This window comes from Tachypleus tridentatus, chromosome 2 (genome assembly GCF_004210375.1).
Source record: "Tachypleus tridentatus isolate NWPU-2018 chromosome 2, ASM421037v1, whole genome shotgun sequence".
In the NCBI taxonomy this organism is placed as follows: domain Eukaryota; kingdom Metazoa; phylum Arthropoda; class Merostomata; order Xiphosura; family Limulidae; genus Tachypleus; species Tachypleus tridentatus.
Window position 1 is genome coordinate 43,906,062 of NC_134826.1, and position 120,534 is coordinate 44,026,595.

At 33.0% G+C, this 120,534-nt stretch overlaps 3 protein-coding genes across 14 annotated transcripts; 1 reads left to right on the top strand and 2 right to left on the bottom strand.

Moving 5' to 3' along the window:
- The first annotated feature begins 15,798 nt into the window (after positions 1 to 15,798).
- Positions 15,799 to 42,401, top strand: LOC143242271 (uncharacterized). 4 transcript variants are annotated; one of them, XM_076485651.1, is made up of 11 exons: positions 15,799 to 15,872; positions 28,815 to 28,933; positions 29,625 to 29,806; positions 31,464 to 31,672; positions 32,586 to 32,871; positions 33,627 to 33,738; positions 34,756 to 34,865; positions 35,544 to 35,824; positions 37,642 to 37,898; positions 38,158 to 38,663; positions 39,972 to 42,401. In XM_076485651.1, the coding sequence occupies exons 1-11, from the start codon at positions 15,814 to 15,816 to the stop codon at positions 41,721 to 41,723; spliced, it is 3,873 nt and encodes a 1,290-aa protein (XP_076341766.1). In that variant the 5' UTR covers positions 15,799 to 15,813; the 3' UTR covers positions 41,724 to 42,401. The 4 variants fall into 4 exon arrangements, with proteins under 4 accessions (XP_076341766.1, XP_076341756.1, XP_076341758.1 ...); XM_076485641.1 differs by having other exon boundaries at positions 15,849 to 16,081; XM_076485643.1 differs by having other exon boundaries at positions 15,849 to 16,081; positions 38,173 to 38,663.
- A 5,499-nt stretch (positions 42,402 to 47,900) lies between these two features.
- LOC143242297 (dnaJ homolog subfamily C member 5-like) lies at positions 47,901 to 69,077 on the bottom strand. 4 transcript variants are annotated; one of them, XM_076485662.1, is made up of 8 exons: positions 68,755 to 69,077; positions 67,145 to 67,255; positions 63,274 to 63,355; positions 62,178 to 62,234; positions 58,359 to 58,511; positions 57,497 to 57,616; positions 52,649 to 52,708; positions 47,901 to 51,294 (listed from the first exon to the last, which is right to left on the bottom strand). In XM_076485662.1, exons 2-8 carry the CDS (start codon positions 67,165 to 67,167, stop codon positions 51,064 to 51,066), a joined length of 726 nt encoding a protein of 241 aa, XP_076341777.1. In that variant the 5' UTR covers positions 67,168 to 67,255; positions 68,755 to 69,077; the 3' UTR covers positions 47,901 to 51,063. The 4 variants fall into 4 exon arrangements, with proteins under 4 accessions (XP_076341777.1, XP_076341785.1, XP_076341792.1 ...); XM_076485670.1 differs by having other exon boundaries at positions 68,366 to 68,800; XM_076485677.1 differs by lacking the exon at positions 68,755 to 69,077 and adding an exon at positions 68,618 to 68,743.
- Positions 69,078 to 76,659: 7,582 nt separating this feature from the next.
- Positions 76,660 to 114,645, bottom strand: LOC143242329 (hippocampus abundant transcript 1 protein-like). 6 transcript variants are annotated; one of them, XR_013022587.1, is made up of 14 exons: positions 114,398 to 114,511; positions 110,622 to 110,760; positions 106,464 to 106,559; positions 103,193 to 103,255; positions 98,533 to 98,660; positions 97,217 to 97,331; positions 92,632 to 92,850; positions 91,406 to 91,519; positions 89,415 to 89,486; positions 88,500 to 88,612; positions 88,109 to 88,206; positions 84,529 to 84,719; positions 81,565 to 81,874; positions 76,660 to 77,356 (listed from the first exon to the last, which is right to left on the bottom strand). XR_013022587.1 is itself a non-coding variant. In XM_076485700.1 (14 exons), the coding sequence occupies exons 3-14, from the start codon at positions 110,697 to 110,699 to the stop codon at positions 81,629 to 81,631; spliced, it is 1,533 nt and encodes a 510-aa protein (XP_076341815.1). In that variant the 5' UTR covers positions 110,700 to 110,760; positions 113,844 to 113,922; positions 114,398 to 114,468; the 3' UTR covers positions 76,660 to 81,628. The 6 variants fall into 6 exon arrangements, 4 of the variants coding, with proteins under 4 accessions (XP_076341815.1, XP_076341828.1, XP_076341807.1 ...); XR_013022583.1 differs by having other exon boundaries at positions 76,660 to 79,875; XM_076485700.1 differs by adding an exon at positions 113,844 to 113,922 and having other exon boundaries at positions 76,660 to 81,874; positions 114,398 to 114,468.
- Between the last annotated feature and the right edge of the window lie 5,889 nt (positions 114,646 to 120,534).

A 120,534-nucleotide genomic window follows, 5' to 3' on the forward strand; every position in this document is an offset into this window, starting at 1 on the left:
GGTTTTAGTTTCGTGTAAGGCTTTGCAAGATGAATATATATGCAACTAGATACAGCTCGTCTGGCCTTCTATACATAACGTGTCAAGACGGTCTCTTGTTATGCTATACATGATGTGAAACATCTGGTTCAACTCCCATTGTAATACAGGCCCGGCATGGCCAGGTGATTAGGGCGCTCAACTCGTAATCTGAGGGTCACGGGCTTGAATTCCCTTCACACAAAACGCGCTCGCCCTTTCAGCCGTGGGAGCGTTAAAACGTTACGATCAATTCTACTATTCGTTGATAAAAGAGTAGCCCAAGAGTTAGCGGTGGGTGATGATGACTAACTGCCTTCACTATAGTCTTACACTGCTAACTGAGGGACGACAAGCGCAGATAGCTCTCGTGTAGATTTTGCCAACGAATAGTGGGATTGACCTCATATTATAACGCCACCACGGCTGAAAGTGCGGACATGTTTGGTGTGACTGGGATTCGAGCTCACGACCCTCAGAGTAGAGTCCGGTAGTCAAATTGGTAAGAAACTACCACTTAATATTGGCGAATACAATTTTTTATTATTGTGTCTGTTGGGGTCTGAAAACAAATCAACGTTTTCTTCAAAGATATAGGTGTCATTCAGCTACACTAACATTTTGAGTAGGAAAAATACACGTAAGTTTAATATGACACACAAACTGTATTTATGTAACTATTTAATGAATATTTATAACCACTTAATACATTTCGTATGATCTCTGTCATATTGTCAAGTTTTGTAAAGTTCAATTTGACTTAGAACTTATTTCAACATGTGTATGTTTCAGGCTAGTTTTTATTTTTGTCGTTGAATACAATTACAATCGAATCTGCCATGAATTCCTAATGTATCTCCAGGAAATGATTTCAAAGTTATTTCAACATATTTTCTAGTAACGTTATCTTTAGATACTTCGTAACAAAAATGTCCGTCATCGGAGTACCTCTATTATTTTTAACAATGTATATGCATCAGACAAAAAGGCCATTCAACCGTTCTTAATTCATTTAGAGGTCTGAGTTTGGTCTTAAAAAAAAAGTTAAGTTGTTGTTTTTTGTTTTTGAATTAAGCACAAAGCTACACAATGGGCTATCTATACTCTGCCCACAACGGGTATCGAAACCCGGATTTTAGCGTTGTAAGTCCGCGGACGTAAAAGCCAAGTTCACCGAGACTGGGTTTACATTCACATTTCGTAACACCATTTGTACATATGATTCTCAGAATCACGTGAATATTTTGAAAGTCAATTTTGTATTTTTACACGTCGATTAACTCTTTGTCTTCCAAAGTGTTATTTCAGATGATAAACCGCTTAGACTGAACAAGTCAAATGCACAGAAGTCAGTAACGTTTCCTCTAAAACTTCCATACTGGTATTCCGAACATGACAAGCTACAAAGTTTTAATTACTAATGTTGTCAAAAGGTTAGATCTTACTAATTCATCCAGAATTCCGAAATTATAAACAAATTGCAGAAACTTCAGGCGATTCAGCTCGATAGTTTTCTCTGAATGTGTCTTCTGCACCTCTTAGGAGTAGACTGTTTTTGACCTCAACCTCACCAAGTATCAATGCCACTGTAAAACGTTCATGGGACATATTGTCAGTGTAACCCTCAAGTCTCTTGCAAATTGCTGTTTACAACGCTTCTAAACGCCGAAAAGGTGTCCTCTCCTTTCTCGTAGTTTCTTTCCTCTTTGACCTTTTGTATACCTCACATATTGTTTCTTAGTGACCAAACAACCGAGGAATTGAACCAGGTGGCTGCTTGAAATGTTGTAGCATCTGAAGTTGTCTCTCTGAAGAAGATCCGAAACTGATAGCTGTGGGATGCGTTATAGCCTCTCAAGTTGTCTCACCGTTAAAATCTCTGGATGTAAACATGTCATGCAGTCAAGTCCGTACTGTTGCACATAGCTCACATAACATCTCAAAAACATCATATATCTCGGTGAGCCTTATTTTATATATTTCAATTAATTTGATTTATTTCTCTTCTGGTTTCTTACACAGCGCTTCAAATTATTTCAATAAACTGTTGTGTCATTTCAATGAAAAGTCACACAATTGACAATATTTCTGGTCAGTTTTCATCAGGTTTCGAAATAGATTATTGCGAGCACATTTATTCAGGACTGAATTCCAGCCGTCGCTTCTGCAAAGCTTTAGGATAGTTCTTCGAAACCTGTGTTCCCATTTCACTGAAATGACTAGCTCCTTTATCTGCTTCATTGTACGTCTTTCTTCCACGATGTCTTTAAGTTGGGACCCCAGAAGTACAAAGTAAACACATTACAAATTTCGTGTGTCATTAACGAAACCAACAAAATTTTCTTATCTCGTTTTCAGTAGTGAGAAACCTCAAACAAATACTCAACTGTTTATCACTCGGTACCTCATCTTTATCATCATAAGATACAAAACAAATCTCAACCTTTTTACTTTATACTGATCAGAATTTACGTAATACAAGAAAAAAAAATATTAACATTCCATTTATTAATTTCAGGCATTTTCGTTTATTGAATTTTTTGATAAACGCAGAAATATCCTAAGATTCTTATGCAAAAAAATAACTGGCATGCTTTTTATATATTGTTTCAATGAATGGCCAAGTGGTTGAACTGATAGACTCGCAATATTAGGGTCGTGGGTTCGAAACAAGTTCTCCTTTCAGCCTTGGGAGTGTTATAATGTGACGGTCAAATCCACTATTCGTTGGTAAAAGAGTAGCCCAAGAGTTGACGATGGGTCGTGATGAATAACTGTTTTCTCTCTAGTTTTTCACTGTTAAATTAGGGACGGCTCTCGCAGATAGCCCTCATGTGGCTTTGCGCGAAATTACAAACAAACGATCATTTCAGTGAGATAAGTTCTTTCACGTTGATCTGACTGTACTTTGTCTTTCCAGTTTCTATGACTGTGCTGACTGACCTTACACTTGCCTAAAGTAAAAATAAAATAATATATTTTTAATGTAATGTCAATAATGATAGGTTTAAAACTGATCGGTATAGTTCTCTTGCTGAACGCGGGTCAACTCGGGCTAGATCAGTTAGACCTCCATTTAATTTGAACTAAACAGTGACAAGATGTCAAAAGTTTCTTCTAGTTGAATCTTTTTTTCTTTTTGTTTTACCAAAGGATTATTGTAGTGTGGCTAATTACCGCATTCTTACAGTTCTACACTTGTATATCATTGGTTGAATTTCTCAGTACCAGGATCACGGTGGGGTAAAACAGTCTAAAAGCATATACACACACACACGCAAAAACGCAAACCCACTCGATAACTTAGTTAAACAAATGCCGACGAAATTAAAATGTTTTATTTAACCACTTCTCATGAATGCTTTTATTTAATAAATGACATTTATTTAATTGCTTGTCCCAACAACAAGAACTTGTATTTCAACTATTGCTGTTTTATATTAAGACAAAAGGAGTGAATAGATAAATCTTCACATTGTAGATTGGTTTGTTTTGAATTTCGCGCAAAGCTACACGAGTGATATTTGCGCTAGTCGTCCCTAATTTAGAGGGTTTGTTTGTTTTTATAAATTTCGCGCAAAGCTACACGAGCACTATCTGCGTTAGCCGTCCCTAATTTAGCAGTGTAAGACGAGAGGAAAAGCAGCTAGTCATCACCGCCCACCGCCAACTCTTGGGCTACTCTTTTACCAACGAATAGTGGGATTGACCGTAACATTATAACGCCCTCACGGCTGAAATGGCGAGCATGTTTGTTGCGACGGGGATTCGAACCCGCGACCCTCAGATTATGAGTCGAACGCCTTAACCCACCTGGCCATGCCGGGCCCACATTGTAGGAAAACGTTCGATAATATTTAATGATGACATCTACGCATGGCCTCTAAGTTACTTATGAAAATTTATTTTTAATTTACGATTATTTAATTTTCTCAGAATCAGTTAAAAATATAAATGTTCGCAGTATTACTAATCTAAGTTCAGTTGCTTTTGTATTTCTCTTGAAGTTACTAAAATGTATAAATATAGTGTCGTGTGAGGTTGAAATAAAATTCAGAAACAGGACCTTGATAGTAAGCTACACTTAATTAAGCCACAACTGTATTATATGTTACCTTTTCTCTGGTTTGTTTGTTTGTTTCTTTGTTTTTGAATTTCACTCAAAGCTACACGAGGACTATCTACGCTAGCTGTCCCTAATTTAGCAGTTAAGACTAGAGGGAAGGTGCTTAGTTATCACCATCCACCGCCAACTCTTGAGCTACTCTTTTACCAATGAATGGTGGAATTGACCGTCACGTTATAATGTTTCCACGGCTGAAAGAGTGAGCAAGTTTGGTGTGATGGGGACTCGAACCCGCGAAAAGATAGGCAAGGGTAATGTCGAAACACGCAGTATGTTTGCGCGCGACTCATTATCTGATTATAACGGGGTTCGAATCCCCGTCACACACATCATACTTGCTCTTTCAGCTGTGGGGGCGTTATAATGTGACGACTAATTCTACTATTCGTCGGTAAAAGAGTTGACCAAGAGTTAGCTGGCTTCCTTCTACTCTTACACTGCTGAAGTGGGACAGCTATCGCATGTAGTCCTCTTGTAGCTTTTTGCAAAATTGAGAAACAAACAAGAAGACTTAGCACGATATATATCTCCAGTGTATTATTATCCGTAATGAAGAAGTAGTTACTTCAGTAACTGAGAGTTTAGTGAAGTATTGGGTTTGGTTTACTTTGAATTTCGCGCAAAGGTACACGAGGGCTATCTGCGCTAGCCGTCCCTAATTTTGCAGTGTAAGACTAGAAGGGAGGCAGCTAGTCACCATCACCAAGCGCCAAATTTTGGACTACTCTTTTTCCAATGAATAGTGAGACTGACCGACACATAATAACGCCCTCACGGCTGAAAGGGCGAGCATGTTTGGTACGACGGGAATTCGAATCTGCGACCCTCGAATTACGAGTCGAACACCTCAACCACTTGGCCATGCCGGGCCTTTTTTGATTTGTTTTTACATGATGAATGTAAAAGTCGATGTATTTCCCGCGTATTTATAAAATAATCCACTTTACGTTTTTGGTTCCTTATGTTACAGTTCAGTTTCTTTTCTTCCCCTCGGTGGACTCTGCAGATCGCCCAATGTGGCTTTGCTATAAGGAAAACACACAGTTTCTTTTCCTTTTTGGTTTTGTTTCATTGCAAAGCTGCATAATAGGCTATCTTTCTTTGTCCCACATGGAGCCTTCAATTCTGGAATTAAGTGTTGTAAGTGCTTGAACTTACCGCTGACCCACCATGGGATTACAAATAACTTCTATAAATTCTGTATCATACATGTGAACAAATTACAAAAATAGTTTAACTCTGGGCAGCTTTGGACTGTTAACTAGGATTAATATAACAATGATATGTATAATAAAACATTGTTATGTATTAAAACTTCAAATGGCCTAAAACTGAGTAAACTTGCAAATAAGATTGATACAGACTGTTTTTTTCTAATATAAAAATGTATTTAATATGCAAACAATAATACAATTTACAATAACAGTTATTAAAATTAATTATTTATGTACAAAACATTTTAGAAACGTATGAACAATTTTAAAGTATTTATGTGGTCCGAAATTTCTTTGATATTTTATCGAGGGTTCACAATGAACGAATTAATTTTAAGTTGATATAGGTACAAGTCACTCTACAGGGTACTAGCTAGGTCTGTGTCGAGTTGTCCTTTGCTGATATAGCGGTAATTTTACGAATTTACAACGCTAAAATCAGTGGTTCGTTTCCCCGCGGTAGACACAGCAGATACCCCAATGTGGCTTTGCTATAAGAAAACACACGAACACACACTGTGCCTAGTTTTCTACCAATTAAGTTATATAATTTGTTCGTAAAATACTAACATTTGATGTAAATCTACTAAAGTTAATTGCTTTGTAATGTTCGAAATCTATAAAGGCTTTGGTCAATACATCTAAGACTCCCAATTAATAAGTGTGAAACACAGTTATAGTTTCCGAGGTTTATAATGTACCAAATGTAGTAAACCAACAATATATACTGTCTCTTGGCGCGTCGCGTTAGGTTAGATTTATAGGCGTGAGAAGAATTTGAAGAAATTTCAGCCAGCACAACAATTTAAACGAAACATTAGTGTTTACGTTCACACATACAATGTTAATTCTTACACTCAAGAATCTTCTACAACTTTAGTGAATAAGCGGGAGTTTCGTAATACAGATTTAACGGAAGTGTACATTTCTAAATATAAATTTAAATTCAACAAACATTGATACTAAAATAAATATATGACAGTAAATTGGTCACATCATATACACACATGCTCGATAAAACACAAACAATTGGTCCATCAACTGATATATCTGCTGGCTTCAGACGTACTCATCTTCTTCTAAACACGTATTTGTAAAGTATGCATGAATTAAATTTTTCGTGTACTCATGACTTTGTTGATTATATGACCCTTAACAACATTTTGGTCACACAAACACACACACACAATTGCAAACAAAAATTCCATCAACACCGCAATTAATTTCATCAGCTACTGCAGTCAGTCCCAAAAACCATATCAATTAATCCTATCAGTTTCTGTAATTAATCCTACCAGTTTCTGTAATTTTCTGCAGTTAATCCTATCAGTTTCTGCAATTAATTCCATCAGTTATAGCAATTAACTCTATCATTGTCCGTATTTAATCCCACCAGTTGCTGATATGGTCCATAAATGGAATCGCGGGGTAAATGTTGTGTAATAAACTGTAACAAAATAATTATATCTCTGCGAGTATACAACACTACACAATAAGCAAAAATTATCTACCTATTCACTGTAACACATTACCGTGTAACAGTTGATGCGGCTTACTTGCTATTACAGACCATGGATTAATACTGACTGCCATAAAGCACTCATGTTCTGTTGAAAGGTTCAAAGGTTCCCACTCCTTCACTCATTAGTTACAACGGTCTCAGTATATAAATCGAGTCCCTCCAGTATCCAAATTACTTCTACGTACTTGTAAACAAACATTGTTAGGATATTCACCTGTGGTACCTGCAAACGTGTGCCTCATTTGGTTCCACTAGCTTGTGAATGTGAAGAAAGGGGGGTATAAATACAGTTTCAAACATAACGCCCTGAGATCTCGAAGGAAGGGGGCAGACACACAAAATCTAATATCAAAAACGAGTTTAACCATTCTGAAAAATCTATTCATATATCATCATTCTTGGGTGGTCGTTCTGACACATTTCACCCCACTCCCCCCACCTCTTCACGCCATACTGAAAAGAACACCCCTCGAACCACTCCGAGTCCTTCGACCAAGATTGATCTTTCTTGCCCCAAAAATATAGAAGGAATTAATCGACAAACGAACAAATTCACAAACACACAGCGTAAATTAATTTAGGATATGGTTCAATTGTTCGTGGCTAATAATTATGTTGATATCATAAAGAGGTTTAGATAATTTTGACAAAAATCATAGTTTAAAAGCTATGATTTTTGTCGAAACTACCGAAACTTCTTTATTTTTACAAATTGTTTCATTATTGGTCAATAGATGGAGAAACAGTCATTTTTTTCATAACGTTTATTAGAAGTTTTATAATTTAATGGTTATCTAATTATTTCAAATACTGAAATAAAGCTGCATTATGGTATCGAAAAGTATAGTTCCAGGATAAAATCGACGAATAAAAACAGTATTCAGACACAATATTTATCATCTAAGATATATTCAAGCTGCAAGTAACAACGGTTTTTGTTTCGTTTTTTTGTAATTTCGCGCAAAGCTACACGAGGGCCATCTGCGCTAGCCGTCCCTAATTTAGCAGTGTTAAACTAGAGGGAATGCAGCTACTTACCATTACCCACCGCTAACTCTTAGGCTACTCTTTTACTAACGAATAGTGGGATCGACCATAAATTTATAACGCCCCCACGACTAAAAGGGCGAGTATATTTGGTGTGACGGGAATTCGAATCCGACACCCTCAGATTACGAGTCGAGTGCCTTAAACACCTGGCTATGTCGGGCCATCTTTCCAGGAATTTATTAATTGTAATACATTATTCAGAGAGCCGTCATTGGTGTCGAAAATATGTAACTCAGGTTTTAATTAGTGATTGTAATCGGCTTAATCTCACTATTATTATGACTTATTTCATTTAAAACCACACTGAGATATCTGCTATGGCCGCTGTTGGGAATCGAACTCTGGATCTTAACGTTGTAAGTATTTCTTACGCGCACCAAGAGGGTCAAAAACTTCCGGTAGGACAGCGGTTAACCTAGGGTATTTTTCACAATAATCAGGGGTTCGATATTCCTAGGTAGACACAGCAGATAGTGCGATGTGACTTTGCTATAAAATACACAAACATTTTCAAACGTGTATGATTATTCTGACCAAAGATCTCCATTAGCTGTCCACTCTGAAAACCTTCCATATTTTTTATATCTATTTAGCCATATTACTAAACAAGTCGGTTACTTCGACTAGAAAATATTAAAATCAACACAGAAGTAACATGTAAGAAACAAATGTAATTAGAAATGTATTTAAAACGTGCTTGGAGTTTTGCAGTTGCTAATATCTGTATTAACTTTTGTGGTAAATAGTTTGACAAAAAAATGAGTTCATTTATAGTTTAGCACGAAGTTACACAATGAGCTACTTGTGCTCTGCCAACCACGAGTATCGAAACCCAGTTTCTAGCGTTGTAAATCCGCAGACATGCCACTGGAAGCGGGGGTTGGGGTGAAAAAAGAAGACCTGAGTATTGTGTTAAAGTTTTATATACGGCATTATGATTTTCATTACTTCATAAAAGTTGCTTGAGAAGCTTATTTTTATAATCTATGGATTAACCTTTACATTACAACACCTCCAGTCTCCCGATAGAACAGCAGTAAGTATTTGTATTTACAATGTCAAAATTTAGAGTTTGATTCCTCTCGGTGGATATAGCAGATAGTATGTTGTGGCTTTACTACAAGAAAACACACACACAGCGTTTCCACGGCTGAAAGGGCGAGCATGATTATTGATGTGGTTCGAGTATCCCCACTAATTTTGAACTATTAACTAGAGGGGATACTTATGTAGCAGCAATCATTGCTGCAAGGACATTCAACTTTTTGAACCAAACACCTGAATGGTCTATCTGTTATTTTATAAGCGGCCCAGAGTTGAATGGGACCGCGGCTTGAGTCTTGGATCATTTGATCCACAGTTTAGCACGCAAAAACACGTTCAGCTCAGTTATAAAGATGATAATAGCAGTGTATATATTAGGTACAGAACAAGTTAAAAAGGATAAAATGTATGTTCCTTCATAGTTGTAATTTCCCTTTACAATTCATATTAAAACAGAATAATATCTAATAATACAATATTCCTTGTGTCCAGCTGACTTCGTAATTTAACTCCAGTTAATATCTCTATTTAAGATATTTTTATTTTGATATTTCCTTCTTATTTTTAGTTCAGATTCTAGTTTAGTCATAAATTATAATTGTTAAAAAACAAACATTGTTTCTACCTGTTTTTATTCAAAAGGATTACTCAAAAAACACAATTGATATTTTTTAACGACTTTATACTAGTAGATCGAGATCACTATTCGGTTTTCAAGCCAGAACAAGCTGAAAAATGTATTTGTTTATTATAAATTTTTTCACAAAATAGATATTTTAAGCCTGATATATTCAGGTGGAAATTGTATTACTAAAATCTCGGGACATTTATGTATGTAAAAGCTGTCACTAGATGGCAAACAAATCACAATGTGGATCCTGTTTTATACGAATAACTAGTTAGGGAATAATTAATGTTGACTAAATACTATTCAAATAATAAGAATTGAGACAAAATATTAAAATATCCTCTGCAGTTTATTCTTCTAATGATAACTTTTTAATTTCAAATCAAAATTTGCACAATTATTTTCAATAACCAATTTGGCTTTGTCAATAAATGTTTTATATATTCGATCAGTTATTTAAAGAAAATCTATTGCATTCTATTTTAATGTGATATGAAGTATTCCATTGATTATAAAAACACAAGTTTACAGACTTAAATATTAGCACAGCATGTATTATGATTACATGTTATTTCGATTGCGAGGTGTATAATATTTAAAGGTTATCATCAGATTTCTAATTTCTTCCAGTCCTCAAAGGTTTCAAAATATTCTAATTGTTTATCTTTATACCCTAATGGGCCAGGCATGGTTAGGTGGTTAAAACACTCAACTCGTAATCTGAGGGTTCAAATCCCTGTCATACCAAACACGCTCGTCCTTTCAGCCGAGGGGCGTTTTAATGTCACGGTCGATCCCACTATTCGTTGGTTAAAAGAGTAGCTCAAGAGTTGGCGGTGGATAGTGATGACTAGCTGCCTTCCCTCTAGTCTTACACTGCAAACTTAGGGACGGCTAGCGCAGGTAGCCCTCGTGTAGCTTTGCGTGAATTTCAAACCAAACCATACCATATCCTACTATATGTTTCAATACATATCTATAAATCGTTATTTGTCATTATTATAAATATCTTCAAGTAGTGGATAATGTTGTCAAAAAAATGTAAGTTCTACTGCAAACTAAATGCTACAAAAACACAACTTATTTATTTTAAAGGTAATCAAATGGTGGAATAAATGTTAGTCGTGAAAATTTTTGTCCAGGTTTGTCATTGTTTGGATCATAAAAATGAATGTTCATTATATATTCAAATGTGCCAAATCGTGTATTTGTTTCACCCACAGAAATTTTAAAGTGTATGTGTGTTCGTGTTTAGTTTGTTATTTATTTTTAAGAAATTAAAACACGTCATACAAAATTTTGTTAATTTATTTATGTCATTCTTTTCACAGAAGGTGTTTTTTTTTTCTTATAGTAATGCCACATCTGGCTATCTGCTGAGCCCACCTGGTGGAATCAAACCGCTAATTTTAGTATTGTAAATCCGTACAGTTACCTCTGTACTAGCGGGGGACGTTTACACAGAAAGAGGTTTTTACTATACTTGAACTGCTAGAGCGGACGGTGAGATTGTTTTCTGAGTTTCGCGCAATGCTAAGGGCTATCTGCTAATTAAGCAGTGTAAGACTAGAAAGAATGCAGCTAGTCATCACCACCCACCACCAACACTTCGGCCACTCTTTTACCAACGAATAGTGGGATTGACTGTCACATTATAACGTCCCCACGACTGAAAGGACGAACATGTTTGGTGTGACGGGGATTGAAACCCACGACTCTCCGATTACAAATCGAGAGCCCTAACCACCTGGCCCTGGACGGTGAGAAAACATATATTATATTTTTATTTATATATTTATATCAGAGGGTTATGGAAGAACAATTTCCAAAGTGACGTTCAGTGCAACCGTGTTAATATACTCTTATTAAAAACGCACTAGCATAATAAAGGTTTTTGTTTCTTTTCAGATAAGCTTAGAATTTATTACAGTGAGAGAAAGTTGCGCACTTTATATTGCAGAACCGTTCTTATATTTTCATGTAAGAATAATCAATTGTGACCCGGCATCGCCAGGTGGTTAAGGCACTCCACTCGTAATCCGAAGGTCGCGGTTTCGAATCCCCGTCACACCAAACATGCTCGTTCTTTCAGCCTTGGGGGCGTTATAATATGACGGTCAGTCTCACTATTCATTGGTAAAAGAGTAGCCCAAGAGTTGGCGGTTGGTGGTGATGACTAGCTGCCTTCCCTCTAGTCTTACACTGCTAAATTAGGGACGGTTAGCGCAGATAGTTCTCGTGTAGTTTTGCACTAAATTAAAAAAACAAACCAATCCGAATACTTCACTGAACTCTAAGGTACTAAAGTAACTACTTCTTCACTACTCATGTACCAATACAGACAATAATTTACGTTTCTTCATTATGTACACGACCACAATGAAGCAGCTCGCTTTAGCAAACATTTAAATTGAAACATTAGAAACATGGACCACAGCAGCCTATGACTATGGTGCTCAGAATTTCAGTGAAAGAATAGCTTATTATTGAATCTTGATTCGTAACCTATCAGGTGAGATATATGTCGATATCATAAAAATATTTTATTCAGATGATTGTTGTTGGTTGTTGTTTTTATTTTAGCTGTTTATCGCAAGGCTGCTAATTTGCAGATTATCTACCATTCATCCCTAATTTTGAACTTCTTCACAGATGGAAGACAACTGGCTAATAGCATTCATTACCAATTATTAGCTACTCTTTACCAATGCATGATGGAATAGACAGCTACATTATGAGTTAACTCCCACTGAAAGTCCAGCGCTGGATTTCGATCTCGCAGCTTGCAGATTGGGATCTAAGTGCTCAGAACATCTCATCGAAAGGAATGATTTATCTTACACGTAGAATTTGTACCGAAAATCGTACATTAAAAAAATCAACTCATTTTGAAATAAGTTTTTATCTTTTCATTTTAAGGTTTCAAAAATAAAACCAAATAGCCAAACGAAAAATAGACTTCATCAACTTTTCTTCAGTGTTTGTGTTTTTCTTATAGCAAAGCCACAAAGGGCTACCTGCTCAGCCCACCGAGGGAATCCAACCCCTGATTTTAGCGTTGTAAATCCGAAGACATACCGCTGTACTAGCGGGGGCAAATTTTCTTCGAAATAAATGTACTTTACATAGTCGTGCAACATAACGGTAGAAGCTGGATTTCAATATATGTGGTGGGCAGAGCATACATAGTTCATTGTGTAGCTTTTACTTAATTCCAAACAAATAAATAATTATCAGATTTTTTAAATTAAATAAAAACTTTTTGAAATATTATTTTCTTATTATTATTGTATTTTCCACGTGTTTATTTAAAGCGTACAAAAGGTACAAAATGAGAGTAGAGAATAACAGAAAAAGAGACTGACATTATCTAGATTTGTTTCACATTTAAGATATTAATTAACCCTTTCGTTGAACAATTCATTTTTTACATACAAACAACTCATGCAGAGCCAAATTCATTTTTGGACATTCACCAGAAACACAAGCAGTTTTATGTAATTACTTTTTTTCCACTCAATAGTTGTAATATCAAGATGTCTTCATTTAGCCCCTCGCCAGTGCAGAGGTATGTCTCCGGATTTACAATGCTAAAATCAGGGGTTCGATTTTCCTTAGTGGGCTCAGCAGATAGCCTTATGTGGGTTTGTTATACGAAAACACACACACACTCTGCATTTACAGATAATTTCCTGAAGTATTTGTGAGATGCTGAAGGTCGCGGATTCTAAGAAGTATTCCGCAAAATTATTATTCGTGAATGTTTGTTTTTTTAATTTTGCGTAAAGCTACACGACGGTTATCTGCGCTAGCTGTCCCTAATTTAGCAGTGTAAGTCTAGAGGTAAAACAGCCGGTCATCACCATCAACTCTTGGGCTGCTCTTTTACCCACGAATAGTGGGATTGACCATCACATTATAATGCTCCCACTGCTGAAAGGGCAAGCATGTTTGGTGTGATTCAAACCCGTGACCCTCGGGATTACGACTCGAGCGCCTTAGTCATCTGGCCGTCGTGAATTTGTTTTTCAGTCTCATATATTAATTTGCAACAATTATGATTTGTTTTTTTTAAATTAAATATAAACTTGTTGTTTTAGTTGTATATCTGTTACTGAGAATATTCACCTGTTATCATACCTGTCATGATTCTGGTAGTGAAAGAGGATGCTACACTTAAACACACGTAACTTGACTTTGACATATCATTCAAGTGTAATGGAATGGGCATTGGATTTTGCCAAATGTGTTGTAAAAAATAAAAACACGATGACCTTTGAACAACTAATTGGCCTACAATGAATTCGAAGCTGAAAGGTTATTCATTTTTTCTACACTATACGCATCTGGCAGATTTTAAAATCAACTCTATGATAATGGATAGAGATAACATAAAATAGATTTCACGTTTTAAAGGTTTTAACCCCTAAAAACAAAACAAAAACTATAAAGTAATATTGAATTTAAACAAGGTGAACTTATATCCATACTGAGTCGTAGTTCTACTTTAATTTCAAACTAATCACGAAGATTTTTTGAAATGAAAAAAGAATTTTTATAAAAAAAATATAAGCAAATGATCTGGCTAGTTTTGAATTTCGCACAAAGTTGCTTGATGACTATCTGCGCTATCCATCTCTAATTTAACCATAATAGACCAGAAGGAAGACAGTTAATCGTCACACCCACCACACACTCTTGAGCTACTCTTTTATCAACGAATAGTGGGATTGACCGTGACTTTATAACATCACCACATCTTAAAGGGCGAGTTTGTTCGGTATTGTAAAAGACACAGTACGTATCTGCATTTCCCAATTTTATTAAGATTATGTACGGTAATGTAAACTTCTCCAATGATCTTCATGGTTTATTATAAAACCAGTTGTTTCAAAGAGGAAGCCAAGAAAGCAAATACTGCAGCTTTAAAGAAAGATTTAAAAATTAGTTTTACCAATTGAAATTCTCAGGATAAACTATTTGTTTTCGAAACGTCTTCGAGTATTGATTAACAAATTCACATTAATGGTAGAATTTGCTTTGTTGTTAAGGCCTGGCATAACCAGGTGATTAAAGCACTCTACACATAATTCGAGGATCGCGGGTTCGAATCACTGTCACCCCAAACCTGCTCGCCCTTTTAACCGTGGGGGCGTTGTAATGTCACAGTCGATCCAACTATATGTTGGTAAAAGAGTAGTCCAAGAGTTGGCGGTGGGTGGTGATGACTAGCTACCTTTCTTCTAGTCTTACACTACTAAATTAGGGACGGCAAGTGCAGATAGTCCTCATGTTGCTTTGCGCGAAATTCAAAACTAACAAACTTTGTTGTTCTTGCTATTGTGCTGAGCGTAATTTCCATGATAAGAAACACCAACATTTCGAAATTCCTTTACATTGTCGTTTTCTCGGAATACTGATGTAATAGATCTTAGTCAGATGAATGCCAACGTAAAATTATGACTGTGCTAAATAGCTATTGATGTGATTAAAATTTTAGAAGAAAAAAAAGAGGACAAAACTAAAGTAGATCAGTTTTCATAAACTTTTTTCAGATCAAACTAAAAAAGAATGAAATTAAAAAGAAAATACTACTATTCATGTTTAATTTAAAGCTATTTATGCCGATTAGTATTCTCTTTTTAACAGTTAGATTGAATTATAATTCTTTGGCAAAAGACTGTGCAACCCGTTCATTCTTCCATACGTCATACGAAAATACATATTTGTGGGAAAGACCTCAAATTTCATTTAAGGAAGAAATACAAAATTCCTACAAATATGCTCAAAAGTATTAAAGATTCTTGACGTTTTCGTGCTTTAATATTAAAGTTTTTCACATGATTGAAAATAATATATTCTTGTATTCGTAGTTTTGTTTATTACCTTCTACTATTACAGTAATCAAAATGTCTTTTAAATATTATCCGTTTAACTTTTGAAACTCTCCCTAGCTAGAATAGAGGACATGGAAAGGTTAAAGTTTCAAGATGACGTGAAACGGAGAAAAATTTCAGAGAAAGAACTTAAACAAGCATATGATTACTTATGAAATGCGAATTGCCACATAATGTAAGTTATCATATTTTATAGTAAACTTCTTTAGATGATTATTCTACTTTTACTATAATTTTGTTTTATTCTGTTAAAAATATTTCGTCCATTTAACAGTTATCGGGTTTTCTTTAATCTTCTGCCAACTCAGCAACAGATGACGTCAATAACGTATCACGAATTAGCGCCATTGCAGTGTGCAGAGCGTCCGAAACAGTAAGAAGCTGTGTGTAATTGTAAGACCCTTTACAAGTGAAATATTTTTAAATTCTTGATTTTCGACACTTTGAAATCTGCAACCCACAGTAAAAGAGCGGATCACATGCGAAAACCTCATTAATGGCCCTTGATAGTGTGTTTGCCATAGCCCCACTTTTGGTCGGGGAGAGAAACAAAGACACACTGAATGAAGGAGAAATTGAAAGGTCGAGTACCCTACCAACACATTCAACTTTGTGTTTTATATCTTCGAAGGTATAGATTGAGAATAGCTTTAAAGTGTGATAGGTAACAGGGAAATATTAAAAGCGCTGAAGCCTCAAAAATGAAGTTATCTTGGTTAGGCATTAGAAAATGTTCAAAAACGTTCCAGACTACTGCAGCTGCGTATGTTTCAGTGGCTATTTATCATAGTAGCGCTTATTGACGTTTATTCTTAGGGCTCTACATTTATATATATAAATATATATATATATATAAATATATATAAAACTAGTAATATTGTATTATGAAGATTGTAAGTCAGTGGGGCATTGTTAGAACGATGTAAATAATTTTGATAAACCAAAGGTTTTGCGATTTGGCTAAAAGCCACCAAACTTACGTTTATTTAAGTTTCCAAAATTGAACAGTTATCCGGCGGTAAGTTGATAATTGCTCTGTACTACCAGATCTGATGTAAGTTCAAACGTACCAATTGGCAGTAAACGGCGTTATGAAAATTTCATGTGGGTGAAATTTCTATATTTGATGCCACTGCGAAAAAAAAAGAAAAAAAGGGGGGGACGACCATTTCGATGAATAATCCCAAATTTAAGTTTTAAGACGGACTGAAATGAAACGTGGTGTAAATCATACTTTTAATTTGTTACAACTTCATAGCGTAACAAAATTGTACAAGCTTTATTATTATTATTCATTACTATTATGAGACAAACGATTAATTTAGGTGTAGGGGTCTTATGAGAATAGGAAGTATATTACATTTTTATTTTACGCAGACTGATTGGAATTGATGAATTATTTTTAATTTTTCAATAATTTAGTCATCCTGAACAACGCTAACCATCTTAATTTAGCTTGCTCAAAGTTGATAAAATTGTTTTACAGCTTTCCGATCCTACGAGTTATACCAGGGTAAGTAAGACGCATTTTGGCCAACAATAAACTTAGATGATGATTATTCCACAATGCCTACAAATTGTATAATAATTTAAGATACATTCTTACCTATGAAAACTAAGGCTAAGCTAAATATATTCAAAATTGTTAAATATAAACTTAAGGTTTGTTGTACAATAGGTAACATTAAGCTAACAATTTTGCATCACAATTCTTCAGCTGCGTCAGCAGGCTGAACACAGTAGAAACTAAATTTTATTCACGTCTTTATTGATGAATATATTTTACTAAATTTATCAAAATCGTGTTTAAAATAAGAAATGGGAACTTCGAATTAAAATTAATCTGGTAGTGTAAGAATATTCGGTGTTAAAAATCAGATGGCTGAGGTATATAAATTTAGATTTCTACTTAGAACTTGCTTTGAAAGAAGAATTGAAAACCCCGTAGACTGTAATTCGACGTCTTTTCGGGGTCGTTTGTAATTGGCATTTTGCCAATAATTTTGGCGTTGTTTGTTATTGCGAAATGAAGAGGAGGAGGAAATAGCAAAACAAATGAGCTTTAAATTATTCAAATAAAGAAGCATTTACTACTATGTATTCTCCTTTCCCAATGAATTAGCATTGGATAAAACAGCAACTTGGGTATATAATATTGGAGGTGTAACGTCATAAAACATCACGTGATAGGCTGTACGTGTGGAATAGCAGTAACGAGTTTTTATTCGTTTCAACGTTCGGTACCTTGTTTCTCATTCGATCAAATAAATACGAATAACTCAACTGTAGGCTACGTGCGATTTTACTTGGACATGATTGTAATCTGTTTAGACAGGAATACGCGTAAATATTTCACAAATAATGAAACTTGTTGGTAAGAATAAGGCTTTATATCAAAAATTCGATTTACTTAAGGTAGTGCTACTATTAGTAAGGAAAATCTACTCTGTAGGTTTATGTGGGAAAGGACGACCATTTTGAATCGTGACAACGTTAAACATTTCGTGTTATAACTAAGTTTCAAGAAGTTTTGAAAGGGAATTGATGAATACCCTACTTAATGTAGTTTTCAGGTTAAACCTAAACATTAATGTCAAATGAAAGTCAAATCATGTTACCTTCACATAACTTTTAAATCATAATTAACCGATTATCTTACCATTGTGTAAAGTTGAATTAAACGTTTAAAAATATAAGTAGAGAATTGTTTACTGCTAACGAATGGAGCGAAAACTTGCCATCTGCATAAATAGTAAATTTAGTTAAATCTTGTACAAATTTATAGGAATTTTTATTGCAGATCAACTAAGTTTCAAATATAACGCATTATTAGATTTTAGTTTCCTCGTTTCGAGGTATTCATGCTGTATGTTCGGAATAGGTAAACAGTAAGAATAAAGCTTCAAATCGGAAACTTGTTTCAAGATTACTTAGTAAATAATAAAAACTGGTGAGTAGCGCCACCTCTTGTCGACTGTAAGGAAACGGGAGCGTTAGAATAAATGAAATACGAGTAAGTTTGCTGTCAGTAAGGACGTTTTTGTTTTTTTACGGTACTAGTTTTAAAATCACCTTGTTTTCTCGGCAGTTATATTACGTAGTTTATTGTGAGAATTAAGATAAAATTTTAGGGCTTAAAACTAAACTATTGCTAACTATTTGGCATCCCATCTTGCTACCACTGGTTATATTTGTAGTCACACGCAAAAACTAAATTGCGAAAGTTAATTAAAAAAGAATCGGATATCAGTACAATGATTATATTGTGATTTTTTTTTTCGGAATCCATCGATTTTTTTGATAGAGAAACTAAAGCGCGGTAACCATTGAAGGGCGAAGTTGTGCTCTTCTGTATGATGATAGTGAATGTGCCATTGACCTGCTGCTAATCAGCCATGTTTTTTTTTTTTTAATACAACGTGTGAGAATAAACACAAATACGTAATTTTCCCGCTCAGTGGATGAATGTTGACTGTTCTATACTTAAATATGAAGCAGTTAAACTTGTGCCTCACGAGATGTCAAATAATTTTCAATATATTATGCATGTATAAGGATATATCTGCAATATGAAATTAGATATATTATAGAAAGACTTGTAGCTTTAATATAATAATCAGTTTAGGTTTCTAATTGTATACATGAAGGCTACATCCTTGTGGCTGTGTTGTCGTATGTATGTAATTTAGCGATACATGTTTTTGTTTACACAAAGCAATGAACATGAAAAGTTTCTACTGAAAGGTCAACAGTGACAGTAATATATTAATTTCAATTTACGGCGCTGGGTTATGAGCTTGCACATTACATTAAATCACGTCATATTTGTCGCATGCTTTTCATGAATTCCATTAAGGATAGCTAACACGAGTTGTTTGAACACTTAAGTTTTGTTAGAAGTATATAAACTGAGGTTATTCAATAAAGTTGGAATTTAATACTAAAAAAATTATATACTTTCATGAAGTCATAGGTAAATTAAAATAATTTTTCCAACATTAATACCGTATAGATGTCAGTAGAAACAAACCATTTAAGATTTTACAAACCACAATTTCATGTTTTAGATTCAATAGTAACGAGGTTGTATTACCTTAAGTGTATTCAAATCATAATATAACACGGTTTTTAAAGTCGCATGTAGAGTATTTTCTTTTTTACATTTCATTTCGTGACTGGTTTCGGAAGACTTTGCGTGATCATTTTTATGGAAAAAATTAATATTAGAAAGAATTGTTTTTAAATTCACAAGTTGTTATCGGTCCTACATAGTAAAACTTTCATTTTATTCGCATAGTTCCACGCGGTGGGTAAAATAATTTCACTTTGTATACTTAATAATTCGTGTGATAAATTTTTTTTGCATAATTGCCAGAACACTAGAATTAATGACCATTTGTTTCTCATTGTTCAAGGCTGTGAATTGATACTTGGTCGTAATAGTAAGCATATAAAAGGGTAATATCAAACGTAAAGGAAGTAAAAAACAAACTAATTCCTGCACAAAAGTTGGAAATCTCGAGGACTCTGCGTTTACTGACGTTTCCCTTATTATCAAATGTGTTACTTGTGATGGAGAGTTTGTTCTAATATTGCCTAATTCTTTGTAGTAAGACGTTAGCTTCATGTAAGTTTGTATTAAGTTTTCGGACTATTGGAAACTATTAATTTTATCGTTACAAAATGCAAGAGCCCTGACATGGCCTGGTGGTTGTTAGGGCTCTTGACTCACAGTTGCTGGTCTCGGATTCGAGTCTCTGCCACCAAATATGCTAGCCCTTTGAGCCCTTGTGGCGTTATATTGTCACTGAATTTCACTCTTTCTGGGTAATAATAACCTTAGAGGTGGCGGTAACTGCCTTTTCTCTAGTCTAGTCCATCCTTGCTAAATTGGGGTCGACTTGTAACTTTGAAATATAGAACTACAAGTGCCAACACTGTCTACCTTACGAACGTACAACGACCAATTTTAAGCATTGGATAGAAGTGTTACTTTAAAAAAATGGTTTGTGCTGTAACAGTTGAACGGTTTGTTTGGTTTGAATTTCGCGCAAAGCTACACGAGAGCTATCTGCGCAACAACTGAATGAGAATCGTGTACGACGCTATACAGTAGTTGTTTGTACTTCGTTTTGTTTGCATTTACTGCTTTAGAAATTAATACAAGTTTGTTTTAAGAAATTGTTTATAGTTATGTAACTGAAATTGGTTGGATCAGTAGAAGTTTAATACGTAACCATGTAAATCCATCTATCTATCGTTTTTAATTTTAAATGGTTGTTTTAGAACCAGAATGTATGTAGGTGATGTAACTTTCATTCTAATTAACGTTTCTGACTTCATAAACGAGAACCCACAAACATCTTTAGGTTAAACATAACGACTTTTATTAGAAAGGTTTCTAGTAAATTTTGCAGTTTTACAGTGGGGGTTTGTAAAATTATCACATTTTCAAAACAGTTGGGTAGCTATGTGTTAGATTAAAAGCGTTCCGTGTTTCCATTTAACAGCGTCCTGTTTACAAGTAAAGCAAATTTAAAAGATAACGTAATGTGTGGTCTGCCTAAGTATTTCTTGCATGAAAGGTATAGTTTGTGATAGTGGTGTGTGAAAGTAAAGTGACAGTTCTCTAATTCTTTGACGTTGAGATGATATGGTGGTGATTAATGCTATTTAAGTAAGTAAAAGTTTTCTTGGTGTGCAGGACATTTTTCGTAATACGTCACTAAATACAGAACTGATAGCTGTCGTTTGTGTGTGTGTGTGTGTGTATATATATATATATATATAAAAGCTCTGGAACACTACGCGTATTTAGTTTTGAGCTTTAGTTTTTACATGAACGACGCATTTAACAATAAATTTATTTATATTTCACATGATGGTAGCAAGCTATGATGTCACCTGGGTTGTGACCTCAGTTAAACTTTGAAATTTAATTAATTAATATTACACGAGTGTGGAAAAAGTATGCAACGTGTGTGGCTTGACGGTATGTGCGCTTTTCGATTCCAAATAAAATTTCACTGTAACTACGGCTATGAATTTTGTTAGGGCCAGCCACACACACACACACACCCGCAGTTCTGACTGAGTGAAAGGAGTAAAGATTTTTGCTTCGATCCTGCGCAGGTGCTTTGACATCACAAACGTTCGAGTGAAGTCCATAAAGCGTGATCCATACACTTTGTATTCCGACACAATTCTTATGCCTGCCTCCCGCTAGTACAGCGGTAGGTCTGCGGATTTACAATTATAAATCAGGGGTTCAATTCCTCTCGGTGGGCTCAGCAGATAGCCCGATATGGCTTTGCTGTAAGAAAAACACACGATTCCTGTGCTAACTGGTGTCTCCGACCCTGTGTGACGGTTCTGAGTTACGTCATTCGCTTTTTATATGTGGCATTATCTTGTGTGTGTGCAATCTCAAAATATAAGTGGTCAGATAATGTTGAAAAACAATAAAACGAGGTTAAAAAATTTTCGTACGGTTGCAAACAGAAGGCCAACTTAAAAAGCTTATGTATAGAATTATGTGGTGTCATCGCACAAGTGATATCAGATGGTAAATTGAGTTGCTATATATTAATGGAAGAGTACTGATAGTAATAATGTTGTAATCTATAAATAGAGACCTTTTATTTATTGTAGTATTCTTAGTAGTTGTTATTGGAGAGATTTCGAATACCTTAAGTTCACGAAAGGGCTGGGGTTTGTACTTGCAATTTGTTCGTTCTTTTTTTAGAAGCTCCATGTGTTTTTGTTAGCCCTAGTCACAGGTGTAACAGTTGTTATAAAGTATTATAAATCCATTTTTAAAGCAATTTACACACACAAGTGACAGCTGTTTAGTTTTTTCTTAACACAAAATATGTTCTAACATGAAATTTAACCGTAATTTGACTTTTTCTTCAATCTTTAGTGATGAATAGATTGGATTGAAATTAAAACTACATTTTCTGTAGAGTGGTAAACAGATGTAGGTGATGTATTTGATTAAAAATAGACAAACTTGCACAACTGTGCCCCGATAATAAGGCGATTTTGTTGACTTAATAATCAGGCTGTAAAATTCAGAGTAGCATTGTAATCGCGGCCGACTGCGAGTCCATTACTCCTACTCTAGTGTGTTGCATTCCTGAACGTTCAGATGGTATCCGTTTACGCATGCGCACAGATGTTCGCTCAAGGTCGTCGCTAATTATTGAGACTAATCCCCTTACAGGATATTCAGTTGTAGTATTGGTTTCGCTTGGCAAAAACCGGTGTTTTGACACGCAACATTTTTTCTTTCGTAATTGCCCCGTAATCAAGCTATATATGGTTATTATTTTGTTAGGCTTAGAAAGTATGTCCACAATCGTTTGTAAAACTAAAGATCCATTTAAACTATATAGCAACCAAAATAAAGCTGCAGCTTTTCTCTTCTTCACCCATCAAAGTTTTTGCAAGTGACAAAAAGTTATTGTTAAAATATAAATCCCTGTAACTTGCCTCTGGTTGGCAGTTCAGAATTGGATATGATGGCAGATAGATTTAATAACTTAATAAGAAACAAATAAATCAAGATGTATCTACCATATTTCACAAGCAGTTAAGTCTGTTAAGATTAATATATAAATCCCGTAACAACTGAATTTACTTTTCGTAGTGTGTGCGTGCTTGGTTGGTTGGTTGGTTAGTGTCAGGTGAATATGTTGAAGATTAACACGTTTGTTGCTGCATTTAATATTTAAATACATAAAGTGGTTACTTAACCCCTTCATGTTTTAATTAACTAAAGGACTACAATTTACTATTGTGGCTATGGCTGTTAACTGAAAGTTATTGTTTGTTTCCAGAGAGATGTAATAAACAAATGCGTTTATCAGACAAGAATTTAAAAAAACAAAACACGTTTTTATATTTTACTAAAGTTGTGATTTTGAAATGACAATCATGCACAAAGTCGTTGAGATGTTATATTTGATGAATAAAAGTAATACATATTAACATGTGTTTTTATACACAAACATAAAAATAGGCAAATACCTTTTTTTTTACAGAAACTATAGTATCTGAAAAAGTTTATCATTATTAAACAATAATTTAAAAAAAAAATGAAGTATAGAAATAAAATATCTTTCATCTACTTTATGTGAGTAATAAAGTGATGGAAGTTTTGAGCAACCAAATGACATCATATTCCAGCCTTGTTACACTTCACTGATTGGTGAATCAAAATTTCAGTAATTATGTATTTTCTCTGACCTTAGTTTATAATCCACTAATTTGACTTCCAGTTGAAACAAAATATATAACCCATCATATTTGCTTGTTTTTTTCTTTATTTTGTATGAAAATTTAGAACCAAACCCAGTATTTAATTTCATACAGAGTATACCACTTAAACAATAAACAAAAAAAGTATTGGTCAGATATGCAACTTTCAAGTAATGTGTCTAGGAAAGAGTGAGATTCTTTGTTGAGCAGTAGGTACAAAGCATTCATCTCTGTGTGTCTAAGGAAGGGTCCACGAAATCCCAAACAGTTTTGAAAAATTAAAGGACAAAGTATGAATTCTGAGCAATTTTAAGATTATATAATATTTTCAGAGTCTTTTTCTTATGGAATTATTTGAAATTCTTAACAGCAAGATTTGGTTTTGTACTTTGCAGTGGCCCATTATTTTAACTTTTTAACAGGTGACTACAAGGTTTCTGCTTCAACCTCAGAGTCCAACATGTTGAAATTTCAATGTATAAAAGCTACATGGGTGGTTGAATGTTGATAATCAACCATTAAACATGACATTAGGATGATGAAAATAAGTGAATGTAGTAGAAAGAAATCAACTCAAGTTTTAATTAACAAAAAATATTTTTGACATAATGTCAGATGCTCAAGATTTATACATCACAGTGTGACACTAGAGTGTAAATGCACAAGTCTTGCTCTCAGTGTGCAACACTTGATAGGTTTGCATATAAAGTTGCCCATGCTTTTATAGTGATTAACTTCTGTGGTGCATAGAAATTATTAATATTTCAAAATGCAAAAACACTTTCTTTTAACTAATAATAAGTACCAGCAGTCCAGAGAAATTGCTTGTAAAGTATACTGCATGATAAGGTAAAACAAAATTGGTGCAATATTAAATCCATAAAAAGATTAGTGTAATGTGTATAATATAAACTTAAGAATTCAAGCCACAAAAAAACCAACACGTCTAGGTGTTGTGCCAGCATCTGAAATATATCCCAGAAGGTGCTGATTGGTAGAAATAAACTATTGGACTCTGCTATTCAGAATTTCTTTTTCAGATTTGAAATCCATGAAGTATGAGAAAAGATACTGCTATATATAGCAGTAATAGTTTTAAGGGTTTCAGTTTCCATCTTCTCCAGAATCAGTATCGCACACCTTGCTTTCTTCTAGTTCTGTTTTGACCTCTCGAGTGCTTGGTCTTCTTATTACTCTTTCTCCATTTTCAGCATCATTTATCTGCTTCCAGTTAACATGATTTGCTTTATTTGAGCATGAATTTAAAGGTAAACAGCATTTACAAATGCCACAGGGGAGTCAGTCTCCTTTCTTTGTTTATTTTCTTGGCAAGGCATTTTATAGGTATCATTTATATTTGTTCTCATTAGAGACTGTGTTATTAGATTTGGTTTTGTAGTTTGGTACCTCCATTCCATTTCTTGGCTCTTACATTTTGTACCCCAAAGTTTGGGTCAGGTTTTCATGACCAGGGCTTTTATTATATTCTTCAAACCATACAGTATTTAGCCAATGAACAAAGAAAGCATTCTGATTAGTGGATGGTAAAAATCATTTGCAAATCCAAACTTGTTTACCTTCAGTTGGTGTACCATTAATCATGTTTTTAAGTTGTAGAAGAGATAAGGTGTTAATTTTATAGTGAAAATATTTTCAAAGTGTCTGTAAAACATACGTGGTTTATTGAAAAATATGCAGAAATTGGATCAGTAATTGGGCATGTTGGAGTTAACTTACCTGAAGGTTAAGACGAGAAATAAATCACTTTCTGAAAAACAAAAAGTTCTTAAACTTTTTCTTTATCTCAGCAGATGTGGTATCCAGGGATGGCCTTGAAGAACCAAATGGTTCCTTTAACATTAGGATAATTTTATTCAGGTTACTTTGGGGATAATTCAGTTTTCAAACATGGTGGCAAGTTAGACCTACTTCTTAAAATGCAGTGATGGCATCTGTATGGGGAATTGCTGTGGACTTAATATTTAACAACTGTTATCTAAAAATAATTTTAGATAACTTCAGGAAATGATTATAGCTTAAAGTTTTGATTTTGACTACAGGTTTATCAAAGCATTTGTGGACAGCAAATAAAAAAAATACCTCTTGCATAACCTGTGACAGACTTGAATGTGATGAATGCTTTGTAAGATTATTGGGAATTCTAGCTTGCACAATAGACAATTTCATACATTGTTCTGTTAAGATATCAAAATTGTGATTGAATATATTAGCTGATTACCCATGGTGCTAGTGCATTAGATCCATGTGTGATGTATTCGTGATATCATATTTGCACCCTGAGAATGGAGAAAAATGAAGTTCTCTGTGACAGGAAATGGAGGCAAAAGGGGAAAATTGTGACCCCATTGGAAACCTACATGCACATGGGATGCAAATTTCATGTAATAAAAAAGTTTCTCAGTATCATATAAGCAAGAGTTCTGTTATAGTATGATACTCATGAAAATGACCAACTAATCTGTTTTTGATTATTCAAACGATCCAAGTAGTTGAAATGTTGCCATTACGACTCTGACTTTGGATGAATTCAGAGCTCTAAGTAATCAAATAATGTCACAACTAAAAAAATAACCAAGGTAATCAATATTGGTGCTTGTAATTATCACTATTTTCAATTATTACCACTGTTCAATTTTTCTAAATGAATAATTGATTAATTGAATGTAAATGATTGGAGAGCCTGACAGTTTGAAAATTTCACAAACTGCCTAGCTTGCATATTGCATTACAGGATTTTGGAATTTTAGTTCACAAAGCACATCCGTAGTTATTTTAAGTACATCAGATTTATAAGAATCTGTTTTTAACAGCATGTCTTTTGGTATCATTGTCAAGCAAGTTTTCTTATTTCTTGGTATAAACAACATACCTGAAAACATCTTGAGCATTTAACAAGATATTAAATATGTGATTCACTTTATCAGAAAATAACATACCAGCAGAAACCTCCTTTGTATAATATATAACATGATTTATTTCATGAACAACACACTTGGATATCTAATTTACAAAGTATTAGATGTGACTCAGTTTTGCTACAAAGTGTGTCCCCAAAGGTATGAATTTTCTGTTGTATATGGCAGAATAATAGATGTGACAGTTTTTCACAAACATACCCATAGATACCTGCTTCACAAAGTAATAGATATTTGACTTAATTTGGGATAAGGTACACACTGAAAGATGCACAATAAGTAACATGTTAGTGGATATGACTCGATTTATATTGCCAAGAAATCTTGTTTGTTTTTGAATTTTGCACAAAGCTGCTCGAGAGCTATCTGTGCTAGCCATCCCTAATTTAGCAATGTAAGACTAGAGGGAAGGCAGCTAGTCATCAACACCCACTGCCAACTCTTGGGCTACTCTTTTACCAACGAATAGTGGGATTAACCGTCACATTATAACGCACCCACGGCTGAAAGGGCGAGCATGTTTGGCGCGAAGGGGATGCGAACCTTGGAGCCTCAGATTACGAGTTGCATGCCAAGAAATCTGAAGATATGTACATCACAATATATAAAAGGTAGTGATGTAACTTCATATCACCAACAGACCTGTAGGTGTCATGTCTAAACATTTTATCACTGATTGCAGTTGTTCAAAGCTTTTAATGTATTTTTGCAAATGTCTGTTTTGTCTTAAGAAAAACCTGGTATCATAAGAAGTTGTTCAATATTTCCATTACTTATGAGAATATTAAAAATGCTATTTACTTTTGTAAGGTAGAATATTATACTTAAAAGAATTAACTTTCTCTGAGGTTAATAATAAATTGTTGAAGGTTTTAGTGAGTATGTAAGTTATCAATTGTATCCATGTTTAATTTTTGAATTCCACTTACAGTTTTTAACAAAAGTAGTATAAAGTTTCACACCTAGGCCTTTGATTATAATCGTTTTTGGATATTAATGCTTATGTGTATGAGGATCTTTTGCAATCATGGTACAGTGCTCAGCTGCTGGTTCTAAGGTTCTTCAGTTTGTTTGCTACCAAAATTTGCAGTTGGAGTGAAAATGGAGCTGTCATGATTGAGTGAATCAGTTGATATGAAAATTTGGTATTGATATTGAAAAAAGTCATTCAAAACATTAAATTATGATTTAGGAATATTTAAACTTAAGTATTGCAAATTTACCAAAACCTTAGCATGAACATGCACAAGATTTTTCAAAATAAGTATTTAGATTTGTGAAATTTTTATCCTGGAGTTTACTTGGTTTTAAGAGTTCTTGGAATGTTTGTGCTGACTTGCTAGAAAATTATTGTGTACAAAATATTCAAAATGGTCTTTTTCATATTTAGACCTTCTAATTAACTGAAATTGACAAACATTTAAGCAGTCATTCAAAGTACACATTATACTTTGCATGGGTGATGTTTTCCTGTGAATTTTCAGTTTCATTGTTCATTGTAAACGTCAATTTAAATTGAAACTTTCATATGTTTTTACATACCTTTCACCATTACTGGACTGAGATTGAAATATCTTCTATTTTCTAGTACATTTAAATTAGGCTGTATGAGAAATAATTTTGTAAATTGGTACTGGAAGATGTAATGTTGAGATTGGTAAAATGAGATGGCTTGGATATAAATCTTGATGGAATGACTCATCTACAGCTTAAACTGTTTCACTATTCTGATAGTGTGGTTTAGATTTGTTAAAAGTTGCATTCTAATGTAAAAAAGCAATGAAATTGAGGATGTTTTAAAGGAAAGCTTAATGTTTAATCAGGTCTGGATTTTAATATTTTTTTCTTTCTTTCATAATGTGAATGGGATATCTTTAATGGATCATTAGGACCATTGTCTTTTAAATGTGTGTGTGTGTGCACACACACACACATGCACAGTTTGAAATATTTAATTATTTGAGGCTTAAACCCCATCTTTTGTCCATGTCTATGGTCATAAAACTCAATTCTGATAATTGGAAAGGGTTTCCCAACAGTGTTTTTATGAGACTAGTTTTTGTAGCAATAGGAAAATTATTGTAGAATTTCTATTAATTTTTTCTGTTTTTTTCTAGTGAGGAGATCAAAGTTAATGGAATCTCTGAACCACAAGAAGATGTAGATTTAGAAGAAGGTGAAATTCTTGATGACTCTGAAGAAGAGGTAACACCTATTGGAGCTGTTAAAGAACAAAGTAAGTGATTATGAAGCAAACAAATAAACAGCAACAAAAAAGTACAAAATTGGTAGAAACAAAAACAACTAATTCCTTTTAAAGTAAATTTTAAATAGTAGCTTTTGTTATTGGAGAAGTTAGAAAAAATATTCAAATTTTAAAATCTTCAAAGAATAAGAAAACCTCAAAATTTAATGTTTTGGAAACTGTTGACTGGTTAATTAAATAATTAAGTGTTTCTTTCCTTTTAGTTAGTATCAGGATTTGAAAATGTAATTTTTTTGTTAGGAATTGGTTACAAAACCTATTTTACAAGAATATGTATTATTATATAAACAAAATATTTTAACAAGTAGGTATGTTTAAATATGTAAAATTACATTTTAAAGTACTTTTTGTAGGTGTATTTGAAATCAGTCTCGCATCCAGATGATATAGAGACATGCAATTGATGTTTTTTCCTCATCTGCTTCAATGTAAAATAAGAGAAAAAAATCCTTTGTGGTTATTACCATTGATGTTAAATAAATTACAAATAGTTGTAGGTTAGGCAGGTAAGTATTACATTGCTCTTACTTTTGGTACATTTACTGTAAGAAGCTTAGGATGCCAAAATTTCACATAAATAGTAAGGAATAAGTTAGAAGGCTTATGATTAGAAGAGTGAGTACATTGTCTTTAAAGAGTATTACTGATGGAATCTCTGTAGATGAAGTGAAAGGTAGTCCAACACTAGAACAAAAGCAGGAACCAGAACAGTCAGAACCTTTAGATGTAGATCTTGGAGATGACAGCCTGAAGAAGAAAAAGAAGAAAAGAAAGAAGAAGAAAAAGTTAGCCGATGATATTGAACCAGCCCATTTAGAAGTTGCAAAAGAAGGAAAGCTTAAGGTTATCCATTGGTGCTAATTTTGCATTTTTAATTTATAATCTGGTTTTAGCATATTTGGTTATGCATGGCTTAAATTTTGTACAAAAATGTAAGGTAGTTATTTTCTATGGGAAAAAACATTACATGACTATTGTTAGTTTTGTAAACATTTTTTTTTTTTTTTTTACAGTACATTTGTATATTGGAATAACTATTGCTTCTGTAAACTACAGGCAGATGTGATTAATATATACATTGATGGGTATGTGTGTAGTAGCAATACATCCTTACAGATGCTGAGTACCTACGTCACAGTGATGTATGTTTACAGGTACTGATTAGCTGTATGAAAAAAAGCCTCAGTTACAGATTACCCAAATTATAATAACCTGGAGAAGATTTTGTTTAATGGTTATGCACTCTTCGTAATTTGATCTAATGATCTAGGGTTAAGAAAGAACACAATCTCAATTACCCATATCACAATAACACAAGTTTTGGATTACCTGAGTCTCAATAATTCAACCTTCCAAATGTTGTGTACCCATAACATTTATCTGAGTATTTGCCAAATGAAAATTCTGTAGTGTAATGTGAAAGTTTGAAGTTGAAGATAAGTTTTAAAATATTTAACAGAAAATTACATCTTGAGGATCATGGACCATTTACAACAATACAGAACTACATTTTGACATTATTTGCCATTTTATAGGTAGAGGGATACCAGTATTACTGGGATTGGTATGTTTAAAGTTTTTGCAGCACAGAATATTCACACACTTTGACCATAGAAATACATGTATTTAGAATTTTCAAATGGGGATATTACTTGAAATTGGAAAACAACAGGAGAATGAAACTTCTTTCTGTTCATGTTACTTCTTAGAAAGAAATGTTAAACAAGTTGCTGGATGCAACACCTACAAATTTCTAGGAGATTGAACTTTTGAAATGGTCACAGAGAAAACAATGTCCTTGTATACAAGTTGGATTATGGAAAGTGTGTAGGATATTGAAAAACAAAAAATAATGTGGATCATCTTGGAGTATAAGGACCATCTAGGGGGACTTGCAACAAGGTGTATTCTTGTTGTAATAAATTGCAGGTGCCATCCTTGTGCTCTAGACAACAGCATACAATATAATAATAAAAAAAGGATCACTAGGAAATGAAGCAAACTGGATATGGGTTTACCAGTTTTAGGTTTCTAATTGTACACCATGTTCAACCATCCCATACTTCAAGTATCGGAGAAGGATATTGGTATTCATGCTGATACATAGACAGACATAATGGTCAAGTCTTCATACACAACAATGGGAAGTTCTGTGCAATCATTGTAGAAACTGATGCTGAGAAAATTATCTTTGTTTAGTGTATGGATTATAGAGAGCCTACAAGAAGTTGTGTACTTTGGTCATAAAAATCTTTAAAAAGAACTTTAGGCAATTGAATCTATACTGCAGGATCTACAGCCATCAGATAAAACATAAATAGATGTGAGGCTTCCAGAATGTTTTTTAATGTAATAAACTAAACCTCTGTGATATAAAGTTGGATGAATAGCAGAAATTAAATTCAGACAGACAGTGATGTGTTAATGATCAGTCGTGGTCATTCTACTAACTTTTGTTAGCTGAATGAAAACTAGTTTTTTTTTCTTGTTTTTAATATAGAAACAAAAGAAAAAACATACAAAGTATGTGGACCATGATAGAGCTGCTGATGAAGAATCGTGGTTTACAAGAAGCCCATCTCCAGGCTACAGCCCTACTTACTACAAGTCATCTCGAGATTATCATCATGAATATGATGATGATTACCCTAGTGCTTATGGATCGCCAGGACCATATGACAGTCCATATGATAGTCCTGATTACCTGAGGTACTGCATTTGATTATATACTAATGCTATCATGTTAATTTATAATTTTGGATCAACATGAAAAAATGGGTATTTCTTTCAAACTTCCTAAATTTTAACACTTTTAGAGTTTCAGATAAAAAATAAAATATTAAACCAGAAGTTTTTTATTATTACTGTATTTAAAATTAAACCTGTTACTGAGAAAGTAGTCTGTATATGAACGTGGCAGTGGGGGTTAAAATGACTTTGCTGTCAACTGTACAATAAAGCCACATGATGGAACAGAAAGGTTAAAAGAATTGTAATAACATTTTTAGTATGTTTTAAATGAAATATAACAAACCTTAAGACTGGTGTGTATTAGTAGACATTCTATTCAGTAGTGGTTAGCATGTTTACCTGAAGTTCTGTAGTTGTCTTCTTGTTGCAAAAAATAAAATTTATCTATATAGTTAGGAACACAGAGACAAACCATTTATTAAATCTTTAAACCCATAATTTTTTGAACATGTTTTGCTGTTAATTTTTCTTGTTCCTAATAATTATAGCCATTCCTTATAAAACTTTAATTTTCTCAATTATTTGGATAATAACATAATTTCGATTAACTTTCAGCCAATGAGACAGTGAATGTTATCAGATGCTTGCAACATCCACTTGGGTTTAAAGTAAGGTTCTTGAACTCTGTGTTTTTATGCTTACATGGGTGAAGAAAAAAACTAATGAAATTAATTAAAAAATATAAAGGTGCATTTTAGAAGTTGTTTTATTTTAGATGTTGTGGCTGAGTTGTGAGGGTCTCTCTCACACACACACACACACAACTTTGACATTGAGGGTTAAAATATATTGTAAAAATACAGTTGATGTTTTAATGTGAATATGCTTTTCGATATATTATAGTAGTGTGGTTTTTGATATTCAATTGTAGGTCTCCTTATAATTCTACGAGCCCTTTCAGTGATTGCTCGTACAATGATGATTCGGATGATCTTGGTGAAAGGGCTCTTCGGACTCGTCACCATTCAGGCCATAGTCAACGTAAAGGTCCGAATAGGCATTATATCTCTGAAAGAGGAGGTAGGAAGAGGAAAATAAAGGGCAGTCGGGGTGGCCCAGAGAACAAAAAGGCCAAAAAAGGAAAGAAAAAAGTAAAGAACAAAAGAGAAAATCGCAAGCAAATGTGCAAGTTTTATTTGGAAGGAAACTGCTTCAGGGTAAGAAAGAAAAAAGAAATGCTATGGTATTAGTTTGATTTCTATGTACACACTTATTTTAACTGAGGTGTTGGTGGAAGACTTGATTGCTTGTTGAACGTATTAAAGGTAAACAAGAATTAAACTTTAAAAAATTAAATTATTAACTTATTTATTTAGTAGTTCTGGTAGATCATGCATGTATTGTATTATTAGGGTTTAAATACAAGTTTAAGAGGTTCTATAACGATTTGTTTACAAAGCTGTTTACATTCATGCAGCTTTCACAGTAATTAATATGGTTATAACCTCATTTAAAACTTGCCTTTTTGCATTTCATTGTAGAGGTGAATTCAGTGTATTGGATAACTTTCTTCCTTTTCATGTAAGTTACACTGGTTTCGCAAAATACAAAATGTATATATACATCACTATTTCAGTTTAGAAATAAATAGTTGATTGCAGTTTGGAATTTTATGGGATGGTCTACTGCAATGATTTTTTTAATTATTGAATAAATATTGTTAAAATGTTTGAAAAACTTCAGTAAGTTTGACAATTTACTTATTAATCATCAAAAGTACTTTTGGGTAAAACATATTCACAAAAAGTTTCAAGTTTGGTTCTTGAATTAATGGTTCAACATTAAAGATATCAGTGAATAGATCACAGAATTGTAGAAAAGCATTTTTACTACTGGTTTGTAAAGGAAAATATTTAATTTTGTTTCTAGACAAAATGTAATGTTTTTATGTTGATTTTTTTTCCCCTGTTAGGGAGATGATTGCCCATACATTCATGACCACACCCTGTCTAAGAAAAAGGAACTCTGCAAGTTTTATATACATGGGTTTTGTGCTAGGGGAGAGAATTGTTTGTTCATGCACAGTATCCTTTAATATAGTTTATCTTAAAATTAATTGCACTTGATAGAAATAAGATATTTAATTTTGAATAATTTTGAAATAATAATAGTGATAATTTTTAAGTTTGTGTATTTGCTTATAACCATGACTTGAACTTCTTATAATCAAAAACATTCAGTTTTGTAAATGAAGAATGTTTTTACAGTTTGTGTTGTATTGAAATAACATTTGAACAATGCATCATGGTATCTAATAAGGCAGTTATAAATTTTCAGTTTTTAGTGGTACAGTGGAGCGCCATTAAGCCGCGGACCAGTAAACCGCGAAATCGCTTAAGCCGCTGTAGCAAATCTTGTGAGCGAGGATTATCGCGGCTCACAGCTAATTTAAGAACGTGTAAAAATGCAGCTTACGAATTTAATCCTGGCTTTATAACTTCAAGGGGATATTTAAAAAAGATTTGCTTTAATTTGGGAAATAAATAAAATATATTACAATAGAAATCGACCGTTAATCTACCTTATCCACTCTCTATGTCAGCTTTATGGAGGCCGCCATTGTTACCGAATTACACCTCTCCATATATTAAAGTTAATCCGCGGAAAATCCGTGAAAAAGTGATCAATAATTAAAGTATTATTTTTAATTTGATAATCCGATATAATGATCACGCAATGGCCCGGATGAGGCTCCTCGGCAGAGCTGTTGGCAACTTCGGCTTTTCAGTCACAAAGGTTTAAGCCGGTTAAGCAGGTTGACCCCCCAAATACCGCGGCTTAATGACGCTCCACTGTACTTACATCAAATAACTTAAATATTTTGTGTGTATTATACTGACTTACTAAGAGAATCTTTCCAAGTTAATATTTTAACCATATTTTTTTGTTATTTCTGTAAATGGTATGGTGTATAAAATCTGTTAGGGTGTATGATAATCATAAAGGAGAGCACCATTGGTATAGATATTATTGGGGTATACCTTGAACATGAATTATTGTTCTCAAGTAACTGCACTTACTTTTCCTTAATGATATCTCATGCGAATTTCCATGTAAGTTTTTTCACACAGGTGCCAAGTGCTATGCAGAAAACAACTGTATTTTTTCCCATGCTGAGTTAACTCCTGAGACCAAAAAAATCTTAGATAAAGTAAGTATTGTGGACGGTATAACATTATAAATGTTCTCATTCTGGATAATTTAGTGTTTGTTGATAGTTTTTAAATGGTTAATAATCAAAGATATAAAACGTAATCGAACAACTTTCTCCTCAATTGTGTTGAAAATTGAGAAACATTTATGAACATTTTAGAATGAAGGAAAATTTTGTATAACTTTTAGTATCAAGTTATATCTAGTCCAGTTTATGTGGTTGCAGTTAAGTGTCATGTAATACATCAAGAACTAGTTGGTGATCAGTTTTATTTAACTTTATTTCGAGGGAAACATTTGCATACAGTAAAATAATTGATAGGTTAAGATGTCGAGTAAATTGATGTATTACCTCTTGTGTTATTTTGTTGATTTAAACATGAAGTGTTGTGTTATTCTTTGTAAGTGCTGATTTTTGTAACAGTTGCGTAATAGAGGTAACTTTCGCGCACACATGTAGCTGATCATAATGTTGACAAATTACACACAAGAATTGATTTATACTGAAGTGAAGATGACATTTGGAAAACGTGAAGTATACACGATTTCTGCCATATAAAAAAACTTGTAATTCAGTGTTTATTTGAACTGGTATGTAACTTTTTATGGTATATGTTATATATGTGATGAATGAATATATTTATCTTTTAATTATACCTTTGTTTCTGATATTTAGTATTTGGAGAGTGAAAAAATGGAAGACGACGACAAAGATGGAGCAGGTGGTGATGCTTCGAGATTAAAAGGTTCTGAAGGAGGCCACTCCCCGTCAAAGAAGCGGCCAAGTCTCCTGGGATCACCACCTCGTCATGTTAAAGAACAGGCAGAGAGTTGGAGACAAGAGGTTCAGCAACAACAACTTCAGCGCAGGCTGAAGAACCAATTGCGTCAACAGCAACGGCAACAGTTTTCATATAATGGTGGCATTTTGAGTCCACCTCAAAACTCTTATGACAGGTATTACAGAAAAGTCTTTAACATTTTATTTTCAATGTGGATTCAGTCAGTTTGATCAACTACATGAACTTTTTGTTCTTGTTTAAAGTTTTGAGATTTAATACTTTGAATAAAACGTATACCTTCACAAAATTGGTAGTCTATCACTTAACATTACAAGTCTTTTAAATATAAAAAAAAATGTTTATTGAAATATGTAATAATCTAAAATAAAGATTTGTCCATTAATATGCTGAGCATTTGTTTTGAATAGTTCATGTGCAACATGATTTTTATGCTAAGATTTAAAATAATTTTTACCTCAAAATTTTCAAATTTCCTTACTGTAATCCCAAAAGCCTCCTAAATGCATTTAAAACTTTTTTTTCAGTAAAACTGTATATGTTTTATCCTATTTTCTCTTCTCTAACTCAAAGTGGGATTGGTCAATTTGACTGACCTCATAACTACCAAAAATAAATATATTTTTCATTCTAGAATGACTACAAATTGTAACATGAAGCTACATTCGTTTATCCTAATTGCCTGGAAGCTCGTAACAGTGTCTATATACAATTAAATTTTGTTTTATTCCTTTTTGAACCATGTTTAACCACTAACCACAGCATTATAGGTTGTAAGTCACTTGTAGCTTATGCTGCTTGTATGCTTGCCTCGTGAAACATTTTTATTATTATTAGTTACTTTACCTAATGCAATCTCAACTAACCTAAAAAGTTCCCATTTTTACCTTCTAGTTACTTTTATAATAATAAAGAATGAACAAGATATAAAGTACTTACTCAAGCTCCTTTTTTCTTAAGGAAATTTAAGCCTACTTTTTATACTAATAGTAACAATGCACTAAATAACTTTTAATTAATGCACCAAAGAACATAGATGAATAAAATGCAACAAGTAGATAATTTTTCCTATCCATCACAATTTTTCTGGCTTTCTATCTATACTACAAAAAGCCATTACAAATTCAATGACACAAGTAATTAAGTTCTTTATTGTAAAATTATGTCTACCCTTGAGCAAAATAGAATATTACTTTTTCAGAACACAATAATACATCATTTGGTAGATGAAAATCTTTACTTTCTAATGGTTATAAGCAATATATAATTAAAAAGTAAGAGAGAACTATAAATATATCCTGAAAGAGAGGATGTAACAAGAAGAGTTTGATTTTTGTTAATATCTCTGTAACCAAACAAAATTGATGGCTATAAATGTCTTGTCATACTTGGGGAAATTTGGGATTATTAAAAATACTTCCTTGTAGAATTAAGAACTTAAAACTTGTATACTATTAAAATATGAATATTAGCTAACATTTTATGCTGTACTATTCCAGTTGGAACAATGTAGACAAAAAGTAGTTTAATTAAATTTTGAATGTAAGACATTAACATTTCTGTCTTGGATAGTAAAGGGTACCTGGGTGGGTTGAAAGAATTATACTTATGTATATATCATAAATGCTGGAGTACAGTTTTCTGAAAGTGTAAAAAACTCTCCATTGGTGCATTTTGAAAAACTCCAAAACACCAGTGGTTGAAATGCCAAGTCAGGTACATGACTACCCAAAGCCATCTTTATACAGACTTTGTCATAACCTGAACAGCATGCTTGTAGCTACAGACATTTTTTTTTTTTTTTTGAATTAAAGAATAGAAAAATGCAATGTCCATGTACCTAAGAAGTATAACAATATTGTTTGTTATGCTTAACGTACAAATAACGAGATCGTGTTAAAAATATTTGGAGTATTTAAAGATTTAATTGATACAAACCCTTTTAATATTTTTATCTCATATTTACATTTTCAGGCTCAACTTCTATGCAGATACACTACAGTCACAGAAAAAACTGGGTCATGGGCTTCAAGCTCCATCAGGTATACTTTCACTTGGAAGCTCTTCGGGGCTGTTGAAACCCCCATCCATTATGTCACCAAATCGGGAATCAGAAGAAACTGCCGAGTTCAATTCCTCTAGTTTCCAATCTAGAACTTCTTCCAGTCGTTGGTCACAACTGGAGGACCAGAAATATTCCTTTCACGACCAGTCAGAGAGAGGATCAAAAGGTTATTATGGAACCATATTTGTTCTTTTACCATATACCTAGCATCCTTAATTAATTTCTTAAAACATTTTTTAAGGAAAAAATTACCTGAATTTGTCTTCTCAAAGTTTCCTTGTGGTGCATGTTCAAACTTACTCTGGTATAATTTTATGTCAACTCTTGTTAAAATGAATTTTCTTTTTAATAGCACACAGAACATTTTCTAATAAAATAATTTAGTAGTTATGACTTCTGATATTAACAAATGTTTTATTATGCAGCATTTGATATTTTAGGTTCTCATTTCAACCATGATCATATTCCACAACAAGGACATGATTCTGAAAGGAGTTCATCGAGATACGTTAATGATACATCAAAACTAAAAGAACCAGAGGAAAGTAAAAAAGAAATAATGCAAGGTAGCCCTTTACATAGTGTAGAAGAAGAAAGCTGTGGGGTTCCACTCTCTGCTTCTCCTCCATCAGATACAAATAGTTCGCAAGGAGCCAACAACACGATCTCTATCCCCAGCCATCTGCCTCGGCGACAGAAACAACTCTTTTTACGTATTCAGCAGCAGCAGAAAGCAGTGGGAGAAGGCAGCACAGAAGGTCTAGAAGAGCAAGATTTAAAACCAGAAGAAGACATTCCAGAAGAGAGAGAGCAGGAAGATAGCATTAATAAAGAGAAAGGTAAAAACGTCGAGTGGGATAGTAGCGAAGATGATGATGATGATACAGAGGACCAACCATTAACTGCAGTCCTGAAGAAATTACAGCAAATGGTAATTAATTCTTAGCAGCTTCTTCTAATTTTAAAAATAAACCGAGATTTACTTTTACAAAAGCTAGTAGATCCATTATTGCTGAAACCAGATATTTTCAAGTGGAAATACTTTTGAAATAAATGTTGGACACTTGAATTTCCATCATGTGCCCTTCTCAATGGTGGTTCAGCTGTAACTTTGAAAGGCTATTGTGCTAAAATTTGGGAGTTTCATTGCTGTAGTGGGCACAGGACAAAGAGTGCTCATTATGAAGTTGTAACAACAAACCTTCATCAAGCTTACCTTGAAAATAGTTTTGTCAGAGGGTTGCTTTGGTTCTTCTTTAATTACCTGGAATCTTTTTAAGTATCTTAAGTTATTTGTGTTGATGAAATGTTCTTTGAAGATCTTTACAAATAGTAATGTGTCTATAACTTATGAATTCAAAGGACCCAGCATGTTGTCAAACTACAAAATGCACCATCTACAAAACTAGTACATCAAAGATAACTTTGAGAATCTGATCAATGGTCTCCCTTTTGCTGATACATAAAATAAATACATACTGCTTATTTTTTAAGAAAGGAATGTTCACAAGGTTATAGTTTAATATTGGTTAATTTTCATGTTTCATATTTATGGTATAATGACTAAAATCTTTAAATACTAGTAATACATTTGCAACTGGAAGAGCATTTGAATATCTGAAAAAAAAAGAAGACCCAAAACAGTTACTTGAAGCATAATTTTATAGTAAAAGTTTGCTTTGGGGTGAAATAAGATAACGGACATGGGGAACTAAAACCTTTTCAAATTAACTCCACAAAAAAATTTAATATCTTGTTCATAATGCAATGTTAAGAATATTTTATCAGTTAAAAGAGGGTCAACTTAGTTAGGAGTTGCACTAGATTTTTGTTGTTGAAATAATTTTTGAGGGAAAAGTAACTTGTAATTCCTAATCTTTTGATTTCATTGTTTTTTCCTGGTATATTTTTAGTGGTGTAGGTCTTCCCTTTGGGTAATTAAATTACAAGTAATCTGAGTAACTGGTAACAGCTATTTACCTAAGTTAGTTTTGGAAATAGTAAACCTCTCATACTAGGAATTCAAACCTTAAGCTGAGAAATGAAGGAATATGCCTTTTAAAATTATGGTTATATTGAAAAGGTTAAATTTAGGCATAATGTAATACTATTTTGATACTATGTGTACTGACCATGAAGCATTCTGTTTCATAAAAGAACTCTTAGTCATCTGTCAGTCACGTTAGGCTTTTGTGAAAACTTGCTACATTATCAGTATGTTTTTGTTTTTGTTCTGCAGCCTCCACCACCAAAACCTCAAATTCAAGTGAAGGAAGCACCAGCAGCAACAAGCCAACCTACTCTCAACATAGCCGAAATGTTGAGTGCAATCAAACAGCAGACAAATATCAGTTCTTCAACAGCAGTGGCTCAAGCTTTCAGTCAGCAGCCAGAATTTTGGAAAAATATCCTTGCTGGTACGGCTCCTGTCCCAGTTGTGAAGTCTGTTTCAAATCCACCCCCTGATCCTGTAGTGCCTACTGTGGAAAACAATGAACAAATGGTTGGGACTAACAACAAAGACCCAAGAGTTAAAGAAGTGCAAGAACTAAATCCTTCTCGAGATCCACGGGTAGGTCAGTCACATCGAGACCCACGCCTACAGTCGCGTGATACAAGAATGGGTAGCAGTACATCATCTCGTGACCCTCGTTTAGGAGGAAGCATAACAGTGACCCAGTCGACAAATACTACGAGCTCAAGTTTGAATGAGAATCTGCTCTTGGCTCAGAGCACGATTGATAACGTGGTTAAAAATGAAACCAGTGAAAAGAACAAAAGTGTAACAAAAAATGCTCGTTACAAACTGCACCCTGTTTCAAAATCTCACCCAAATTATATAACTTATGTTATTGCAGGTCATGGAGATCCAAAACTGTTCAATGACCCACGTGTTAGGAAGCATTTAACTGAGGTTCCTCCCCCCACTCAACTTCAGATATCTCCACCTACTCAGACATCTTTGTTGGGGAGCTACCCAGAAACATTACCTAGTAATACTATTAACTATATGTCTAGAGAATTAATGTTACAGTCTGAGGGTCAACATAGTTTGCCTCCTCTTTCTGTACCTGTGAACCATACACTTCCGACTGCAGCTGAACTCTTTGGATCAACTGAAAATAAACCTGTGTCAGTAAAGCCTGTAGATCCACGACTGATGAAGAGTGTAACAACAGTATCTAGTGATCCTCGACTACTGCGTCAGAATACTTCTAGTGGATCAACACCTCCACATGTTCCTTCCATTCAGGATCAAAGTTGGCCAGTTACAAATTTACCTAACCCTTCTATTAGTCACTTGCCTCGTTCTATAACAGATCCGAGACTTGCCAGCCTTCATCAAGTAGGAAGAGCAGGACTGCCTCTTAAGCAGGTAGGGTTAAGTGTAAACCCTGTTTCGGTAAATCATCAGTTAGGACAAAAACTGAGTGCATCACAAATTCTACAAAATGTTGTTTCAGTTGGAAGTGTTCCAAACATCTTAGCTCTGTGTTCTAAACCATCTGTCTGTTCTGCAACAGATCCAAGACTCAAAGCTTCCGAGACCACAGATGTACATATAAATACCTTGACTCATGATGCTCCCACAAAGTCTGAACCTTCCTCTGGAGATAATGAGAAACAGAAGGTATCTCAGTTTAACAGAAAATCAAGCAAGGATTATGTTTCTCCACTAAATTTGTACAATGATAAGAGTGATAGCAGCTCTGCATACAGTAGTTACAATCGTAGACCTAAGCTTCGACAATCAACCAAGACTTTAGCAACATCTTGTGAAGCAGTAAATGTTACGTCTTCAGTGTGCACAGTTACTGATCCCAGAACACTGGCATTGCAAGAAACATCTCTAAAAGGAACTGGGAGTCCTGGCCATTCACCAGTAACCTTCATTCCTGATGATAACCAGTCACCAACAGATAATGGACAGCAGGCATCATTAAAAGAGGTGTTTAAAACCTTTGATCCAACAGTTTCTCCTTTTTGTTAAAAGAGTATTGTGAGACTCAAGAAAGAACTGTTTCTAGATGTGCACTTAATCATATCAGCAGTTTCTTGGATAAATGTAAAAAAACAAAACAAAAAGCAACCAAACCAGACTTAATAGTGTATTATACATCGTATATGTTTGTGAATCTTTCCAAGGACTACATCTGCTCACAATGAACAAATTGAAAAGGCCTTGGTTAGTATTTCATTGAATACATTAGTTGGTGATTGATTTGTAAAGCAGCTGGTCAGCATTATTTTGTATATTATTAGGATGTAAATATTCTATAGAAATTGTTTTTTTACATTATATAATTTGTTAAATGTTATTCTATTATGGCAGTGTTTTTCACTGTGGCATTTTTCTTCTTTTTATAAATATGTAGATAGTTAAAGGAGAAAAGTTTTCCTTACATGTTTGTAGTAATTGTAAGGCTTAATAGATTTAACTTTACTCTAAGCAGTGAACCTTACTATAATTCTGTTTCTTCAGAAGACTGCAGCAAATAATTTATAAAAATTAAAAAGTAAATACTACAATTATCATTGTAGTTTTTCTTTCTAAGCCTGTTACGGAAACCTGCATAATAGGTAGCGAACAACTTCCGAGTTTTGTTTAATTTGAACTTTTTATATGTAAATCCTGCTGAGAGGAATATTAAAAGATGTTGAAGTGAAACCAGAAAGTTGTATTTGTTATCAGGAAAAAAATGAATATTGTTTATAAAGTGGCATTTAAAAACTAGAATGTTTTTTAAGTGCATGGATTCAAAGATACTTGATTAAACATCTACCTGTTCACTTTAATGAATATACATAATTTGGTGATATTTGAAAAATTGGTGGTATAGATTGGCAAAAGTTTAAAATTAGGTTTTTGAAAATTAATATGTAATCAAGTAAAAAAAAAAAAAAAGCTTCATTGCTCAGATCAAATGTAAATTGGATAAATGTCTTTCCTTCAAATTTTCTTAAATTTGAAGTTGTGTCTTTATAATCAATCTTGTAAGCATCCTTGGTTTCAATTTAGTACAAGTGATTTGTATTTTTCATTAGTTTCAAGCCAAAAAGTTTGAAGGAAATTGGGTTGTAGTTCTGAAAATATCCCAGTACATAATCTGTCAATGTTAAAGAAAATTAACACAAAGTTTGATCCAAGATTTAGTAGAAGATATGTTGTTTTTAAATGTCTGAAAGTCCACTGTACAGTTTTTATACCCTTTTTTCACATTGGAGTGATGCTCAGTGAGAAAGCATAGACACATTTTAATTTAAACCCTCAAAAAAATCGAATTATGGTTGATCTAGTAGTGACTTTTTCACATAAATTTTTATCAAGACACATTAAAATTTGCGGTATTAAGGGGCTTACAAATAGGTATTCAAAACGTTTAACGTAAATTTAAAGCTTTACTGAGTTAAAAATCTGAAGTAGTGATTTTTATTAAATAGTGGAATGTTTAACTATATTTTATCTAGTTTTCTGCAAAAGTACATGTATTCCAATCCCTCAAAGAAATCTAATGATTCGTTATTCTGTCCCCTTGGTGTGGATTCTTGTACGTGGTAAGGGGACCTCCCAAGAAAGGTTCTGTTCTTTCAGTTTTCCTCCTTTGGAATCTAAACATCCACCCACATGTTTGCAATGCATGGTGACCCATGAAGGGGAGGAGATGATCCTGGTGGTTGAGGGGTCCAACCCTAACACACCACTTTTGCCTTGAATTTCTGTAGACAGGCAGCCTTGGGGCGGCCCCCTTCAGTCAATTGGCTGGTCTGCTTGGGCTAGGGTCAACCAAGTACTAGTGTTGGATGTTCTCAGCAGGTGTTGTGGACATTGCATCTAATGCTGGTATTTGGGTATAGTGCTCACGAAACCCTGGCATTGCTGCAGTGTTTTTGTTTGGCATTGTAGTGTGTCCCCTTGTAGAGCTCCATGGTGGGTGGGGTCAGTGGCCACAAAAATATTCCTTTTTTATGGATCCTCCAAACAAAAACGTAAATGAAATAGTGAAAAAACAGTCCATAAGTAAACGATGACATCCTGAAGGTTCTGAGCAGCAATTTTCAACATCTGTAACACCTGTACCTCATTTTCTTATAATGCATTCTTCAGACAAACCTTTAGGGGAAATGTCTCCCTTCTTCAATCAGAAGGGACTTGCTAGCTCTCTAAAGTCAGTAAAGAAGCTTTGATTTGGTGGAAATATCCACATATCACCACAGTGAACTCTTGTTGCATTCAAAGGAGATTAGGGATATACATATTGAGGTTACACCTTGTGCTACTTTGAATTCATCACAAGTTATTGTTGAGAGGGATTTGAAAAACATCCCTAAGTCAGAGATTCTCGCTGGTTTCTGCACCCAAGGAGTTTCTGCAGCGAGGCGTGTCTCAGTTTGCAAAGATGGAATTACTATGCTGACCAATGTCCTCATTCTGACATTTACATCACCACATCCACCTGCCACCATCAAGGCAGGTTATCTCAATTGAAGGGTATGGCTATACATTCTAAACCCTCTCTGATGTTTCCAGTGTCAGTGGTTCGGTCACTCAAAGACATTATGGTTATTTGATGTGTTTGTTGCACTGTCAAGGACCCCTATGTCTGTGAGTGTGAAATGGACCCTCATTGCGTCAATTGTAATGACTCTCACCCGTCAGACGTATGATGCTGCACTTCATTCCACTACTACAGTGGGAGTGCAGACAGATCTCTCTGTGCCTCAAAAGAATTGTTCTCAAAACAAATGAAAAGTCTTTTGACCTCCATGGTTAAAAAAGTTGATGAATCAACTTCAACACCCATCTCTGTCCATCATATACATTCCAGCAAATCCCATGATCCACTTCCTTTGGTTGTGGTACGGCCATTTCCTCAGGTACATCATCTTCTCCTACATCAAGATGCAAAACGATCATTCGTTCACGTCCTCAGTCGCTAGAATCCTCTTCCAATAGCTGCCCATTCGACCCCTGGAGGTCAACAGAACCTCCTCAAATAAAGACAGTAATGAAAAAAGACATCTTAAACAGAAGGGTTGTCAACCCAATTTCCCTACACATAAATAAAAATGGCCACCTTAATACAATGGAATTGTTGAGGTTTACGTTCTAAGCTGGATGACATCAAAACACTTATTGCTTCCTACCATCCTGTATGTCTTTACAAGAAACATTTCTGAAACCTGCTGATACATCACCTTTCAGTGGTTTTCTTTGTACAGAAGTGACAGGCTGTGTGTTGGACGAGTGCATGGAGGGGTGGCATTACTGGTTGATCAGCATGTGCCCTCCCTGTCTTTGCCACTCGATACACCCTTTGGGCTGTAGTTATCCATGTTTCCGTGGGTCGTACTATCGTTTCTTCTCTCTACCTGTTGCCTGGAGAGACATGATCAATCAGACCTTGATGTTCTCATTGAACAGTTGCTGTCTAACCTTTTAGTCTTGGGGACTTTACTGGTCATCATCCCCTCAAGGGAAGTGCTGATATTGATAGGAGGGGTTGCTCTGTAGAGCATATGTTCTCTGATCACAACCTTTCTCTTTTCAATACTGGTTCTTCTACTTAATTTCATGCACCTAGTCAGCCGTTTTCTGCTATTGATCTCTCAATTTGCTCCCCTTTATTATTCTCCCATTTCTCATGGAGGGTTGATCGTAATCCACCAGGCAGTGATCATTTTCTTATAATTTTGAGAGAGACTGGGTGTGGTTGATGCCACCCGACCCGCATGCCCCAGTGAAAGCTGGATCATGCAAACTGGCCCTCTTTCACTGCTCTCGCAAAACCTGACCCTGCCATTGTCTGTAAGACATCAAAGCCAGAAGGAATCTTGGATTAAGTTCACAACCAGTATATCTTCTACCACCAGTTCCAAAGTCATATGGGACAAGATGAAAAAAAATCAGTGGGCAATATAATTCTGTCCCCCTCTTGATCTTGCTCTCTGATGGCCAGGAAGTAGCTGATACCAGGAGCATTGGCCAATACTCTAGGTGAAAGCTTTTGCATGGTCTCTAGCACTTCTACTTCTTCCTCCACCTTCTTAGCCATCAAGACATGGGCAGAGTGATCATCCCTTTCCTTTTGAGCTAATTGTCTCTATGACTATAATTGTCCCTGTACACTGGTGAAACTCAAACTGACCCTTTATTGGTTGGACCTCATGAAATGCTGCACCATCTATCTCCTGGTTCTCTTGCTATTCTTCTGATTGTTTTTAACTGGATTTGGCAAGAGAATGTTTTTCCTGATGCCTGGCTATTGCCCTACCTTTCTCTAAGCCTGGGAAGGATCCCAAGATTCCTTCAAACTACTGTCCAATTGCTTTCACGAGCTGTCTCTGTAAGACCTTGAAGAGAATGGTTAATGCTTGCCTTCTTTGGTTCCTCGAATCACACAACCTCCTCTCACCCACTCAATGTGAGTTCTGAAGACAGCTCTCCACCATGGAACACCTGATTTGTCTTGAAACATCAGCAGAGAAGCCATTTTCAAACAACATCTTGTATCAATATTCTTTGACATTAAGAAGGCTTATGATACAATGTGGAGGAATGGCATTTTGCGAGACCTCCATATGTATGGCTTACATGACCATTTGTCCATTTTTATTAAAAATGTAATGGAGTTTCCAAGTTCTTATGGGTTTGACACTTTCCTGTTCTTTGGCAGTCTTGCTCCCGTAAGGATCAAAAAGAAGTTGTTGTAATTAGACTACGCATTAGTCAATTTTTTAACACATTTTTTTTTTATCTGAAACTGATGCATCAATGTGTACTCTGTGTGACACCCAGGTCACAATAAGCCCCATATTACTTTCTTGTCATTGTTATGACTCTCAATGACGGTACCATTTTAAACATGTTCTGTCCCAAGGTTTCTCCATAACGTTAGACCGTTATCGGGATGGTGGCATTGTCCACCTCAGAAATGTTTTTAGTTTTTTAAAGGCCATTAACCTTTCTAATGCCTTTTATGCTTTTTTTAATTTATACATTACACTTTTTTTTTAATGTGATTCCCTTTTAAAAGTCACAGTCCATCTAGTTCGAGTTGAAATTAGAAAATGACTGTAACGTCAAATAACTTGAAACCAGGACTGGAAAAGCCAACTTCAGGTGACTGACGGCAGTTTTTGTATTTACCTCTTAGTCTTTGTGGCAAGTTATGATAATTACAATTATGCTACAGAAAGTCCTTTACATCTTGTGTTACTGTAGTTTTAATGCTATAGACCAGATGTAAACCTTAATTTTATGCTTTTTTTTAAAACTTTGTTTTACCTTAATTTCTTTTTATGAATTTTACTAAATTTACTTTAACATTTTACTGGATGTTTGGTGCAGAAAGCCTAGCTCTTTTGCCATAAAACATCAAATCAACCAACCAACATCTCCATTATGGGCCTAAACAGTCTCATTGACAAGTGAATGATCCGTTAAAATATCTTTCAATTAGGCATTAGCAGTTTATGATTTAATCTAATAGGTTTTATTCATTATTTTTTAACTAATTTTAATTTTAGTAATAAAGATATAACTAATATTATTAGAAACTTGTAAGCCTAACATTTGTATCAGATCTTTGTTTTGCCATTTACTGTAGCTTTTTTTAATACCAGACTTCATTGGTCTCCAGTAGAAATAATCTTCTACTTGTAACAAAAATCTTTACTTATAAAGCAAAGAATCAGAAATGTAACTAAGAACAAGTGTGGCAAACTAAGAAAGATATAAATCTTCTGCAATTATTTTGAACTGAAACTACCTTCAAAATTATATATATTTTTAATAAAATGTATATACTTTCTATCCTCTGAGATTAAAAAGAATTAGTTTGCCTGAAACACTGGTCATGTTATATAAAATCTACAGTAATGTTGGAGTGAAATACCACTACATGACTTTTTCAATTGCATAATTTTTTATGCTCCCACAAGAAGAATTTATTCTATGTACACTAAATATGCATATTTTTGTTTTGTATAAAACATTAACCCTTCACTGCTGATCTGCAAGTTGAATGTGAGTATGCTATGTGCAATGCATGACTTGCAAAAAATTCCATGGGTGTTTAAAGCAGTTGCAGGCAATAGGTTAAAGAAACAAGATCTTAGTGGTTCTTCACTATAATGAACAATAACCTCGAAATAGAAGGAGAACCTATTTCAAAATCACAGCATAGTCAATTTTATTAGACACAGGTTGTAACTATAATCTACAGATCATGACAGGTACCCTAAGCTTCAAATTATTTAATGAGCCATTTGCAGCACACATTAGCTTTTTGATGCTGATTACCATTTGTATGTTCTGTGTTTCACTTATTTTTATGAATGTTCATAGCACACTTTACAAGCCACTGCAATTTCTTCAGAATTCATCCTTCTACTTATTCAGAGGTTCAAACTTTGGTAAAATTAGGTGACAGGAGAAAAATGTTACTGATATGTGAAATTAAATTTTGGAAAGTCCATTAAATAAAACTTAAATGTTTAGAGCAGTGTAAGCAAATTCAAAGAAAGAAAACTGTAGAGTAGTTCATAAGAGTACATATTAGTCTCTCCAAAATGAATACTGTAGGATTATTACCAATGGCTCACACAGAGAAGTTTTCATTTATAGGTTTGTACGAAACATAACTCTGGCATCAATCCCACAAATTTAATTGATGGAGTATAGGGATTGTTTTAACCTTTTCATGATAACATCAACTGTCTTCAAAATTATTTACAAGTTCACCAGCATCCATTAATTTTACTGCAATTTATTTCCAGACAGTGCATAATATGGAATGAGGGTAACACACTTTACCTTCACCAAACATTATGTGGATGAGAAAAAAAATTTAATGATTTGTGCATTATCTCAAACCCTTTTTTTTCTTCCAAAAATTATAACTTGTTACCAGTTGCTACCAAGAAATTACACATTATAGTTTCCATAATATATAAAAAAAGTAAAAGTAATGAAAACTTGTTAAAATTGGGAAACGGCTTTCTCATTTCTTTATCAAAAGTTATAACACTGAATGTTATATGATCAAACCTAATAGACCGAAAAGATTTTAGAGTGGTATTGGTCTGAGTTGTCAAACATCTTTAAACAATATAATGATTGTTCTATGTATGTATTTAGTTTTTAAAATTTGGTAGAATTTTATTATACTAATAAAGCAATGCACAAAGAATTATTACAGTACATTCTCCTTAACTATGAAAAGTAAACATAAACACATTACCACTCAAAATTTCAATTCGTATAGTACTGTGAAAGCATGCCTGTTTACTTATTTTACTATATACATGTGATTTTCATACCATCTGCTCGGCTTCAACTCACATAAACTAACCTTCCATTGTAAGAAAATGGGAATTGGACCTCTTGCCTTCAAAATGCAAAATCTCTTGCTGCATACTAAGTTATCAACTTAGTTATCAAGTTGAAATGCATGTATAAAATTGTTCATGGTTGCTGTTTAAATACAACTATTTTGTATATATGCATGAAGTATCCACCAATTGCCACTTCATTATTATTATATTTTGAAAATAATAAAATGAGCGTAAGTGTTTATAAAATTTTCAATTACCTTTGGTTAACAACAGAAAGGCTGTTAACTGTACAGCAATTTTTTCACTTTGGCTACTGCTTATAAAAAAAAGGAAACTGAATAATACATTTCTCATTCCTAAAATTCTATAACAATGAATTCTATGATAAAATAACCATAAATCCCCAACAATTATTTATTCTGTAGCAAAGCCATATTGGGCTTTCTGCTATATCAACCACAGGGAAACAAATCCTGGCTTTTAGTGTTAGAAGTCTGTGAATTTACTGCGGGGCTAAGAACTATAAAATAACCTCAATGATTTTTTAAGGCACATATAAATTATCAATGCTAACCTAATTGTTACAGTCTCTTTAAACATTAAAATAATGGCAAAAAACAAAGACTGAGAAAATTTCAAATATGTTTTTTGTTATCCAATTTCTAATGGGCAGTCTAACCTGTTCAGTTACAAAGATTGTGACCCATGCTGCCACCTGATGATCTAGTCACACACTTCAAAATGTACAAGGCTGTCAATTTTGTGTGATTCACCATCTTGATCTCGTCCCTCCTTAAATGACAATTATAGACTATGCTGTTATGTGTGTTTCATGTGCTTGACTTAAGTGTAAAGTCAAACAGATGTTGCACTGAAACAGATTATAAAGGTTAGTAGAAATTAAACAATCTCAGAAATAAGCCCAGAAAAAATAACGTTAAATATTCATTAATACATCAAATTTAAATCCCAATCTATCACTTGATGCATTGCTTGCCACTGAGTAATACCAGTTTCTATTATTTTCACCTCTTGTTAGTAACCATGAACAAGAGCAAATGGAGAAAAGCAAAACTTCTTTGGTGATGGGCTATATTACGTGCTGAGCGTCTCATTCACCACAGTATTTATAAAAATTTATAAAGTGTTGACTTTACAGGACGACTGTAAATTTTCTTCTATATTTAAATAATTAAAACAAGCTATAATAGTAAAATAATTAACAAAATAAAATATCCTAGTTAAATATTATGAGAAGAGTAACCACACTAACAAATTTGATGTACTGAACTTTACATATTCAACCACAACACTGAACTGGTGTTTTATAATAGCCTTCATAATATTGCTAAAGAACTGGTATTTGTTTTTAAATGAGTTTCAAGTTTTATCACCAGGTGATAGAAAATAATTTATAATTGGCTTCTTATTTTCATTTAAGAACTGTTACACTTTTTTTTTTTTTTACAATGGACTTTATAACATCCAGGAGTTAATACACTGTATAATAACAAACTGAAAACTGTTTTATAAAAAGCTTCCTACTATCCCTCAAGAACTGATACACTATGATAGAATGGACCTCATGTTACACCAAGGAACTAAATTCTAACTTATATTATCATTAAAAAAATTTGAGAATTTTTACTATCTGGTTCATATTAACATTCATAAACTAATACACCATTTTATAATATGGTTAAAATTAAAGGTTTTATAATGATAAGTTTTTACTTTTCGTATTAAAAACCACATTAAACGTGTTACGACCATATCGTACCAGCCAATCATAATTTAACCTCTTATGACTGGATGCTCGTGACATTATAATTTTCAAACAACTAACATAATAAAGAATTCAGCATAAAAACAAGAAAGAAAATGGAAGACAAACGTTGTAGCCAAAATAAAATAAATCAAGATGTAGTGATGCTTGAAACATTTGTTTTTTAAAGTCCTATTCTTACATACACATTTTAAATTACTCTGGAACATCATCCACAAGAGCCTGAATCTTTCTTTTCATACAAATATGTATCTTGGTTTTCTCCAGGTTTTATCAACTCCGAGTCGCCAGTATTATAAGAAGTGCATGATGAGGAATTCAGACTAGTTCTTTCATCAGCTGCTGGCAATGTAGATGCTGGGATGAGTACTTGTTTGCTTATTGTAGGTTGAGTTACACAAGGGTTACATTTTTCTTCTTCTTTGTCAACATTTTCATCCTATTGTAATAAAAAACAGTTCTTAGAAAGTCGAATGTTTTGATACATTTTCATGAACTACAGGTATCTTTATATTAAAACAGTAGTAACACAACACTAGTTGTATAAGAAAATTGTAAAGTATTAAATAGTAATATTCTGCTGCTTATGTTATGAAATCTCAAATAATGAAACAGATAATTCAAAAGAAAAAACGTACAAACTGTTGACCAAACCAACTTTTTAATAAATTTGTAAACAATCTTGTATTTTACTAACCCTGTTAAACTTTAATAATATAAGTTTAATTTCATTTATTTTATTATTTGTTGAGAAATAGCCACTTTATTAAATATAAACATGCTACTTGTAAGACAAGAAAAAAATTTCTTTCTCCAACTATTTATCAACATTTAGTTAAATTCCATTTTAGCTTTATGAAACATTCTGGTTTCTGGAAGCAACAAGACTATTTTTGATCAATCACCAAACCACATATTAACAAATTACTTTCAGATTTTATAAGACTGTGAAAGTAAAAGCAAAAGCGTTCCTATTTTAGAGATCCACAAGAGTATCTTACTAATTAATTATATACACTAATGCAGTGGTTCCCAACCTTTGGGGTGTGAGATGACATTGGTTTTGACCACCTTCACCTTTATTCTTAAATAAATAATTACTGTGAGGGGTAGGAGAACATATTAAAATTTTTTAGGGATGAGGAGCATAAAAAAGGTTGGGAACCACTGCACTAATGTATTCCAACTTATTTCACATAATGCACTACCACTACTTAAAAATAGTGAGAACTATTGTATTAGTCCTTTAAAATAATACACTACTCTAAAAAAATTAGGATATTTTTAACTTGCTTCAAAATTCATTTAGATCTCTTTGATTACTAAATTTTTAACACCACCAGACCTATGATCATTGACCTTACATCAGTTATTGTGGCTTACTAGTAGCTGATAAAATACAGTGTTGAGTCTCACAAATTCCAGTAAGTTGTAAGAGAAGTTCAATAGTTATCAAACACAAGCCTAAGTAAACACAGAATGTCCTGGAAAGAATTTAACATTCTAGTAATGTTCAGTGAGTTTTTATGTAATTGAAAATATGAACATTTTGAATGGGTGCATAAACAGCAGAAACAAATAAACATGATTATTTAACAAGTGTATCAGTTTATATGATGCTGTTATATCATATAACACATGTATTACTCAAGTAATGTTATTTTCCTAAGAATTCTTTTCAAACTAACAGAGCTTATGTATATTCCAAAGCAATCATTGATCACAAAAGGGGGAAAAAAAAAAATCCAAGTAAAATGACGTGTAAAAAAACAGTGACAGTTTGTGTGGCTCACCTTTTTATCGGCAGAAATAGACATTATCCTCTCACCAGAAGCACCATCAACAAAATCTTTCTAAACACAGGTAAAGAAAAAGCAGCCCAACAGTAAAAAAAAGAGCAACACACAAACAAGTACACAGTAAACAAAAGTTTCTACTGACACAAGCACTTATTTTAGAATTTTCCAGCAGTTATACAAAACATTCAAATGATCAAAAAATTTGAATCTCAACATCAACACAGGCTAGACAATAATTCAAGACAGTTTTAAATTTTTTAAAATTAACTTAGCATACTTTCAGGAAGTTTTACTTTGTTTTAGTAACAATTCTTTTTTTTCTGTAGTCAGAAAACTTGATTTGCTTTATACATATTAGCAGCCTACCAGTTAAAGCACTGCATCAGGTAATATTTCCATGTCCATAATACTAATCTAAATACTTAAACCAAATATATTTTTTTTATGATTAATTATATTTATGTTTCAGTTGAAATAACTTGTGCAATAAAACATTAAATGACTGGTACTAAATCTTCAATCATATCTTCATATTTATACATAAGAACATTCAAACAAATAATGTTAAATATAATAGAATGACCAAGTGTTGTGCCAACAAAACTTGTACTTAAAATCATTGCACCCTCTTCCACCCTTTCTTTTAGAAAACTTTGAAATTCAAACTTTGGTTGTAATGATTACAAATTGTTGATAAAAGACAGTTTACATATTATGAATGAAAATCAAACATTAACAGAAGTACCAATTCTTCTCCCCTTGCTTTATCCAAATATCTTTTTGGATGAACATTTTTAATTTCCTAACATAATGTCATTTTATTTTAATGGTAGTGCTGTATACTGAAGATTATTCTTTTGATTATTTTCATAGATTTGCTGATGATGGAATATATATAACTTAGAAACATTCAAACTATTACAGTTCTTTACAACTGTTCTTGTTGGCTCTGTTATTCATTATTACACTTTGTTTTCTACCAAATTAATCAACTGCTACTGCACTAAAATAGCAGTATGGATTTGACACATTACTTCTCTTCAAGACTTTTGACAAACTGGATAACAAAGTTGGGAATAATCAACCATAAGATTCCATTTCTTACTACCTGCAACTAGTGTTACTTTACCCCAAAGTTCCTGAATTTTAAAGCCACAAGGTCACCAGATTTGGGACTCACAGGCCTATCATCCCTGCTAGTGTGATTTTCTTCACAAAGAAATAAATTTGAAATACCAGCATAAGGAAAAACTCAATGTGGAGTATATTATTTGGAGCTTTAACACTCAGTTTTTTGGATTGACTACAGCCACACTCCAAACATATATATATATATATATTCACTGAACTTTAAAATTACAGTCACTTGTGAACACATACAAAATTCAAACCTTAATAAGTTATCTCCCACTAATTATCCTGAATCATTAACCAAACCATCCAATTTCCAATTACAGTAATGTTGAACTCACTGAAACTCTACTTAAGGACTAATTCTCTGATTGCCACCACTTAAATTTAGCAATTATCTTCATCTCTTTGAAGCTGGTTATAAAATTTTAAAATCCCAATCTACCTTTAAAAGTACTACCACTCTTGATATGTACAATTTTGTTAAAATTAGAATAGGAAACATTGCCTTGCCATATTTTGAAACTATCAAATAACTCCTTCCCCCCTTTTCCATAGAGGAAATCTTAGCCCTGAAATAACTAGCTAATAATAAAGATGTTATTGTTATCCAACCTGATAAAGAAAAATTATGTAGCTGTAATCCTAAACAAATAGAATTGCAATCACAGAATTAGAAAATTTCTATAAGACATTAATGTGTTTAAGCTTTTAAATACAAACTTACTTAACCTAGTCATTCAGTGTGAAGTAAAAACTAAAATATGCACTTAAAAACTTAAAGAAACAGAAAATTATATTTGATAAGAGTTCCACTGAAGAGAATAGTTTGGTTAGGCAAGCTATAGAATGCCTATCAAGGAAGTGAGAAACACTCTGCAAAGAAAATAACTTGTGGGAAGTGACATACAATGATTTGGTTGAACATTTAGCTACATGTAAGCATGTGTCTCACCCATCCAAAACATCATAAGCTGCCACTGCACATTAGTTTCCAAAAAATTTATGACATGGAAAAAAATAGTGCTCATAAAAAAAAAATTATGGGGTTTTGAGTACATTTTATTTTACCATAAAGTAATAAAAATTAATTTAGGTTAGTATATGGTGAAGGAAAGAGACTCAAAAACCCTATAGATATTACATAAACTTTATTATTACAGGACGTCTAACAATATTTCTTGGGTTTGCTAACCCAAGCTGTGCTGATGAGCCTTGAATAGGCAAAACTGCAGTCCACAGCAGAGGACACAACCAATCAAGAAATGCATTAGGCATGTACATCACAAATTCGTTTTTAAATTTCTTCTGTGGTGAAAAAGAAAAATCTTGTACATATGTACACACACACACACACATTACTTGAAAAAAAATTTATTTGATTGAGAATTTTCTTTGGAATGAGGTGATGCAGTTGGTTACTGACACGGCAAAGGGCATTCAATTGCTTGAGATGGCATATGTTTATAAACAAGATCTTTACAAGTACATGTACATCTGCTAAACTTCAGAAGGGGAAGTGATACATTTTGGGGATAAACCACCCACTTCCCTACAGAAAGTAAATATCTGAATTATGATAGTGAAATAATAAAATTCCCTAAAGTGTCTCAATTACTGGTGAATCTTGCTTGGAGATCTTTCAGAAGATCTATCTTAGTTGTATTTAATTTTGAAGTTAATTATAAGGCTCATGTACAAATTGAAATATATACAAAAATTGTAAGACGAGATATTTTTTTTTTAGTTAACCCTTTCTCAATGGGCTCAGTATAATATATATAAGTACTTACATCATAACTTTTAATGCAATAAGTTCATTGTAATAAAATTTGGTAGCTTATAGCAAATATTACAAGTCTTGCTTTCAGAGAAAATCAGATTTTTAATGTAGTATTTTTATTATAGATTTGTTTGTGGAAATATCAAGTCTGTTTTGTTACTAGTCCAAGGGCAAAGTGATTTTCAAGTTAAAACTAAAAAAAACTATTGTTCATTCCTAAAATCTCAAATATTATTTGCAATCTCTAAATCCTCCTAAATACATTTCACATTTGTTTTCAGTAAAATTTATACTTTTCTGTTATTTTCTCTACCCTAACTCTATGGGGTCTGACAGTTTCACCACCCTCGTAACCACCATAAAAAAAATCAAGAAATAAATTTAAATTATACTTTTCTTGTTCTAGAATGACTACAGATTATACATGAAAACACAAATATTTAGTTTAAATAGCTTACTGCCCATAACATTATACATTTGTATATATTTATTATTTTTATTATATTGACCTTTCAGCTATGCCTGGTTAACAATATAGAAGTTACAATGATACAGTGCATGGGCATTCCTGATACTGTATCCAATAATATAAAACTGACCTTTATTCTTTACAAAACAACTCGTCTTGGCTGTGTTTTAGTGGACTAGCATTTTGTAATATATATTCACATTTCAATTATTATACATTATATATGTATATACGTTAATACTATTTACAAATAAATTTTTAAACTTATTTTTCTTAAAACACAGAACAGTAAATGGAGAAGTAAAGCAAAGAATTATTTCTTCTAGTTACAACCTTTGTATTCATTTGCTGCTTGTTGGAGGCTACTAAGCCTATTATGAAACTTTCCACATGAAGTAAGTGAAATTTTTTTAATGTTTTATACATTTTTATATTTTAATAACTAAAAACTCATAAATTGCTATATAAATACCATAGAATTCCACTATAATTTATCAAGCATAGTAACTGAGCTGTATTTGGGTCTAAAAAATATGAAATTTCAAGCTTACTAAAGACTTACCTTATCTTTTGAAATATTGTGTGAAAAGAACAAGGCTAACACAATAACAAATTAAAATGCTTGAGAAAAGCATTAGGATATATCCTGAGCTTCTGATTGGTTATTCATGTCATACATAGAAGTAAGTGTATATAAGGAAGTATTTCCAAAAATTTAAAAAGTTGGGTGGGAGTCCACTGTGTCTGAGTCAGTATGTGAGCAATGACTTAACAATCAAAAAAGGTCCTTATTTTATATTATAGTTTGTAAATATCAGTGATTTGAGTTAATAATCTATATAGAACTACAAACACATTATATTTTGAATTCACAAGCAACTAATTTGAATCAGTGCTGCATTGAACACACCAAGTGACACACACAAAAAAAAAATCGATGTTTAGCTATTTTTTTACTTTTAAATTAAGAAATTAACTAAAGTATAACATTATTATTTAAATTATAATTTACAATTTGATACCAAACGTATTGACATAAATTAAAAAAATAATGGTTCAATAAAATTTTGAATGTAAGTCAACAAATGCAATGACATGGCCTTTGACATGTGACTCATCACAATAGCTGGTTCTGTTAGGTTCCAAAATCCTGCTTTTACTGACTACTTATTTGGAAAACAAATAATTCCTAATCCACCTTAATTAAAAATTCACTTAATGGTCACTGAAACCATTTCTAAACAGATAAAATTGCTTAGAATGAGATCATAACTGCAGCCTACCAAGTGTTGAAACTTTACCTCTAGATCATAAATTTAATTCCAAAACAGTTTAAAATGTGTGCAATCAAACCAATTCTGTCTGTAATTTTCTTTCTTCCATTTTAAATCCCTGTTTTCAGTACCACTAGTTTTAAGATAAATCTACTGTTTTCAACAAATTAATTTTATACATTTACCTCTAGGTCACTGATGTTATCAGGTTCATCTGGAACATTTGGTTTACACTTCCCACAGCAACAATTACAACAACAACAGCAGCAGCAACAAGTGATGAGTCCACAACAGAATAAGAAAGCCTGTGTAATAGATTAATAACCATGAGAATCTGTAACACAAACAACTACATAAATAACTCTATTAAGTGAGCTCAAGAAATATTCTCAAAGTTAGAATAAATGGTGGTGAAATTTTATACTAGCAATGTGCTTCTGAAACAAGAACAATGAAAGTGGTCTAAATCTGTCATAAAATTGAAGCCAGATGATTAATATATCACTGTTAAATGCTATTTAAGCTATAATAACTGATGCCTTACCATTCTAGAAATACTTGTGTAAAATCAACACATCATCAGTCTAGATGATGTGTTAAGAACACAAATTTACCAGCATCTAATTATGGCACTTTATGAACTGATGACATTGTACACAAGTTGATGGCACACATCATGCGCTCCCTTCATGGTACAAAATGTTGCAACTTAAGTTAAATGATGTCTAGGTCCTATGGATTTAAAGAGCAGATGAAACAACCTCGGCAAGCAAAGGAATGCAATGCTGCAGATGTTTGGATTTTCAAACATTTTGTTTTCTCAAATCCTATGTAGATTTCCAAAATTTTAAAAAACAATCATAAATATTTCAAGCCTAGAGAACTGTTAAATGAAATTTCTGAATATTTCCCTATGTCAAGAATGCATAGGAACCCTACAGATAGTATAATTTTGTGTAATTCACCAACATTTAGATGTTGCAGGGAAACAAACTAGTATCAAAGGTTTTTCTGTTTGTTCAAACCAAAAAATAACTCCACACTCACCTTACACCAACCACTTGTTAGCAAGAAGTACATTTTCACATTTTCAGTTCCAAAATGATCAGCAATGTATAGGCCTACAGATCCATATGAATTATATATCTCTCTCTTTTCTGGATCAGACAAGATTGTATTAGCCCAGTTGATCTCTTTGAACTAACAATGAGGAAAATAACCTTAAATGGATAAGATGTATTATAGTCATGTATATATAATCACACTAGCATTAGAAATACACTATTTTGATAATAATATGCTCAACACCTCAGAGATTTTTTCTAGAAGGGTAGAATTAAATCACCTTAATGACAGCCTAGAGATTATAACAAAAACACAAAGCATAACAAAATATTAAAATGTGTTTCATATAATTTGGAATGCAAGTCTATTTCTTAATTTTTATGAGAATATTTCACAAAATGTGCAAACTTTTCCTACTGCATTTTTAATCAGAATAAAGTGATAACTATTGAATATGAGGTGGAGGTGAAATTAAAAAAAACTCAAAAACAGAAATACTAGATGAAGTGGACCTGTTGTTTTTTCATATGTAAAAATAAGTGTAAAAAAAAAAGAAAACAATAATTTGAGTGTCAACAAATAAATGCTTTGCAATAGAACAATGGAATGGATCCACATCTAAAAAAGCAGTACAAGTGAGGTCTGATAAAAGTAAGTTCTAGTGCTCAGTACTGGCAAAATTTCACCCAATATAATTTTAGTCAGAAATTAAAACAAAAATTCAATGCTATTGTTAATTTCCTTGTAAACTAAAAAGAAAATATTTCAATTTATTATAAGCACAAAATGATAAATGCTGGCAGAATTCAGAAGTAGATGTTTTTTTTGAGCATTGATAAATGTAGTCAACTGTATTTGAGAATAAAAAAAAGAAAAATTATTCTTGCTCAAAATTTTTCATGGATGAAAAAAAATGGCCATAAATTTAAAGGCATTTTTCAGACAAAATTCTAAGAAATGAAGATCTTAAATTAGATTTAATGACATGAAACAGTTGAAATTTTATGACGTGATCGTCACTGGGCCTATGATCATAAGACCAGACCTGAAAATAGAATGCAGAGCTTCTAACTTATTCAAACAAGTTTAGTTATTTTATCTATCTGTTTAGAAAAATGACTGACAATAACAATCTAAAGTTTATTACTAAAGAATTCTGAATGTAATAGTTACAACACATCTAATATTGGTCTTATTTATAAGAGAAAGAAGTAGGAAGTATTTTAAAAAATATATTAGTTTTTACAGTCCTTTTAAAAATATTTTACAGTTCCTTGGCATTAGTAAAATACAACAGTTGGTTACTTATGACAACATATAAGACTACAACTTACAATACTCACTATTAGCATTATAAATACATAATATATGACACAACATAACATAAAGACAACAAACGACCATATGGTCCTTTTAAGGCTGTCCTTACAGATCAACCCTAGTTTTTATAGTCCTTTAAAAAATAGTTCACAGAGCCTTGGTGTTAGTAAAATACAACAATTGATTACTTATGACAACCTATAAAACTACAACATACAACACTCACTATTAGCATTATAAATACATAATACATGACATAACATAACATAAATACAACAAAAGACCATACGGTCCTTTTAAGGCTGTCCTTACAGACTAACCCTAGAAATATATATAAACCTTTAAAGTCACTCTTTAATTCTCAGAAAATGGCAGATTCCCCTCTTAAACTCCTGTAAAGCCCCAGTCTACTTTAATGCCAATAGTTACTCATTCCTTAAATATGTCAACCCAATTAAAAATAAATGTTTTAACTCCAGCTTAGCCTTCAGTTACAAATCTTAAACTTCTGTCCTCACATTCTAAGGTCTTGAGAATACAACCTTTATCCTATCAATCCCCCAAATAATCCAGTAACTTTAATAAGATTACCTCTAATTCATCCTTTCTCAAGAAAAAATAAGTTCTCTTAACCAATCCTTCTACAATAAACATTACATCCCCAAACTCATCCTAGCAGCCCTACTTGGAACCTTTTCTAATAAGTCAGTATTCTTCCTTAGATAATGAAAGAAAAACTATACACAGTACTCCAAGTGAGATATAATTTGTGACAAAGAGATAACTGCATCTTTTGACTTGCAATCAATCTCTATAAAAACAACAATGAAATTCCATTAACTTTATTCCTATAAGTCTTGAATTACCTTAAAGGCTTTAGTCACTTATCCATAACTATGCCAAGATCTTAAAGTCATGCTGTTAAGTGGGTTCCCATCTCTAACTCATTTATGCTTTTGAGTTCTTAGGTTTCATGTTGAAGAAAGTTTCAGTTAATGTTTGCTTTCATGTTATTAATTTAATATATTTGTTTGAGGTTGAGCACATAAAGCTACACAATTGGCTACCTGTGCTGTGTCCACCATGAAAAAACCTGGATTTTAGCATTTTAATTCAGCACACAAACTGCTGAAGAGCATTAATGACAATGTCAAGGTCCATTACTACAAACTTGGAATACTAAAGAGAATAAAAAGAAACAATCACAAATAGTTATTACACAACAGTTAACAGTTGTCACATCAAAATTATTTGCACCTCATTATGTATGACTGTAACCTTGAATGTGATTACCTCTGCTAGACATGTCAATAGGTTAAATATGACTCTTTCTGCAAATGTTTTGACAATAAACAACTTTAACAAAATTATTTGGTTGGAAAGGGTAATTAATAGACAAACACTAACAGTAATACACAAGACCATGGTATGTGAAAACAAATGTGATTAAAATTATTTTTCCATGACTTTTCAAAAACTAAGGATTATAACTTACACATTATACAGGATATTCAATCCTCAATTTATAATTATGCATTTTCAACTTTTCAGGTTGGTAAGAACCCTGTGTGAACCTGTATAAGTCTTTTGCTCACTCCTATGAAACCAACTATTTAACTAATATTTCCAAAACTCAGACCAACCTTATTTTATTAGCTAATCTTCTATGTGGCACCTTATCAACCAGCTTTTTTGAAATCCAATACACCAAGTCCATATTCTTTCCACTATCCAACACTTTTTTTTTTAGAATGTTACTTCTTAACAGATTAGTAAAACAAGATTTCTCTGTTGTGAATCCATAATGACTTTCTTTGACAATAATTTATTTTACTAAATGATTTTGCAAAGTTTCCTTACAAGACTCACTATAAATTTTCCCACTACAGATGACTAAGTGGCCAATAATTTCAGGTCAACTCCTATCACTCAAACTAAAAATTAGAGTAATGTTGACAACTCTACAATCCTCAGGCACAAATCTACTTTCTATTGACCTACAGTAAGTGAAAAATAGAATTCTACAACTTTTAGCAAACCTTGTCTGGTCCTCTCTTCTTTCATTCAGACTTCTTGTTTACAAGATCCAGGTCAATATTTATCAGAAAATATTGTGTGTCAGAATTACTGCCAATATCCTCTTTTGTAAGAATAGAGGAGAGAAACATTTGTAGGCTTAGCTATCTCAATTTTCAAAAACACTTAATATCAGCATACTTCAAGAGTCAAATCATCATTTGGGAAGTTTAGTCACCTTCAACATATTGAAAACTGCCCTTGCTATTAGTTTTCACATTGGCAGTTTCTTGTAACTTTTTTTTAATTTTCTGTTTTTGATCTCTAGTTTACCTTTAGTTCTGTTAGTCTTACAATCTGTCTGCTATATACAAAGTTTTATATACTATTTATCTGCTGAAGGTAACATATAGTAAGAAATTACATCTATGTTTCCCATAAATTTCTAATAATTACAAAACAAACCTTATCAGCTGCTTCAGGATTATCAGGATTTTTGTCAGGATGGTACCTGAGTGCCAGCTGGATGGAAAAAAAAAAAAATCAGAAATCTTAAATTAATAATGGATTTTGGTACAATAACTTATTATTATTTATCATAGAACTACTTAAAACATGTCAAAAGCTGTAGAAATGGCTAAAGTGTATATATATATATATTTTTTTTTCATTTCAACCAATAAGTTTTCCTTCTAGGCAGAACCAAAGTTAGATATCTGTGGAGTTATTTTAATTATGGTAAAATACAAATAACAAAAATAACATATCAAAAACAAAGACATCCCAGACATGTTTTATGGAAAAAAATTACAGAAAAAGCCAAAGTGATTGTACAAGTTGGTATAATGAAACATCAGAGCTTTATTCAACCTACTGTAAGTCTTTTCAAACATTTACAAAATATGAAAAGCTAAACACAATTAGGCTTAACATTTACAATTTCAATAATAATTATACAGATCAATGAAAATATATTCCATTACAGATACAGTTAAGTTTTCTAGCAAAGGTTTATTAAGAAAAGATATTAAGTCAAAATTATTTGTATTTAATTCTTAACACAAAATAAATCTGTTTCAGTAAATATGCAAATCAAAATATTTTAGTTTTCATTAAATGTATTTTAAAAAGTTAATCTATAACTGGTTGTAACATTTTTCCCAAAAAAACAACAAAATTTATGAAAAACAAATTATTTAAATCAATAAATGTTAACTTAAGAACATTTACTAATGCCTTAAATATTTTCTATTTACAGTAAATTCCAGTTTTGTTTTAATTTTTATCACAATCTACCAGACATACACTTAGTTTTTCAGTTGTTTTTTTCAAATGGACAAAATTTTAACATAAGTAAGGAGTATTTAAATTTATCAATTCAATACCATAAGCTGTTAAGATATTATAATAATATATCAGTGTGATAATACCATTTTCAGCCATCAACAACAAAGGATAACTATAACAATTATATCTTCTTAAAACTGTAATCTGACACACTGGTACTAGTGTAGCCATACAAACACAGCATGTTGAAATTACAGTATATAATTATACAAACCCTTCGATATGATTTCTTGATATCTTCAGGCTGGGCATCTTTAGAAAGCTCAAGAACCTGGTATAAGGATTCTCCTTTAGTGCTGAAATATAAAATCACTAGATCACAGATGCAAAATACTCCTAATGCTTTAGAAACATTTACCATCAAACATCTAAATGACACTAGAATACAAGAAGTGTAATTTAGTCATTTCTTTTATTACATATAATTTTTGTAAGTACAAATTTGGATATATGTTGTAACAAATTTTAATTGCTCTGAAAAACGAATTAATTCTTAAAAATATATATTTCAAGATTTTTTTCCAAAAATTATATATTCCCCTTTCATTATCCAATTAATCTTTAGAGTACTTAATATTTACATGCTAGGTTCCTCAGAGGAATTTTAAATTGTAAAAATGATGAAAAGATGTCTGAATTAATATGTTCAATGAAAAACTATGACAAATTTCATACAGACAAATGATGAAACTGTGGTTACTTATAGCTAAGTATGATGAAACCAAATTAAAATTTGGGTGCAAGAATAATTATGTCCATATTTATATTTAAATGATGGTTAAAAGTTGACATTTTGTTACACTGAAAATGTAATTCCAGTGGGTACTTACCTCCCCTTACCCAAAACTATCTCAATCCTAGTCTGCTCTCTAAGAACTTCTAAACATTTTCTCACAAATAGCACACCAACCAGTCTTTTACACTCCATCAGTCCTGTGTCATTTCAAAACATGTATTGACCATATTGACAACTCTCCACCTATCATACTACACCATCTTTACTAATACAGCTCTAACTCTCTCTACTATTCTAGAGCAATCCTCACTTTTGAAAATTGGCAGATACAAACCAGAAAAACTGATATCAGGGAGAGAAAAGGTGGGAAGCAGATGATAGGAAGTAAGAACCTACTGGAAATATATTTTTATTGTAAGAAAATGTTAACTTCCAAACAATCTTATTCCTTCTCATCCAAAGCAAGATTCTTACACAGTACATGTGAAAGGGCCACTGAAGACACATCAATATTTAATAAAGCAGGATATGGCCATTGAAAAAAATAGTTTCACAAGAATATGAAAAGAGAGTACCTTTGTGGGGTACAGCACTACTTTTAAAACAGTTATGCTCTTCTACCAGTAATTAACACAGCAACACCAGAAAGGCAGAACTGAATTGGCAGGCACCAATGCATTCAGAAAAGATGCATACAGCACTGAGTCAGTGGAGAAATGCTGTATAATTATGACTTGAAGCAGCATGAAGTAAACAGACACAGGTCTTGTGTGAAAGTAATAATGGGCCCGTATAAGTATGTGCCAAGGGTAGTGCCTTGGGTTACACTGGAGTATGTCACCTCGACAGAAAACATCGAATGGAAATGCCTTGCACAAGAAGTTTTAGACCAAGAAGTTTAGTCTGCCTGGGTAAATTGCCTTGAATCCTGAGTGTTATGTTGTTGTATAATCATTGTTTGGCACAGCAATGAGTATAACACAAACAACTCTATTCTCACCTAGCAGGTACACATGACACATATAAAGTTTGACTTTGTTGCAGAAAAGCCACTCAGGAGGAAACCTCTTCAGATCACTACACTAATGACTAGAAAATTGAGGTGGCAGAATTCCATGTTCTGCTGGAAGAAAGAAGGGAAATGGGCACTGAGGAGTCCAGAGGAATGTTGCACCAGAGACAATATGATGGGTATGTGAGATTCCCAATTTTTAAAAGCAGAAAAACCCCAGTTGTATCAATCAAGGGTCAATATGTATGGGTTGAAATCCACACACATTTTTCTCAAAGTCCATGAGTGACAGCCCTTTACATATGAAACAATAAACAGATGAAATATATATATATATATGACACATAGCCTGGAAAAAACTGCCAAAAGTTACAAAATGTTGAAAATGGAGAGTAGCTTCCTCAATGTACCATAAACAAGTAATCACTTACAAACCTATGGTAGCTCCCCCAATCTACAAAAAAAGTATTGGTAAGCAGATGTAACTTTGGATAAGATGGGAAAAAGGGAACTCCCACCATGGTCAGTTTTCTATTATGCTACCAAGCAAGATCAGCCATGATCCCAGGAAAAAGGATAATAAGATGGGATATTGGGAGAAGTTCCATCAGTTGAGAAGTGTCCACTTAAGGGAACACATGTGAAATCAATCCAAGAGAATAAGACTTCTCAAGAAAGCCCACATCCTCCAAACAGACAGAACCCATTGTGCAAATATGTATAAACCAAACATTCTGTGAAAGTTCTCAATTTTTCTCTGACAAGTGATAAAATATCAACCCATGTGCCACACTGGGTTTATCCAAACCTGCATTCTGCAATTTCTTTTACTTTTGATTGTAACAAAATCTAGTGTGAAAAAAACAAAACAAGATGTTTTGTAGTAACATTTGATGGCACTAAAATTTGAAAATGTATATTTCATTCATATCACATTAACAACATGCCATCTCTTGATGATGCAAAACCCACTTAAAATAAAAATGTATCTTAGAATGGCTGGTATGGGTATTAATACTTTTATTGATGAGTAAAGAACAATGTTTCAACCTTCCAAAGTAGAAGATGACCTAGGAAAGTTGAAACATTGTTCTCTACTCACCAATAAAAGTGTCAGTACCCATACCAGCCATTCTAAGATACAACATGCCATCTGTTCTTCATACGGGTAGATTTCATTTGCTTACATGTACTACGTAAGTGTCTGTGCAGCAGGTGATTATATAATTAAGTAAGCTCCTTATTTCGAAAACTGGAAACAAAATTTTGAGGCTTCTCATGTTTTGTTTTTGGCTCCAACATTTGAATACCTATAACAGCCCTTGTATATCTCCATAAAATCCTAAATATGTTATTTTGCCACAACATCTCTGTCATGGAATGTAGCAATACTATATATGTAAGTGTCACTGAAACTTCCTAAGTAGTTTCTCCCAATAAAGAAGGTAAAGACTCACACACCACAGGAAAATACTCAAAAGTTACAAACATGGCATACTAGTCACAAAAAAAGTGTAGGAAACAGAACATCTGTCTTAGGTTCACGAGTAGTTGTCCAAGCAAACAATGGTGCAAAAACAGTCTAAGTTCTCACCAGTCTGCCCTTAATCTTCCACGAATTCAGCCTCAGATCCAAAATGAGAAAAAACATCAGCCTGCGTATAAGGAACTGCATGTACTCTTCAGAAGGTGCCACCCACCCTGACACCAAGGTAACATTAGACACGAGGTGAATGAGAAACGTTAAAATAAACTTTTTTGTTGTTAAATCATGAAAATAAACAATGAACTCAAGCTCCATGAAAAAGATTTTGAATAATTCAAGAGAAAATGTTGCACATGTAGTAACAGCACTAATGAGAAACCTGCAGTAAACATGTAAGATCATCTTTGTAATTTTTGTCATAAAGAAAAAGTAAAGAAAGAACAATGAGTAACTTATACATGGATTGAGAATAAAGCATGTATTCATGCGAGTAGTAACTATGACTCTCTTAAGGTAGCCAAATGCTTCATCATCTAATCAGTGATGCACATGAATGGATTAACGAGATTCCCACTGTCCATGTCTACAATCTAGCAAAACCACAAGTGATATTAAAACTGCTAAAAATGATATATAAAGACTGCAACAAGCAAGATATAATTCGTACCAATATGCAGATGGGCAAAACCTTTCACTGGGAATAAACTAAATGTGACAGGAGGTTAAAAATGTTAACATCAAGTATGCATTAATAAAACCACACAGACAATCTTTCATATATTGGAACACTCCTAAGTTAATCATTAAAAAAGCAAAAAACCTGTTAAAATTGCAAAATAAATGAAACTTACGACATTTTTCGCATGTTATCCATGTTGTATAACTCTCTTCCAAGTAAAACAACAGGAGAATTTTGTGTTTTTTCAAAGATCCATTCAGTACAAGACAAAGTTATTCTTGTCCTAAAGGAGAACAAAACATATTTGTTATAACAGTTAAAAACAGTTTTAATTATTACTAGATCAGTCATAAACAACACCATACCAGTTACAGAGCAAGATGGACACTTAACTAATCTAAGTAGTTTGTGGATGCCACGAATTTGTTTAAAAAATCAAACTCCCAACTGTCAATACATTTTTCATCTCAAAACTGCTACCTAAACTTGTTCTATTTTTAGTTCATTTAACTTTAAGCTACATTACATTACAGGTGGTCCTACTTCCTCAATGCATCTAACATTTATATACATATTCTACAGGTAAACACTTAAGCTCCAGACACACTTTTTATTTACCCAGTGTTTCAACTTTTGTGTTCTTCATTTTACACCAACAGTCAGGTGTTTTTCTTAATCACATGTTATTTTTACTTGTTGAATGTGTTCTTTATTCCAGTATTTACCAAGTTTAGCACATTACATATTTTACTCTTAAGATTAATTTAATAGTTAGTCTTTCCACACAAATATAAAACTTTACCAAGATTCAACAATGAAATCACTTCTTTCATTCTGAAATTTCAATGTAAGTTGGTTTAAAAATTTTGATGGTCCCAAAGAAAAACATATTTAATTGAAAAGAATTATACCTCTTACAATATATAGTTATTATAAAATCTTTATTGTAATAACAGTATTACACCCACTAAGAAATTTCACAATCCAAATGTCATTTTATCAATTAAAAACATTTCACTTGAATACCTCAAATACCTTCAACAAAAAAAATAAAATTTGAAAAATCTTTATGGAATATGCTCTGATGTGTTGTTTTTAGGAAGACTAGGGCATCAGATTGTAGAGTATTCATAAATTTGCTGAGATCACATTACACTAGGCATTTATAATGCACAAAATGATTTCTAACACATAAAATCTGACTTTATCCTAGCAAAGTGTACTTTCTTGCTATCTTTTTATCAATAAATAACACTAAAGTATAGTTATATGGATTTTTAATTGAATATTTGTTACTATGTATCTTTTGTCGGGTAAGAGTGAAGGAACGAAAGAAATCCATCACTGATTTGGTGACTTCACTTCCTACAATGAATCACAGAAATATGCTCACGTGAAATAAAATGGAAGTGCCTTCAGTCATTTTACTCTGGGAGAAGAGCTTCATTGAGGCTCACCCTCTATTTTGAACATGAATTTCTGGCATAAGTCAGTAATCCAAATGGGCAAAGTTACACTGGATATAAATTCTGACACTAACATGTACGTGCAAGCACACATTACATCAGATATCAACATACTTATAAACAGGTCTCACTTAGAATAAACTTGAAACATATAGTTGGGTTGAATATCTATAACTTACAATAATAAATTTAGTCCCTTTTGATGATTATCATAATCATACTACTTAAACGTTTATATTACACTGAACTCGAACAAATCGATATTCACCAACTATATTTCCAATCCTATGTTTTAAAACCTTAACTTTCAACTTACTAGAAATATAACAAGCACAACTTATGAACGACGGTCACTCCTACGTAGCACCACTTCTAGTAGCAGTACCAGCAATATTTAGTCACGTTGCGTATAGTAGTAGCTTTTATTTTGCTTTTACTGTGTTTTATTAAAATAACAATAATCCTAAACACACACTAAAATAAAACGAACGAAAATTGGTTACAAACTGTATAAACTACTACTAACAGTTTTTATTCTTTATTGTTTTAAGGATGTGAATCAAAATGCCAATAACTTTAATTTCAAACATAATATTTGATAACAAAAATTACATCGAAAAATATCAATAAAAGTGTTTATATAGCGCCCTCTAACAAACCAATTTAGACATGATATAAGTAACGATGTTAGGTATCTTTGCAAGTATCTTCCATTTCATAGTGTAAATAAATTTTATCATCAAAATATGTGATAATTAAAGGTGAATTTTACAGAAAAAAGAAAACTTTGCAGTCAAAAGAACTACTCATACTGATTAATTTTGCAGGATCACATTTTTTTATAAAAAATATGTGCTAATAAATGTTTTTTTGTTTTGGGAATTTCGCACAAAGCTACTCGAGGGCTATCTGTGCTAGCTGTCCCTAATTTAGCAGTGTAAGACTAGAGGGAAGGCAGCTAGTCATCACCACCCACCGCCAACTCTTGGGCTACTCTTTTACCAACGAATAGTGGGATTGACCGTCAAATTATACACCCCCACGCCCTCCCATGCATGTTTAGCGCGACGCGGGCGCGAACCCGCGACCCTCGGATTACGAGTCGCACGTCTTACGCGCTAGGCCATGCCGGGCCGCTAATAAATGAAATATAGAATTTGGTGTAGAAAAAGCCCTTTCCGAACGGTAATCCGAACGTTTTAGTTTTTATGTTTGCCGCTAGGAAAACTACTGTGACGTAATAGTTGCCAAACAAACCGTCAACGCCAGCGCGTTGAATGTAAATAAACATGGCCAGTGCATACGGAGAAACAGAGGCGGAGTCTGTTTTGACTTCGTGTTCTGAACAGTGTCGAGTAGCGCCATATCAATTCGAACCTACTCTGAACGAACCTAGAACAGTTACTTTTGACACAGATCTGACAAGTTCTAGTCAGGATCAGCACCTTCATCATCACTCATATGAACATCAGCATCTGTCACTTGTGATACAGAGGATTTCTTAGCAGCAGGTGATGATTCTGCAAAAATCAGTGAAAGAATTACATGTATATGAACAATGTACTGTTCACCAGCAATAGTTTATAATAAATAATCAAAATAATATTAACAAGACTAATCTGACTATTGGATGTTGTTAAATCATGAATGAAAATTTCAAATTCATATTCAAACTAACTTACCAGTACCACAAGCAAAATCTATTGTTGGAAGATTTTCTGTCTGGGTAGCTACAGTCTTCAAGCCAGATGGGAATACCTGTACACCTCTGGAAACAGAAAACCAGCCAGCCTGTGTCCCTCTTGGAATACTTGGGATAGACTAAAACAATAGGTTTTTATTTAGGTAATGAAATAATAACATTCTTTCATGGTTAGATTAAAATTAATGTAAATAAAATTATACATCAATTATTGCAACTTATAAATGTTTAATCTAACAATCATGATCTACTTACAAGAGTCTGAACAGACACACTCTGAAATGAGTCAGCGGCAGTCATCATCAGGGGTGGGCTGAATCGCAACTTCCTCTGCAGAAGTGGGCACTGTGTCATCGGCAGCACTTTCCTCTAAAAGCTGAAGATTTAAGATTATATATTAAAACAACATGCTTTATGAGGTTTATGAGATTTACGTTTAATATGACAATGTCAAAGTACTGTGTTAAGATTAATTTTATTATGATGAGTTATGGAAATATGTTATGGAGTTTATATTTGATTTTTTACAAGTCTACATTTTTTTAAATACATAACATAGTCTTATTTCAATTTATCTTGAAATGTTAAATTTGAAAAATGGAATTCTTAAAACTTTTCCATATTTAAAAATGGTACAAAAACATCTGCAGAATGATCTACCAGCTTTTAAACTTGGAATATACTCTATTTGGAATAGATTTGTCCACTGTCTAGACTAGGAAATCAAGGTTTCACTGACTTTCAGGTGCCACAAATGCAACACATTCTCAAGAATCTGAAATGTGTATGTCTCGTTACATTTTTCAAAAACTTGTACTTTTTAAATTATTATATTATACTAGCTATTGTTTATCGCCTTATACTGCACACATACCTTTAAGTTTGTTCTTTTTGTGATGGCTTCAGAGGGGTGGAACCTGTACACTGCAGGCTGAGATCAGTCCTCAGCTCAACACAAGGAAAGATGGTGGGGATAATCCTGTCTACTGCCGATGGTTGTTTCAGTCTCAACCTGCCTGGCTTGAAACCCACGAAATCTAAAACAGTGGGATCCGACACAAAACATGAGCGTTCAAAGTGATCTTGACAAAGCTTTGCATGGTGTGAAGGTGTCCAGTTTTACCTATTGACCATCCGCACCCACTGTCGCCACCTTGCCGGTTCCTTCTCCTTGCATGGAAACAAAAAGAAGCTTTTGTCCGATGCCAAACCATTTTTCAACCATAAAACAAACATAAAGTAGCAATATCAAGACAAAAAATAGTCTCACAAAGTATGTAATTCGAAAAAAGCACCGATAGATTTACATAAAACACCAGCACTGAAAGGTACACAATGGTCGGCGCGCAACGAAGCGTATGTGGCAACTATTACGTTATAGTTGCAAAACGTCACGGAAACAGCCGAACGACAAAGAAGAACTTGAGTTCGAGGACCCGCATATTTTGTTTCATTTTTTACTCAAAAACTAAAGTGTTTAAAAATATTGCAACCACACAAAAATTATACCTAAACAAAGTACAGTTTCTAAGGCAATTATTAAATTTGTTGAAAATTCACCTTTAATATGTTTCTTAAAATACTGGTAAAGATGTGGAAATATAACTTGAAAGATAAATACAATATCTAATGTGAAGTGTTAAAATACAAACTAACATATTTTTAAATATAAAGAGTATCATTTGAAGCTTCAGTTACTAACAACACGTAAGCATGTATAACATGCAAAAGAGTATCGATTAAACTGATATATAAAATAGAAAATAAATGCCCCCCACGAAAAAGACACTAAAGATGTAGAGAATATTTTATTTGGAAATTATCTATTTCTTATACTATCAGGAGTTGGATATAAAGTTATCACCTGCCATTTAATAACCAAAAAAGTAAGCTTTCTATATATATATATGTACAATACAAATAAAAAATCACGCATTTCTTTACAAGTAACCCGGCATGGCCAAGCGTGTTTAGGTGTGCGACTCGTAATCTGAGGGTCGCGGGTTCGCATCCCCTTCGCGCTAAACATGCTCGCCCTTTCAGCCGCAGGGGCGTTTTAATGTTACAATCAATCCCACTATTCGTTGGTAAAAGAGTAGCCCAAGAGTTGACGGTGGGTGGTGATGGCTAGCTGTCTTCCCTCTAGTCTTACAGTATTAAATTAGGGACGGCTAGCACAGATAGCCCTCGAGTAGCTTTGTGCGAAATTCAAAAAGAAACAAACAAATTATTTACAAGTATATGATTTTTTTCATAATTTTTGCATGAAAATACTCAAAGGGATATTTGCACATAATATTCTATAATTTTAACTTGTAGACTATAGAAAAGGTAATTACTTAAATAAGCCCAATCGCCAACTCTTGTTTTATCGAATAATGGAGTTTTATTTGTCATTTATATAAAGCATTTACAACTTCAAAGTGTGGAGTGCCTATTTTGCGATAACGACCATAAACCATAGATCCTTGAATTTCCACTTTACTCATATCCCGCACAGAATACAGGAATACTGTAATTATCTTCTATTTTCATCATTTGCTTGCTTTCTATATGATGGTCTCTTTATTGAATTTTGCACAAAGCTACTTGAGGACTAACTGCGCTAGCCGTTCTTAATTTAGCAGTACTAGACGAGACGGCAGTTACTCAAAACCACTTATCACCAGTTCTTGGGCTACTCTTATACTAAAGAAAAGTGGAATTTTACTCACATTATTCCGCCCTCATGGCTGAAGTATAAGCATTCCCAAAATAAGATCCGAAACTGTGACGCGCAGATTGCAAGTCAAAGGCCTGTGTGTGATGAACAAATATTATAATCTATTAAACATCTATTTAGTATGATTGTACATTTTGTTAAGGCAATGAAATCATGTTATAAACATTGAAAATAACACGACAAAGGAGTTACAAAATTTATATTAAGAAATTAAGGTGTGACTAAAGTTCGTGGTGATCTGGTCCATTTGTTATAACGCCTTCCTCTTCCACGTACAGACACACACACACTCACATAATCGGTCACAATCAAAATTTCAGCCAATGTACAGAATAAATTATATAGCTAAATATATGATGAAACCGACAAAGCGGGTATTAGAAGCATGAAACATCTTTTAAGCTGATTTTTTTTGTGTCTCTACTGTTCATACTTTATTGCATGTAACATAATGCAAGTGTAAATCAGATACTAACTCAAAAGATTTCCATAAACATTTTACACGAAATCAAGCTACAAAATAGGCATTATACAGGACAAAAAGTCATCCAAACTTAAATTGCATTCATGCTCCTCGCCTCATCAGGCATCCCTTCTCTACAACCCAGGGATTTTACTTGTCCATATAAAAGACAAAGCCAAATCTGTTTGTCTTCCAAAACTGCTAAACAAAAAGCAATGGGGACGTGGAGCCAAGGGATTTTTGCCTCCCGTCCTAATTATTTAAGTAGTGGGACCGTGCTTATTTACTCGTTTTTACTTACATTACGCAGAAATTAAAGTAAACAAAATCTTTTTTTCATCTTTTTTATATTAATTTGTCCCAGTATGGCCAGGTGGTTAAGGCGCTCGATTCCTAATCTGAGGGTAGCGGGTTCGAATCCCTGTCACACCAAATGTGCTTACCCTTTCAACTGTGGGGACGTTAAAATGATACAGTTAATCCCACTTTTAGTTGGTAAAACAGTAGCCTAAGAGTTCGCGGTAAGTGGTGATGATTAGCTGCCTTCTCTCTAGTCTTACACTGCAAAACTAGGGACAGCTAGCGCAGGTAGCTCTCGTGTAACTTTGCGCGAAATTCAAAAACAAACAAACCTACATTCATTTACTTTCAGCACCTCCTTTATCAAGTAGCTCCCTCCAAGATTGTACCCTAGATCTGACACTGAAATAAAAGATTTATGATGACCAAAATGCATTGTAAAGGGGACTTACATATTTCTAGGGGATTTTCTGTTCATTAGCCCATTCCAGTTGAATGATTTTTGCCACAAAACCAAAATGAAATACAGAAGGAAACTGATTACCAAATAAACATGTTTTTCCGATAAGAGAAGAAACAAACTTAATTACATAAACAATTTTCTTAAATGTCATCCACATGGTGCTGATGCATTGACTAAAGTTTCAAAATGGAACAATACCCATATTTCTATAGTAATGTTTAAAAACTTCAGAAAAGAGCTGCTTTATTCATTGGGGCCTTTTTTATTAAACTGCATAACTGCTGAGAGACATCTATAGAAGAAAAATGCATAATCCACGTTCTTTCTAAAAAATATGAGAGGTTCATAAAGAAGCAGTTATGATATTTGAGTAAAACTTGCGAGTAGCTGTTAATATCTTATGGTAGAAATATATCATTTCACAAAATTTACGAACATGCAGTGTTAGACAGTGCAGTGTTATTATTAGATCAATTTTTAAAATAAGGTATTTAAATCAAAAGCACGGGGACTAGGGGTGTGGAAGCAACCCCTAGATTCTCATAGTTCCTCTCATATACAGGAGTTTCTATTCTGTTCATGGTTATTAGCACTCCTTCTACATAGATTATTCTATCATTAATGACGTGATTTACCATACAATAAGTTTTCATAGTGTGACGGATTTCCTCTTACATATCTATTTGATCTTATGTTTGTTTAAGTTAAATTTATATTTAGAAATGTATTTTGAAATCCCCGTTTATTCACTAAAGTTATAGAAGCCTCTTGACTGTAAAATCAACAATACATGTTTGTACGTAAACATTGGTGTATTGTTTATATTGTTACGTAAGTTGAAGTTTTGAGAAACTCTCCTCACGCCTATAAATATAACGAACTCGATCCTCCAAGGTGGATTATGTATTATAAGTTTACTATTATTGTACTATAAACCTCGTAAGCTACAACCGTGATTAACATTTTTTGATCGGAAACTTCAAATATTTGACCAGAAACGCTTATAGATTTTAAACATTGTAAACCATTTAACTTCAGAGGATTCATATCGAACATTAGTATTTTTACGATTATATTATACAACTTCAGGGATGAAAAATTCGACGTGTAATCAGCGAAGAGTGAAGAACACAGAGCTAGCTAACTCCTTATTAAGCGACTTGTACCTAAATCAGCTTGAATTAACTCGCTTATCGTGAATCCTCGATAACACACCAAGGAAGTTCCAGATCAGAAAGGTTTGGTTTGGTTTTTTGGAATTTCGCACAAAGCTACTCGAGGGCTATCTGTGCTACCCATTCCTAATTTAGCAGTGTAAGACTAGAGGGAAGGCAGCTAGTCATCACCACCCACCGCCAATTCTTTTACCAACGAATAGTGGAATTGACCGTAACATTATAACGCCCCCACGGCTAAAATGGCAAGCATGTTTGGTGCAACCGGCATTCGAACCCACGACCCTCAGATTACAAGTCGAACGCCTTAACCCACCTGGCCATGCCGGGCCTTATACCATAAAGGAGAGTTAATCGTAAAGTAACCCACGAATATAGCTGTAAAAAAATAACTAACTACACACTTGTAGGCCCTCTCAGTGGTTCGTGATCAAAATAAAAAAGTGATGACACACGTAAACAATAATAGTATTATCATTATCTCGAAAGAAAGTGAAATATAACCTGAAGAAAGAGACATAAAAAACAACAAATCGCAAAACTTAACAAATGCCAATCCATTAAGAAGTGACTAAATGTGAGGTCCACTTTGAGTTTGAAGCCGAATCCAAACGGCTGTCTGATTCTGTTCATTCGAAGTTAACTGGTCAGTTGTAACACAGTACAAATAATAATAAGAAAACACCCACGCATTTGAGTGAGAATAAATCATAACATCAGTCTTCATGATTGGAAACACTTTCTGTAAAGATTCATTTCTTTCTAGTTTGAAATAATTATAACTAAGCCAATTTTTACCTTTTATTTAAATTTCAAATAGATTTGCTGTGTAACTTTCTAAAACTCTTCATAACTTGCTGATAATCATATTTACCACATTACGTATTACCTTCTGAGCGTGCGCGGAGTTCTTGCGAGCCATACATTATATACAGCACACTCATTCAACTGCAGGGAACAGACCGTCTCACCCAACACAGCGTATCGACAATCAGTGGGTTAAACATTACATTCTTTATCTAGTCCATTAGATTTTCAAAAATTAGAAGCGTGTAGAATATAGCACTGTATTCGTCATATCCATTACGTTTTTAAAATATTTCTGTTTTCCTTTTTTTTTAATCCAACACTGTATATCAACAATATGTGTATGAACTAATTAATAACAAATCGTCCTTAAATGCACGTTCCTTAATCAGTATATTCAAAATCAAAAGTCAGTCACTCAAATATAAAGGCTTGCTAACAAACGTAAGAAATTGTTCCTATGTGTTAAATATATATGGATTTATTTCTCTGCTATTATTACTGCATCAGGAGTTTCTAAGTGTATCTAAAGTACATGTTTTATAATAATGGATCATGTAATATAAATGATCGATAAAAAGCACAACTGTAAGAACAAATTTGTTGTTCCTTTATTTGCACAACTAAATCTTAGACAATTTTAAAAGCTTAAAAACACAATACCTTTAGATTAAGTACAGATAACACCAAAATAACAAAAGCCAACCCATCAAAATCATGTACTCATATATATATATATAATGCTCTGAAATGACTTTTAGAAACCATGATCACACAACTTATGAGGTCACAAGCTACATTACAACATATGCTAACACACAACACTCACAAAATTATGGAAAAATAAAAAAGTAATAAAACCTAGAACAAGCCCATAATAACCATAACAATAAACTAGACTAACATTAGTTCACAGTTTTATATCAGCCATTTTGCAATAAAAACAAAGAATGGAAATAGGTCTTTTGTAATATCACAGTCAATTCTTTGAAATATTTCAATAATTCTATAAATGCACACATATAAGCATTTAATTAAAAACAATATATGCTCCTACCCCTTATGAATATTTTAATCTAATCCTGTTTGTTTATTAGAAATTATAAAAAATGCATTACTATAAAAATAATTAATAATTTTACCAATAAAAAGTATGGAACACAAAATGAATTTTAATGAGTTGTTCAACACAACTGTTTTCATAACATCATGAATAAGTAACTATTGCACTGGCTTCTTAAGGTGGATGAGAGGAGCTAATGTTTCATGTGTTGATTAAGAAATCTCTGGATTAAAATTTGAAATGGAAAAATAAATAAAATTTTACTGCCAATGAAGAAATATGAGTTTGTACCAAAACTATATTTAGTTTTCACATAAAATCAGTTTTACTTTTATACATTTTGATTGATTGTTTGGAATTAAGCACGAGGCTATCTGTGCTCTACCCACCACAGGTGTCGAAACCTGGTATCTAGCAGTTCTACTGGGGGTCATGCATATTTAATATTTTTTACATCTCTTCCCTTCAAACAAAAGTAGTATTTTAAAGGACAAGTATTTGAAGTTTAACGTGAAGGTTGTGAAAAAATGTTATTTCACTTGTTCCAGTTTTTTTTTTTTACTAAACCCCAATTTACAAGAGTAACTGTTGTAAAACAATACAAAAACACAATTTTATATTTCAGACAAAAGTTAATATTATTTTAAACCATTTTCACAAGTGAGTCTTGAATTATTTCACTGCGATGTTTACAGATAAACTACTTTTACAAAATAATAGAGTATGAAAAAAACATTTTAATTGTTCATTTATATGCAAAAATCGGCTCATTTGGATTGAGAAAATATTTTACATAGAAGAGCGAACAACGTTTCAACCTTCTATGTAAAATATTTTCTCAACCCAAACAAGCCGTTTTTGCATATATATTTCTCTACAAGTGGGTTTTCTCGACGTCACTGATTTTAATTGTTCAATACTTATCTGAAACCAATAAATTTTAGGAAGTTTGAAGGTGAATATCATTTTATTCACTTTAGTATACAATTTCAAACCCATATGGCAGTGTTCTAGAAAAGGACAATCAATATATGTGCCCATGGCAGTAGGATTACCACCTCAACAGCTCTGATACTAAGAAAGCTTTTGCTGATGTTTGATAACTTCAGGCACTTTCATCAAGTCGACCCTGAAGGAAGCTATATTTAAAAAAAACAAACAATACTGATGCAATATAAGGAGAAACTCAGATTGCATTCTTATCCAAAAGACAAAGTTCCATTGTAGTATTGAATAAAGAAAAATTATATAATACATATAAAAGATGGGAATCCTACACAGCAATGAAAGAGTTAAGAAAGTTATGATAACTAAAATAATTTTACTCACTGTATAAATGCCCCATTTTGCCTGCTGAGCAAGAAATTACCAGTTCTATTTGACTTCTAGACATGTTTACATTTTCTAGTAATGTGAATAAAAACCTCTAATTTAGCTCTCTGCACAAAGCTATACAAAATTTTGAGCAATCAATATAAAACAAAGTATAAAAGTAACAAAATAAAACAACTTATAATAGTGTAGTGTTGAGTGACACACACATAAAGAATTAAAAGTTTAAGAAAAAACAAAGCTGGATTTTTAGTGAAAAATAAATACTAGCTGACACTAAGGCTGATTGAAGCAATTAAAAACATTCTAATTGTGCTATCACTTTCCAGACACATACAGTAGTTTTAAGTAATGTATTTCTGTTTGGCTGAATGTAAATTGTCCCGTCTTAAAGTTATGGTTTTAGATAGGTGGAGAAAGGCAGTTTACCTTTCTCTCAAAGAAAAGGAAAAATGTAATCCAGTAACATAATAGGTTTAGTGATGTAGTTAGTTGGTTCTATTTATATACTTAATTTCCATAAACAATAACCATAACATCTTTTGTCAGAATACTGATGAATGGTTGTTGTACTCAGCAATTTATGTGGCCCCCTATATTAAATTATTAATTACTATTAGATACTGATTAGCAAAAGAAACAATATATAAACTAACCTATATATAACTATATATAACCTATAAACTAATATTACCTAGTAATATTAATATTTTTTAAAAAGTAATTAATTAGCAATCAGGTTTTGATGATTATACAAGATACTAATCAAAACAACAACTGATATTCAATACTTGTCGGAAAACATTTCAGAATGACTACACTGTTACTTGAGGTATATTTTAAAAATATATCAGCATACACAGTCCTAAATATATTTTTGCAATATTCTTTGGGTTTGGTATATTCTTTAAAAAAATATGTAACATTCTTCCTTTTCAACTAACAGAATCAATACTGCACAAAATACTCAAAACTAAATTATTGTGGAACTTAAGATAAATTATTACAGATGGATAGTTGCACAGTTTGAAGTTCTGGCTACATATTTCTGTACAACAGTAGTTTGATTAGAATTATAACTCTTTCTACATGATAGTTGGTCAAGCTCACCCACAAATTACTTGCTAGTATACAGCAACAGATCACTGGAAATGCTATCAAATGTTATGAACAGATCCTTTTATTTTGTGATTTTAACACAGTGTTACATGAGCAAGGTAATACTATTTATTTTTAATGTCTGATCACTGAGTTAAAAAAATACTAAGCTTGGAAAATGGACCAAGATGTGTGTGTGTTTAGAGAGAGAAACACATCTAATGCATTTTAGTAAGAGAGGTATCTGAAAATTTATGACTCACGTGGCAGTAGAGTTTTAACATCCATAAAGTTTGACCTCTATTTGTAAGCCTAAAATATGGAAGAAAGAAAAAAAATCTATTGCATAAACGGGTATTTAAGTTCAAAACACCTCGAATCTGGAACTATCATTTAAAATCTGCAGAGAGTTATGAAAGGATAGTTGCTGTTAATGAAGTATAAGAAAAACCAAACAGAGTGACAGGTAAGAGTGATGTAAGAACATACCTACTGAAGTTAAAATTCCAGCCTCCATGTGAACAGTACATTAAAATTTGTACGACCAGGTTAAAATTGTCTACTGTTAAACAAATGAAAAATGCACTTTTCTCTACAAAGTCCACAAAAAAGTAGTAATAAACATATCCAATAAATCTGGGCATTATAGAGATAAATAGCTCACAGAGCTAGATGAATGGTTATAAATACTCAGTATTCTACTTAAGATGTGCCAATCACAAAAGATTACCACCATTTTTCAGTATAATAACTTTTAATATTCTAATACATTTTCTCTTATGTCATTACTCTAACTTTATTATACTGTTTCTGTAGGTATGTGACCATCGTGAGGCCTGGCTTTATTTTCATGTCACCCTTTCCACCTTCAGTGGTATAGCTGTTGTAAACTGTTTTAAATTTTAATTCTGTTTCATTACAGTGATTACATTTCCTTAATTAATTGCACACTTTAATAAGTACGTTTAAATGCGAGACACAGTGGGTAAGAGCATCCATATCTGTTCTTAATTTTTCAATTAATTGTTTTATCAATCCAAATATCAGGCTTGTGAATACAGGTTAAATTTGATATATGGTCTACTTTTAATATAGATCTCTCTCTGTTACTATGTACCTTTTACAATGTAATTCTGTTTTATTTTTATGTTTGACACCTTGTTTTGTTGTTTAAATAATTGTTTTAAAGCATCAAAGGTTAAAAAAAATCTATTCTTATGCTCACTTTCTCTTACATGCAAAGTTAACTGAAATTGAAAAGTCAAAAATAAATTAATAAATAGTTTGTAAGGCATGAGATATAACACTGAACATGATATAAATGGACTTTTTAAACTAATCTACAATGTTTCTGTATAATTATCTGTATTTTTCCTTGACAGTTCAAGTACACATAAGAGAAACTAGCAACAGTAACCATTCAATGACAATAAAAATAATCTTTCTTTTCATTATCCTTCACTACTACTAACAAAGCTAACAGCTGCATGTATCTGAAACACAGAGAAGACTGATCAACCTTATCTGGAATCAAACAGAAAAGCCTATGACATGATAGGCTGGTACGTAGTCAGCACTCGTTCTGAAAACTCAACTGGAATAATTAATATTTCATACAATTACCTACTATGTTAATTATGGACAAAAGTAATGTTACTGAAGTCATGTGCTATTTCAAAACCTCATTCTAAAAACAAATAAACGACTACAATAATTTTTGTTGGTTTTTAAACATAACAATATCAATTATCGTATAAACGTATGGAATTTAATATATTCCCTTTATTAAAGCAGAAACTTCTGATGAACTGCTATTATCACAAACATATTGAATAGACTATTAAAGTACAATGTCTTCAGAAAATTTACAATTAATTTATTTTTTAAATATATGTATATATGCTTTTGTTATAAAAGAATTTGTGATTTCAAACCACATCAATCCCTTACTTTTTTTTTCATAACTCTGTACTATGTACAGTGCAACCTTCTTTCATTTACCTAAGTACAGTTTCCAAAGTAAGAACAGTACACAACAATTTCTTGCAATAAGAAAAATAACTGGTTATAAAGGTTCCATATCATGTAAAAGTGGTTGCATTCCATCTGTTCGTTTATGAACTACATCATTAAGAAATGAATCATCGGAGGTCACACTTGAGTTTGCAGCTCCAGAAAGGGAAGAATGCCGATGATGTGAGGGACAGCGAGTACTGTTACCAAGTGGATAAGGCTCAGGAATGAAGGCAGCAACTAGCAGGGCTACCATCACCAGGAAAGCTCCAAACACAAAAGGTGGCCCAGGAACCAACTGGTAACAAAGATGTGAAATGTCACTGCAATGGATCCTTATGATTGTAGAAGTATTATTATTCAAAATAAACATAAAAATCCTTTTATTAAAGTTAGGTTTTGACTAAGAAGTAAAAGCTTTAATTAGATAGATATGCCAGCCTAAAATTCATAAAAGAAAACAGAAAATTTAAGACAGAGTTTATTAATTTTGACAGCAATTTGTGAGCAATAATATCATCATAACAAACTTTTATTTCAACTGAAGTATTGTATCAACAAATACTTTCCAATCTTTCCTTTATGAAATTTATTTATTGTAGTCCTACAGTAATTTAAATAGTAAAAGCTATATACACAAAAATGGAGTGTTATGACAGACCAATTAAGTATTAGACCCATAACAGCATCTTTATGTCCTACCAATATATTATTAAATGCTATACAAATCCAATTTGTTTCAATAGAAAATATTATCCAAGTATGTTATTTATTCCCACAAACCTTGTGCAGGAACATCTCTCTTTTGATTTCAGTTGAATAATAAATTAAAAAAAAAAAACATTTCTTGTAATTCATAAATACTAATTAAACTGAAATTTCATTCATGTTTATTTAGTTAACAAATAAAAACTAGATCAAAATCATGTAAAATAGAGGATTTGAGTACACATTACAAAACTTTTTTTTCAGAATTCCTTAATCTAATTACATTTTTTGCAATTTTTATTGAATAAGATTAACATGTACAGAAGTTATAATATTATTTTCTAGGTTTTGCTAAATAATTAAGACTTTATATAGTAACATCACATAATTGTAAGTTTTCTCTCTGACAATAACATATCATGATAAGTAAAACTGTCAACATTTGTTTGTTTTTTACAGCTTTTATTTTCAGCTTTCTGAAGCTCATCAGTTTATAGTCAGGGAGGATAACTTTTATGTTTATTTATTTATTGCACACAGTAACATAAAAGTCATTCTGTACTTATCCGAGCAGCAGTAGTAACAAGAAAACGGGTTTATTAAGTGCTTATATTTATTAATAGAAACAGTCCAACAGTTGGTATCAAAATATAACCACTCAATCAAACAAAGGTACCTGAATGTTCAGTTTAAGTTTGAGAGGTTAAAAGTAAGGAGACACACAACAAGAATTTCCAGAACTAGATATTCCAGTAAGACTGAAACGTTCTGAAAGATGTGTTGCTGTAATACAGGCAAACTTGTATTTATTTTACAGAACTTCAGTGAAAGTAATAGTTGTAATGTATCACATGGTTAATTGATTTCTAAGGCAAGTTTTCAGTGTATATTAAGATGAAGAAATTTTTTCCTTTAACTCTATATTATGTAGGAACATGGTATATATGTGTGTTCTTCATCAATTTACTTGCATGGTTTGTGTTAGATGTATGGATGTTTGTTGATTTTAGATATTTCCACAAAGCTAAATTAGAGATAAAGCAGACAGACAAGAGCACCCACTGCCTACTAATCTATTTGAATAATGAGATTTGGCCATTGCTTCTATGATGTACCCATAGCCTCAAAGTGTGAAGAATGATTCTGAAGTGATGAAATGCAAACCATGAACCCTCAGATTCATAGTTTGACATGATAACCATCAAGCCATGCAAACAACCTATTCCCCCCAAATGTCAATGTTTCATTTTACCTGGTAGACATACTGTGACCAGCAATCTAGCCAGCCAAGTGTTAAGTTTGTGATTGAGATGCTTTTTCTAAAAGAAATACTGTAAATAACAAAAGTTTTAACTAATCTTTCAAAATTACTTGTGTGAAAACAACATTTAAGTCTCAAAATGTTCCTAGCAAATACATTATTATAGTAAAAAACAATGAAATACTGAATATTTTAAAGTCTTATAGCACTGTTGAAAACTTGTTGTTTGAAATTTACCATTTAAATATTATTCTCTGAATATTTTATATCAATTAAACAACAGTAGTTGGAACAAAAAACTTTCAAAAGTATCTTCATGGATATTTTGGAATTAGTTAAGAAATTAGGATTTGTTCTGTACGAGTTTTTGCAATTTCTTTTTTACTTTTTGATATTTAATCTAGTATTTCATTTCTTTTGACATTTTTGTAGTTCACAAGAACTCAGGAAGATACTATGATGCTAATTTCAATTAGAACAGTGGTTCTTAAACATTTCAGGCTCGTGTACCACTTTTTAGTTTTGCAAAGTTATGAACCCAGACCTAACTAAAAATAAAAGAAATTATATTTTTAACACTTACCCATTAATGCAACAAATACAATTGTTTCTAGCATGATTGACAAATATCTGATATCATTTTCGTCAATTTTAAGGGAAGAATATATCAGTGAGTCAATGTAAGTAGAAAGTGAAGATAGTAGCACATATGTAAAGCTCAGACAGGGCTTAGTTCAAATTTTATGATATTTTATGTTGTGTACCATTGACATTAGCTTCATTTTTACTATCAGCAGTTGCATACCACAGTTTGAGAATCCCTGGATTAGAATGTTAATCTTTATTTGTACATTATGTATTAAATTAAAATTAAATAAAGTCAAATATTCTTACTTTCATCACTAAAAACCTCGAATTCTTCATGAATTGACATTTTTCAAAATGGTTTCACACACATACTTACAGTAACTACTACACAGTACCTGTGCATCTTCTGGATTTAGAAAGTAAGTGATATTGGAGGATATTCTCTTTTGAGTATTAATGAGTGATTTTTCCAAGTTGGTTTCATCATTCAGATCCACGTGAAATAGATAAAAGATGAAACCATAAACAGCCGGTCCTAAGCCATTACACAATCCTCTCATTCCTGTTATCATACCTTGGGCTACACCTGTTAAAGTGTGGAAACAATTGTTTACTTATATATATATATACACATTTTTTTTATTACTATAAAACAAATTACAAATGATATTCTCAAGGTTTTATGTAACTTTAATAAACGTACACGGTGCTTGTCAATTGGTAATTTAGGCATTGTACACTTGCAATTTGTAATGGCCTTTGCTCACTTTTTCTTTTGAATGAGGACCTTATGCTCAAAGGTCATTGTACTAAAGAAAACAACTGGAACAATTTGTTACAAATGTAAACCATATAATTACACTACATAAATTTAGTGCTTTTGTGCCTTGGATGCAAAATATGCATGTTTATAATACTATATATTGTAAGACTATTAGTCATTCAACATGTAGTTAAACACCATAATAGAATCAAGTCAGTGTGGTGCTTTATCAACAAATTATTTCAAAATGAAATCATGAAACATATCCTATCTATCTTCTTTAACACTCCTACGAAAAGACATTTCTAGTCCTGATTTCTCCAATCATAGTAGATAGGGACAGTATCCTATCCATTCATCTTCATTTAAATACAAAATTATTAGCCTAATATTAATAACCTTTCAGATTAGGCCCCACTTTTCGACTTAGTTGTTGCACAATTTTAATGTCAGATTTTAGAAACTTCGTAATTTCTATACTTAGCTCTATTCATTTGTAAGGCAAGAATGAAATATTTCAGCCACTTGATAAATATAATTATAATAATTAAACCCCAATATTCCATTTCAAAATTTTAAACTGAACAAGAAATAAAACAACAACAGCCTATGTGAGTAAAGATATTTCAAACGTTCACTTATAAGTCATACAACTACAAGCTTTTTTCTTTTTTATCTGTAGCTACAGAACATTATTGGGACTTTTAATTTTATCTAATAAGCAACATTGATACAAGAAAGGAAAAACAAACTGGTATATATTCTATAAACACCGAGAAAAACATTTCCCAGTACAGCTAATTACACACTGATCTTCCATCTCAACTTGTACCTAGCACTGATTCATTTTCAATACTTTAACATCCAGCTACTATGAAGCAGATCAAATGTTAAATGAACACAGAAATAATCATATAATAAATCATATAATACAAACTGTGCAGAGGAGGGAAATAGTCAATAGTCTATACCTTTATGAAACCAAACAAGTTCAGAAATACTGTCACTCATTTTAAAGTTACAAAGAATTAACTTCTGAAACTCCACAAGTTTTAACATTCTTCCTCAACCAATAAGTAGTATTGGGTTTTAGTATTATTTTATTGCATGTTTGAAAATAATACTGTCTTAAAAATATTTATTAATTATATATAAAAGAAAAAGAATTGTAAAATACATGTTTTTTACATATCCATTTAAAAAAAGGCAAAAAATAAAAAAACTGAAAAGTAATTTGTTTTTTAAGAGCCAGGAAATTTCAAGGTTGGATGATGAGAAAACTTGTTATTTGTAGTAACGTTTCTTTCCCTACACATTCAAACCATTTCCAGATTTAAAATTTCATGTTTATAATCATTGTTTCACCATTGTGGACCATAATTTAAATCTCTACCACTGTTATTCGAAATGAAAAATAAGTCTATTGTAGGAATGCAGCAATGGTTAAAAACAGAGTAAGAAACTATTTTAGGATTCACCCCAAAATAGTCAATAATATGTATGTTTGCTTTGTAATTATTTTTTAACTCCAGATTTAGCACTGTGGAGTTGAAATGGGTTGAGTACTGGTAATAAGAGGTTCTAACTTGTAAGTATTAACCTCAATATTTAGTTTCTGCTTTAGGAATATTTTAAATATTCACACAGGGAATACTCTAAAATCCAAGTTTGTTCATTTAAAGCTTATATTCCACTGGATGTTATGTAGGTCTGGATCTTTGAGAAAATGTTTTTATGAATAATAGGCTTAACATTTAACTGACAATACAGTTATTCTTTAGAAACTTGTATATGAAAAGGAATAAAAGAGTGTTTTATTCATTTTTCAGTTTATATTATCTTTACTAAAGAAAGCCTGCAGTAAATGATTCAAAACAACAGACAGAGTTGATGGGGACAATTACGTTTTTAATTTATCATTAAAATTTGGAGTAGAAAATCTGTGATACTTTTTTTTATCAAGATTAATTTGTATTTCTAACTTTTAGCCTTCTAGGCTTACTATTCCTTTGGATACAGCAAGGTCTGAGGAAGTGATATTAGATATAGAAGTGCAGATACATAATTCCACATTTTGTGTTTTCAGTTCTCCCAAACAAAGACTGATTGAACAACTGGTAAAACTTAAAATATTTTAATATATAATGTGGATCTTATTTACTGTAATATCTTTACAGCATTTAACATATAATACAGCATTTCGATTACAAAATGCATGGCAGGAGTTTTGATTTGTTTTGTTGTTAAACCCAAAGTTAGAAAATGGGTTATATGTACAAGAATTTTGAGTTGGTAAATTACCAAGAAGTAGAAAAGAGATAGATGCTGCGTATATCAGCTTGAATTGAGTATTACTACCAAAAAAATTTTCAAGAGATTAATGGTGGGAAAAGAGCCTGTGCCATACTCCTCAAGTTAGGTCGGCAGATGTTATAGATATTTAAGTTGGGTACTTGATAATAAAAATAAAAAAATCCCAAAATTATAATAATATAAAAACATACACAATAATAGTAGATTAAAAAAAAAAGTAAAAGCAGTTGCTCTTTTGTGGTCAATGGTTTGGAATTAGGGTCAACAGTTCCCACTACCAGGATTGTGCACTGATAACTAGATGAAGGAAAGCATGTGCTTTGGCCAGTACTTAACTACTTAAGTGCACAAGTCAATTAATCACTGTTTTACTACTATGGACTACAATCTAAACCTATATCACCTTAAAGTATCTTATTTAGAAGTGGAAACTAAAAGCATATTTCAGGATTGTCTAGGATGATACCAGAACACATTTTTTTTGAGATTTACTCCTGCACATTCTATTTTTCTAACAGTCAAACTATTTGCCTGCCTCAGTATGTGAGTATTTATGTGTGTGTGTAACTACTCCTTCTTTCCGATCATAAGTTTAACAGCTGTAAGATAGGTTGACAATAACCTATGAAAAGAGGTTATTTTTAAATATATTTTCCAGCTGTTAACGACATTTATATTTGATTTTTAACGTCTGCTCTGCAAAAGGAGATAAAAGTAACAAATATTGTGTGTGTGTGTACCTAAAAAACAACAGTGGTAATTGACAGAATTTTAAACCACACAAGGAAAGTTCAGTGTTCCCTTATAGTGATTAAAACATAATCATAAATATTACTGAATTTAAAAAAAGAATACTTTGGTAACAATAATAAACACCAAAATACAGCAAAAACAGTTACCTTGTTTATCATCTTCAGCATGTGTTGAAACAAAGGCACTAATAGCAGGGTAAGTTATGCTACATAATGATGCCAGACCACCAGCAGCCCACATCATCCTAACAAAATAAGAACTACGTATATCAGTACAGATATTTACAACAACAAATATAGTCTGGTATTTTAATCAATATTGTGTTGTCTTAACTTCTTTCAAACACTTTCAGTAGAGTAATGGTGAACATTCCAAAGCTTTGAGATGAGTGAGAGATCTGAACAAAATATATCTACTATCCCAAAATGTAAATTCAATTAGATTTTTGAGAAGATTAAATAAACACCGTGTACGATCACATTTCTCAAATGTTATTATTTTTAATGTTAAAAGAAGAGAGGAAAGTCTTCAACTTACCACTTTTGAGAACCAAAACCATACCACATTAACTGCAGCATTTCAAAGAAAAGTCCAATCATAATAGTGTTTTTATTCCCCAGTGTTTTCATCAACATTGTCAATATAACTGTCTACAGAGAGAAAAGTGCTATTTATAAACATGCACTATCAGCAACTGTGCAGAATGTGTAAGTTGTATATGTTGAGAGAATGTCTATGAGAAAAACAACACATGACCAATATAAAAGTGAATAATTTAGTTCTTAAATCAACACAGTCAGTGTAATATACGATAACACCATTATCATGTATAGAATCTACTAATGAGAACAACCCAGAAAACTTTGAATTTATTTTTAACAAACCAAGTTAATAACATACCATTTTATGGAAAATAACATCATTCTCACATACAGAATCTAGTAGTGAGAATATGAAGTAATCAAATAAATTACAAAAGTTCTAGCTTTTATTAGAGCAGGAAAGAATGGTATCCAATAACCTTCTAATACATAAAATAAATGAACTTAACTTTAACTTCATTATATGAATGCATTATACAGGTTACAGATTACATTTTAGTCATTTTGTTTAGTATAGATGGCAGCTCTATCAAGGTCTAGAAGTTACATATTCATTTGTGTGTTTAGATAAGTCACTGGATAAACTAAGATATATTCGATAATTGTTTGATAATCAAACAGAACTTATTTTGGTACTTATCACAATGAGTACAATGGAAACTTCTGCTAAAAAGTAAGTAATAAAAGTGACATAAAATTAAGATGCTTGATGTTGTTGTGGATTAATTATTCTGGAAGATACATTTCTTCACTTCTTTAAAATAACAAATAAGTATAACTGAAAAAAAAGAATGAAAAACAGACTAGTCATGACTGGTTGTGGGGGGTTTCATAAGTAATAGTTCCTCACTTGTGCCACGACGGAGAGTAGACCAACAATGGCAATAAATAAGGCAACCTCTTCGGCTGAAAATCCCATGACCTGCATAAAGTAAAGCTCTTTACATTAACTCATACCATGTTTAATGTAATACATTATTTAAGCAAACTACCAAAAGCTATTTTAAAAACCTAAGAATAATCTCAGCAAAACTGTACTAAACTCAGCTGATCAACTTATGTCAACGTTGAAATTTCTGTGACCAAAGAAACCTTCCTAACAAATTACTCTAGTTTGCACTTAAGGCTAAAGAAAAACTATTTCAGGTTAAAAAGATAGATAAAAATTGGGAATTTAAAAACCTCCAAATACACATCATAAAATAAAGTTGGGAAACAATGCTGAAGATAATGTAATGTTATTTATTAAAACTACAAATCTCTATATTGACTCCAGCAAATGTAATTCCAGGTAACAGCATGGAACCTGGATAGGGTTTTGTAGTTTGAGTAAGTAGTGTCTAGAGTATTTTCAGCCTTGTTTCCTTGTTTTTTTTATGATCTCTATTTGTAGATTTTTTAACCCCCCAATATTTATTTATTTTGTTTTCTGGCACACATTTTTATGCTCAACTACAGGTGCTTGATATGGTAGCTAACTTTATACATTGTAATGATAGTAAATATAGTTGATATGATACATGATGATTTATTGTAGCTATTGACTACTTGCTCACATTTTTTCAAGATGTAAAATGTTAAGCTGCAGATGGAGATTGTTACAGAGGTTTGTTTGAGATTACAGTGAGCATTTATAGTTTCTGTGCAACTAAATTCTCTGTATATAATGCATAGCAATGGGCAAACATACACCTAGACCAAGATACAATTTCCACTTAGCTAGTGTAAAATTTTACCAGTAGAAAAGTAAACTTTTCAAATAAAATATATGAAGTAAAACATTGCTTTAAATAAATCTTTACATCTTTTAAAGTAATTATTCTACAAATGTGTGAGTGTAATTATATTTAATATTATATCAATTTTTTTTACTCCTTCCATTCATGTATAATAGTGATTGGCTCCAAAAAGACACCAGTTGTATAGTGTTCAAAGCACTGAGTAATTACATGCAAGGGTCACCTATTTTTCACCTATTATTAACCGATAATTCCTGTTTTACTCTGTACTTAAGCTTTCTACTTAAGGGAGCTAACTTCAAATGGGTAATGATATGATTTACACTAGAATTATGTTACTTTTTTTTTTAGCTTGTGTAAAATATAGAAGAAACTAATTGACTTTTCAGTACCCTACAACCTTTACAGTACCTGATGCAGTATTCTACAAAAGGTTTCTTTGCAATATAGCTGGTAAGAGAATAACAGTAAGAAGAATTACAAAAGAGCCATTTTGATTAAATTTTCTTTTCCTTCTAAGCCTAACGTGTCATTTTTCTCACACATTTGTATATGTGTATAGTCTTAGCTGTCAATAATAAAGTCTTAAAATGTTGTTTGAACTAAATCTTTACTGTTTAAGATATTTTGTAGCCTGAACATTCTTGTGAGGTTTTGTACAGTTTCCTTCAATCTCTGTTATAAACACTATGGTTCACTATAATTACATTAAATGTAATCATAAAAGTTATGGGCAATGTAATTTTCATGGAACATGTAATTATTTCCATGTTAATATAACTAATTTTTTCATTCTCAATTTCAATGAAATCTTCCCTTCTACTGAATGAAAGCACAACCAAACTTTCACAATATTTGCAAAACGTTTTCTGAAGAACATATCCCCAAATTCTTCTACATTGTACCTGTTTTTAACAAGAATGACTTACTTTAAAATTTTAACCTTCTCATTGTTTGGGTTGTAAAATGAATGACACCACATATGTAAAACCTGTTGTTTCAATAACAAAGATACAATGTTACATGTTTTTGGTTTAAAGTTATTTGAATTAAATATTGGATTTTTAACAGAAACTCCAGTAAGTTCAACATTAATACTTACTAGTCTCAGGTAAACGAAAAAACATGAGTATTGGCCAGCCTCAGGAAGATACGAAAGAAATACTGCTGTACAGAGCATGAGAATCATTTGATCTTTTCCAACCTTCTTAAGTGCCTTAAAAATAGACAACAAATTAACACTTACATGTACAATAAATAAAATAAAACACTTTATATGTACAACCCATGGGAAAAATGGAGAGAAATCTTTGTAGAAACTGAATAGAAGCTAGTTACTCCAATTTTGAAAATAGATAGCAGTAATCTAAAGTAATATGAATTTTTTATATTTTTTTTTACCAAGGATATGTTTTAGTTCAATATACTGATTGCATAGAACATCAGTAATTTTGTACAAAATTGAACACAGTGGATAAAACAATCTCACTAAAAATAAAGACTTTACAGCTTGCCCATGCAACAAACTGGCACTGACTTTTCTATCTTCTGTTATTTAAACAAAAACATTCTCCCAACTTAAGAAATGGGAAAATCTTTTTATGGGTTGTATACATACATAAGAATCAGCTGAACTGATTTGTATAAAATCCATTTGAAGTTAATAATACAAACAATACAAACTGATCAAATTGGTTATAAAACATCACACTGTTTAAAGGACAGCTTGAAGGGGGGGTATGTAAACTTGTTGGTTAGACTCAGGCTTTGGTGAAAGCTTATTGGTAACTGTACAAAGAACTGTTGTACGATGTCAGTCACTTTAGCACTGAAGAAAAAAAAAGTAAAATTTACCTCAGGAAATTTAATGGGCAAATATAAACTGTCAAGCAGATTTATTTATCTATTTGAAATTTAATTTAAAAATGCTTTAAATGAGTATATTGTCCACAATAGTCTGACAGTATGGTTGTGTTTTTTGTACTACTTTTAAAACATTCAGATATTATTACTTTCTTAGGTGACCACTGCAGGATGGCATTTATATTTTTCTTTAACAGCATTAACTTGGTTGCAAATTAAATGTCAAAACCACTTTTCTTGTAACCAGCAATAACTAAATAATAACATTAATTGTCTAAAACAAAAAAATTTGTTTGTTGATACCATTTGTATAAATTTAGTATCAATTTTGTATTGCCAGAAATAGTTGATAGTATTAATTTGAAAACTAAAGTATTAAAACTAAGAAAAACTTTTCAGATAAAACTACAACTTTGGTACAATTTTTTACAACACTTAAAACAATACCAATAACTGAAAGCTTACAGAAAAAGGATCTGCATTTTCCCAGGAAATGCTAGTTCCCCATGATGACGGCCTTAGCTTCTCTGGTAAAGATTCTGGTACTGCGACCAAAATAAAAAATACATCAAGTAGTGCTATTGCAGATGCTAATACCACCACTAGATTATCGCTGTAAACCTGCGACAGGTAAGCTCCTAAAGCAGGACTTGTGACTAGGCTTGCTGCAAATGTGGCAGAAACCTGTGAAAAACAAAAGCATTAACTATGCATAAGAAATTCTTTTTTTTCACTTTTTAAGTATGAATAGCTTACTTTTGATATATTCTGATATTTTTAGGTATACAGGAGACAATTTTAAAACAATTCTGGTGTTTGAAGTTGTCCCTGTTAGCTTAAATCTTAATAGTTTTCTCTAGAAAATAATAATAATATATATTTGTATCTCTTCTTTTGAGAGTTTGCTTTCTTTGTATTTTCTGTCATTTTACAAAGACATGTTACAAGACAGACTTTTTATAAAGTTTACTGTAACCTCAAAAGAGATGCAGGGGTAGAAATATTCTAAATTTTCAGCAGGACACATGTCCTGCTGGACATTTGAAATTTTAGCAGGACACCTCAAAATTGTCACCAGACATTACCGAAAACAAGAAATCAAGTAGAGACAATTATTATATAAAACAGAATCATTTTATTTATGTCACTGAAACATTATTTCAAAGCAAGTGGCAACAAGCTTTGTATCCATTAAAAATGACACATCAATCAAACTGGTAGATTTAGTCATCCAGCACTAAGACATCAGCTGATGTAGAATCAGTATCTCTATTGTCTCTATGTGTGTGAGTTCCATGTGGACTCACAAATTGTCTGTTTTTTACTGTCCTTCCACCAGGATTCTACAGACTTGCACAGTAATTCTGTGCTTGCAAGATCACAGGTCTTATTCTTAGCTAATTTTATTGTCATCAAGTCATTAAAAGAATCATTTATTAGTTTGGACTGCCAGTCATCCTTAATAACTGCCATCTGTGAAAATCTATGTTCTGGTTCAGCAGAAAACACGGAAATCACCTGCATGAGGCATACCAAGGCCAACACTGTTGATCCATGGAAAGGTTTACCGTTCTCAACAGTAATTTGACTTAACATGTGGGCCTACAATCTACTAGCCAGGGACTCATCTTATTTGGCAAATCTTGTGGCTTTGAGCAGTGTCTCATGTAAGTCAACTTGGCAAATATCAACTGCAATGTTGAAACCCTTAGCTTTTAGCAGAGCACCAAAGTGGTCCAATAGTGTCTGGAGTTCATTATGGCCACAAGATGACAATGCTTCCTTGCTTTTAGGCCAGTAGCTTGGTTCAAAGATTTGAAAGGCACCAATAAAATCCTTATCAAATTCTTCAAATCTCTCATTCAGATATGTGACAATTTTACCTATGAAAATGGCAGTTTCTTCAGCCACAGATTGAGCAACTGTCTCTTTAGTGGCACTTTCTGAACCTCTGGCCCTTGTCTGACCACTAATAGCAATCACCTTTCCTCTAAGTAACCACTTGCCAGTTTGTTCACATGTTGTGAGCTCTTTAACAATTTTCTGGGATCTCTCAACATGATTCAGATTGCTCAGCTTCTCTTTGCAAACAGCAAGTTTGTCAGAAATAATGTTCACAATAGCAGAATTGTCTTGCATTTTGAGACTAAGAGATGTCAAAACAGGCAGAACTGCCAAGAGTATGTCCATGTTCAGGATGAATTTAAGGCTTGTCAAAGCACTGTATAATCCTGCAGCTTTCTGTCAATGTTCCCCTTTGTTATGCAGTTTTACTTGATACAAATGCTCCGCTAAAGCTGGCCAGTTATGATGCACTGACTCCAGAGTGTGCTCTTTGTAGGCCACTCACCGGGTTCCTGTCCCTTTTGTTGGCTTTACCAGCTTCTTTGAGGCCAGCCCAGCTCTGTGGCAAATTGTCATAAAACTTTCATAGGTTTTCTAAAAAGGTTTGGATACTATCAAGGTAAGGGATGCCCTTGATGGTCTTCTTTACTGCAAGTTCTAATCTGTGACTAACACAGTGAATCCCTATCAAATAAGGTTTTTGCACCTTCAATCTGTTAACAAGTCCTTTATTTGTGCCAAAACAGACAGCTGCCCCATCAGCTGTCAGGCATACAATTGATTCAAGCCAGTCGGGAAACTTGTCATATATGGACAATGCTGCAAGTACAAAAATTAGTACCCAATAGTAGTTACTTTCTGTAAACAAAAAACAAAAAAAACAACAAAATGTAAATTTGTACTTTGGAAAATTCAATTGCTCCATTATCTATTATGCTAGTTGTGCTAGGTTAAGCTCCAATTCTGGAAGTGGTAAATATATGGTTCTTCTTGGTTTAAATCAATTGAAAAATGCTTGAGTTTTCACTGATGTATATCAATAATGGAATGACTATGTAAACCTGAATTAAAACACAAATGTACATGAAATATTGTTCATTATAATTTTTCTTAATTAGGAATTCAGGATAAATCTAGAAAATTCTCATCCCAGGTAATTAAGAAACCTTTACCTGAATTTAGTGCCTGTAGCAAGTGTTTAGAATCAGCCTTCTCAACTGACTGCAGACACAGGAAGTGGGTTACTGGGTAACAGTCACTGTCTAAGTATCTTACATAGACTATCTCCTACTCAATTTTGGCAGTGTCTGTTGAGCCGTCAGTCATAATGCCAAAGAATAATGAGGTGTGCAGACGAGATCTGACATTAATTCTAATTCTTTCTGCAATATATTTCGTAAAGATAACTGCTTGTTTGTCATTGGCATAATGTTCTGTTAAGTTCATACCAAAGTTGTGCTCCTGCAGCAACAGAAGCTCTTGAAAATCACTGAATGGTTTGGCATTCAAAGCCATATAAAGGGCAGTCCTTAACAGCACAAGCAAACAATCTTTCTCAGTCTGGTTAAGTTTTGTTTTGCTCAATTCTTTCATCATGAGAGTTAAATCAGGTGTTTCTTTTGCTGTCTTAGCTTGACAACTTGGACTGTGGATGCGACTGATTTCATGCTCCTTAACAGCACTTGCTCTCAGGTTGGAAGAACCTGTTATGAAGGTGTTCTTCTGCCTTCCACTACTTTGGTCATATTCCTGACAAATTGAGCAAAACATCAGTCAGGTAGCATTATTATACTCCAGCCATGGTCGGCCTATATTCCATTTATCCTGGAAACGACAAGTAGGCTTAGCGCCAGTACTAGCAGTAACAGTTTTTGCTTTAACACTTGGGCTTGGGTCAACAAGCTTGGGTTTTTTCACTCGGGGTTCCATAGTATTGTCTTCTGATTCATTAGTCTTGCTCGTGAAGCTAAACTGAAATAGATTTGGCAGTCATGTGACTATCCGGGACGGCATGGATAAGGCGACCTAAAAAGCACATTTTGTGAGCATTCACAACCGTTTTTTAAAAATTTGCTTTATTTATTTGTCTTAAATTAAATCTTAAATTTTGCAAGTTATTTTCCACTCATTATAGAACATACTTTTAAGCAAAATCTTTGAGCCGTGCATACAGCCTCACTTATTTTTGAAGGGACGATGTATTTGTGTCTGATATGTTAGAAATATGACCACTGGTCACAATGTCCAGTGATAGATGGGAAAGTGCCGGTCAAACTTGATTTTTTAACAGACATGTCCGGCTTTAAATAGAAAATTTTGAACCCTGGAGATGCATTAACTTAGGCAAACTCTATCCAGCAAACATAACTTGGTCATTGGTTATATTTTTCAGTGTTTGATTATTTCTATAAGCTCATCATTGGAATGGTTTCATTAACATGTTTCTTTGGGTAAAACACACACATACACAAAATATATAAAGATATATTGGCAGTATTTTGCGTTGCAGCAATAGCTGCCATGAGCAGTTAACGTCAGTGGAAAAAAGAGTGACTTCAAATTTTAAGTTAACTGAAAGTAATGTTTGAAAACTTTGAAATATCATACACATTTGTAGGGACTGATCTTTCACTTGCATTTTGTTTAAACACTTTGAGCATTTTCTTCTCTAACAATGTCACATCAGCACAACTTGAAGGCAGGTGTGATATTCAAGGATTAATTACTTTCAACATTATTCACACTACTTACTGCCTTTCTGTCTTTGACATACCATTTAGCTGATGGAATGTGAAACAGAATAATAATACAATCCACTTGTATTGAAACAGAATAATAATACAATCCAATTATGTTGAAAGAACAAAGATTTTATTTTGTTGAAATAACTTGAGTAATTAAAAGGTTTGAAGAGATATTTGGACAAAAAGAAAGTCAGACGAAGAACTTAAAAAGAGCTGAAATTCCTAAGTTTGATGACTGCAGTTTGTCAGGTCATTCTTTTTGATGTAAACTGAATAAATGATATTTATGATATATAATCTACTATTGCTCTCAGAGACAAATTTCTAAGTAATTCAAGACATGTTGATAGTTAAGTTAAGTATACCTAATCTTGTAAGTATACCTAGGCTAAACAAGTTCATCCTACAAAACTGCTTGTCTTATAAAACACCTATATCTCTATTATAGTTTAACAACTTACCAAACCATATGCAGAACTTCGTTCATGCTCTTCTGTCACGTCTGCCACATATGCAAATACAACAGAAAAAGTAACAGCAAATATACCCGATATGGAGATCATAGCAAAGTACCACCTACAGATATAAAGATCTATGTTAAGTTCCTAAATCAATATAGCAGTATACCTAAACAACCTTAGTTTTTCATTTGTTATCTTAATTTCATATTAAGACAGTTATATGATATTTTATATGACACTTGGTTTTTGAAGATGTCAAGAAAAACAATTATGCATTGCTAGGAAAATATAAATGTACATGAAACATTTGACTCAAAAACTGAATGACATGTGACAGGTATTTTTAAAATATAAATGTGCATGAAACATTTAACTCAAAAACTAAATAACGTATGACAGGTATTTTTACTCTTTTCAGGTTAAGGCATAATACCAAACAAACAAATGAACTCAACTGTTATTACTTATTTTAAGAGGTACCCACTTAACTTATGAACAACATGAAGTTTCAAAACTGCTATTTGTGGGTTTATAGATTTATTTCTGTATAGTTTTTCATATGTAACACTGAGGCATGATCACGTACAACATTTAAGGTACAACCTATACCTTAAATGTTTAACCTGACTTTATAAAGTAGCTCGAGAATTATGTCGAAAAAGAATATTTTGATATCACAATAAGTAGACAAAGAGATTTTGCTTTCAAAAAAAGTTTTTATCCCATGCCAACAAGATAGTATGAAGAGGTTTGTTAAAATATTCCTCATAAGAACATTTCACTACCAGGTAGATAAATGAAACTACTATGCTAACAATACAACAGGAGAGGTAAAAATTAGATTTCAATATCTGTGAGCTTACTGGGTGAAAAAAGAAAGAAAGCATTTACAGGAACGATATTTTTGTCATAACCACTTATTTCTGACTGGAAGAACGTCACTTAATGCTATATTTAATGTAAGAACATATAACTTGCAACATACTTACAAAATCTGATTATCTGCTGTATAATAGGCAGGTTTACATTTTTTATTTTCTAATTCTAACTACCTAGTTGGAAAACTATTAAACCATTTTAAGACACGTCTTAAATATCAAATATTGAAATACATCTATAAGATACTCTAATTTTTTTTATGATTTAATTCACAATCTCTCGATCACAGTTCTTTAACAGCAGTTGCTGAGAATGTGAATGATGGTTATGTATTGAATAAAATCACAATGTGAAAGAAAAACCTGCTCTTACATATTAATATATTATAAATATATTATATTATTAAACCACTATTTTTAACTTTAATAATATCTTACCATGTATTAATCCTCATTAATGGAATAGGTGAACAAGTGAAGAAGACAGTCAATAATAAAAACACTTTCCTTCCCCAGACATCCGATAATGCACCTATCATTGGAGCACTTAGGAAAGATAAAAATCCCTGAAAGTAAAGAAGTCTTTAACACAGTACACATTTTGAAAGTTTGTAGAAGTTTTGGATTACCAGAGGTAAATAAACAAATGTATCAGGTCATCCCATAAGTAATGTTCAAACATTTCATACAGAAAATGCATCATCATTTCTGTCTCTGTAGAAGGCTTCAATGACTAAAATATGTAGTAGGACTTGTATAAAAATGTTCAGACAAACAAAAGAAATTAACCCAACTCCACTTTTTCAGATCATTAATCAAATAAATCCTTATGAAGATGGACGTGTTTGAAAAGCACATTAATCATATAATGTTTTATGAGTTTAAAAAAGGCAATAGTGCAGCAGAAACTACACGAAATATTTAAGGTGTTTATGATGCAGAGTTTTTCAATGAAAGAAGATGTCGAAGGGGGTTTCAGAAGTTTAGATCAGGTAACTACAGCTTAAGTGATGCGTCACGTTCAGGTTGTCCTGTTGAGTTTAATGATGGCCTTTTGCTAAATGCATTTGATGAAGATTGTGCTGTAACAGTCGAAGAACTAGCACAGAAGCTGAATTCAACCTATTCAACAGTTCACTATCATCTGCAACAGCTTGAAAAAGTGTCAAAACTTGGAAAATGGGTCCCCCATGATTTGCCAGAAGTCAACCTTACAGCACGAGTACACATTTACATTTCTCTGCACTCTCGTGAACGTAACTAACCTTTTTTGGACAGGTTAGTGAGTGGAGATGAACAATGGATATTTTATAAAAATGTTGAGCACTGCAAACAATGGCTCAATGCAGGTAAACTGGCTAAAGAACAGCCCAAAATAGATCTGCACCCTAGGAAAGTCTTAAGTGCTTGGTAGGATATTGTTGGTCTGATCCACTTTGAGTGGCTGCCACTCAATGTAATGATTACATCAGACTTCTAATTTCAACAGTTAGGGTACTTGAATGTTGCACTGAAAGAAAAGAGGCCTGCTTTGATCAATCATAAATGTGTTACACCAGGATAATGGACGGCCTCATACAGTAAGGATCACATCTGCAAATATTGAAGAGCTAGACAGGGAAAAACTTCCACATCCTCCTTATTTTTCAGACCTTGCCCTATCTGATTATCATCTATTTTGAAGTTTGTAGAACTATCTTGATGGAAAAGAGCTTGGAACACATGATGTCAAAACCACCCTCTCTACATTATTTTCCTGCAAACCCCAATAATTTTATACAAGTGGCATTCAGAAGCTTGTGAATCATTAGCAGGAAGTAATTAATAATAATGGAATCTGAACCTAAAACCAGACATTACTTTAGGGATGACCTGGTATTTTGATGTCTTTTAATTACTGTATTGAACAAATTTAATTTACTGCAAAGAAACAATATTTAAGCAGTATCAGAATGAAATCACATGCTCTTTTGTGCACATAGCTGATGCTAGACTTTATCACACTGAATTCAAGTACTATTATCATGAAAAACAAATAAATCCTGTTTTGTCAAGTATGAAACTAAATACAATTCACATACTTCAATAACTAGAGCAAAACACTTGTGTTGTGGGATTTAAGAAAGGTGAAAGAGTATTGGTACTATTATTACAGGGATGGTCAAACTATGGCTTGTGAGCCACATGCGGCTCTTTGACATATAATGTGCAGCTCACAGAAATATGCTGGCTGTACTCCTTTTTGCATCACAATTAATATAAAATGTAAATAAAAAATTTTTAAGCTTTATAAATATTTACCAAATATAAACTGAGAGTCCACTGGATTAAAGCATAAGTTTAATGTTCATGGTGAGTAAATATATTTAAGAATTTATATCCTACTTTTAATGCTAGATTTGAATCAGGGATTAAAGATATTTTGGATCAGCAAGGATTACAGAGGAATCATGCTGGAGAATCAGTAATCATAGAAGCTGGTGCTGATAATGTTAGTTGAGTGTAGCTTGCAATCCCATGTGACTGTGTTGTGGATAGTGAAATCAGAGGAATGTTAGTGCAATACTAAGTGCTGTAGAGTTTGATTGTGTTGCGCATGTTGGACCTTATTGTTTCTTTTCACTTTAATTTTTTTTAAGTGCCTGTGAAAATTCTGTGAAGAAAGATGGTGTTACCAAATTATAAAAGGTGAAAATATGAGGATGAAAACAGAAATTTTAAGCCAGAGTGGAGGAAGATTTTGCATTTACTGTTAAAGGAGGTAAACCTTTGTGCCTTATATGCAATGTGTTACACAGTCATTACAAAGCCAGTAACTTGAAACGCCACCATGAAACAAACAACAAAAACATTTTGTCTGATAAGCTACCTAAATAAAAATTATGAAAAACAAGTTAACTGTGTTAAAATCGTCACTAAGTAGCCAGCGGACACTGTTGATAATGTTCGGTAAGGAAGTTGTACAATGACTAAAGCTAGTTTTGTTACATCATGGAATATTGCTCATACTATACACCCATATTCTGATGGTGAATTTGTTATGAAAAGTATAGCTGAAGTTGTTGTAGTGTTAGAACCAAATAACACAAAACTTCAGCATTTAATAGCACAAATACCAGCTTTATGCCACACCACACAAAGACATATCTCCCAGACAAGTGCTGATGTTGCAGGCAAAATGATTTAGAGAATTCCCTTGCATTCAACTTAGCCCTTGATGAATCTACAGACATACAAGACAACCCACAATTAGCAGTACTTGTTTGTTATGTTTCCTCTGATTTATATGTGAAAGAAGAGATGCTGGACTTAGTGGCATTAAAAGAAACAACTCGTGGTGTTGATATTAAAAATGCACTTGCTAGAGCCTTAACAAATGCTGATATTCAACTGGATAAACTTGCCAGTGTTCCAACAGATGAAGCACCTCAAATGGAGGGGAAAAATGCAGAAATAATTGCCCTTATGAAAAGTAATCCTAGCTTTCCAGAGTTTCTCCCTGTTCATTGCATTATTCATCACGAACACTTAGCAGCTAGATACTTAAAAGTATGAAGATGTTATGAAATTTGTCCTTGAAATTGTCAATTTCATACACTTAAATGGGAAGACCCATCACAGTTCAAAAATTCTATTGAAGAACTGGAGCTTGAAGACAAACCCAGTGATGTCTCTTTCTACTGCATTGTGAGGTGGCTGTCAACCTGCAATGTCTTAAATAGGCTTGTGAGTCTGTTGGAGCCTGTTATTACTTTTCTTGAAAAAAAAAAAGAATTCTATCCTCAACTGGGAAGTAATGAAAGGAAGCAAGATCTGATGCTTCTTACTGATATAATTAATCATATACAAACTATCACCTTGGCACTCCAGGGAAAGGATAAGACTGTTTCTGATCTTACTCAGACTATTTTCAGCTTTCAGAATAAAATAAGACTTTTCAAAAAATATATTGTTAAGAATCTTCAGTTACTTTCCCAGTCTCAAAGCAGAATAAATATATTCCCTGATATTGAAATAAAAGACCACAAAATAGAAGAATACAAAGATAAATTACAAGGACTGCTTGATAATTTCCTAGACAGGTTTGAGGACCTGCAGGAGCTAAAGCCCTGCTTTGCCTTTCTTGTAAATCCACTCATGGTTGATGTGATCAATGATGGTTGTCCAATTCTTGAACCTCTGGTTATAGAATCATCTGCTGTGGAAATGGAACTAACAGAACTACAGGAGGACATTGGTTTAAAGATAATCCAAAAATATCATTCTACAACTGAGTTCTTGAAGCAAGTTCCAGAAATAAAATATCCTGAACAGTGTGCAACTCATTTCAATTTTCAGCACAACATACTGCTGTGAATCTCTGTACTCTGTAATGAAGTTTGTGAAGATCAAGCATCGTGCAATCTTTACAAATCAACACCTGACAATTTGTACAGCACTGATAACATATCAGCTGGAATTTCAACGACTCACAACCAAGATGGAAACTCACAAGACTTCTACTAGCAGTAAATAGCCTGATAACTGTATCAATGTCTGTTTGTGTCAGAAAGATATGATAACACTAAAGTTTTGTAAGGTGGTACCTGATTAAAATATCTCTAATTTATTGTTTTACATATTTTCCTCCATGTTTCGACCAGATATTTACGAAGACAAATAAATATCATTAAAAATATCTGTATTTAACCCTTTTATTTTTTGGCAATCTCATGTAATGTTAATAATATGCAAATTTGCATATTTTTCTCAGATGTTTCCATACTTCATTACCATATTAAATATGCTCAACACAGTTAAAACAATAATTAGCAAGGATTTTGAAAACATTTGGTATATATATGTATGCGTGTGTGTGTGCACTTTGTAATTATTGAAACTAATACAAATTAACAGTTTAAAAACTACATACATTAATAAATATTATTATGTAAATTTCTTAATACTTATGTAACAAGATGCACATGTAACAAAAACGTATTAATGTCTTGCAGCTCTCCAACATGTAAAGTTTATCGTATGTGACTGTGATGTAAAGCAAGTTTGGCCACCCCTGCATTATTACATGTCTGAATTATTGGTGATTGATTAAACTCACCTTGACACCTACTATTAATCCATTCATTAGAAATGTGTGGTCTGGAAATGTCTCATTTAAAACCTAAAAAAAAAGTTCTTAATCAATAAGTAATTTCTTACCAAATAGTGAGAAATACTGATCAAATGGTTCATTTCAATAAATTTTAATATTATAATTTTGTCTCATTATATAATTTCTAAATTTTGCATTGTACAATGCTGTTTATTCCTTTTTCATTAACACAAACTACAATAGGGTTTTGAAGTTTAAATTTATAAAGTAAGTGCATCAATACAGTAGTTACTCATTTACTTATTCCTAAATATAGACAAATTATATTCAACTCTCATTCACTGTTAAATATCTGATAAAATTTATCTTCTTAATTCTACTAGTGTCACTAAAGAAACACAACTGGTCGTGAAAACTCCTAAAAAACCAAAGGGTGTGCTCTTGGCAAATTATTTTTAAAACACCAGGGGTGAAATATACTTTGGCTAAAATATTTTTTTCAAAAAGTTTTGTAGCTAATTTATGATTTCTTATCTTTAAGCTTTCAGTAGTTAAGAATGAATTATTGACTGTAGGTTATTTTAAGCTTTCTAAAAAACAAATGTGTAGTACCAAAATAAGAAAATTCAGTGACTAAATCTAACAGTTGAAAAAAACAAATGACAGAACACTTTTATTTGAAAAGTCAAAATAACTTTGTGTAATAAAGAAACTTTGTAATGTGGTTGGTAATCTTACCACAAATAAATAAGTTTTGTTTAGAGTTACAGTTATAAACACACATAACTGCATAATATTAGTTGTGGTTATAGCCCTTCATGATTTGTCTTTACACATGTAACATCAACTAAATGTAATGTATTTTTAAAATGTGGAAGTACATACAAATATGCAACTCATTTACTACTGATGTATCAGTACCAAATATATATATATTGAGGTTGCCGTTGAACCTACAAGAATATAATAATACATTTCTTGGTAAAAAGTGTAGTCTACATTACATAAGAATTGATCAACACTTGTCATAACTGTACAACTCATACATTCCAGCTGCTTCTAAACTTATAAACAAGAGTGGTGACTCATACAAGTTTAGTGAACTGAATCTGTTTGTCTCCTTTATACACACACACACAACACATATATGAAGAACTGAATCTGTTTGTCTCCTTTATACACACACAACACATATATGAAGTATTGACACATACATGAAAAAATCTGAAATTCTGGTGCAGAAAAAGTGGGATCACATATACAAAATGCAAGTGTATAATTTATACATATAATAATGTCCTAGTAGCTGTTATAATTAAACATTCATTGTGTGATTATGACAAATATCAGTATTTGATAAACTGAGAAACTTCAAAAACACTGTGGTATTGTAACAGAAGAGAAAAAATTCACAAATTGTGTTAACAATAACATGCTTTATTTAAACGTGGACCACATTAGATGTTCTAAAACCATATTATTATTATATTGCATTCTTCTCTCTATCAACCAAAAAAGATTGGTAATTTTAATAAGGTTAATATCATCATACAGAATAATTCAAGAATCAACGAACACAGTATATAATCAATGTTAGCAGTGGCTTCATTTAGACAAACTTGACATGATGGTTGAAAATGACAGAAAATATAATGATTATCCTCTATGACAGGATTTTAATCATACTCACCATGTCCAAACCTAATTATTAAATCAGCATCTGATGAAATTCTGTTTCCATATACAAGAAGTTTCAAGATTAAGTCACTTTAAATATGTGATTTTCTTTATTATTGTTCTATATATAACAATTAAGAACTATTACTTGATTTACGAAACTTAGTAATTTAAGTGAAAGCTAGAAACTTTAATAAAATATAATGATTACAATGATTTAATAAAATATAATGATATAATGTAAAATATAATGATTATCCTCTATGACAGGATTTTAATCATACTCACCATGCCCAAACCTAATTATTAAATCAGCATCTGATGAAATTCTGTTTCCATATACAAGAAGTTTCAAGATTAAGTCACTTTAAATATGTGATTTTCTTTATTATTGTTCTATATGTAACAATTAAGAACTATTACTTGATTTAAGAAACTTAGTAATTTAAGTGAAAGCTAGAAACTAAAGCAATAATAACAGAATACTATGGTATAGCTGAAACTATAATGTGGTAAAATATCAGAGTAGTATGATGTGACAGTACACATTGTAGTTTAGTTACTTCTAGTGGTAATTTGTAAAATTAAAAACCTTTAAAGGTTTTTGTTGTAATTGCAAGAAATTTTAGATTAATTTACAGCCTTTTTCAAAAATTACCATGCAAAGATTTGTAAAAAATAAAAAATATAGTGATACCCCAGCCCCTAAAAAAACAAAAAATTACATGATGTAGCATTTTAATGTAAGGTTACTCTACATCTTGGTTTTCTCATTGTAATTTACATACATATCAAAATGAGTATACACAGTTTTTATTATATATGTGTATAATCATGAATACCAAATGAAAATTTTAAAGCATCCCAAGAACACATTTTGGAAGTTCCATAGTCAATGTAATAAATCTTCTTTCAAAAATAATAAAAAAAAATTTACAGACTTAACAACAAAAATTAATAAAAATTTAAAAAAACCTATGTGTACAAACTGATTTTTATTTATTAAACTTTGTGAATGTAACTTACTGTTAAAAATTTGCAATAATAATTAAGAACTTCAGTGAACAGATATTTTGGATTGGTTACTTGAAATAAGAGAATTAAAAATGTAGTGTATATGCAAAAATTGAATAGTTATACTTTATATAACAAATAGATGCTGTTGCTATTCATTTGTGTCCATTACAACAAATGGTCAATGCTAAAGTTATTATATGTGCAGTTCAATTACTAAGACAATTATAACTGGGACTTCTCATTGTCAAGTCTCTTGCTGTGTTCAATGCATATTTTATAATTTTAAGGCTGTGTTTTGTACAAGCAAATCTTTCTTCATTTACATCCTAAGTGCTACCTAACATCACATACTTTACTACAATTTTTATGTTTTCACTGTGTAAACAATGTTTTTTTCAGTCACATGTAAGAGTAACCAAAAAAGATGACATTTATCATTCACAAGAAAATTTCATAGGAAACACATTTACATTTTGTAACCACTTTATATACTCTAACTACTGTGAAATACACAAGAATGTGCATGACACCAAGTGCTCAATACACTTGTACTAAGTGGTACAAGCTGCGGAGTAACACTCACAGTAATTACAGGAGTTGTCAGAAGTCCCCAAGCAAAGAATTCAAGAAAAATGACTACAACAGCATGATATACACTTGGTTCTCCCAGTCCAGAAGTCTGAAAATACAGCAATATTTTACTGCTCAAAATACCTCAAAAATAAGTTTCTATAAATACAGAACTACTCAACAGAATAAACTTGACTTTACATTTCTACAAACTACTTTCAAGTTTTAGTAAGATAGCAAGTATTTTTTGTTTAAATATTTTTTGACAAAGTATGTTTAATTAGATATATGAAATATTGTTAACATTTTCCTAAACTGTAAATGTGTTTCGAATAATACTTACCTCTGCTGACAATGTAGCTATTTTTCCATCTCCAGGGTTCCTACACTTTCCAATCTAAGCACTGAGAATGCTTTCTCTAGACTTTTATATTCCACTTGCATGCTTCAGACAAATTTTAATTTAAAAAATTTTCCATCAACTTCAATGCATCCTCTATCTGAGTACTGTATATAAGTACCTGATCCCAATCATGTAAACACTTTTCCTAGACCATAAATCAGCTGTTAATGGTAAAACGGTGAAAGAATGCCAGATGCCCAAGAAGTGATGTAATTCTACTCACACTGTTCCTCTACCTCCAGGAAAGTCAATGATGCAATTGCTGTTGGTCTGCTTAAGCCAAAGACCCTCAAAAATATGGATGGAACCTACGATAAGAACCAGTAGACTTGCGAACTAAAGAAGGAGATTGGGAATCACTATGAGCTGATGCTCCCAAATTAGAGCCAGAAAGACGAGAAGCCAATGAAGATAAAGAAGAATGTAAATGTGCAGTATCAATTTGCAAACCAAACATCTCTGGGACTCCAGAAAATAACACTAGACAGAACAAAGGAGCTTCCTGTAACTCCCTGAGGGCAGAAGACAGTAAACAAACCCTTTCTAACAAAGTGTCTCTATCCAATAAATCTCAACAACAATGCAGTCAGAAAATCAAACAAAGAATGGAACCAGACAATCTGACTGAGGTAGACATCACCAAAATCCCAAACTCATCCAAAAATTGACAAGAAAGATAAAAACCTCAGAACAGTCATAAAAGTAAGATAAATGTGAGAAAATTATGATATTTTTAAAACCATCAAAGATTCCAATCTAGACTCCACACGTCCAAAAGGGGAGATCTATCTGTTGATATTCTAAATAGGCATTCTGCTGGTGGTGATAAGCCAAAGTATGCTGATCCGATAAATGTGGAGAAGAAGGAATAGATATCCTGTTATGTAACTGAGTGGCAAATCTCCCAGCATGATCAGTAATATCAAGAGAAGGTTAAGGAAAACCCAAGTAGTTACTTGCCATCCTTTCTACTAATAAGGAGGGAGTAGAGTCAATCCAATAGAACAGCCCCCCCCCTTTACATCTTACAAACACAAGTAACCAACTGAAGAAAAGGGGCTGAAGGTGGCTGTTCAAAATGACCCTCTGTTGATACTCATCTAGACAAAACAGTAGCCACAGAAAAATAAGTCTAAATTCTGACAAATTGTTCCTGGGTAATTTGCAAAAGCCAACTCAGAATGCCCTCACAGACACACCTTTGGTCTGCACATATGCATCCATAATGCAACGGACTATATCACAGACAGCTTGAACTGAGAGTAACCCCTCCCCATGACTGTTGACAAACACCAAACAGCAAAAGTGAAAGAGAAGAGGTCTAGTTAATCTCTGGAATAGAACCATTAACATGGGAAGTCATAAGCAATGGCAAGTGTTTTTGTATCAGGCAATGTATAAATATAAAAGAAAACTGTATAAATCCCAGTCATGTTCAAGGCAGAACATAAATAGCAAATAATCATAAAACTTCTGTTGATAGAAACTCATATAGGATGCTTTGTCAAGAAAAGTAATTATATTACTGAGATGAGGTGCTTTTATACAGTATCTTGCTAGAAGATGCATTGAAATTCATGAAGAAATGTCCAAATTAGAATTTGCTGAAGGCAACTGAGTGGGGTATAAAAGACTGGAGTAAGCATTCTCAACGTTTAGATGGTCACATAGTGAAAACCATGGAAATCGAGAAATAGCTACAGTACTGGTGATTGATAAGTACATTTGGAAAATATTTTTTTCATATCTACTATCTACATTTTTAATAATGTGCTATTATTATGAAGTTTTATTACAAATTTTTAAAAAATCATAGCTGTTGGATACATAAAAATGAAAAATATAACACAGTACAGAATGACATCAATCACTTATTACGGTTTCAGTATGTGAAGAGAAGAAACCTATTAAATTCATGCATTATATAGACATATATATAAACATTATACAGACACACACGTGCATATAAACATTATACAGACACACACATGTATATAAACATCATACAGACATATATATACTCTTCAAAAAAGAAATGCAAAAGGGATATTTTTGTTATTTTAAAGAGAAATATATGTAATAACATTACAAGCTCAGAGTATGTAATGTTACACGTGTTAAGGCACTGATTATCAGACCAAAATGACAATAAAAGTTGTGCACTTTGAAAACGGAGGAAAACATCGGATTTTTTGCCAGAACGCATTCGTGTCCAATAAATTTGTTTGAGAGATCTGCATGTTCTGCAAGTGCAAAATCCCTATAAAAGTGACGGGTTCTCGGTTTCCATAGCTCAGTGTTAAGCCACCGACACGTAATACAGTTACGCCAAGACTGACTGAAGCACAATGCAACAATGCCATTGGTCGCTTGAAAGCAGGCAAATCTTGATCAGATGTTGCCAGAGCTGTGAATGTCCACCCAAGCACCATCACAAGGCTATGGAATCGTCACCAACAACATGGATCAACTTGTGACCATCCATGATCTGGCAGACCTCGTGTGACCACGCCCGCACAAGATCGCTACATCCAGTTACGTCACCTTCAAGATAGGATCACCACTGCAACATCTACTGCCTCAACTATACCAGGGCTGCGTAGGATTTCCAATCAGACAGTATGCAACCGTCGACGAGATTCTTTGGCCCCATGTGCAACCCATCATGGGGAACGTCAACAACGTTTTTCAACACAACAACGCCTGTCCTCACACAGCCCGACTCACCACTGTCTTCTTGAGACATCACAACATCAACGTTCTTCCCTGGCCCTCCAGATCACCAGATTTAAACCCCATGAAACATCTTTGGGACAAGTTGGACCGACGTCTGCGACGGCAACAACCTCAACCACAGACTCTACCTCAGCTTGCAGCAGCTTTGCAAGCTGAGTGGACAGCCATTCCACAGAATGTGATTTGTCATCTCCTCGCTTCCATGGGCAGGAGATGCCAAGCAGTTATTGATGCTCACGGGGGGCATACTCGTTATTGACGTTGAGTGACGTTAAACTTCAACTAGTGAGTGTGGACTTCGCTTTTTCAGACTTTGGATGTTCAGCAGTGAATGTGCAAAGTTTCACACATGTCATACAGAACTACCCGGAATAAACTTGTCAACAATTTGTCTCAAATTTTGCCTTTTGGTTTCTTTTTTTGAAGGGTATATATAAACAAAAAAAAAAAAAAAAACCTTTAAAAGTTTCAGATTAATCAGTTGTATTTGACTATCAAAAAATAAGCAGTTAATTAACCTACATACCAAACTTTGTTTTTCCCAAGTTTTAAAAGTAAGGCACAAGGACAATCTTTATTTTGTTTTGTCATTAAAATTTAAGCATGCTATGACTTATTCTTTAGCAATCACTTTTTGTTATAAAGTGTTTCATAAAATGCATACATTCTTTTATATTTCTCTCTATAAAAGTACATTTAACACCTCATAAACATATGGAAAAATATTTACACATATGTTACAGAACATGAAAATATTCTTGGTAAGTTCCATCACACTGAGTGGCTAGAACATTACATTTAACTTTGCTACAAAGCCAAATATAGCAAATGATGAGATTAATACAGCCACTAAGTTATTGAGAAGAAGTGGAAGACCATATTTTATGTGCTTAATCTCAGGTGAAAGCAGGTTTTTCATAAAACTTATTAATACACCTAAATTCCAGCATCACTTCATACCAGTAGAGATAAAAAACAAAATACTGAAAACAAAACTGTAACAAACTTATTCTGCTTGAAAAATGAACTTACGATAAAACCATCATTCATTATATTCTTTCTGCTTCTAATAAGGAGGCCAGTGACTTTCCTTGATATTTTTTTTGGCATATTAATTTATGACTTTTTGGTCTTCCTTACCATAAGTGTTATTTTTCCTCTGTAGATAACTCTGAAAGGATATGAAAGTAGTTTAATCATATTTCATTGACTGAAAGTTATATTATCGTAACATTATCATTTCCTTGAAAATATAAGACATAGAATAACCTGTGCTTAGGAAGTAAATAGGTACATGTAAAAATCTATATGTTATAACAACAAAAAAAAGTGGTTGGTTTATCTTTTCAGGAGTTTCTGAAAGAGTTGATGAATTTTTAGGATCAGGGCTGAACCTAGTGACTAGTTACTTGTTTGTTGAATGAGATTGGGTACATCCTTGATGAATCAAAAGGCCTTTTGATGTTCCTTAATTCATAAAAAAAATCATTAAAATACTTGTTAAGTTTGTGTTTAAAACCTGTTATACAATTCACATGACCCAATGAAAAAAATCTATATGAAATAACACCAGTACTACAGACAAGACTTTTTTTTAAATTATTTGTAAATTCATCCAGAGCTCTATAATAAATAATTTTAAATTACTGATGTCAAAACATACAGTTACTTTCTGTTAAAATGTTCATATAAACAATGAAACAGTTTGACTAAAGTAATTAAAAAAAAAAAGATGATTTTCAAGGGTGGTAAAACATGCAACAAATTCTACATACTGTCCAATCGCTACAATCCAGGTAGCTTGTTTTCAGTTCTTACTAAGTTAAAGCTAGTTTCTCAAATACTAAGCTATTTAGACAAGAGACATCACAGAACTTTTACTGGCAACTGTCATACTCTGTGAAAGTATAAGAACCTCTGCCACTATGTCCAGGTATGACAGTCTAGCAGCAAACAACCAAATTTTTAAAGCATTCACAGCAGTAGTACAATATTTGTCAAAATAGTTTAAAATGAAGCTTTGGGACTCAGGATAAAAAAGTTTGATGATATCTCCCCAGAAAACCCTTGCAACCTGAGAAATTGGCAGTGATGTTCACTTAACTTCCTGTTGTAGTCTACACATATGTAAAATAACAACTATTTTTTTACCATAAGTCACATTTGGATTTATCACTTCTTAAAAGGTAAAACATTAGGTATATCATGATACAGATAACTATTTCAATTCCTGATTAGTTCATATTTAGCCTTTTGTGATGCATACGAATCAGCTTGTAAGATTATATGAATATTCATGATTAGTGATTTAACATTTCAGTAAAGTTACTTTACAACTTTTTAAGTTTGCAAACCAGAACAATATATCATTCAAAATCATCATTTATATACCTTTAATAATGCTTTACATGACACAGGAATGTCACAAACAATCGACACTTATTGATTTATTTAACGGCAAATGTTACCATTTAAATGTATCTATGAATGGCTATAAGATACTACTTCAGAAACCTTTTTCCTATTTATTTATTTAAATTAGATTTTTAAAAAAATGAAAAATTAAGAGCTAACAAATATAATTGTGTCTGTCAGAACACACTAGCTTACTGAAGAGGAATGCTGTGTGGAATTGACACAAAGGGCAGTCAATGTTATCAACATCTTCGGTTCTATAAAAACATGTTGGATGTACCTACTCGAATTGTTTCTCTAAAGGTGGATGAAAATAGACAAGTAAGACCTAAATGGGTACAGGATATGACTGATGCAGCTACTTTTGTGATATCACAGACAATACTCCATCATTGTGGTTCCAAATTAAGGTCTTCAGTATTTTGGTACTTTTTTCATAAAGTAGCCAGCTAATGGCTTTGTATAATATCAGATCAAAAAACTGTTTCTGTGCACAAAGATTCATCTAACTGGTTGAAAAGTATTCTCCATCAAGTTTTTTGATGAGACATAATGTGGCTTAAAATACCAGGTCAGATCCAGGCCGAACATTCTCGTCATGTGATTCATCTACTGATTTCCTTTGAGTAGATATGATCACAGCCACATTACTGTAGAATAAATAACACATTTGGCTTTCATTCCAGTTGTTGTGATATGCATGCAGAGTACCTCTCACCACCTGCTTCTTCTAGACATTTCCAAGAATGTACATGAAGAGTACTCAGTACAAAAACTGCTCAATTCATCTGTCAGGCCTGAACTAGTTTTTCTGTAAGGTCATAAAATTCTTCTGTAAACAACTTCCCCCTGCAAAGTATTCCCAGCTACTGTAACATTTATTTGTGTTGATATATGAAAAATAACAGTTTTTATTTCTGTGATACCTTACTTCCACTTCTGTTAACACACCTTTAGCATCTATGATAAAAAAAAGTAACTCTATCATTTGAGATGTCCACATCACATTTTAAACTCTGGTTGGTAACACCAGCAAGTCTTTCCATATGCACTGATATAAAGTAATCAATTTGGTCAGATTACATAACAGTAGATCTGGCAAATGTTGGTGCTGAGAAGTACATGCATTCTTTACAGATTTTCATTTATATATCTTCTGAGGGAAATCAAGCTCAGTGACCAGATTCTATAAAGTTGTAAAGATGGAGAGATCTTGTTAACATTTGGCAGAGTAAATGTTATGCAAAGTAGGAATCTTGAAATTATTGATGACAATTAGTTCTGTACATTTAAATGTATATTCCTCCAACTGATGGTGAGCTATCAGCCTACCAATATTTCAGATTTTGTCTGCCACACCATTACCACATTTAACTATTTTTATATTAAAAATGAGAGAATATTAATTGCAACTATGAAGAGAATCAAAATATTTGAAAGCAAAGTATTTTCTTTTTACCACTGATAAATATTTTAACTGACTGAACTAGTTCAGTCAGTTTTTTTGCCTTATGCAATGCAAGTTTACACACTGTTTCCCAGATATTATTTATTTGTTGTAATATGGATAATGTAATATTGTTATCAACTGCTTCTGCAAGCAGTGATATTTTAACAGATTTGCAGGGACATCTTCATCAAAACATTCATATCTTAGCACAAAAGTAGTTTAAAAAGAAACTGACTTGTTACTATATTCAAACAAAGACAGGGATTTGAATATTTAAGGTATATTAACTTGAAACTTTTTTTCAAATATTGCACAGGTTTTATGTAATGGCATAATCAAGAATCACAATACAGACTTGGATGCTTAACACAATCTATAAACTATAATACCTTATGTTGTATCCACTAATTAAAGCACAGTTTAAGCTGTTTCAAAAATATGGCCATTTTCTGAACACTCCTGCTGGACCTTGGAGACAAATGTCTTGTTTAAGGTATATATATATATTGAATTAATACTGATATTTGCCTCCAATTAGGTACCACACGTTTTTAAAAAAAGATTGAAATTCTTTAAGCATTTAACCAATGTCTGATAATAACTGCTACAAGGCAAGTTCCATTATGCAGAATAAAACAACACATTGATACAAGATGCTAAAATCTGCTAGATTTTTAAAACGTTATTGATACTGTAAATTGCAACGTTTGTTACTATTAGTAACAATGTAATAACAATGACATAATTATTACTAATAGTAATACTACTGAAATTATTTACTTAGTTATTACTAAAACTGCTACTATTACTACTGTTAAACGAAAACGTAAACCAAAAATAAAAAGTATATTTTTGAATAAGATAAAGTACAAACACTCAGAATTTTATACATATAAACACTTATACTCAATCTTACAAAGAAAAACAATAATTACACACTAACCTCGACGGTGTGTTTAAGGTTTCCAGTTTAACAAATTTACACTTACATCACATAACGTTTCATAAAGTTTCGCTTATTGACCTGAACTAATTGTTGTGTTGTCTGACGTCATACAATTCCACTAGGTAGCACTACATTAGCAAGTAAATTTTAAAATAGCAAAATACAACCTATAAATGCTGAAAAATATCTATGGTCAATATTGATTTTTAAGCCCTAACAATCTTACCTTTATAACGCTATAAAATAAACGTAATTTACATCGCCGCTTTTTCATTCAATGATTTTGAAGTTTTTTACTTAATACATATTAGTCACCAATCACAAAATAGTTCCAATGACTTTATATATAACACTGCACAACAAAGTTTTTGCTTCTTGAACACTGTTGGGTGTTTCTTATAGATTTTTGGCTGCTGATCACGAAAATCACATCCAAATTTGCTCATCACGTACCGTTTCATCGAAATATTTAGTTTTACCAGGACATTACTACAAAGGAAAAACGATATCATGACAACTGGAATCTGTCAATGCTTGCTGATTACTGTTGGACACTGCAACGTCATGCACCAGATATTGAATACAAACGAAAATCAGAAGCAAAACACTTATAATTATGTTGAAGTTAATAGCGTATCAGAAACATAAACGCAATTAAATATGTTATTGCCGGTAAACACTTAACTGTCTATTTCTCAGAGTTCCTACGTGATGAAGCAAAACCAAAACTATATTTGTGCATACCCACCAGGTACCTCTCACAATCAGAAAAAAACTTTTCAAAAAATTGTTGTGCAGTGTAATTATTTTATATCGGGGTTGAAATAAATTTGTTTGTTTTTTGAATTTTGCGCAAAGCTACACGAGGGCTATCTGTGCTACCCGTCCCTAATTTAGCAGTGTAAGACTAGAGGGAAGGCAGCTAGTCATCACCACCCACCGCCAACTCTTGGGCTGCTCTTTGGCCAACGAATAGTGGGATTGACCGTAATATTATAACGCCTCCACAGTTGAAAGGGCGAGCATGTTTGGTGCGAGCGGAAATCGAACCAGCGACCCTCAGATTACGAGTCGAACGCCTTACCCCACCTGGCCATGGCGGCTCGAAATAAGTTGAGAAAAACGACTGCTTAAACTAAACTAAACTAACGTGGCAGGGGTTCAGTTTAGAGAGAGAGAAATCAGAAGAGTTCTCTCTCCAACCGGGGTGTTCAGGAACGTTGTGATTCCTCTTCGTCCCCTTTCGTGGATTGTTATTAAGATTAAGTGGTAGTTTTATTATTATTATTATTTTATTTAATAAATTAATTATTATTATTATTATTGACTTTTTTTTTGGGTGGAGGATGTCTCTCTAAATGTTGTTTTGGGTGGAGGCAAAGGCAGCAGTGGAAAGAAAGGCCGGGACCTGTCCCGAATAGGACTACTTTATCAACAATGAAACTATTTAAAATATTATTATATAATCTACATCTTAACTTAAACAATGTATTTAATCATACATGATTGTATTAACATAGTTCTTTCTGACAGGCCTACTATGTCAGCATTTTCAGTTAAAATTTACCTACGTACGGAAGTTCAATAGTTAGCTGAACTTTTAGTAGTTAAAGCAGAACAAGTTTAGTTCAGAGTTAACATGGTCTCTCTAATTGATTGGTTCAGTTAAAAGATATAGAAAGGGGTGAAATATTAACATTTTCATGTATATATAAACTGTTTCACAGGTTAGTTTTTATACTATGAGTACTTTGTATTAACCTTTAGTTCTTTTCCCTCAATCAAAATCTACAAATAAATGAGTATTGTTTTTACAATATTAATTAGTAACAAAATCTATTAATTAATTTAAAACTGATTTCAGTCTATAGAACAAAGACTTAGTCTCGGACTCCTGGAAATAAAGAGTTTGTTTGTTTGTTTTGGAATTTTGGAACCAAAGATGTTCTCCAATTTCTATCAATTTATCCAAAATTTGATATGGTTAATAGTGTGATTGTAATCTCTACTTTCTACACCATTTTCGTTATTGCTACAGTCGTAGGTATATAGGCCTATGTTCTTCTATTGTAGTTTACTACTGTATAATTAATCATGGCTGGCTTACCAGTTGTCACGCAACCTTACGTTTTATAGTGTGTGTATATATAGAAAGTATACATGTGGATGTCTTGCGCTATGGATTCTCCTTCAATAGGTGTCTGTGATTTGCTGGTGATAAACTCAGCAAACAGAACTTATTCCACTTGTTTTCAAAAATATATACATACTTGAAACTAGTTAAACATATTCGCAAAAACGTATTTACACTGTAAATATCATAGGCATATTGTAAACACTATATAGTTTTCTTCTTGTCTGTTTTTGTTTGTTTTTTTAATTTCGCGCAAAGCTACTCGAGGGCTACCTGTGCTAGCCGTCCCTAATTTAGCAGTGTAAGACTAGAGGGAAGGCAGCTAGTCATCACCACCCACCGCCAACTCTTGGGCTACTCTTTTACCAACAAATAGTGGGATTGATCGTCACATTATAACGCCCCCACGGCTGGGAAGGCGAGCATGTTTGGCGCGAAGCGGGCGCGAACCCGCGACCCTCGGATTACGAGTCGCACGCCTTACGCGCTAGGCCATGCCAGGCCCAGGAAATAAAGAGCCCAGGGAAATATATAATATAGCATGATGTGATTAAAAAATAAAAAAGTACTGGAATAAAGTTTTCACAATTCTATGGTACAATACATAGTATGCTCCAGTAACATTTATCTCATATGTTTAATTATCGAAAGTTCAAGTCCATTATAATTACTATTTAAAAATAGCAGTAAAAATAATATGAAATTTGCTGTTTAGTAAGTCCAGTTTAAAACAACAATTTTTAAAGTGGTCAGCCTATTTAACCTTTTCTATGAAGACATTCGTCTGTAATAAAATTTCTAACTTTTATCGATAAGCACGTGAAAGTTATGTGATGTGTAGGTATACTATACTCTTCAAAAAAAGAAACGAAAAAGGCAAAATTTGAGACAAATTGTTAACAAGTTTTTTTCCGGGTAGTTCTGTATGACATGTGTAAAACTTTGCACATTCACTTCTGAACATCCAAAGTCTGCAAAGGCGAAGTCCACTCTCACTAGTTGAAGTTTAACGTCACTCAACGTCAATAACGAGTATGCCCCCCGTGAGCATCAATAACTGCTTGGCATCTCCTGCCCATGGAAGCGAAGAGATGACGAATCACATTCTGTGGAATGGCTGTCCACTCAGCTTGCAAAGCTGCTGCAAGCTGAGGTAGATAGAGTCTGTGGTTGTCGCCGTCGCAGACGTCGGTCCAACTCGTCCCAAAGATGTTCGATGGGGTTTAAATCTGGTGATCTGGGGAACCAGGGAAAAACGTTTATGTTGTGATGCCTCAAGTAGACAGTGATGAGTCGGGCTGTGTGAGGACGGGCGTTGTCATGTTGAAAAACGTCGTTGATGTTCACCATGAAGGGTTGCACATGGGGCCTAAGAATCTCGTCGACGGTTGCGTACCGTCTGATCGGAAATCCTACGCAGCCCTGGTATGGTTGAGGCAGTAGACGTCGCAGTGGTGGTCCTATTCCGAAGGTGACGTAACCGGATGCAGCGATCTTGTGTGGGCGTGGTCACACGAGGTCTGCCAGATCATGGACGGTCACAAGTTGATCCATGTTGTTGGTGACGATTCCATAGCCTTGTGCTGGTGCTTGGGTGGACATTCACAGCTCTGGCAACATCTGATCAAGATTTGCCTGCTTTCAAGCGACCAATGGCATTGTCGCATTGTGCTTCAGTCAGTCTTGGCGTAACTGTATTACGTGTCGGTGGCTTAACACTGAGCTATGGAAACCGAGAACCCGTCACTTTTATAGGGATTTTGCACTTGTTGCACTTGTAGAACATGCAGATCTCTCAAACAAATTTATTGGACACGAATGCGTTTTGGCGAAAAATCCGTTGTTTTTCTCCGTTTTCAAAGTGCACAACTTTTATTGTCATTTTGGTCTGATAATCAGTGCCTTAACACGTGTAACATCACATACTCTGAGCTTGTAATGTTATTACATATATTTCTCTTTAAAATAACAAAAATATCCATTTTGCGTTTCTTTTTTTGAAGAGTATATGTGTTTCCCATTTTATTGGTTTAATGTATAATTGTTAAAAGTCTTTATTTGTTGTAGGTATGTACAGTTTCGCACAACAACTGGACAAAAAAAGTCGTTAAATTGATTTTGTATTACTTACCTTCGTTATTCCCTAGCCAACAATACCTGGTTCATCTATTGAAGGTATACATTACATGGTCAAAAGTATGTGGACACCCCTTTTAATTAGTGGGCTCGGCTATTTCAGCCACACCCACTGCTAACAGGTGCATAAAATTAAGCATACAGTCATGCAATTTCCATAGACAAACATTGACAGGAGAATGAGTCTTACTGAAGAGCTCAGTGACTTTCAACGTGGCACTATCATAAGACGCCACCTTTCCAATAAGTTAGCTCGTCAAATTTCTGCCCTGCTAGAGCTGACCCGGTCAACTGTAAGTGCTGATATTGTGAAGTGGAAATGTTTAGGAGCAACAACGGCTCAGCCACGAAGCGGTAGGCCACGCAAGCTCACAGAACAGGACCATCGAGTGCTGAAGCGCGTAGCGAGTAAAAAACGTCTTTTCACAGTTGCAAAACTCACTATTGGGTTCCAACTTGCGTCTGAAAGCACAAGAACTGTTTGTTGAAAGCTTCATGCAATGGGTTTCCATGGCCGAGCAGCCGCACACAAGCCTAAGATCACCATACGCAATACCAAGCATTGGCTGGAGTGGTGTAAAGCACACCACCATTGGACTCTGGGACAGTGGTAACACGTTGTTTGGAGTGATGAATCACGCTTAACTATCTGGCAGTTGGACGGAACAATCTGGGTTTGGCAGATGCCAAGAGAATGCTACCTGCCTGGATGCATAGTGCGAACTGTAAAGTTTTGTGGAGGAAAAATAATGATCTGGGTTTGTTTTTCATGGCTTGGGCTCTTTATTTCCAGTAAAGGGAAATCTTAATGTAACAGCATACGATGACATTCTAGAGATTTATGCGCTTCCAACTTTGTGGCAACATTTGGGGGAAGGCCTCTTTTTTGTTTCAGCATGACAATGCCCTGTGCACAAAGCGAAGTCCATAATTACATGGTTTGCCGAGGTTGGTGCGAAAGAACTTAACTGGCCTACACAGAGCCGTGACCTCAACGCCATCGAACACTGTTGGGACGAATTAGAACGCCGACTGCGAACCAGACCTTCCCGACATTAGTGCCTGACATCACTAATGCTCTTGTAGCTGAATAGGAGCGAATCCACGCAGCCATGTTCCAAAATCTAGTGAAAAGCATTCCCAGAAGAGTGAAGGCTGTTATAGCAGTTAAGGGGACCAACTTTATATTAATGCTCATGGTTGTGGAATGAGATGTTCAACAAGCACACGTGAAAGCCGCGTCTTGTGTAGAAGGTCCAAGGCAATGTCCTTCAGTGATGAGATAGGTGATATCTCAAGATTATAACTTCCAACCTATATAACTGAGAATGACCAGGCACGTAAGATAATGATAGTTGCTCTGGGTAAGTTTGCCGTTAGTCATTCAACTAAATAGAGATTTATTGAGTTTGGAATATCACTTTTAGGGAGTTGGTTTTTGTTTGTTTGTTTATTTCTTTAGAATTAAGCACAAAGTGTTTATTTTGACTTTCTGAGAAGTAGGCCTAGAACTAATTGAGAATGGGAATTACCAGATAGGTTTTCAATCGCAAAAAGTATTAATTAATTTCATATACCTCGAAGTATAATTTTCTTTCTGAGGTAAGTCCCTTGAACTGTGGAACAGATGACTCGCTTGTATGCGCACTGATATGTACACAAATATGTGTTTCATGTTTAATATATGTTGATACAACAGATACAAGTCTACGTGTTATGGTATAAATTATGACAATGTATATATATCAGTGATGACGAGAAAACCCACTTGTAGAAAAAAAATATGCTTTGTTTAGTCACTGTTGGTATACATCATAAATTGATCTGTACAGGATCAACAGAAGTAAAACAAACAGCACAACTG

Bases quoted from the DNA above. Each gene is read 5' to 3' on its own strand.
- LOC143242271 (XM_076485641.1), top strand. From the start codon at position 15,996: ATGGCCCTTGATAGTGTGTTTGCCATAGCCCCACTTTTGGTCGGGGAG. The intron at 29,807-31,463 runs GTTATCCATTGG...TTTTTAATATAG, and splicing joins CAAAAGAAGGAAAGCTTAAG to AAACAAAAGAAAAAACATAC. The intron at 33,739-34,755 runs GTATCCTTTAAT...ATGATATCTCAT, and splicing joins GAATTGTTTGTTCATGCACA to GCGAATTTCCATGTAAGTTT.
- LOC143242297 (XM_076485662.1), bottom strand. From the start codon at position 67,167: ATGGATAACATGCGAAAAATGTC. The intron at 63,356-67,144 runs GTAAGTTTCATT...TTTATATTTCAG, and splicing joins GATAACATGCGAAAAATGTC to CACTAAAGGAGAATCCTTAT. The intron at 51,295-52,648 runs GTGAGCCACACA...TTATTACAATAG, and splicing joins CTATTTCTGCCGATAAAAAG to GATGAAAATGTTGACAAAGA.
- LOC143242329 (XM_076485713.1), bottom strand. From the start codon at position 110,699: ATGCCAAAAAAAATATCAAGGAAAGTCACTGGCCTCCTTATTAGAAGC. The intron at 106,560-110,621 runs GTAAGTTCATTT...CTGTATTTTCAG, and splicing joins TAATGAATGATGGTTTTATC to ACTTCTGGACTGGGAGAACC. The intron at 97,332-98,532 runs GTAAGATATTAT...TTATATCTGTAG, and splicing joins TTAATGAGGATTAATACATG to GTGGTACTTTGCTATGATCT.